General features: G+C 49.0%; 2 protein-coding genes across 3 annotated transcripts; one reads left to right on the top strand and one right to left on the bottom strand.

Moving 5' to 3' along the window:
- The first annotated feature begins 51,389 nt into the window (after positions 1-51,389).
- On the top strand, positions 51,390-119,273 carry ZCCHC24 (zinc finger CCHC-type containing 24). 2 transcript variants are annotated; one of them, XM_008515734.2, is made up of 4 exons: positions 51,390-51,837; positions 63,728-63,928; positions 107,209-107,373; positions 115,118-119,273. In XM_008515734.2, the coding sequence occupies exons 1-4, from the start codon at positions 51,592-51,594 to the stop codon at positions 115,229-115,231; spliced, it is 726 nt and encodes a 241-aa protein (XP_008513956.1). In that variant the 5' UTR covers positions 51,390-51,591; the 3' UTR covers positions 115,232-119,273. The 2 variants fall into 2 exon arrangements, with proteins under 2 accessions (XP_008513956.1, XP_070469564.1); XM_070613463.1 differs by lacking the exon at positions 115,118-119,273 and adding an exon at positions 109,565-109,753.
- A 15,276-nt stretch (positions 119,274-134,549) lies between these two features.
- Positions 134,550-141,579, bottom strand: PPIF (peptidylprolyl isomerase F). The gene is made up of 6 exons (XM_008515735.2): positions 141,229-141,579; positions 139,976-140,006; positions 139,359-139,447; positions 137,462-137,558; positions 136,894-136,969; positions 134,550-135,558 (listed from the first exon to the last, which is right to left on the bottom strand). Exons 1-6 carry the CDS (start codon positions 141,421-141,423, stop codon positions 135,423-135,425), a joined length of 624 nt encoding a protein of 207 aa, XP_008513957.2. The 5' UTR covers positions 141,424-141,579; the 3' UTR covers positions 134,550-135,422.
- Between the last annotated feature and the right edge of the window lie 683 nt (positions 141,580-142,262).

Raw genomic sequence — 142,262 nt, 5'->3', positions numbered from 1 at the left:
AAGAAGAGTTTCAAGAGATGCCCTTGGGAATCCTGACATGATTCCCCTTCCCTTTTCCCCTTGTTTGTGAAGCTGAAGGTTGGGCTCTGGCTTCCTAAGTACCTTTTCACCTCCAATCTCTGCTCATGGGGAGGAACAGAAGCATTGGAAAGACTTCTTGAAGAAAAGAATGAAACAAACACCTGTGTAGTCTCCACCAACTTTAAGAAATAGAACCATGTTGTTACCTTTGAAGTATTCTATTATGTATCATTTATTTACACATTCTACTGTGGACAGACATTTGCATTGTTTCCCACTGTTTCGAGTTTTTTACTGCGTTGGACATCCATGCAGATATGTTTCTTTTAAGTATATACCCAGGGGGTGGAATTGTTGGGTTGTAGACCCTATGCATTTTCAACTTTATAGGTGATTACAATTTATTATCCCAAGAAGTTGTACCAATTTAAGCTCACATCAGAAGTGTGTGTGTGTGAGTTTCTGTGACTCCTAATTCACTGCAAACACTTGTCATATTTTTTGAAGTTTTGCTGATTTGGTGGGAATGAAATTGGTTTCCATTTACTTTTCTCTAATTAATAATGAGCATGTTTTCATATGTTTGTTCATATTTTGAGTTCCTTCTGTGAAATACTTGTTTATTTCTTTTGTCTGTTTTTCTATTGTTTTGTCTTTTTTCTTATTAATATTTAAGAGTTTTAAAATATATTCTAGGTACAACTCTTTTATCATTTCTGTATATTGTAAAATTTTGATCACATTCTTTAGCTTGCCTTTCCACCATCTTATAAGTGTGGTTTGAAGAACAGAAGTTATTAATTATAATGTAGTTGTGGTAGACAGAATTCTAAGATGATCCCGTGACCCTCCTCATGGTATAATGTCCCCCCCACACACACACAGACCCTGGAGTGTAGACAAAACTTGCGACTATGACAGGTATCATTCGTGATCATGTTATGGTATATGGCAAAAGGAATTTTGCAGACATAACTAGGATTACTAATCAGTTGAGTATGAGTTAATCAAGAGGGAGATTATCCAGATAGGCCTGACCAAGTCACATGATCCCTTCAAACCTGGGTCTAGAGATGAAAGACAGGAAAAGTCAGAGAGATCCAAGGCATGAGAAAGATTTGACATGCCACTGCTGGCTTTGAAGATGCAGGGGGCTCTGTGGCAAGGCAGTTTGTCTCTAGGAACTGAGGACAGATCCTGACTGACAGCCAACAATGACCTGGGACCTCAGTCTTACAATCTAAAGGAGGTAAATCTGCTACAACTCCATGAGGTTGGAAGAGGACCAACGCTCCAGATGAAACCACAGCCAGGCCAACACCTCGATACCATCTTATGCCTGTTAAAATGGCTATGATCACTAAGACTAAAAATGACAGATGTTGAAGAGGGTGTGGAGAAAAGGGAACCCTCATACACTGCCAGTGGGAATGCAAACTGATGCAGTCACAGTGGAAAACAGTGCGGAGGTTCCTCAAAAAACTAAAAATAGAACTACCATACGACCCAGCTATCTCAGTACTGAGTATCCACCCAAACAACTTGAAATCAACAATCCAAAGTAACATATGTACCCCTGTGTTCATTGCAGCACTATTCACGATAGCCAAGATGTGGAAACAATCCAAGTGCCCATCGATCAATGATTGGATAAAGAAGATGTGGTGTGTATATTTATATATATACACACACAATAGAATACTACCCTGCCAGAAAAAAGACAAAATCATCCCATTTGCAACAACCTGGATGGATCTGCAGGGAATTATGCTAAGTGAAATAAGCCAGATTGAGAAAGACAAACATCAGATGATTTCACTCATATGTGGAATACAAACAAACACATAGATAAAGAAAACAGTTCAGTGGTTACCAGGGAAAGGGGGTGGGGGTGGGCACAGGGGCTGAAGGGGAGCACTTATGTGGTGTCAGACAAGAAATAACGTACAAGTGAAATTTCACAATGATGTAAACTATTATGAACTCAAATTTTAAAAAAAGTACTGACCTCTCCATCACTGGAAGTACACATGCAGAAATTGGCTGGTCATTTGTCAGGAAGTCTGCACACAAGTTTCCTGCTTGAAGTGGGATGTTGACAGGTGACTGAGGTCTCTAAACTATTTTTTCTCAATTATTATATTGAGGTCATAATAGTTTATAACATTGTCTAATTTCAGGCGTACATTATTATTTGTCAGTTTCTGTACATACTGCATCAAGCTCACCACCAATAGTCTAATTTTTATCCGTCACCATATATATGTGCCACTTTACCTCTTATGCCCACACCCCCAACCCCCTTCCTCTCTGGTAACCACTAATCTGTTCTCTTTATCCATGTGTTTGTCTTCCACATGTGAAGTCATGCGGTGTTTGTCTTTCTCTGTCTGGCTTATTTCGCTTAACATAATACCTTCAAGGTCCATCAATGTGATTGTGAATGGGATGATTTTGTCTTTTTTATGGCTGAGTAGTATTCCATTGTATATATATACCACATCTTTATCCATTCATCAATTGATGGACACTTGGGTTGCTTCCATGTCTTGGCTATTGTGAATAATGCTGCAATGAACATAGGGGTGCATAAGTCTCTTTGAATTGTTGATTTCAAGTTCTTTGGGTAAATACCAGGAGTGGGATAGCTGGGTCATATAGTATTTCTATTTTTAATTTTTTGAAAAATCTCCATACTGTTTTCCATAGAGGTGCACCAGTTTGCATTCCCACCAGCAGTATATGAGTGTTCCATTTTCTCCACATCCTCTCCAACATTTGCTATTTTTTGTCTTGGTAATTATAGCCATTCTAACAGGTGTAAGGTGATATCTCGTAGTTTTGATTTGCCTTTCCCTGGTGATTAGTGATGTTGAACATCTTTTCATGTGTTTATTGTCCATCTGTATATCTTCTTTGGAAATATGTCTGTTCATATCCTCTGCCCATTTTTTGATCGGGTTTTTTGTTGTTGAGTTGTACGAGTTCTTTATATAGTTTGGAAATTAACCCTTTGTCAGATATATGATTTGCAAATATTTTCTCACCTGTTGGTGGCTTGCTTTTCGTTTTGTTCATGGTTTCTTTTGCCTTGCAGAAGCTCTTTAGTCTGATGTAGTCCCATTCATTTATTTTTTCTGTTGTTTCCCTTGCCTGAGTAGACATGGCATTCAAAAAGATGCTGCTAAGACTAACGTCAAAGAATGTAAAGCCTGTATTTCCTTCCAGGAGTTTTATGGTTTCAGGTGTTACCTTCAAGTCTTTAATAATCCACTTTGAATTAACTTTTGTGTATGGTGTAAGATAATGGTCTACTTTCATTCTTTTGCATGCGGCTGTCCAGTTTTCCCAGCACCATTTATTAAGGAGACTTTCCTTTCTATGTTGTATGTTCTTAGCTCTTTGTCAAAGGTTAGCTGTCTGTATATTTATGGCTTTATTTCTGGGCTTTCAGTTCTGTTCCACTGATCTGTGTGTCTGGTTTTGTACCAGTATCATGCTGTTTTGATTACTATAGCTTTGTAGTATATTTCCAAGTGAGGGATTGTGATGCCTCCAGCTTTGTTCTTTTTTCTCAGGATTGCTTTCGCTATTCAAGGTCATTTCTTGTTCCATATAAAGTTTGGGATTCTTTGTTCTATTTCCATAAAGAATGTCATTGGGATTCTGATGGGGATTACATTGAATCTGTAGATTGCTTTAGGTAATATGGATATTTTAACTATGTTTATTCTTCCAGTCCATGTGCATGAAATATCTTTCTATTTCTTTATGTCCTCTGCGATTTCTTTCAATAATGTCTTATAGTTTTCACTGTATAGGTCTTTCACCTCCTTGGTTAAATTTTTTCCTAGATATTTTATTCTTTTTGTTGTGATTGTAAATGGGATTGTATTGTTGAGTTCTCTTTCTGCTAGTTCATTATTAGTGTGTAGAAATGCAACTGATTTCTGTAAGTTGATTTTGTATGCTGCAACTTTGCTGTAGTTGTTGATTATTTCTAATAGTTTTCTGGTGGATTCTTTAGGGCTTTCTGTATATAGGATCATGTCGTCCATAAACAGTGAGAGTTTCACTTTTTCATTTCCAATTTGGATACCTTTTATTTCTTTTTCTTGCCTAATTGCTCTGACCAAAACCCCCAGTACTATGTTGAATAAGAGTGGTGAGAGTGGGCACCTTTGTCTTGTTCCTGTTCTCAGAGGACTTTCAGTTTTTCACCGTTGAGTATGATGTTGGACTGTGGCTTTGTCATATATGGTCTTTATTATGTTGAGGTACTTTTCTTCTATACCCATTTTCCTGAGAGTTTTTATCATAAATGGATGTTGGATCTTGTCAAATGCTTTCTCTGAAAGATTGAGATGATCATGTGATTTTTATTCCTCATTTTGTTAATGTAGTGTATCACATTGATTGGTTTGTGGATGTTGAACCATCTCTGTGTCCCTGGTGTAAATCCCACTTGATCATAGTGAGTGATCCTTTTAATGTATTGCTGTATTCAGTTTACCAATGTTTTGATGAGGATTTTTGCATCTATGTTCATCAGTGATGTTGGCCTGTAATTTTCCTTCTTTGTGTTGTCCTTGCCTGGTTTTGGTATCAGGGTGATGGTGGCCTCTTAGAATGATTTAGGAAGTATGCCATCTTCTTCAATTTTTTGGAATAGTTTGAGAAGGATAGATATTAAATTTTCCTTGAATGTTTATTAGAATTCTCCAGAGAAGCTATCTGGTCCTGGACTTTCGTATTTTGGGCGATTTTTGATTTCTATTTCAATTTCTTTACTTGTGATTGGTTTATTTATATTCTCTTTTTCTTCTTGATTCAGTTTGGGGAGGTTGTATGAGTCTAAGAATTTATCCATTTCTCCTAGGTTGTGCAATTTGTTAGCATATAGTTTTTTGTAGTATTCTCTTGTAATCCTTTGTATTTCTGTGGCATCTGTTGTAATTTCTTCTCTTTCATTTGTAATTTTATTTATTGAGCCTTTCCTCTTTTTTTCTTAGTGAGTCTAGCTAAGGGTTTGTCAATTTCATTTATCTTCTCGAAGAACTAGCTCTTAGTTTCATTGATCCTTTTTACTGTTTTTTTCTTTTTTGAGTCTCTATTTCATTACTTCTTCTCTGATTTTTATTTCCCTCCTGCTGACTTTGGGCTTTATTGGGTCTTCTTTTTCTAGTTCTGTTAGGGGTAGTTTAAGATTACGTATTTGAGATTTTATTTTTTTGCTGAGGTGGGCCTTTATTGCTGTGAATTTCCCTATTAGAATTGTTTTTGCTGTGCCCCATAAAAGTTGGTATGATGTATTTTCATTTTCATTTGTCTCCAGGTATTTATTGACTTCTCCTGTGATTTTTTTCATTGATCCAACAGTTGTTAACTAGTATGTTATTTAGTCTCTACATATTTGTCAATTTACCAGCTTTTTTCTTGTGATTGATTTCTAGTTTCATAGCATTATGGTTGGAGAAGGTACTTGATATGATTTCAATCTTCTTAAATTTATTGAGTCTTGCCTTGTTTCCCAGCATATGGTCTATCTTTGAGAATGTTCCATGTGCACTTGAGGAGAAATTGTATTCTGCTGTTTGGGGATGGGATTTTCTATATATATCTATTAAGTCCATCTGGTCTAGTGTTTTGTTTAATTCCAGGATTTCCTTGTTGACTTTCTGTCTGGATGATCTATCCATTGTTGTAAGTGGGATGTTGAGGTCTCCTACTCTTATTGTGTTGCTGTTAATTGCTCCCTTTAGGTCTGTTAATCGTTGTTTTATATATACTTTGGTGCTTCTGTGTTAAATGCATGCAGTGTTATGTCCTATTGGTGGAATGTTCCCTTTATCATTATATAGTGCCCCTCTGTCTCTCACTACCTTTTTTATCTTGAAGTCTGCTTTGTCTGATGTAATTATGTCACCACCTGCTTTCTTTTGTTTACCATTTGTTTAGGCTATCATCTTCTATCCCTTCACTCTGAACTTGTGTGTGTCTTTACAGCTGAGATGTGTTTCTTGGAGGCAGCATATTGTTGGGTCTTGTTTTTTAATCCTTCTGGCTGCTCTGTGTCTTTTGATTGGAGAATTCAATCCATTTACATTTAGAGTGATTGTTTATGTGTGAGGGCTTAATAATGTCATTTTATCTCTTGCTTTCTGGTTGTTCTATACTTCCCTTGTTTCTCTTCCCTTGTATTTCTGACTGCCATTTCAGTTTGATGGTTTTATCAGTTTTCTCTTTATTTATGATTTGTGTCTCTGCTCTGACTTTTTGTTTAGTGGTTACCATGAATTTTCTATAAAAGATCTCATAGATGAGATAGTCCATTTTCTGATAGCCTCTTATCTCCATTAGCCTAAGTAGGTTCTGTCCCTTTCCTCCTCCCCATCTAAGTTATTGTTTTCCCAAATTATTCTGTTATGTTATGAGTTTGTGATTAAAATGAAGTGTCTATAGTTATTTTTGATGCTTTCCTTCCCTTTATCTTTTATGTTATAATTAAGTGTTTGCTAACCTATTCTGATAGAGAACTGCAACTTTCTGATTTTGTCTGTCTATGTATCTCCTTGCTCAAGACTTTGTAAACCTTTGCCTTTTTGTTTCAGGTATGAGGGAATCCTGGATGATTTCTTATAAGGGAGGTTAGTGCAATGAACTCCCTCAGCTTTTGTCTATCTGGGAAAGTTTTTATTTCTCCATCATATCTGAAGGTTAGTTTTGCTCAATAGAGTATAGTTGGGTGGAAGGTTTTGTCTTTCAGTATTTTTGATATATCATTCCAATCTCTCCTAGACTGCAAGGTTTCTGCTGAGAAATCCACTGAAAGCCCGATGGGGGTTCCTTTGTAGATTATTCTCTTCTGCCTTGCTGCCCTTAATATTTTTTCTTTGTCATTGACTTTTGCCAGTTTTACTATTCTATGCCTTGGAGAAGGTCTTTTTGCATTGATGTAATTAAGAGTTCTATTGGCTTCATATACTTGTAAGTCTGGTTCCTTCCACAGGTTTGGGAAATTCTCAGCTATTGTTTCTTTGAACAACTCTCTGCTCCTTTCTCCCTCTCTTCTCCCTCTGCAATACCTATAATCCTTATGTTGCATTTCCTAATTGAATAGGGTATTTCTCAAAGAGTTTCTCCATTTTTTTTAGGTCATAGTTCTCTCTCTTCCTCCACCTGAAGCGTTTCTGTATTTCTGCCATCTAAATTACTAATTCTCTCCTCCATAATGTCAGCTCTTTTTTATGGTTTCTAGATTTTTTTTTTTTAAATCTCATTCATTCTGTTCTTCATCTCCAGAATTTCTGTTTGGTTTTTGTTTTTAGAGTTTCAATCTTTTTTGTGAAGAATTCCTTCTGCTCATTAATTTTATTCCTGAGTTCATTGAACTGTCTTCCTGAGTTTTCTTGTAACTCGTTAAGCTTCTTTGTGACAACTATTTTGAATTCTCTGTCATTTAGATTGTACATTTCTGTGAGTTCAGGATTGGTTTCTGGAGGCTTGTCATTTCCCCTCTATTCTGGAGTGTTAATGTAAACTTCACAGTGTTTGATGAAGTGATCCTTTGCCAGCACATAGTGGTAGTATCAGGTTGCAGATTCCACCTGCCACCACTAGGGGCAGCAGTGGGGCAGGAGCTGTGTGTTCCAAACCCACCGCATCTGCTGGAAGTTGTGCTCATCTGCACTCTCCCGCTGGCTGCAACTGTTTGGCAGATCACACATGCACATGCAGGCACTCTGGTCTGGATCTGCTGCTTTGGCCAGGGACCAGCCAAGCTGGTGCATTAGGCAGCAGGAGGAAAGGCACTTTGTTTCACTCTCAGGGGCCTGCTCTGTGTTCACAGGCAGTTCACCTGGCCTGCTGCGCTTGGTGGGGATGCCCATGCAGTGGTTGAGCTGTGCCACTTGATGTGTAGCATTCCCACAGGCCAGGTTGTAACTCCAAAAAAGAAAGCATTTGTGTACAGGCCTGCCTGTTCCCCCACCTCCTCTTACAGTCATGCACTGGAGGCTGCATGAGAACCCACAACCTAGATCATTGCCACTGGGGAGGTGGAGAGGATCTGCTCATCTGCTTCCAATGCTTCCTGGGGATCCAGTACCCCCACATTCAAATGTATGGCTGCATGGATCTCTCAGACATCCTATTGTGCTTTGTATGGAAGCCTCTGTTAGTTAATGAATGTCCATTTGGTTGTGACTTAGTGGGAAGAGACTAAGGGAACAGCTCCCTCCACCGTGATGCTGATGTCACTCTCTGTAAGCTTTTGATTGAGTCTGAGAAAGCCAGGCTCATCCCCTTGGGCCCTTCATTCTCAGCTAATTCATTCAGGCACTGAGATAGTAATTTTTCATTTAATGGAAGGTGTTAAACTCCACCTACATACTTAGACCACAGCTTGGGTGGCACATGGCACATCTGTAAAGAAATCTAAGAGAAGGCAGAATCTGCAAGGAGAAGGAGGGAGAGGGTTGATGATCGAGAGCTCAGACTCCAAGAGTCAAGAATATTCCATCTGGGCCAGATATTTATACATCCTTTTCCATTGAAGGCTGTATCCATTAGAGTCTCTATAAGAAACAAAATCACCTTCCATGGCTCCCATAAAAACATTGTAATAAAGAGACTACTGACAGAGGCATGGGCAGGTTAAGGGAACAGACAGGGAATGGAGAAGCTCCCAGAGACTAGCAACAGTGGGAAGCCTTTACCAACCCCAAGCTGAAGGGATTAGGAGAGGAAATTGTGTTCTGGACCCTTTGAGAGCTGGAGCCATGGAGGAGGGGTCTGCTGAGGTAACTGTGTTCTTGGAGGTCACACCTGCAGACAGAGACATACTGGTGAAGAGAGTGGGGAACAGGGTAGAAATACCCCAGTGCTCTCTCCTCCAGCCCTTCAAAATCCCACTGTACCTCCCACTGGTTATCCCAACTGGAAGCCAAAGGCAAAGGAGCCAGGAGAACTCAGTCTGCAGTAGTGAGACTCCACGAGTGCAGAGCAGAGAGACAGGTGAAGGAAGAAGTGGGGGAAGGGGTGACAACAGAGAATGAACAGTATAAGGGCTCCTTTCCTTGCCGTTTTCCACAGAGACTGCAGGCTACCCCACAATAATCTGCTGCCTAGAATGCAGACACATCAGTGGGCCATTTTGGGCCATGAAGCTGAGGCTAGAACCCCAACAGGGCAGGGAAACTACAGTAAGCCTGATCCCCAAAGCCACAGGGCTGCTGCCCCAGCCCAAGACAGCTACCATTAGGATTATTACATGAGAGACCCAAAGTAGCGGTGTCTTAGGGCTGCCAACCTGGCCCCACCCAAACTATTACAGCCCTCTGTGGATTTTGAGAAAGGCCACATCCCCATCTTAAAGGAAGCTTTAAGAGCTTACTGCATGTTTTTACAGTGGTCCACAGTGGTCTAGTCCCCTTCCTGTCTAGGACTCTCAGCCTTGTGATTGCTCAAAACAGCTATAATCTTGCTCAGAGAAGCTCTCTTCCAGGACAGGAGTCCTTCCAGTGCTCCTTGCAAGCTACTAGTGTCAGCCCTGAGCAGGCCCAGCAGGCTGGGGCAGGAGGATGCTACAGCTCTCTTTCTCTCCTCCCTGGCTGTGCTCTCTGTCCTGCTCTGGTATTCTCCTCACCATGGCTACCACTTCTCTGCCTTGGACAGCCCATGGGAGGGCAGTTGCTGGTAAGAATCACTTCCTCCTGGGTCCTGAGGTGAGAAGAGATGGCTCACCATACAGCACCATCTCACTTCCTGTGTGGCTACATTAAGCTTCCCTCTGAAAGCTTATGAGCAGTGGTCCCTGCTCACACCCCATGGAGTGTTGGATACCCTGGACATGATGGGAAGTGGGGGAGGGGAGATGAGGGAGGAGCATGAGGTATATACAATTTGTATGAATTACTGATAATCCTATTTTGTATTGGTATTTCTTCAGGTTACAAAGAAATTTCACGTAGAGTTTCACTCCATCTGAGAAGTTGGGAAGAAGCAGTTTTCATTCCCATCTTGCAGATGAAGAAACTGAGTTTTAGGGGGATAAAGTAACTTACCCAGTGACATGTAACTGGTAGCCAATCAGGCTAAGAATAGGACCCAGTTTCTAATATTTATGCCAGAGAGTCTTCCCCTTGTCCCAGAGAGCTCCACGTGATTACAGAAAAACTCCCCTTCCTTAGTGAGTATTTTATGAAGTGAAACTTAAAAAATTTTGCCCTTCTCCTTCCTCCCTGTCCTGGAACAGAGATAAAGCAGTTGTCAGGTGGATACTTCGTAGGCATACAGTCAGGAAGTCAGAAGCCACCCAACTTTATAAGTGACAGAGACAGTATCAGAGAGCTTATCTAGCTGTTTCTGGGCTGTGCTTTATAACAAAGTGTGGAGGTGTGTATAGCATGTGTGTTGTGTAAGTGGTGGTGGGTGGATATATGATGTGTGTCTGTGATGTACAGTATGTGTGTCTGTGTGGAGTAGTGTGTGTGTTGGTTGTGTTCACTTGAGGGCATGGGGGATAGGTGTGTAATGTGCATGACATATGATTGTGTGTGTGTGAGGGGTCTGTGTGGTATAGTATGTGTGTGTATATGTGGTGGGTGTCTAGGTGTTTTGTGTACACTGTGTAATGATTCCTATGTGTGAGTATATGTGGTGGGTCTTTCTGAGTCTGGTGATGTCCTGGGTGTGGATGTGTGTGTGCTGGGTATATTTTTGTGTGTGTGGCTGGACATGTGAGTCTGTGTGGTATAGTGTGCATGCATGTATAGTGAGAATGTATGAATGTGTGTATGTGGGGAGGGCAGGTCTGGAACTGAGGGAGCAGAGGGAGGAGACCCATATCTCCAGCACCACGTGTGTCGTGGCTCATGGCACCTCAGGCACTGGCCCCGGTGTCACTGCCTACCTAGATAAGCATGCTCGGTGGAGGCCTGTTTCAATATGTCAACTGGGGCTCCTTTTGTTGTAAACAAGGCCCAAATGCTTGACGGAGACCTGGATTTCACACCAGCCCAATCCCCAGCTTCAGATCCCCTCTGGGCTGTGCCAGCTGCCCAGAGCGCCAGTGGGAACTCCACCCACAGAAGAGCCTCCTCCAGCCCAGGACGGGGAGAAGCCACCCCTAGCCTGACCCTGAATAGCCATGTCAGCAACTCTCTGTCCTCCCCAGCCCTGAAAAAAGTCAAAACTAGTGCCTGATGCCAGGATTCTAAAAACTTAAATCCTTTGGTGGGGAGGTCTGGTGGCTTCCTCAGCTGTCGTCCTCTCAGGGAGGCCTGCGGGACCTCCCTCTGTCACACTGCAATGCCACCGTCAGCCCTCCACCCCACCAGACTCCTGCCTGCTCAAGGGGGTCCCTTTTCTCTCTCTTTTTTTAAATGGCACTTATCACCTTCTAACATTCTGTATAATTTACTTAATTTGTTTACTCCTTGTCTCCCTCACTAGAACATATGCTTCACGAGGCAGGGGTCTGTGTTCTGTTTCTCTAGGTGCCTGGAGGAGTGAGTGCATGACATTTAGAAGGTGCTCAAAAATAAGCATGGAAGGAAGAGAGGGAAGGAGAGATGGACTTAACCCCGACTTGCTACCTGGGCTTAGGCCTATGGGAAGGGGTATAGGAGAGTGTTCCCTCCCCACTGCTGTCCTCCCGTTTACTACCTGGGGACAGCCAGAGGCCAAAGGCCAGAGGGCAGCCTCTGAGCTGCAGATGGGAGGCCTGTCAACTTTCCAGCCACCTGGCCTGATGGGAAGGCACAGCTGGTGGGGGGAAGGGCGGTGCGAGCAGACTGGAAGAATGTGTTCAGTTTCTGGGGACAGAACTACTGGCTGGGGATGGACTTAATTTAGCTCCAGTCTGGTGAGGTAGACAGATTAATACAGATCAGTGCAGTTCTTTCCCTGGGGCTGGGGGCTGTGGCTGGGAGGCAGGGTTTGGTTCATGTGTGTTACTGGCCACGGGGGCCTGAGGCCAGGCCGGTAGGGGAGAGAGGTAAACATGCCCTTGGGACAATCGTTCCTCCAGGAGGACAGGACATCTGGACTTCACCTGCCTGGACCACAACAAGCCAAAAGAGTCAGTGAGCTCATCTTCCCTCAGCTAGGGCTCGACAACCTGCATGCCCCTTTCGCAGGTATGATCTCATTTGGGCCCCACAACCACCTGCCAGGGAACTAAAGTTTCCGTTTTACAGGTGGGAAGAGGGAGGCTGAGGGCTGGGGAAAAGTTTGGCAGGGGCAGTGGGGGCGGCTGGAACCCACAGCTCCAGATCCAGCCCCTGCTCTTCCATCTCCTACCCATGTGATGAAAGGAGATGGGCACAGCTGTCTGCTTCCCTGGCTGTGGAATGGGCCCACCAGAGAGGCAGGATGGCCCCTCCAAGCCTGCACCCAGGCCCCGTGCTGATATCAGGAAGGCAGAGCACACCCAGGCTGGGAATCAGAATATCCGGGATTGATCCCTGGATCAGCTACAGATTGGGCAAGCTGCCACTGCTCCCTGGAACTCTGTCTGCACCGGGACAACCATGCCCTGTCCAGGTAATGGTGCTCAGGTCAGGTCAGTGAGACTCGGGCATATCTAGGCTTTGTACACATGGACTCCTGTCACTGGCCAGGAGCTTCCAGAAGCTTCTAAGGGAGCTCCTTCTCATCCTTTCTCTTTCCTCCCACCTTCCCTTTCTCCTCCCATCCTCTTATCCCTCAGCTCTGGGCCGTGGGATCTGAATAAAGGCCAAAGCAACTCAGACCTGCTTTTCAGGCCCCCCTGCTCAGCAGCTGCTTCAAAAAGCCACCGTGGCTCCCATAGCAGCTGCCTGGGCAAGCAGGTGCCTCATGTGCTCCTTCACACTCACATAGTCCCGATGAGAACACTGACACTTTATGGGGGGACTCTGTTGGGAGCTCAGCTCATCCCAAGGTTTAAGTGAAAATGGCAAGAACTCAGGCTTTCAATAACTTTCACTTCAAAATGGGGCCAATGGTGGAAACAACCCAAGTGTCCAACAATGGACGAATGGATAAATAAGATGTGGTATATCCTTCCAATAAAATGTTATTCAGCCATAAAAAAGAGTGGAATACTGTTTCATGCTACAACATGGATGAACCTTGAAAACATTACGCTGTGAAAGAAGCCAGTAGCAAAAAGTCACATCTGTGAATCCATGTATTTGAAATATCCATAATAGGTAAATGCAGGAGACAGAAAACAGATTTAATGATGGCCAGGGGCTTGGGAGGGGGGAGAAGGGGGAGTGACGGCTTAGTGAGTATAAAGTCCCTTTTTGGGGCGATGAAAATGTTTTGGAACTAGATAAAGGTGGTGATTGCACAACATTGTAAATGTACTAAATTGTAACTCTAAGATAGTTAATTTTATGTTACGTGAATTTTACTTCAATTAGAAAAACATGGGGCTAATGCACTAGTCCCATGGTGCCTGTGTCTCCCCTCCCTGTCCAGCCTCTGCTGCCTCCAGACCCCACGACTGGGCCCACCAACACCCCTTCTCTGCTATCATCAGAGCTTCAACCCTTCTTAAATTCCAGGCCAGCCCTTACTGCCAGCAGAGGATTCTTAAACCACCTCATGCTGAGCTCCCTAGGGCTCCACTAAGCTTAATGCAGCAGTCCCCATTTAGGTAGCACCTACTATATACCAGCCCTTGCCGAGCATTCACAACACCCCTGCGAGGTGGGAACTTCCCCCTCATTTGACAGATGAGATGTGAGGTGCCCAGTGCTGATACATTGCAGCTCTTCTGTGAGTAGCTAGACCTCAGCCCAGTCCCCTTGCACTGCCATATGAGGCCTGCCACTCTCCCCAAAACCACCCCAGATACACCAGTACAAGCTTCCCCTCTGTCCCACTCCTTCAGGCCTGTTTCCAGCTTACTGCTATGCACAAGGCCATGTGGGCACAGAGGCCTCTTAACTGCAGCCTGCAGACCGTACCCTTCGATTTTTAGCCTGGGCAGTGGCTAGAGAACATCCCAACCTTTGGGCAAGACCTGGTCCTCCTGGAATACTAGCCTAGCAGGGCTTGACTCTTCCTTCTAAGATATGATCCCCAGGGCTTTAGAGATGACCAGGTGCACCCAGTTTCACCAAGAAGATCCCGTTGGATATGATTAACTTCGATACAATAAGACTATAGAGAAAGATCCGCCATTCCTTTGCTGAGTCCCTTTGCACTGTCATCTCATTTCATAGCTTCACAAAGTTGCCAGAAGTGGTGTAATGACTTAATAGGCAGCCTCGACAACTAGAATTGCCAGGTTCAGTCCCAGTTCCACCATTTACATGCTCTGTGACCTTAGACAAGTTACCTAACCTCTCTGAACCTCAAGTTCCTCATCTGAGAGACAACTGCTCTCATTTCACAGGCTTCTTGTGATGACTTGGTTTTCAGCCTGTTTCATGAGAAGGACTCAGAACAAGGTTGCTTCTCAAATTGCTGTTATTATTGCAGTCCCATTTCACAAATCTCAAAGCTAGGGCTCAGAGAGCTGAAGTGACTATCCAAGGTCATCCAGCTGGTGCTAAGGGGCAATTGGGCCCACGACTCTTTCAAGCCCAAACATGGACTTTTGAAGCAGAGGAAAGGGAAGGGGGCAGACCTCCGGGGGATAGGGACACCTAGTTGGTTTTGGAGGAGACCTGAGGAGGAGACCTGGTTTTGGTGGGGACCTGAGCCTGAGGCTCAGCAGAAGGGCAGGCGTGGGTAGGACAATGCCAGAACAGGGGGGTTTCAAAACAGGGGGACAGAGGGAGAACTGAGGTGTCAGGAAGGGGATGAGCCAAGGAAAGTCTGCACAGGCCCCACAAGCAACAAAGGTGTTCTTCTCGCCTAGAAAACAAGACATGACACTGTCCCTGGAAGCAGATCTAGTAGCCAGCTCTGAACCAAAAGCAGCCACCCAGGATGGACAGAGGCTTCAAGGGGCCCTAAGCAAGATATAGCTGGTATTGGAGTCAATGTTGCCCCCTGGGCCAGATTCCTGAGCCTTCTGCCCAGATAGAGTCCCCAGGGGTCTCTAGCATCTCCTCAGGATCCCTTGTCCAACAGCCTCATCTGACAGATCAGGAAACTGGGGCCCAGAGGGGATATAAGTGACTTGCCCAGGATCCCATTGCAGAGCTGTGTTGGGACCCAGATCTCATTCCCTGTCCAACACTCCTTCATTGCACCATACTGAAAACCTAGATGGGAGGGACAACAGGGAGCTCCTGGGACCTCGTAGTGTGAGACTGAGGTCCCGTAAGCCCTCAGGTCCCCAGTCTCTACCCCCGGACTTTCCCCTGGTCCTGTAATCCCACCATTAGAGGCAAGTTTCCTGGGGGACTGGCCCAGTGGTGCGTGGTTAAGTGCACACGTTCCATTTCGGCGGCAGGGTGTTTGCCAGTTCGGATCCCAGGTGCGGACATGGCACCACTTGGCAAGCCATGCTGTGGCAGGCGTCCCACATAGAAAGTAGAGGAAGATGGGCACGGATGTTAGCTCAGGGCCAGTCTTCCTCAGCAAAAAGAGGAGGATAGGCAGCAGATGTTAGCTCAGGGCTAATCTTCCTCAAAAAAATTAAAAAAATAAAAAATAATAAATAAATAGAGACAAGTTCCCTGGGAGTAAGGGACAACTGTCCATGTTCGGAGTTTGTAATCATAGGAAGAGACTGCGTAGAGTCAACATTACCCTTGAAAACATCTCAGGAGACACCTGGTGGACCCCTCCATGCAGTCCCTCAACACACCCACGAGGGCAGGTTCCCTCCCACTTTGGCTCAGATCCCTGTTTCTTCAGTGGACGCCGGAAGAAGTAGCCGGCTTGTGTTTCAAGGTTCTGTTTGTCAGGAATCACTCCCAGCATGAAGAGGAAGATGTACCGTGCCAGAGATTGAGGAACCGGCCGAGGGCAACAGACTCAGCCCTCCCGTCACGCTTCAGACCCAGCACGTGGGTACAGTGGGGTCCGCTGCACTGGCGCAATTGTCCTCTCCTTCTCAGTCTCACTCTCGGCCAAATGTGTTCAGCTGAAATGGCACGTATCCACAACTCCCGTGGTGCTCGGGATCCAGGTGGGGGTAAATCGCACAGTTGCCCTGCATGCTCCTGGGCAGGTAACTGGTCTGGTCTTTACCAGACCATGGGGGTGGGTGGAGAAAGCCTGGGCTCAAAAGTCATCAGAACATCAGAAGGTTCAAGTCCTGGCTTAACGGTTTCATATTTCTTTGGACAAGTTAAGTTTCTTGCTCTCTCTGGTTCTCCATTTCTCTATTTGTCAAAGAGAAAAAGCAAGATAGTTAAGGATAAAATGAAACAAGCTTTTCATGTAACAAGCATTCAGGAATGGTAGTGAGGACATACACACACATGTGTGCGCGCGCACACACACACACACCCCTCTGCTGGGGGGGGGGGGGTGTTGATGGGGACACAGGAAAGGAGAACAGGGGTCCAGCGCCCTGGGAGGTGGTTAGAAGGCATTTAGGGACCTGGGGGGAGGAGGAAGCTGGGAGGGCTTTTAGGTGGGGGTGCCACTGAACTAAGAGGCCCCCCCAAAGTCTGGTCGTGCACTGCTACACTGGGTAGAAGGTGTCTTGGGAAGCCCAGCCAGCCCGAGAGCAAAAGAGTGGACAAAAGTCAAACATCAAAGCTGGGCCCAAGGCTTTCGGCCAAATGAAGAACAGCAGGAAATATGTCTCCAAGTTGAAAAGGTGAAGAAACCCCATGTGTCTGAGCTCCCTGAGGCTTCAGAGACCTGGACTGAGAGCCTGGAGCCTTCTGGATTCTGTCCAGACCCCTGACTAGCCCTACTCGACTGTCTACTTGACTCCTGTCAGGGGAAGAGAGGAGAGAAAATGGAGGCAAGGAAGGGGAAGCTGCGCAGCTGTTCCTGAGCCAGCCGAGGGCCTCGGAAATTCGAGCCGAGCAGCAGACTGCCGGCAGGCAGGAGAGGGCGTTTTGGAAGCCTACTTCTGAGGCTTTGATCCAGCCTCACCAGCAGCCTTGGGATTAGCTCAGCAGCCTTCTCTGAGCTCTGAACATCTGCAGCCTGGAGTCCACTTCCCTCTCTCCCAGCCCTGTGGGGCAGCCCTCTGTGATGGTGGAAGGGGGAGCAGACAGCTGCAACCTGGAAGTGGGGGTAGAAGGGGCACCTGGCTGGCCTCAGACATGGGGATTAGGACACAGCAATGGTACAGGAGCTGCCTGGGGCCTCATTCCAGAAATGCCTTCTCCTTCCCCCATTTTGTGAGCCTGAAGGAGATAGGGGTGAGGAGGAAAGGAAGGGAAATAACGTCTGTAAAGGCCCAGTAGATACCAGGGAGGTGCTGGGCACTTTGCCTAATACCTATAACTAGCTCAAGGTTGGTCTTATTATTTCCATCCTTCATTTGAGAAAACAGGCTCAGAGAGGTTAAGTAACCTGCCCACAGTGACCCACTAAGTTAGTAGTAGACCCAAGATAAGAAACCCCAGGTCAATCTAATTCTAAATCCCCATCTCTCTCTTTATCCAGGGCCCAAAGTGTTAGGACCAGACAGGTCAGGATGGAACCCAAGGGTGGGGCTAGCCTTGTTTGCCTGCGCAAGGCTTACTGCAATCATTGCCTGCATCACTGAGGAGGAGGGAAGAGGCAACAGGCTTTGCCAATTGCTCCTGGATCATCATGTCCAGGTCTCATGCCACACTGTGTCCAGAAGAAAAGATCAGGTGAGAAGTCAGCAAACCGGGTAATAAGAGGCTCAGCTGAAAAGACTGGGGATATCTAGTTTAGAGAAGACTTAGAGGAGGCTGGGTTGTCACTTGCCCTAAGCAGACTCGCTTGCTCCGTGGGACCGATTCAGCCAGGATAAGACTAGGTTTAGCTAGAATAATGACCACCCCCCAAATCTCAGTGGCCTACACAACCAAGGCTTGTTTCTTGGTCACATCCCATGTGCAGCACAGGTCAGGAAGGAGCTATGCTTGTTCTAGTCACTCAGAGAGCCAAGCCAAGTGGGTTTCCTCCAGACATGAGCCCCCCAACCACTACAGCATAGGAAAGAGGTGAACTGCACACAGGCTTTTAATTAATTTTATTTCTTTAATATCAATTATATTTCTTCTTTTTACTTTAAGATTTCTTTTTCCTTCTTCTCCCCAAAGCCCCTGGTACATAGTTGTATATTCTAGTTATGAGTGCCTCTGGTTGTGCTATGTGGGACGCCACCTCAATGTGGCCTGATGAGCGGTGCTAAGTCCGTGCCCAGGATCCGAACCAGTGAAACCCTGGGCTGCCGAAGCAGAGCGAGCAAACTTAACCACCTGGCTACGGGGCTGGCCCCCGCACAGGCTTTTAAATCTTCACATTTCATTGTCTGAAGGAAGTCCCATGGAAACACCTAACTTCAGGGGGCCAAGAAGTACAATCCCACTCAGTGCCCAGGAGCAGATGGAAGTGTTTGACAGGCAGCACTCATGACTATCTCAGGGCCCAAGTGGGTAGCTGGGCGATGGGTGAATGTGTTTAGAAGTCGACTTTAAGTCCATTTAAGCATGACTTTCCTATGGAAATAGTGAGAATCTGCCATAGAGGAGTACAAGCCAGGCTGGATGCGTACAGTGCAGGAAGGTGGTAGAAGAGACTCCTTCATCACCAGGATGATGGGAGATGGCCTGTGTGGCAGCAAAGGGCAGTGGCTGTTAAGAGCAAGGGCTCTGGAGCCAGAGGTGTCTGTGTTTAAATCCTATTCTCTCTTATTTAGCTGTGTCACTTTGTGCAGATTACCAAACATCTCTGGGATCCGGTCTCCCTCTATGTTTATGGCAGATTGTTGTGAGCATTAGAGATAATCAATGTAAAGCGTACAGCACACCGTGCTGGCCCACAGGAAGCTCTAATCAAGTCAATTTCTCTTGTTCTCATTCCTACCCAAGATCCAGCGACCTGCCCTTCCTGGAATCCTTGGCGGCATCCCTTCCTGGGCCTTTCACATCCCTAAGACATTAGTCAGTGGCCAGGTCAGATTTGGGAGAGTTCTTTGCACTGGCCAGGCAGACTGGTCTCCAACCACTGTGGCCTGGTCTGTGGAGGTAGAGCGCTTTCTGGGACTATCTCTAACCCACCCTCTACTTCCCAATATATTTCCCCCGCCTCCTGCCTCCAAGCCTGAGTGGAAAGCAGTTGCTTTCTTCAGCTCATCCCCAAATCTTCCCTGATGTCCATTGACATAATTACTGACTCTATGAGTCTTCCTTTTCTACAATGTCCTATAAATGGAGTCATATAGGATATGGCCTTTCTGTTGCCTCTTGACTGATCTACTTTATCAAGGTTGGGCTGTTTTAGATGGGAGATTCCTCTACCTCCTCTCTCCCTTTCTCCTGACCCAGCTATAGCATCCGCATTTGTTCCTGGGTTTCTATCTTTGTAACTCTAATTAATAAAGTAGACTTTCAGCTGTTGACAGTATCCCAAAGGTTCCTCACTTTCTCAGACAAAGCTATCAGTGTTCCCATAAGCTCTAAAATGACTGTTAGAGACATCGGCAGGATGTGTGGCAAAGTGAGGGGGTGTGTTTCAGAAGCAGTGCTGCAGGAGCATAGAGAGGAGGAGGAAGTTAACAGAGGCTTTCTGGAAGAGGCACGGTTTGAAATGAGCCTTGTCCACTTACTTCTCCTGGGGCTGCTACCCGTCCACCCATGCTTTGGGTCTGTAAGCCCTGACCTGCAGTACCTGACTTCACACACCAGGGGGAGGATGACTGGCTTTGTGGGCCCATCTCTGCTCAGACAGAAGGCAGCGGCTCAGCTTTCCCCATCCCGTTCCTTTGAGCAGGTGGAGGAGGAGCTGACGCTAGATTCTCAGCTCTCAGCTCTCTGCCCCAACAGAGGCTGGAATCCATGAATACTGTCTAAACTGTAGTGTCCAGGCCTTCTGTTCATTGGTACTGCCTCATCTGCACTCCAGGTTCTCAAAGTGAATCCGCTTGTTAGAAGAGTAGATTCCTGGGCCCTGCTCCAGACCTCTTGTCAGGAGATGGGGCCCAGGAATCCGCATGTTTGATACTCAGCCCACATTCCTCTCATATGCAGGAAAGACTGAGAAGCTCAGGTTCAAGTCTTTCCATGATCTTAGCCTGAAAACCTCTTTATCCTTTTCTCTCCTATCTTCCACAGCAGTTCCCAGGTAAAGGGTCCATAATTTGGGGAAATATGGCATATTTGATTCATAGAGATTAGCATTTCACATGCAGTTAATGCATGTTAAAAGCCCTGTAGTAAAGAAGCCATAAAAAGGTATGACTTTGTTAAACATAACATTCCCCAAATTATTTTACAGGGAACTCCCTTTTGCCATGTTTAGCACCTACTTACGCCACAGGTGGCACACCTTGAGAATGGTCTCCCTGACTACTGTCAGGCCTGACTGGACTGTTTTCTCCACTGTCCCTGCAAACATTATGCACTTGGCCACTTCTATACCATGTCCTAAATCTCATCTAGACACACAGGCCTAAACTAACCCCTTCTCCTCTAGGAAGGCTTCCCAGATCTCTGTAGCCCACCCCGCCTGGGACTTCTCGGGGCTCCAACCTCAAATAACTCTCCTTTGTATCTCATTTTTTGTCGCTTACTGGATGCTCAGCTCTAACCATCTTAGTAACACGAAACCTCTTCCCTCCCTTCATTCTTGAGGAGAAGTACAGACACAGGCCCTCCTGGACAACATCTCCAAGAGAAGAAAAGACAACAAGACTCATTCCAGCACCCCACAAACCAACCCATTCCATAGCCCAAGCCCCAGCAGGCTGGCCTTGGTCCCTTCCCGGCTCTCCATCTAACAATCAACTCTGCCTAATGCAGGCTGCTAGCTCACTGGTCATTGCCCTGGGCTGGTCTCCAGAGCAACGAAGGTAACTGCATGTGCTCACAGAGGACCAAAAGTCACTGCAGCTAAAGTCCGTGCTTCAGCCATTTAGCCCAGTGGTTCTCAGGCTGTTGGATTTCAAAGGCCTGTAAGCAAACTCAACCCTGCTCCTCAACTTGGAGGGCCAAATAAAGTTCCCAACTTTTTATTTTGCCAAGAAGCCTATTAAAATATTATCTGATCTGCACAGTTTTTCCAAAATCTAGTTCCTGGAGCCTTTGAATAGGAACCTCTCATCATTTTATGAAATAATTTTAACACAGATTTTAATATCAATATTTTAATTTTAATACTAAAGGAAGAGGAACAGACTGTCAGATAAGGAAAAGTCTCCAACATTAATAACTTTAACTTTCTGAGACGTTCACTATATTGTCAATTTTTCTATTTTACATAAGCAAGTGAAAAATTGACCACAAGCCATCTTGTGTCCTTGGGCCAGGGTTTGCAGCACAAGGCGATGTGAGCAACTGGTTCAAGCACAGCTTCACCCCAGGGGCTGTGGTATGAGAGCAATACTAAGGCAGTGCAGGAGTGGGCTTTTAGGACATATTTCATGTAATATCAAGGCTTGCCATTTAAAATGAAAGGGAGATATTATTGTCATTGTTTTCTATATTTTGTCCTCATGCTATTCCAAGGATTGAGAGCTTAACAAAATTTAAGAAAATAATACTATTTACACACGTAGTATCTCCTGTGAGGCTTGAGACAGGCCTAGAGTCTGTGGGCAGTTTTAGGCCCCCTGCCCTTTTGGCAAAATGGTCAGAATGGTGAAGAACAGGAACCTGCAAGGTGGAAGGAACAAAGGGAGGATTTGGAAGTGCAGTCTACAGAAGATAAACCCCAAGAAGGTCATGATGTGACCATCCTATGTCTGAAGGACTGGCCCAGGAAGCAGCAAGCTGCCTGACAGTCTAAGACCCTAAAGAGAAGGGGTAGGCCCAAGGGTGAGAAATTAATGAAAGGTAAATTAAGCTTAATAGAGGAAATAAGTTCTAGGATCAGAGATGCCTAAATATGGAAAATGAGATTCTCATTACTGGACACAGAGGTTGGACAGTCATTAGTCTGGGAAGTGATGGAGAGGATTACTGCATTTAAATAAAAATAATAAAATTAAAAAGAAATCATGAAAATAATAATTTTATGTTTGTAGTACCTAACATTTTTAACAAGGTGTTTTGACACAGTTGAGTTTTTAAACAGTCTTGAGAGGTAGATAAAAATTATTCTGACTTCAGGTTCAAGACGGCAGATTGAGGGGACACAGCAGTGAACACAACAGATAAAAATGCCTGCCCTTGTAGATCTTACAATTTAGAAATTCCATAGATTTTATATTATCCTTGAGACACTGGAAGAACTTAGGGATAAGGCAAAATAAGACAATGCAAGGAAAAAAGAAAGGCAATTATAAACTCCAAGAAAAAAAAAGGCAAGAAAAACAATAAAGACAATATAATTATAGCACGCTTTACATAGTAAACAATATTTGTGCCGTCGTAAGAATATAAACACTGTTTTTGATTTTTAGAAACAACTTGCAGACAAAGCATAGAAACTTAGTGATGATGAAAGACAGAATATCAGTGTTAACAATCTTGACAATATCAAAACAAATGTATAGTCAATGGAATACTTGAGTTAGAGGAGGAGGGCAATGAAATAAAAGGTGGAGGAGTTAGCCTAATTCTCAGAGTTGTTGAGGTACTGAATAGAGTTGACAGAACAAGGAATAGAAGTATACGTACATTGTTTCAATGTTCAAATGTACCCAGTAGAAGACATAGATAGATAGATAGATAGATAGACAGATAAAACAGAGAGGAAGAGACAAAGGAGGGAGTTTATGTGAACTAAATTCTCGTATTTTATACCTTGGAGTCAACAGATTACCTACGGACTGTAAATCAAGAAATGGATGTATAGGCATAGTATTTAGAGTTCAGAGGCTAAACATCTAAATAAACAAAAATATAAATGGTTAAAAGAGGTTACCTTGGGGAACTGAGTCAGGGATAGGGAGAGTTGGACCCAGAAACTTGTTTTTCATCACACATGTATGTAACATTTCTTGGTTTTTAAAAAATACAATGTAATATATTATTTTCGTGGGTTTTTTAAATTAAAATCTTTCTCCATTAAATAGATGAAGAAACTGAGGCCCAGAGATGTGAAGTGACTTTCCTTAGGTCACAATGGCAGGAAGAGGAAGGACTAGGAATGAATGCCATATCTCATGACACCAGCTCCTCTGAGTTACATGGGGCTCCTCCAAATAACCTTGAGAGTTCCTTCTCATGCTGTTTCTATACTCACTGTTCCTTCAAGCTGCTATGCCTTTTTACTTGCTCTTTTCTCTGCCTGTGATGTCCCGCCCAACTTCTTTCCCTGGCATGTGCCTGTTCATCTTTTACGACCCAGCCCTATGTCAATTCCTCCATAACTGTGACTCTCTCTTTTGTCCGCCTCCCATACTCTGCCCCCATGTCTGTTGTTTATTTATGATCCCACTGGATCACAAATATTTGGCGATCCACGTCTGTCCATCTTACAGTCTCATTTGCTAGCCTCAAGGCAGAGGTTTATGGCTGATTCAACATTGTACCCAAGCTCTCGCACCAATGCCTGCCACTGGGCATTCAAAAGTGTTTAGGGAATTTGTGAATGGGTGGGGCGCAAGTGTCTCTGACTCTAAGATTCTGGGCTGGTGGCCCAAGGCCCCAAACCCTGGCCACAAGCCTGACAGCTGTGGAGGAAGCTGCTCCATCAGGTCAAACTCATCCCTAAATGACTCCCCAACCCCCTTGCCTTCATATTCTGTCATCCTCTTGTTTTCCTGTTCTCCTCTCGCATCCCAAGACTTATCTGCAAATCTCAGCACTTCCAAGAGGCATTCTTTAAAAGCCAGTGGAGCCTTCCATCTGGATAGAATTAAGTCACTGACAGAGTTATGTCCCCGAGTCAGCAGGGGCTGGAGGAAGGCTTTGGGGAAAGGATCAGACCTTTCCTCTGTAGAGGAACTAACTCAAAAGAAAAATAACGTGCTGGTGAGAGCTGCCCAAGGCGGTGGGAACAGGGAGATGGATGGATTGAGCAGCTCTCACTAGACATATATCCACAGGCAGGCTTTCAGAGGCTTCAGGCCTCTGTTTTCTCACCTGGATGATAGGAGGGGTGATGCATGCTTCGTGGTGGGGGGGATTAAACAAGACAAAGCGTGAGGAGGTGTTCAAAGCAGTCCTGGCTCAGAGTGGGTGCTCAGTCTACATGTGAACCCTCCTTCCTCTCTACTTCTTTTTTCCTTTTGCTCAATTTTTGTTTTTATTTTTATCACAGTTATCCACAGACATAGTTAAAGAGGCAAACTGTTCGTTTGTTACAACAAAAACTAGTTTCCCATCCTGTCCTCACTATTTTTCCCCAGACGCAGCCACATTCAACTCTTTTTAACAATTATTTTGATATTTACTTCCATATTTCAAAATAACTTGCTCATAATGATACTTTTTGAGCTCGCCTTTTGAAGGACATCTTGGTTGCTTCAAGTTTTGGCAATTATATGAATAAAGTTGCTGTAAACATTCATGTGCAGGTTTTTGTGCAGCCATGTTTTCAACTCATTTGGGTGAATATCAAGGAGCATGATTGTATGGTAAGCCTGTGTTTAGCTTTATAAGAAACTTCCAGACTATCTTCCCAAGTGGCTGTACCATTTTGCATTCCTACAGCCGTGAATGAGAGTCCTGTTGCTCCGCATCCTCACCAGTATTTGGTGTTGTCACTGTTTTGGATTTTAGCCATCTAATGGGTATGTACTGGTATCTCATTATTTTCATTTATAATTCCTAACACTGTATGATGTTGAGAATCTTTTCATATGTTTATTTGCCATCTGTATATCTTCTTTGAGGAAGTATCTGTTCAGATCTTTTTCCTATTTTTTAATTGGGTTGTTTGTTTTCTTGTTCAGTTTTAAGAGTTCTTTGTATATTTTAGATACAAGACTTTATCAGATGTGTGTTTTGCAAATATTTTCTCTCAGTCTTTGGCATGTCTTTTCATTTTCTTAATGTACTAGACTTTTATCCTTATTATATGTTTAATTTCTAAGAGCTCATTTCCATTCTCTGGATGTTCTTTCTTATAGTTCCTTCTTTTTGTTTCATGTATGCAATAATTCTTCTCCCAAAAATTATTCATGATAATTTTTCCTGATGTTTTCTTCTCCCTGCACAGCCTCTGTTTCTTCCAAGTTGCTTTTTTTTCTTAGTAGAAGTTTTCCTCAAACAACTCTTGGCTGTCTTCTTGTGTGAGAAAGACACCAAAATCTGACTGGATGCTGTGTTGGATGTTGTGAGGGCGGGTGCTGGATCTTGGTGACTTCTCTCTTAGGTAATCAGGCCCAGCATTTTGTTAGGGAGCCTGCCTACATGGTCCTTGCCTGGACCTTATAAGCCTGGCTGCTAGTAGATTGAGATTGGAGGGGGTGAAAAAGACTGGAGTTTTCAACATCTAGTAAGTAAACTTCCATTTAATCTCTCTTTTTTTTTTTTTAAGGAAGACTAGCCCTGAGCTAACTACTGCCAATCCTCCTCTTTTTGCTGAGGAAGACTGGCCCTGAGCTAACATCCATGCCCATCTTCCTCTACTTTATATGTGGGACGCCTACCACAGCATGGCTTTTCCAAGCAGTGCCATGACCACACCCAGGATCCAAACCAGTGAACCCTGGGCCGCCGGGAAGCGGAACGTGTGAACTTAACCACTACACCACTGGGCCGGCCCCTAATCCCTCTTTTTAATAGTCCACACTCATCTGGGCCTGCTCGCTCCTTGTCTGGACATCCTTATTTTATTCTCTCCAGATAATGAATCTTCAAGCTTCTGCTGAGATAGAGAACAGACAGTCCCTTACCAGTGTAGTGACAGAGGAAATGGATCTGGGGGTTAAACTTCTTCTTAGCGTTTTTTTGGCATAATATATTGAGTTCATTCCAAAGGGAAAATTTCATTTTCCCCTTGTGTTTTAATATGCTACAAGAGTAACGTCTAACATCTTTTTGTGTCATTTGTGGACTTAAATTTTGAAATCAGAAGTGGTGATACTACATGTATATGTATTTACATTTAATAATCTCTTTTAATTAGACTGGGATCAGATGATCTTTAGAGAAAACCCACAGAGGTATAATGCCATTCTCATCACATTATATCAAGAGTACATAATATTAACATGGCTTATTACTGATGATAACTTTGATCACCTGGCTGTGGTACTGTTTGTCAGGTTTCTCCATTGTAAAGCAAGTCTTTCCACCCCCAGACCTCCCATACTGTAATCTCTGGAAGGAAGTCACCATGTGCAACCCATATTTAAGGACTGGGGAGTTATGTTCCACCTCCTTGAAGGCAGAGTATCTACATAAATTGTTTGGAATTCTGTATAGGAGATTTGACTATTCTCTTCTGTTCAATCATTTATAGAATCATTATTTATATCAGTAGCAACTCATGGATGCTTATTTTGCACTTTGAGTTACAATCCAATACTACTTTGTTTAGTTGGTCAAATTGTTCCAACTTTGGCTATTAGGAGCTCCTTCAATTGACTCCTGTGTCCTTTGACATGCCCTCATCATTGTGTGTGTGTGTGCGTGTGTGTGTGTGTACTGCCTTACTTTCTGGCTGTATGAGATGCTCCAGACTCATTTGTATATTTCCTGCTCCAGTGCTAGAATCAGCCCTTTCTCCAAGGAGCCCTGGTTCCTTTTATTGAGGAGTGTATTACAAACCAAGATCTGAGTACTAGGTGTGCTCATTGATACTGGGATTGATTCTAGGCTTACTCAGCTGATAGAGCAAAAAATATGTGTGTATACTAAGCCGTGTATGTACACATATCTATAAATATTTCTATATGTAAGCATCTATATGATATCCATATTAAGCGAAATATGAATTCATACTGTTACTTCCCACTCTAATCCATTAACGAATGAATCATTCTAGCCTCTTCTCCTAATTTGTAACCTCCCACTCCAACAGTGAGAATCCATTTACGTAACTGTTCAAATCCACTATCCATGTATAACAGTATCGGAATTGTTAACCTGTACTCCCATGGAAAGGAATTGGAGTACAACTATAGCACAGTGGTTATGTACGCTTTCTTTTAGTTTAGTCTTATTTAATTTCCAAAGTTACTTAGATGAACACCATTTCCCCTCATTCCCTTCAATCAGGTTCCTTCATATATTTGCAATTACAGTTAGGCCTTTTTGTCACATTCTGCATTCTATCCCGGGATCCAGTGACTTCCTAAATGACTTTAAAAAATTTTTTGCACATGTTAAGTTTCATTCTTTATGCTATAAAGTTCAGTGGTTTTTGACAAATGCACTGTTACATACAAAATAGTTTCACAACCCAAAAAAATCCCCCAGACTTTACCTATTTGCCCTCTTCCACTCCCTGGCAATCACTGATCTTTTTACGTTCTCCATAGTTTTGCCTTCTCCAGAATGTCATATATTTGGAATCATACTGTATGTAGCCTTTCCAAACTGGCTTCTTTCACTTAGCAATATGCATTTAAGATTCATTCATGTCTTTTCACAGCTTCATAGCTCATTTCTTTTTAATCATTGAGTAATATTCAATTGTACAGACATACAATTTTGTTTGTTTATCCGTTCACTTATTGAAGGACATCTTGGTTGTGTCCAGTTGGGGAAATTATGAAAAAAGCTGCTATAAACATTTGCACACAGGTTTTCTTTATGTGGGCATAAGTTTTCAAATCAGTTGAGAAATTAAACAGAATTTTGACCAATCATTCTCCATTTTGGCTCCCCCTTCACAATCACTTCCAGAGGAAAGGAGTGTTGCCTGTTCCTGAGCCTTTGGGGGTCCTCCAATGTCGACTGACTTGCTTCATGGCTCTCTGCCTTCACATTTGTGACTCAGCTGTCTCTGGTCTGCTCAGTCACACTCTTCCATTACCTTTCCAGCCTGGAAAATCATGTCGCATAATTCCTTCTCCTAGGCCCATTATTTTTGTGGATTTATACATTTTCTTGACCATTTATTGCCCTTTTAGGGGAATGGAGTAAAAACTAGTGTCCATTTTCAACCCACCAACTTCAACCAGAAGCATCACCCTTTCCTTCCTCAGAGGCTGAGATTTGGTCACCTGGAGATGGACTGGGGAGAGTCAGCATTTGTAAAGTCATGGCTGCTGTGACTCCAGTCATGTGAGAAGACCCTCTGTTCCAAATCTCTCTCCCAGTGCCTGTCCCAGGCAGGGCCTCAGTCCCAATCCTTTATGGTCTCTTTCTTAGGGCTTTAAAGGCCCAAACCTATTGAGAAACAAGGGTCATTGGCTCAACATTCTGAGCTGGAGGCCTCAGAGCAAGGTCATGTCTGGATATGGCTCAGCCTGGGGAAATGACAGACATGGTAAGCAGGGGGAAGGGGCAAAGACAGTAAGAATCCCATGAATAAACTTGACACTAAACATTTTCTAGTCTCCATTTGGCACATCCACCCTCATCTCCCTCACAGTGTCTTGCAGCAAATCTTCTTGGCCATCGATTTGCCATTGAGTGGAATCACCTCCCTCTGACCACCTCTAATATCTTTTACCCTTATCTCCTCACTACCCAGACTGCCTTGTCCCTGGGTGATTCCATCCATTCACTGCCCTCACTTGCAGCTGTAGCCTAAGCACTCCCTAGTTATAGCTCCAGCCACAGTCTCCTTCCTGAACTCTAGCTGAGTAGAGATGCTTTGCCCTCAATGTACCACAGATGTCATAACCATGAGTACTCTGTGCCATGCCTCCCCTCTTCAGATCAGAGCCCATCATCTAGTTTGTTCTTTTTAAGGATTAGTCCAAGTTTCTGGTTCACTTATACATCTTCTTCTTGCTTTTAGGAACTGTTATGTATTTATTTGGTAGCTTTTAAGTATCTTTGTTATAATTGTTTTAGGTCTTTGGGTGGGGGGCAAGACAGCTGTGTGACTTGAAACTTGGAAGAACATGTCTCTCTTTTCCAGCAGTTCATTTTGGAATGGCCTCATGGTATTCCTTCAACCCCTAAACCATCTTACGATGAGTGGAAGTCTGCCTTTTTTGGAGAAGGATGTTTCCCAGCCTCTTACGAAAACGCAGTTTAGGGTCTCACAACCACTCAGAAGTTTTTCTCAGAGTTTATTTTAACCTTCATTCTTTCTCCTATGTCATTGGAGCTGACCCCTCAGTGAGGTTAAGAGCAGCTTCCCAACTTTCTGGTTTCCCCTTTGAAAAATACACTAGAGGTTTTGTTCCCATGGGAAGGATGGGATGAAAATCTGGTTCCTAGGATGACTCCATGGCTATATAACCAATTACCAGGGGTTTATATAATGTTCTCACTGTCCCTAGGCCTGTGTCGGTGAACCTTCACTGCTTACAGGATAGAGCCCACATGCCTCATCCTGTAAGTAAAGCCACTCGGCATCTGCAGCATTACCTTATCTTGGGGCTATAAAGAGTCGGTAGGGCACAGAGGTGAGGAGTGTGGGCTCTGCAGCCAGACCACCTGGCTTCTAAGCTAACTCTGCCACATACCTGCCATGAGACTTTGGGCAAGACTTTAACCTCTCTGTGCCTCAGTTTCCTCCTCTGTAAACGGGTAAGTGATGGTAATGATACTCAGTGTCTCATAGAGTTTTTATGACCATTAAATGAATTAGTAAGTGAAAAGGGCTCAGAACAGTGTCTGGTGCTCAGAAAGTGCTCTGTAGGTTAGCTACTTCATTACCTCCCCACAGCCCAAGATAGACCCTCCTCTTCAGTCAGACTGGACCGCCCTGTTACCCCTCCAAGTCTCAACTTTTATTCTCCAGGGTCTTCAAAGGCACAGATTAAATCCTCTTCCTTCTTCTATTATCAATGACAACAACCATTTATGGAACATTTGCTACATGCTAGCTACTTCTCAAATTTTTTTTTTAGTAAAAAACTCAACAATAACCCTGAATGGCTGGTAACATCACTCCTATTTTATAGATAAGGAAATGAAGACTTGGAAAAGAAAAGTAAGTGGCTCAAGCCAGTTAATTGCTAAGTGGCAGAGCTGAGAGTTTAACTCCATCCATCTGACTCTGCCTTCCATGCAGCCTGCCTCTCCCTGTCCTGGTATCAAATATTTACTGTCAGCCACCCAGCCTGCAAGTTCAGGTTTGGGGTTCTCCATGTAGTAAATTATATCACTCACAATGCTTTTGGTTGCAAGTAACAGAGAACCCAACTCAAGCTGGCTTAAACCAGAAACGGAATTTGTTGTTCACAAAAGTGACATGTCTAGAGGAAAGGCAGACTTCAAGCAAGGGCAGATCCAACAGCTCATCGATGTCTGCGAGGACCCACTTTTCGTTGTTCTCCTGCCTGCCTTCTTCCACAGTCCTGGTCTCATCCTAACACTGGCTCCCACATGGTCTCAGGATACCTGTCAGCAGTAATCCAGGTGCCTCAGGTGAGATTCCCCCCAGATCCTGAGTCAGGAGTGTGAGAATAAGTCATTATTTGGTAATTGATCCCAAGAAACACGAGTAGGAGAATGGGAAACTGAGATAGAGAAAGGAAACAGCCCATAAAGGGTTATCTAGAAAATTACCTTTGGAAAACTAGAGTGCAATCCCATTGAGGAATTCTGGAACACAGTGTAGAAGCACACCTCAGAGTTTTATCCCACCGAGCAGCCCTGGTACTTCCAGCCTGCCCCAGGAGCAGGCAAAGTGGTCTCTGGCAACAGGGAGAGCCTCAGGACAAAAAGATTAAAAGAGCAAGAGCTGGCAATGGGAAATGGGACAGGGGATATGGGCAAGGGTACCAAGTGCACTTGTTACACCAGGTGTGTGCTTCCTCAGTCATGCCCCCTGGGGTAGGGAGCAATCCCTACCCCATAGCCGCCACACAATAGTCCTGGGCTGCACTCTGATTTGTCCTGCTGAGGTCCCATGCCCACACCTGAACTAAAACATGTGTCCAGGCGAACACTCTGCCCTGATTGCCTAAGTCTTCAGTTACCGCCCACCCAGTAACCCATCACTGCGGCAAGAGAGGGTATCATGCTGATGGGCTGAGGCACACTGGGCCTCCTCCCAGTGTTGGGGTGAGGCCAGGCCCAGCAGAACTGTATGGCAGCTGTTCCAGAATGCTCAGAGGGTGGGAATGATGCTCAGAAGCAAATGGCAATGTTCATCACATAAGTATTCCCTAGAACAAGAAGAAAGGAATGGAAATAAAGCCTGGAAGAGGAGGAATACAGACACCTGGAAGCTCAGGGCCTGGAGAAGACTTTAAAGTTCACATAGCCTAATCCATCAGTGCTGCTGCCATCCCCTCCTCATCTGTCCCCCAAGCTGACATTCAATCTCAGTTCCTACATTTCCAACAATAGGGAGCCCATTAACTCACAGAGTAGCCCACCTTTGTTCTAGAGACATCTCTAACCACTAGAAACCTCTCAGCATATTGGGTTGGAATCCTCCTTTCTATGTCTTCTCTGGGTTTTCCAGGACACATCTGCTTCATCTGCCTTAAATCTGAGTCCTACAGAGATGTCTAAATAGATTGCATTTCCCCCAAGACTTCTGTGGAAGAAACTGACCCCTCCCAGGCCTGTCCCCTCAGAGATGATGGCCACAGTAGGGCCACAACATCTGGAGTGAGGGACCAGGGGAGGCCTCTTGGAGCTGGTGGAGCATCAGATGAGTTTCTTCCCTGGAAGCATCGGCCAGCCTCCAGGTCAGCCACAGTTTACTGCTCAGAAACAAATGGCTTCAGTCACAGGGAGGAGCCCCAGTTCCCTAATGGGTGTGTTAATTTGGAGGATGTGACCTCTAGACATATAAAAACTCGGCCTATCTCCCACCCCAGCAGCCCCCACAGGAGCTCTGAAGTGCCTGGTGATGGCCACGTGCCCTGTGGCTGTAGTTTCTGACGTCTAGGCTGCTCCCGTATGGCCACACACATACAAGCCCGACACTCACCCCTAGCCCTGACCCCGCTCCCACCCTCAAGCTCAGAGGTCTGCAAAGGGAGAGGCAGTACACGACAATGGAAGGAGTCTGAGCTAGAGTCACAAGTCTTCCTGTGAATCCTGCTCCCCTGGGATGAGTGACTTTGCCTCTCAGAACTTCAGTTTCTTTATCTGAAAAACAGGGAAAGGAACTCATTTGCACAGGCACTCTGGGAATGTGAAAGAATCGAGCATATGCTAGGTTCTTAACGAACGTGGGTATCATGGTGCTTTATTGGTGAAGGCTTCTTTTGATGCTCCCCTGATTATCAGAATCTGTTGAGACAATTCCTAACTCCTTGTTCTAGTAACCCTGCAACTTCAAAGGCACCAAATGGTAATTCTTCTCTCATAGAAACACTCCTGAACTCCCGCTTTCCTCCAAGATGCCCTCACATATTGATCAGATAGGCTAGTGGTCCTATCCTCTCCCCAACCTCCAACTTTTATAGACCCTCTAGAAGGCATCTCTACTTCTGTCTTCCCTCCCTCTTCTTGGGAACCATCCCTACCCCATTCACATGTCTATAGAAGGAGCACCTTGCTGGATTCTTACCCATCCCTGGGTCTCCATTGACCTCATGACCTTCCTCATGGTCTAAGCTGGAAGAAACAGAGTTCTTTTCTGGGATCTGCAGGTTGGAAGTGGAAGAATTCTTCCTTCTCCAAGGTGTATAGATTTGGAGCTGCTAGCAGCCATGAGGAAAATGCCAGTTTGCAGTGAAGGAACAAAGCTGACACAGAGAGACTCAGAACAAAAGACACAGCATATTTGAGTCCCTGGGTCAGGGGTTCTTCTGTCTGGAGCAAACTATCCTTAGGATACAAGAGGAATAGCCCATTTTTCCTAGTCTCTTCTGAGGTCCAGCTGAGTGGACTGTGGTTGAAACATTTGACCCAGGTAGAATCAATCCAGGAGCCAGACAGGTCCAATCAGATTGTGTCTTCTAGAACTGGAGCACAGAGTTTCAGGGTCAGATATTAGCCAGTGCTGAGTTCTTGAGGTACATAGATGGAGCCTTCAGGGGCAGTCATGAGGATTCTTACATACATAAGTAGAGACCAAGAGCTGCCCCCATAGCCTGAGGAGCTGGGAGCAGAGACAGGAGGGAGCCTAGGAGAGGAGCTGCCTTGGTTCCTGGGAGCTTTCCCCTTTCTGTTTTCACTCCTGGCGAGTCCTGCTCTGCCTGTCCTCAGGCACCATGAGCTATTCCTGCATCTATCTGGTGAATCTTCCCTTTGGCTCAAGCTACCGGTGAGATGACTCTTGTTCTATGCCTCGGGCTGTCCTGTTCCTTTAACACAGCCCAAGATGGAGGCAACAGAGTCTGTGTTCACTCACAGGGGGTGCTGGAGAACGGGTTCCTACATGACCTGAAAGTTTATACTCAGATTCTTTTTTTAATTGAGATATAACTCACATACATATATTCATCCTTTTAAAGTATACAATTTAGTGTTTTAGTGTATTCACAGGGTTGTGCAACCATCACCACTAATTCCAGAACATTTTCATCACCACAAAAAGAAACCCCATACCCATTAGCAATGGGTCCCCATTCTTACCCCTGCTCCCTCCAGCCTATGGCAACCCCTAAACTGCTCTCTCTGTCCACAGATTGGCCTGTCCTGGACATTTCAGTTAAATGGAATCAGACAAAATGAGAGCTGTTGCGTACGGCTTTTTTCATTTAGCAGGATATTTTCAAGGTTTCTGTTGTAGCATGTATCATTGTTTCATTCTTTTTTATGGCTAAATAATAGTCACATTTTCTCTTTCCATTCATCAATTGATGGACATTTGGGCTGTTTCCACTCTCTGGCTGTTGTGAATAGTGCTGCTATGAATATTTATGTACAAGTATTTGTTTGAATTCCTGTTTTCAATTATTTATGGTCTATACCCAGGAGTGGAAGTGCTGGGTCATATGGTACCTCTACGTGTAACTCTTTGAGGAACCATCAAACTGTTTGCTATGGTAGCTGCACCATTTTACATTTCCACTAGCAATGTTTGAAGGTTCCAGTTTCTCCACATCCTCACCAACACCTGTTATTTTCTTGTTATTTACTTGTTGTAGCCATCGTAGCAGGCGTGAAGTGGCATCTCGTTGTGGTTTTGATTTGCATTTTCCTGATGACTAATAATGCTGAGCATCTTCTCACATGCTTATTGGCCATTTGTGTATCTTCTTTGGAGAAGTATCTATTCAGATTCTTTGTCCATTTTTAAATACGAGTTATTTGTCTTTTCATTAATAAATTGTAGTTGCTCCTTACATATTCTGAATACAAATTCTTAATCAGATACAAGATTTGCAAATGTTTTCTCCCATTCTGTGGGTTGCTCTTTTACTTTTTGTTTGAGGAAGATTAGCCCTGAGCTAACATCTGTGCCCATCTTCCTCTATTTTATATGTGGGATGCCTACCACGGAATGGCTTGATAAGCCGTGCGTACATCCCTGACCAGGATCCGAACCAGCAAACCCCGGGCTGCCTGAAGAGGAGAGCATGAACTTAAACGCTAAGCCACCAGGCCAGCCCCTATCCCTTTCACTTTCTTGAGAGTGCCCTTTAAAGCACAAAACTTTTTAATTTTGATGAAGTCCAATTTACTTATTTTTTTTCTTTTGTGGCTTGTGCTTTTAGTATCTAAGATGTACTTAGAGTGTTTTACCTTAAGTTCAGATTCTTTCCGTCTATGGAGTTCTGAATTCTGCCTGAAGTTTACAAATGTCTTTTCTGTTACTCACATCTTGAATAAGTCTATCTGTTTCAGATTACAGATTCCAAGAGGGCAGTGACCAACTTTGAAAAACCAATCCACATTGTGCAACTATTAAAGGCTTAATGATGATAGGGAGAATGACCCAGGGGTCAGTAAGTCCTCCTCAGAGTATAACCTCATATTGCAGACTAAATCCATTTCCCCTTCAGAGGTTCTGAGGAGGGATCTGATGCGGAGGCCCCAGAGAAACAGGAGACCCTGAGACACAATGGAGGGGGTCAGGAGTGGCTGACCTGCTTGGAGCATACCCACCAGTAGCAAGGATTTCCACTGTCTGGCTTTCCACCAAGCCACGGGCAGCTGTTTGTGCTGGGCCGATGGTGGGGGTAGGGAGTTGGCACCACATCTCCCACTCCAAGAGAGAAAACTGTGCTGCTGGGCAAGATCAAGCCACTAGCACTGACAGCTCTGGCTAAGGGCAGTAACAAAGGCAGATGCAGGGAGCTGAGGAGGGTGGCTGCTTAGCTGCTGACCTCCAGAGACATTCTGCAGCCTGCAGCTCTCTTTGGTCAGCCTACTTGGAGCTGACCTCTGTGGGACGCTTGTCTCTGGGGATCTTCCTAGCCCATGCCAGGGGAAGTCAGACCTGAACCAGGCACATCTTCTGCCAGTGGACAGAGACCACCAAACTGACCAGCCTCAGATTCCAGGCAGAACTCAGTAGCACATTCTGTCTAAACAGGCATCACTTAGAGAGCTCCTACTATGTGCCTATGCCAGGCTCCACAGGCTCTTCTGTGCTGAACCTCAGCACTGGGCCTGGTACACTGTGGGTGTTTGGGTCGAGAGTCCAATCTTCCTGCTAAACTCAGAGGCCTTGGAAAAAGCTTAGATTTTGGGGTCAGAACAGTTTGTATGTTGGATTACCACTTAATCCAAGTGTGATTTGGGGTAAATCACTTAACACCTCCGAATGTCTCTCCCACATCTGGGAAAATGATGCTACCAATGTCACAGGGTTGCTGTGAGAACAAATGAGGTGAGGTATATAAGTGTCTAGTGTCTGATAGAATGGGCTTGATAAATGGAAGATATTGTAATCATTTACTGCAGAGCCAGCATTCGGTCCTGCTTTTGCTTTAATCTCTTCTTCAATCTCAGCCCAGATGAGTTGGCATCTCAGCCCAGCTTTCTTTCCCGAAGGTTTGACTATCCAATCTGGCCCAGGCTAACCACCTGGAGCCTCAAGCACCCCAAACTCAGCCTGCCCAAGCTGAGCGCCTCATCTGCCCCTGAAAACTTGCCTCTCTTTCCATGTGTGCAGTCTCAATAAGGCCTGACCATCCATCCAGTGACCCAGGCCAAAAAGCTGAGTGGCATCCTAGAATTGGCTCTTCCAATTCCCCATACTCATTCAGTCACCAAACCCTCTTTGAGATCCCCTGATTGCCTCCTTCCCTCTCTATCCCACAGCCCATGTGCAGTGCGGGGCCCCATCAGAGTTTTCTGGGACCCTATGACATCACAATCCATCTCCCGTGTCTTCTTAGTTTCTCTCATAACAACTCCAGCAGGCTCTTGCCTCCCTCCCTTCCCCCAGACTGCTTTCATCAAGATCTCCAGGGCCCTCCATGATGCTAAATTCAATTCCTAGTCCCCATCGGCCCTCTGCCCACCAGCTGCGTTTGACACAATGGGCCTCTCTCTGTCCTGAGACACCTTCTTCACTTAGTCTCCAGGACACTTCCTTTGCCGGATTCCTCTCCTGATTCTCAGGCTGTTCTTCTCAGTCTCTTTTGCTGGCTCACCTTCACCTCTCTAATGTCTAAATGGTGGTGTTCCCTAGAGTTCATTTCTTAACTCCTATTTTCTACCTATACTTACTCCACGGCGTTCTCATCCTGTCCCGTGGATTTAAATACCATCTACATGTTGATGATTCCTGGCTCTAGTCCAGACCTCTCTCTTTAGTTTGTATATCTAAATGCCTACTTGATATCCCCATTGGAATGTCTAACAGACATCTCAGCTGAACCATGTCCAAAACTGAGCTTCTAATCTTTCCTGCAAACCTGCTTTCCTACAGTCCATCTTCCCCATCTCAGTTAATGGCAACTCTATTTTTGCAGTTGTTTAGGTAAAAAAAAAAACTTGGTGTTATCTCTCACACTCCACAAGGAATGTGTCAGGAAGCCCCATCAGCTCTACTTTCAGGAGGTCTCCAGAATCCAACCACTTCTCACCAAGCTGTTCCCCGTCACTACCACCTCTTGCCTGGATTACCACAGTGACGTGTAACCAGTGTCCATGCTTCATGCCCTCATTTGCTTCTAGTGTAAGTTGGATTATGTCACTCTGCTCAGAACCCGCCTCCATCTCACACCCTATAAAAGCCACAATCCTTACAGTGAAGCATAAGGCTCTGCATGGGGCCCTGTTTCCTCTCTAAACCTTATCTTGTTCTATCTCCCTCCTGCTCTCCTGGGTCCTGCTCTACGTTCCTCGAACATGCCCAGCCTAGTATCACCTCAAAGCCTTTGAACTTCTTGTTTCCTCTCCCTAGAATGCTCTTCCTCCTGACATCCCCAAGGCTTGATTTGCTCATTTCATTTAGGTCCTCACTGCTCGGAGAGGTCTACCTTGACTCCTCCATCTAAAACATCAACTACTGACTTTTCTTTTTTGTTTTTTTTGAGGAAGATTAGCCCTGAGCTAACATCTGCTGCCAATCCTCCTCTTTTTGCTGAGGAAGACTTGTCCTGAGCTAACATCTGTGCCCATCTTCCTCTACTTTCTGTGTGGGACGCCTGCAACAGCATGGCTTGCCGAGAAGTCTGTAGGTCCGCACCTGGAATCCTAACTGGCGAACCCCAGGCCGCCAAAGCAGAACATGCGATCTTAACCACTGTGCCACGGGGCTGGCCCCAACTCCTCACTTTTCTTATCCTCTGATCCTGCTTTATTTTCTTTTCCTTAGCACTAATCACTAACATGTTATTTATTTTATTTATTTACATGTTGTAACAGCTAAAATTTTATGCGTTAGTTTGACTAGGTGCCCAGATACTTGGTTAAACATTCTGGGTGTGTCTATGAGAGTATTTCTGGATGAGATTAACATTTGAATCAGCAGGCTGAGTAAAGCAGATTGCCCTCACCAATGTGGATGGGCCTCATCCAATCCATAGAGGCCTGAATAGAATTAAAGGCCGAGTAAGAAAGAGTTCACTGTGACATTGACCTTCTCCTGCCTTCGGACTTGGACTGGGACCGGAACGTATACCACAGGCTCTCCTGGTTATCAGGCCTTTAGATTTGGACTGGAATTAGACCGTCTGCTCTCCTGGATCTTCAGCCTGCCAACCGCAGATCTTGGGACTTCTTAGTCTCCATAACCATGTGAGTCAATTCCTTATAATAAACCTCTCTCTCTCTCCTATTGGTTCTGTTTCTCTGGAGAACTAGGACTAATACACTTGTCTATTGTCTAAATCCCTCCTCCATTAAAATGTAAGCTTGCTGAGAGCAAAGATTTTTGTATGTTTTGCTGATTGTTTTATCTCCCGCATAAAGCAGGTACTTAGTACATTTTTGGTAAATGAACAGCACCCCTCTGGTCTCCTGCTTGCTAGACCCGCCCATCCAGTCTATGTTCCACCCTGTAGCCAAGGCATGCTGTCAGAAGCAAATATTTGATCATGGCATTTCCTCACCCAAGATTTAGTGGCCTCAGACTGTGCGATTGTGTGAGGTTCTGTAGCATCCCTTGACAGCCCAGGCCAGTCCAGAGAAGGCTGACAATGGATGAATCTACACTGGAAATTTCTTGAACAAGTGAGATGCCACGCCAATGAGACTAGTGGAATGCTGATTAGACTGATTGACAAGATGTCCCAAGACATGTATGGTAGATGGGGAAAGGAACAAAAATGGGAATAAGAGAAGCTGGGTGATGGAGTTGACAGGAGAGGAGTTATGGTCAAAGAGAGACGTTTGTATTTTCAGTGTCAGAGGTGGGTGGTTCTGAGTGACATGGCCCAGAATCTGGCCAGGGCAAGTGTGAGGACTGGAGTGCAATGGAAGTGATGGTCCTTGGGCAGGATGGTGATGGGTCATCATGTAATTTATCGTCTACTTTTGAAAGTGAAAAGAGTCATTATTATAGGAATAACAGGCATGAGCCTGGACTGTCCTGAGCAAACCGAGACATATGGTCATCTTAATGCTTAGCCACTCAGACCTATGGCAGGCCTTAAGATGGAGGAAAAGACAGTGCCCTGGTGTGAAGTCATTAGGGTTGACAGGGCATGCAGGTAGTTGGGAACAGAGTGGGGGAAGGTGGCACGGCCAATGCCAAGAGGTTCACCGAGCAGGAGCTCTGTAAGAGGGAGCGGAGCCTAGACGGGAAGTGTTGCTGCTGAGGGTGGAGGACACAGGCCCCACCTCCAGACCTGGTGGGGGTTGTTAAGGTGGACAATAAGATTTGCTTAACCTCATATGTGAGTCACACTTTTTTGGATTTTGCCATCATTTTTTTTTTCAGCCTCACAACTTCATTAAAAGTTATCCATTGTGCTTCCTGTTTTCAGAAAATGAAACCAAGGCAGAGTGTGATTTAGGTGATTGACTCAAGGCAAATTGAGGAAACTCCTGAAGTAGGGTTGCCAGATAAGATACAGGATGCCCAGTTAAATTTGAATTTCAGATAAACAATGAATAGTTTTTTGGTATGAGTATGTCCCAAATATTGCATGGGCCATATTTATACTAAAAAACCAATATTCATTGTTTATCTGAAATTCAAATTTATCTGGACATTCTTTGTTTGTTTGTTTGTTTGTTCTTGCTAAATTTGGCAAGTCAGCAGGAAGGGGAGTAGGCCAGAGTGGCTGTATGAACCAGAGAGCCTCATTAGTGGCCCAGAAGGCTGGGAGGGCAGGCTCAGGACTGAGCATGGCTAGGAGAAGAATGTCAGCTGGAGGAGGGGGGCCAGCAAGGGGAAAGGACTCAAAACAGGCAAAGTCAGCCTGTGGACAGAGGGCCAATGGGGTAAGTAGGAATGGCTTTCTGCTCGTGACTATGCACACTCGCTAGATCAGATAATGCCTCAGAGCCCACAAAGAGTGCTCACATTGTTATTTCAATTGGATCCTCTCAGCCCTGGGAAGTAGGCACAGCACAGATCCCTACGCCTAAAGAGCTGTTGTGGAAGCTGAGGTTCAGGGAGATTTTGTTGAGGTTCTCGAGTCAGGATCCACAAAGGAAGGGCAGCAGCTCATAAAGGATGGGTGAGGGAGCCGTGGCAAACCCTAAAACCCACACAGCAGGCCCTGGAGAACGTGGTGCCTTCCTCCCAGTAAGGGGGCAGGTGGGTACATGGGGAGGGGAATCAGCCTGAGAGGGCCATCACTGGCGAGGGAGGGAGAGACAGAGAGAAGAAAAATGACCAAAGTTCAGGATCCACTAGTAAACCATTGGCCTTTGCCAGAACACAGAAGCTGTGGACTGTTGTTATAAAATAATAAAATGGAATAAAATACAGCAAAAATAAAATAGAATAAAGCAAAAAAATAAATAAATAAGAAAACTAAAAGGAATAATGGTGCCAAACCATCTGGTAGAGGTTCAGGAGAGCCGAAACTCCTGCAGAGTCGGGGCCTCAAGTCGGGGCCTTTGGCTGCAGACTGGGAGCCCCAGGGGCAGCAGGAGATAGTGGCGTCAGGCAGCCAGGGCTGCACTCCTCACTCTGCTCACTCTCTCAGTGACCTAATGGCATCTCTTATCTCTTTGGGCCTCACTGTCCTCTGCCATAAAACTTGGGGGTGAGCCAGCTAGCAGTTTACAGCAGAGGGGCTCAAGGAGACCATCAAGCTGGTTTCCAATTGTAAGGAGACATCGAATGCTGCTCCCAGGTGCTGGGGTCAGTGCATTTGTTCACCAATATGAATTGGTGACCTACTGTGGGCCAGGCAGCTTGCCATGTGCTAGGCAAGGTCCCTGTCTCCGTGGGGCTTATCTCCTGGTGTGTGTGGGTAGAGTGGAGGGAGACAGACAATAAATAAGTAAACAAATAAATGAGCAAGGAGGCAATATTTGAGTGGAAGCCTAAATGATCTGTGCAGCCAGGCAAGTATTTGGAGCTGAGTGATCCAGGTATAGGAGATGGCTAGAGCATGATCCTCCAGGGAAAACAAGCTGAGGATGTTAGAAGAACAAAAACACCAGTGACTGGAAAGAGAGTGGTGAAGTGAGAAGGAGAGGCAGATTCTGCAGGGCCTGTGGACAGGGTAAGGGCTCCGCTTTTTTGAGTGTGGTGGAAGCTATTGGATTTTGAGCAGCAGTGTAATAGCATCTGATAGATGTTTTAAAACAGCGGCTTAAGAGATCCATGTTGAGGCCATTGTGCTAAGTGAAACAAACTAGGCTCTGAAGGATAGATACTACATGATACCACTTATACAGTCATGCGCTGCATGATGACGATTTCATCAACAACAGACAGCGTATATGACAGTGGGCCCATAAGATTGATACCTTGTAGCTTAGCTTTGTAGAACGCTATACCATCTAGTTTTGTGTACACTAGGTTTGTCTAAGTTCACTCTATGACGTTCACACAACAAAATTACCTAACTATGCACTTCTCTGAACACATCCCCTTCATTAAGCAACACATGACTGTGTGAGAAACCTAACGTAAACTCATGGAAGTGGAGAGTGGAATGATGGTTGCCAGGGGCTGGGAGGAGGGGGAAATGGGGAGGTATTAGTTAAAGGGTACAAATTTTCAGGTATACAACATGACCGAGTCTTAGAGATCTACTGTACAGCATAGTGCCTATAGTTATCAGTATTACATACTTAAAAATTTGCTAAGAGAGTAGATCTCCTGTTCAGTATTCTTATCACAAAAAAGAAAAAGAAATACATGTTGTATCATGATCAGTTACACCAAGTGCATATTTTTAATAAATGAAACAAAAGTATCACAAAACAGCTATTTTGTTCAATGTATTCCAATAGTCTCAATTCTTCTATTTCATTAAAATAAAACTCAGATCACGACCCATTAAATTGATTTCACAACCCACTAATTGGTTGTAACCTATAGGTTGTACTGCTTTTAGAATATTACTCTAGCTGTTGAGTGGGAACCATGGTGTCGGGGGAGTGGAGGGAGGCAAGCAGCAGGAAGACCTTGAGGAGGGAGTTGCACAAATCCAGGCACAAGAGGATAGAGGACTGGACCGGGATGTTGGCAGTGAGGATAGAGGCAGGTGGGCAGACACAGGATATATTTTAGAAACAGCATGGACAGGACTTATTAATGAACTAGACATAAAGGGAGAGAGAGGGAGGAATGAGTAATGACTTAGTTTAGGGCTTGGATACCTGGGGAACAGCAGTGTTGATTACTGACCTGGGTTACCCTGAGGAAGGAACAGATTTGCTGGTAAACAAGAGTTCTGTTTGGACCATGTCAATTTCAGTGCAATTTCACTCCCCTTAATTGTTCCTCATCTAGGTTTATAGTCAGCTCCAGAGAAAGTACACAACAGGCAGAAAACAACCCTACAGTGAAATGTTAAGGCAAAACAAAAAGTTTAGTTAATATCCACTCAGGGCTTACTCTGTGCTAGGCAGTGTGAAGAGCATCACACATATTCATTTAATTACAGGATAATGCTATGAAATAGATGCTATTATTAGCTTCATTTTACAGAAAATGCACAGAGAGGTTATTTTCCTTGTCCTTAGTCACATAGCAAATACCTGCTGGAGTTGAGGTTTAAGCCAGGTCAGCCTGATTGCAAAATATAGCTCTGTCAGGGAAAGAGGTACTCAATCTTTCCAAGTAGGATGAATCTTGACTTGGAAAGGTGTCCACATTATATTGCAGAGTTGAAAAACTGAAGCAGCATTCAGATCATAAACAGTACATGCAGTTCTTGATCTGCTTTTATGATAAAACTTATGTGTATATATACATAGATAAAAGGCTAGAATGGTGTCTGTCACAAAGTTAACACTGGTTATCACTGGCTGGTGAGATTACACAAGGTTTAAACTTTTGACAATCATGATATACAGCCCCTGTAAAAGAATTTCTCTTAAAAATAGGAAAAAAAATTGAGACAGTGTGCTGTGCATCTAGAGCATATGTGATACAGACACATGGGACAAGGGAAGTGTGTTGTGGTGGAGGCCTCAGAAGACCTGGACTCTCATCTCAGTACTACCTGTGGCTTACTGTGTGGGCTTGGACAAAGTTCAAGCCCTCTCTGGACCACAGGGTCCTCAGAGGGGGATCTTAGGGAAAATCCCTAGGAACAGTGGTGTACTGATGTTTAACAACCTGCTCTCTAAAAAAAAAATCTTTGATTTGTAGCATTCACTGATTTACATGGTATAGACGCCCTCCACAGTTTCACGTTTGTACGTATTGACAAACGCAGATGAGGAAGAGATGCACAGGAGGACGCCATTACACAGCATTTCTACCATGAGAACATAATACGTAAATCACCTTAAGAGCACAGATAATAGCAAAATGTAATCAAATAATCAGGACATGATGAGTTTTGAGTATTTATTACCTTTTATTTTAATATAATTTATTTAATTGCAATCTTATCTAATTTAATTTTTAATAAAGACTGTGTTTAACAACTGGTTTACAAAATTCCTGAAAATTTAGCAATTGGCTCTAATGAGGTGGTATCATCTGGTTCCAGCACATCATGGCCTAGGAGGCTTTTGGGCTCTTATAGGCTGAAGTCCTAGGTTAGAAGGAGCTATGAGCCTGCTGAGGCCACTGAGGGGGCAACTGAGCCCACTCCCTGCTCCTCGGCCCCACAAGGCATCTCGGCCTGAATCACAGTCTCTGGAAGGAGAGGAAGGAGCGCAGGAGAGAAGAACTCCAATGAAGAAGGCAAGTAGCAGGAAGGGCTGGTGGCATCAATGTTATTGTGCAAGCTGTTTTTTGTTGTCTTATCAATGGCAGAGACCAGGGAAAACAATAACCCTGGACTTAATATCATTTTATGAGCCAACAGGAAAACCCCTAACCATGGGTCTGTGATGAGTTGGCCACTCTGGGTGGGCCTAGAATTCTTTCCTAGCCCTGAGCTCTCCTTTTCTGCCTGCTTCTGCTTTCCGTATTAAAGCATGTTGATTACACAGCACTGAGTCTCTGCTTCTCCTCTGAAATGGCCTCACCTGCTGGGTCCTGGAGCCTTTGGAGGGAGTCGCTGCCTGTCCCTCACTGTGAAGACCATGGCAGAAGTAAAACCAGCCCTTCCTGCTCCTTGGCTTCATGTGTCCTGCATGGACACCATCCGCTCTCCACGTCATCTCCGTTTGGGGAGCTGTGTAGGCACTGAGAATATCACCTCCTCTCAGCAGGTTTGGAAACTGAGGTCCAGGAAGGTTAGGGAGCCTGCCATAGCATCAAGAGAAGTAACTGCACACACATTTGGCAAAATAAAAAGTCTGAAATCAAGTGTTGTGGAGGGCGTGAACTCATAGGACCTGTTATGCTGGAAAACTTTTAGAAGTATCCTGTAAAGGTGAACACTTACTTATCCTACAATGGAGAAAATGCATATACATTACTCAAGAGATACTCTTGAAAATGTATGTCTAGCTGCACTGTTGCCAGAACCATCAACAGGAGAGTTGTTGAATAAACTGTGCTATAGTCACACAATGGACTAGAATACAGCAATCTAAATGATGAATTATAGTGGCATACCTCAGTATGATTAAGATGTAGCAGTACTATATTAAGTGAAATAAGCAAGTCACAAAGATTTCAAACAACATGATACTCTTAATAGAGTTAAACAACAAATCAAAGATATATACTTTTAGAATACATATATGTGAGATGAAACTATATAAATAGGAAAGCAAGGGAATGATTCCAGATGGTGATCATCTCAGGTTAAGGGGAGGCCAGGGGATTGGTGAGGGGTATACCTCATAGGTAGATATAAGTTATTGTTAAGGTCTGAGTTTTTATGTTGGCTAGTTTGTTCACAGGGACTTAATATATTAATAAATAAACAATTAAATAAAAAATAATATGATGAAGTGAGGATTCTGTGTACCTGGGCTGAGGGGGAGGGAGAAGGTTGGCATTGGAAATCAGAAGACTTAGCTGATGCCACCAATTAGTTTTCAGGAGGACAACTCAAAATCACAGAGCCAGAAGTCATGTGATTTTCCTCTTCTGGGCATCAGTTTTCATATCAGTAAGATGAGGTTTTTCGACCAGATCATCTTTGGGCTCCTCTATTAGCTGAGATAGAGTAGGCCCTGCTGCTGTAACAAATAAGCCCCCAGTCTCAGGGGATGAACACCAGAAGGTTGTTCTGGCTCCCCCTGCAGTCCGGGAGGCCCTCCTCGGCACCTCTCCTGCAGCGCTGATTTAGGGATCTGGCCTCTTCTGTCTTGGTGTCGTTTACTTCCCACTGTCAGTATGGGAGAGAGAAATGTGCAGAACCCTCACCTACTCTTGCTGCTTCCCTGGAGGCTCACTGCTTCTACTCACCTTCCTGTGGTCGAGAATGAGGCCCATAACCCTGATCCAACTGCAAGGGAGACTGGAAAATGGAGAGAGGACATGGATGCTCAGTGAACAGTGACTTTCCCTGCCAGAGCCCCCTGCATTTCTGCAATCCTCTGAGTCTTTGAGTTGTTCCAGACCAGATTTGACAGTCTCCTGTCTCTGAGTCTACAAACCACAAAGCCTTTCTGAGTTTATTCGTTCATTCCTTAAGTAAACAGAGAGCCTGCTCTGATCAAGCAGTGGGTCGGGCAAAGGTGCTCATAGTCTAGTGGTGGGGCTGGGTGGGAAGTGGGTGAGAAGGGAGGGCTGACTGATTTATGTATATCATAATACCATGTGAACACTCCACAGTCAAGAATAAAAGAGATGGGGGCCGGCCTGGAGGCTCAGCAGTTAAGTTCCACATTCCGCTTCTCGGCGGCCTGGGGTTCACCAGTTCGGATCCTAGTGTGGACATGGCACCACTTGGCAAAAAGCCATGCTGTGGTAGGCGTCCCACATATAAAGTAGAGGAAGATGGGCATGGATGTTAGCTCAGGGCCAGTCTTCCTCAGCAAAAAGAGGAGGATTGGCAGTAGTTAGCCAGGGCTAATCTTCCTCGAAAAAAAAAAAAAGAATAAAAGAGAAAATATCTAATGGTTGTGTGTGAGGGCAGGGGAGGGGGAGTGATTAGAAAAAACTGCTTTGAGAAAGTTATTTTTTCCACTATGTCTTGAAAGGTGAGAGGAGACTGCCAGGAAGACTGAAAGAGGAGGTTCTTCCCGACGGGGGAACAGCATGTGAAAAGGCATGGAAGCAAGGAAGGCCCTGGATGAGTGGGGAAAGGCCAGCTGTTTCATTTTGTTGGAAGGTAGGGTACACATATGGTGTGTAGGGTTGGAGGATAGGTTGTACCTGCAATTAGGGTAGAAAGGTGGTCAGCAGTCAGAGGTCAAAAGGGCCTTGGATGTCATGCCCAGGTGTTTGGACTTTATCCAGTGTGCAGCCATGGAAAGATTCCAAGTAAGCAAGGAAGGCCAAGGGGTGACTGGAGGGGCAGTTTCAGCCCCTCCCAAGGTCTCCATTAGCCAGCCTCCCTTCCATTCCTTGATGTGGACAAGACTTGCCAATACAGTGTAGAGAGCTCCGCACACTCAGCTTTAGGGTGAGTGTCTTAATCCTCATCTTCCAAATAGATGCCTCACAAGCCTAAATACCACTGATCCCGAACCACTCCCCCTTGTCCCCCACAAGAGGACATGCTCACATTTTGATTGCTAGTCCTGAGCAACCAGGCACCTGCCTTCTAGCCCTGAAGGAAAGCCTGGGGTCTCTCCACAGGTTAAGGTTTGCTAAGAGGCTATTGATAAAATGTATATGGCTTATTTTTCTTTTTTTTTAAGAAAAGTGGATATGAAATTGGAAGGAGTGGAGGGAAGTCCTTGCTGCTGATAGCTGCTGTGTGAGGAAGGGCTCATCTCTGTCCCACCACTTTCCTGAGGGCGGTTCCTCAGGGAGCAGGGGGCCTGCTAGGCCTGCTCCTGTGACTTCTAAGAATCAGAGGTGCAGGGGCTTCTGCCAGCTTGTCCCCAGCCATGCACAAAGGGCTGGGCCGAGAATCCTAGGCTTCTGACATCAAGGCTTGCACCCGACAGTGTCCAGCCTTGAAAACAAGCAAGCACTCCGTAAGGGCCTTCCAGAGGCCAGTGCTTTCCTGCATCCTGGGATTCAACAACAGTGGAAAGAGTCTACACATGAGGAAACTCTCCAGCAGGGCATACTCAACTTGCCAATGTCACACAGCTAGGACAGTCTCCAAAGGTCCAGGCACTTTCCACAACTCAGAACCTGCATGGAGTGGCTGGCTGAGTTTAAGTTTCACGGATCTCTACACCTTTTGTGGTTCTCTTATGGTCAAGAGTCTGCGAGTGAGCCTGGAGTGGTCAGGCTGCCCCTATGGTTTTACCATCAGAGCACTCACAAAGACATCTGGGGTTAGTGGGTGCTGAAATCTAGCTAATTCACCAAGTCATATGCCCTGGCAAAAGGGGGCTGCATCCATGGGAAGAGGGGGCACTTGTGTGTGCGTGTGTATACAAAGGAGGCTTCTACACAAGATTTGAGCCCACTAGGATGGAGGGTAGCCGTCTTTCTAATTCTGTACAAAGTCACCATAGAGGTCAGAGAGTGCCCTTGGAGGGTGGATATAAGTCTAGGATGACAAATAGTTTTCATCCTCTGGGTCAACTCTACCCTTAGTGGCGACTCAGAATGCTGTGTTGAGGAGGACTCTGAAGTCACATTTGGGAAGGAATTCTGCACTCAGTGATTTCTGTCCCAGGTTGGGGATGGGGCAGTGGTGTATGCAGGAGAGTATCTGCCTTTAGCTATCACTGCTGTAAGCTGACACCTTCTGTGTCAACACACAGCCCTAAGGAACCCAATGCCCTGCCCTGGCCCAGAGGGGAGGCAAACCTCAGCCTTCCCAGGGTGTACTTTGCTGTTTATTCCTGAGGCATGGAGTGGGGGTGAGTTTAAGAGGGTTGGAGATTCCTTTGCATTTTAAATCACCACAAGATGCTTTTTAGTGAAATAAGCAGCATCAATCTGCCCAAGATTGTGAAGCTCCTTCTTCTTCCTCTGCTCATCTCTGCCTGTCTTTCAAGCCCAAATTCCCCCCATGAAGACCCCTGCTTGCTCTTTTTTCCAAAGTTTCTCCTGCTTCTCTGAGCTCAAAGCTCTTGGTTTGAAACCACCAAACACCTATCAGACCTGACACCTGGGCAGCTTCAGGGACAGACCCTCTGTACATGCACCCTCCTCCTCCAAATGCCCACTCTAGCTAAATTCAATATTACTCTTATTGCAGTTATTAATACCCCGCTTCCCTCTTGCATGATGGCTTATTCACAGCTAGCAAAGCACCCTCCTGTCACGTCCTCATTTGACCCAGTCTGTCATTAATTGAGAAAAATGAGGTTTACAGAGAAGGCAATGACTTGCCCAAGGCTACTCAGCCAGGTTTCTTTTCTCCAAATCCTGTCTTCTCTCCATTGTCCCATTTTGGAGACCACGAGGTAGACTGAGTCACCAGAAAGGAAAAGAGGCAGGGACCCAAGCCTCCTCTGGAGATTCCCTCCTTCCTGTGGTTCTGAAGACAGTGGATGGGGCCAGAGCTGCCACATCAGGATACTGCCAGATCAGGACCAAAAAAGGGAGAGCTAGGATGTGGAATGGATTAGGAGCAGGCAGCTTAGCCATCAGGCTTCCTGGGTGACCCTGGGCAAGTCCCTTTCCTTCTCTAGGCCATGGTGCCTCCTCCTCTGTAAAGCGAAGGCTTGGGCTGGGACTTCTGACATTTTGAATGCAAGGCTTCTTAATGTGTACATGATGAAGAGTAGGGAAGCACAGAGTTTGGGCCTCGCCCAGTCTTCTGAGGCTGGTACGCAGGCCTCCGATACCTATCTGGTCACCCTCACCAATCAGCCCCAATCCCACAGGAGGTGCTGTCTCAGGGAATCCTGACGGGCTGATCTCAGGTCAATCAGCTGCTTTCCAGGCAAACTGCCAGTCAGTTGCTCAAATTTACTGATTACCTACTGGGTACAGAGCTCACATGTTAAGCAGGTGTGCTGTGGGCAAGGGGAGGGAGAAAAGTACAAAACCAAAGAAACCATTCAGACTTCAAAGGGGAGCATAATCTGGCCATCCCTCCATCCAACTATCGAACTAGCAAACATTTTTGAATCAACTACTATCTCTGCATCAGGCCCTGTGGAGGAACTATGGGGAGGGGATGGGGGTGGGATGAAAGGGGCTGAGGGCATCAGTGTGATCACCAGTATGACAAACACCTTCACAGCACCACATCACTCTGAAGGGCAGGGAACCCTAGACCAGGTGTCTCTCTAATTAGGTGTCAGATTCCCATAGTCTCAGGCTGCACATGACAGAAGGGTTTTGTGTGGCTAGCACTTTAGTTCTCCCCAGGCCCCATCACTATCTATCTGTTGCCTTATACCTAGTGATTGCCTGCTGACCCCTACAGCAATTTGAATTTGCAACCTATATTAGGGAAAAATGCCAGCATCAGAACATAACAGGGCTACCCCTACCCAGAAGATGAGTAGGGGCAGATACAGAGAGCTCTGGGCTGGAGCTGGGTGCCTCAGAGTCTCCTCTGGACTCCCCAACTGCCTGCTTGTGCAATTGGAAGATGTCTCCTCTCTGAACAGCAATTTTCTCTAAAAAATCTAGGGAAAGTCTAGATTAGTGGTTCCAAAGCCTATTTCCCCTCCCCCTACCTTGGAATCTCAAAGATGGTGGTAGAGTTCCAGAGATGACCCCAAATATTCTCAAGGGTAAAACAGTTATCATATTTATTTCCAACAAAGGTGTACCTTCTCTTTAAACAACTAAGTCTAACAGTCCTTACACATTTAAAGGGTACTGTATAGACATGTCTCCAAAGAATAAAAATATTAAGATGTGATTGGTATATGTGCTATTATTTGTATTAATAATCACGAATTGCTTGATAAACAAAATCTTTGAAAACATGATCAAATAATTTGAGACAGAAAAAAATCCAAGGGGTTCTTAGTTTGTGACATGATGGGAAAAGGCAGTACTTGGTCATCACTGAAATCCTTTCATTAAAGTCCATAGATATGCCTCCTGCAGGTAGTAGGAGAAATACTCGTGGAGCAGGGTGGCTGGAGAGCTGACCTTCATGGAATAGCTTCTGATTACCAAGTTCAAACTGGTAAGCTCACAAACATCCTAGAGGTAGGACCGTGACGGTCCCAATTTTACAGAAGAGAAAATAAGCTCCCTCTCACAGGTTAGGTGCTACTCCCAGGTCACTCAGCTGGAAGGTGGCCCAGCTGGCACTTGAACCCAGGGTGGAATGGCTTCAGAGCCAGGTTTGAGGTGGGAGAGGTGATGCAGGTCCCCTCCAGGCGCCTTGAGCAGGCACCCCATGACTACCCCAGACTGAGGGTGAAGGCCCTGGAGCTTCGGGGGTGTGTCTGGTAGAAGCGGGGGCGGGGGCTCCAGCTCCTCCAGGCACACTTGGACCAGGTGGGTCGTCCTGGGGGGCGGGGCGGTGACAGTCGTCTTTCCGAGCTCCTCCGGACACATCTGGGTTCCTGGCGACCCACAGAGGCACCGGGGTGCGCTGGGGCTGGGAGTCCGGGCGGAGGAAAGGGGCGAGAAGCGAGGCGGGCCCAGGGCAGAAATTGGAGAAGCGAGGTGGGGGAGGAGGGAAGGCGAGGGAAGGCGAAGGAAGGAGGCGGGGAGTCCTTCCTGGGGCAGGAACCCGGGCCCCCCTTGGCGGAGCCGGCCAGCAAGCGATTCTGCAGATGGAAGGAATTAAGTGGGAGGGGGAGGGTCCTACCGTGATAGTGAGAAGAGGGAGGGAGAAGTGTGTGTGTGGGTGTCTGTGTGTCTGGCTCTGGGAAGGGAGGGGGAGAGACAGAGAGACACATCAGACTAGACGAAAAGAGAAAAGAGAGAGTCAGAGACAGACTGATCCCCAGGGAAAGTCGACGAGACGGACATAGAGGGGGGACACAGGAGATATTCGTTTAAGAGAGAGGGGAGACTATGAGAAAGGAAGGAAAATAGGAAAGGAAGAAAGGAGAAAAATGAAATAACTGGAGACGATTTCGGAAGCACGAGAGACAGAAGACAGCCGAGAGCCGAGCGAGACCAGACTGATTTGGTGGGGCCTGTGCCGAGCTCCAGCCGGCTGCGGGAGCTGGGCTTGGCGGGCGGGGGCCTGGGTGGGGCTTGGGAGGGCCCGCCCACGGGCGGGCCAGCGCCGAACTGCACCTGTAGGCGAGCCCCGTTTCCCCGCTTACCCCGCCCCCGCCACTCCATATTCATAGAGACGGCCAATGGAGGGCGAGGACGGTGCCAGAGGGGGCGGGGCCTCGCCACCCCTGGAGCGGCCGCCGAAGGGGTCAGCTCTGAGGCAGATAGCGGATCCCGGGGCGGGGCGGGGCGGGGCTGCGCGGAGGGGGCGGGCCCAAAAGTTTCCTGCCCAACTTTCGCTGCCTCCTTCCTCCGCCCGCGCGCGTTGCGGCGGCAGTCGCGGGGAGGCGGTGGCGGTGGCGGTGGCGGTGGCGGTGGCGGTGGCGGAGGCTGAGGGCAGTCTGCAGAGCGCAGGGCGCGGGGCGATCGCGTCGGGGCTTGGGCGGCGGGCAGTGGGCTCAGGCTCCCCGGTGCCCGCCCCTCCGCCTGGGGTGGGGGGCCGCGAGCGGGCGGCCGGGGAGGGGCCGGCACCGCCTCCGCAAAATGAGCCTGCTGTCGGCCATCGACACGAGCGCTGCCTCGGTGTACCAGCCGGCCCAGTTACTCAACTGGGTCTACCTGTCGCTGCAGGACACGCACCAGGCGAGCGCATTCGATGCCTTCCGGCCCGAGCCGCCCGCCGGCGCCGCGCCCCCAGAGCTGGCCTTCGGCAAGGGCCGCCCGGAACAGCTGGGCTCGCCCCTGCACTCCAGCTATCTCAACAGCTTCTTCCAGCTGCAACGCGGAGAGGTGGGTGCCCCCGCGCGCTCCCGCCCTATGTCGACCGCGCCGGGCCTTTTCTGTCGGCCCCGCTCTTCTGGCCTGGCCCGGCCCGTCTCTGTATTGCCCGGCCCTGCTTGGCTTGGCTTCGCTCAGCTCTGCCAAACTCGCTACCCGAAGTCCCTGGGCCACCGGGAGTGTGTTACCTCCTGGCTGAGCCCGGCTTGGAGCAGCTCAGGCGCAGGCGGGGCCCTCTCGCCCCCTTTTCCAGCCTGGTTGCCCTGCTCCAAGGGGACTGGGTGGGCCCCGGCTGGGCTAGGGGCTGCGGATTCTCTCCAGACGGCAGAGGCGCGGCCAGGGCGGGGAGCCCCTTCCAAGTGTCCTTTCCACGCCCAGCCCCATCCCCCTCTTGGCCACCGCTGGCTGGGAACTAGAGTGCGGATTCTGCTGTGAGCTCCTCTGGAGGGGCCTAAAATCTTTCCTCGTCGGAATTCAGTGGTTCCTAATCCGAAGGGCACCCTGGGGAGCAGTGACTCGCCTAGAGGGCTTTTCCTGCTGTTCTCACCCAGGGACCCCCAGATACATCCTCCAGCTGCTTGCTCTCCTCAGCCACATAGGAAGTGGTTTTGGAGGGCTTGACCCCACAGACTGCGCTGTCCCCCGCCCTCCCAGCCTGGAAGGAAATGAAAGGGAAATCCTCTTGAGCTTGGGAGGGGGCCTAGATAGGGGGAGAGGTTCCAGCTGCCCAGTGCCTTCTCCAGAAACCTGGGCGGGCTGCGTTGTGAAGTCTGCCTGTTGGGTGGATTCTGTTACAGAGTCGAAGGGGCAGTGCATCTTTCCCAGCTAGATAAATACACAGATTGCCAGGACCTCCCAGCCCCTTTTGAAGGGTCTCCAGAGCCTTCCTGGATACCACTTCTCTCTCCCCTCAGCTGGACTCCTCCTCCTCCACTCCCACTTAGTCCTGTCTCATTGGGGAATTTCAGACACCCTTCTGTGGCCTTCTCTCACTCCCCTGCTGGCAGCGCTCTCTGCAAAAGTACAGAGGGAAGGGATGGGGGAGAGGACATGCGTGAGAGTCACTTTCCTTCTAGACCTGGGCAGACCAATAAGTTTTAGGAGAGTGAGAGTCCTGAATGGTTTGAGGGAGAAGGTCTGTGTATGCTCCAGTGTGCTGGGGATGAGAGGCAGAGATAGAGGGTCACCCTTTCTGGCCCACTAATGTGTTCGCCTCTTCCATTAGCGGCCAGAAGAGACATGGACATGTAAAACACTGGCCTAAGGCCTAGAGGTGGGCCAACACCAGGCGAGCTGAGAAGGGCTGGTTGACCTGTGTTGGGCTGGCTGGATATAGTTGAAGGAGATGAGTCTGGAGAGGCACCTTTTGGTGCCAGGCAAAAACATTTGTATGCCGAAGCTCTTTGTAAACTGTAAAGCACTCTCTCTGCATGAGGAATTGTTCTTGGCTGGGAGTCTTTGTTTCTTGTAAGAGAGTTTGCTCCTTCAGGGAACTGGCTTCAGTGACCAGTGACTTTGGAGGACAGTTTGTGGGATGTTTCTTTAGTATCTGGGTCTTTTCGGTTGTTTGTTCTCTTACCAAATATTTGTTGAGCTCCATGTGGGCCCCTGGGGATTCAGTTACAGGCTAATTGGGGCCGGCCCCAGATTAGAAGACAGAGAAGACGATACAGTATGAATGGTGGGTGATGTCATGGGGGTCTTGTGGGAGCCCTAAGGGAGGAAGGTGACCATGACCCACAAGTCAAGTGTGGGGGGATGTCGCTAATCAGCCTCTACTAGCCTTCCTCTGTTGCCACCTGAGGTGGCCTTGTTCCCTGAAATGTGGGTCTCTGCTGAGAGGGCCTGGGATTTTTTGGCCATCAAGAGTCCCCTGTGGGAGTTGGATGTTTTGTCTCCTCTTGGAAATTTCTGGCATCCAGTCTCCCAGCTGGGTCTCAGTGAGACCTGCCTCCTGTCATTTCACTGCTGCTTATCTGCTTACCTCAGTTTCCCCATGAAGAGGCACATTCCTTTGCTGAGGCCAGTGTAGAAGGAGTTGGTAAAGGTTTTCTAGAGCAATGGTGGAAAAAGCCTTTCATGACCTGATTTTGGGGGAACACCCTGTTTCTGTCTGGGCCTCAGTTTACCCATCTGTTAAACGTAGTCTCTGCTATCCCCCAGGGTGTTGTGTATGGGATTTGAGAGCTGTACAAACAAGAGAGGGTGTGCCTTGAGGCTAGGTTGAAGGAGGTAGGAGGGGCTTCACCTATGCTCACAGGCCAGTGGCTTCCTTGGATGGGCTGGAGGGCTGTGCCTGTTGACTTCTGAAAGGCTCTCTTGGCTTCAGGATCACTCACTCTCCCTTCCCACCGACTTTGCCTCCTAAACCCTCTTGGAGCCCCAGTTGTGCTCCTGGGGACGGGCCTTTCCTGCATCCAGGACTTAGCTGGTGATCTAATATGGCTCCAAAATAGCAACTGGTTGAGAAGGCAAGAAAAAATACCCCCCACCTGAACACCACCAAGGAGTGGTTGGAGAAGAAACAAGTCTGTATGGGCTGGAGGGGACTCTATGAAGGGACCTAGGGGCCCAGGAGATTCGCCATTCTGTGCAAGGCCTGGCAGGCCCAGTGGCACTGCCTGTGGATGTGACTTGCATGCTGACCACTGACCACCGCCTGTCTGTGCCAGTCCCTGTGCCAAGAGCCCACCCCCTCCTGCACCACCCCCAGGCTGTACCCACCACAATAGCGAAACACTGTGAATGCAGCTGGGATTTGGGTGGGGGCGGGGGGCAGGATGAGGACATGGGGGCACAGAAGCCCATTGTGCCCCTGGAACCTCAGCTCTGGAAGCTGAAGATAAGCCAAGGGTTCTGAGTGGAACAGTGGCCCTGAGAGCAGAGACAGAGATGGCAGAGTTTGTGTGCAGGTTGCAGGAGGAAGCACCAGGAGGTGACCTGGATGCTCGTCAGGGCTCCTCAGTCTGTGGTAAGGAGGCCAGGCCAAAGCAGCCTCAGGCACTTTGTGCAGTTTTTTAGAAGGCCTCTGTGTCCAGAGACGACTCTCTGAATCCCTGTTTCAACCCCTGGTCTGTGGCAACGATATATGTCTTTGGAGAGAGAATCCTCAGGCTCTTGGCTAAGCCCCTCCTCTCTCTCCAGGTACCAGGGAAGGTTCTAGAGGGAGTGGGGGTTGGGCAGCATGTGGGTCTTCTCTGCCAAGTTTTGTTTAGAATTTAAATTCACAGCAGAGTGGGGGCTGTAGAACTCCCCCTCCAGAAAAATAGAGTTACCACCTTCTGGAGTGTTATCTTTTGGGCCCCTCACTGGGATGCCCAGAGCCCCTCCTGGGTAGTCCCTGTACCCCCTCAGGGGGAGATGTGGCTGTCCTGCTCCAGGTCAGATGCTTAGGGCAGCCATTTTCTTTCCCTCTTCCACCAGGGACAGATGTGGCATGAAGATTTGGCCCTACAGTCAAGTGATGCTTTGTGGGGGTTGGGGAGGAGGCTTTGGGGTCAAACACATTTGGAACGCGTAGTATACTGCCCTTCCCTCGGAGATGCACAATGCCCACTAGCACAGTAAAGGCTCTGAGAAGTCCTTCAGTACAAAACCTGTTAACCTTTCTTCAGCCCAACATTTTCCATACCTATTTGAGCAGAGTACAGTCTTGGTACAGAACATCTGCCAGTGTTCTTCTAAATGTCCCCAGGCCTAGGGAATGCTCTGTTAGGGCACACCTCTCCTTGTTGTTGGATAGTTACAACCCTGAGGAGGCTCGTCCTGGAGCTGTTAACCCAGGTGCCCTCCCAGGTCCTAGTACCATCTTCTGCAGCACTGAAGACCCCTCCTCTTTGCCACTCTGGTCTGCCTATTGGAGATTTATGAACAGCAGCAAAGGTATCCCAAGGCTTAACAGATGGGGCTTCAGTCCTTAGCACAGACAGAGCACTTGATGGTAGGGTCCTGCTTTAAAGGTCCCCAGGTCTGGACAGTCTTTTGCAGGTTTTGATGTGCCCACCACAGGTGTCGAGGAGCCAAGCAGCTGCCCAGCTAGTGCAGATGTGTAGAACAAAGCCACATCTCTGTTCATGAGGATGGAAGTTTGTCTCACTGGGGCTGAGAGTAGGCTTCAGGAGCTGAAGTTTGTTCCCAGCAGCCTTTGTGGTCTGTGTGGGGTGGTGGGGCCAGCTCCAGGTCCTAGTAGGAATGGCCATTCCAGCCTAGCCAGGAGCTTGGGAGCATGCCCAGCTCCCTTAGCCACCCCTGGAAAGCTGAGCTCTGACTCGGGCAAGGACGACTGTCGTTCAAGGGCCTGTTGGCTGAGGTGGCCTGACCTTCCCTCCGTCAAACTAAGTTAACTGGGCAGGCCTGAGCTCATAGAGGAGGCCACACCTCATGGACCTTGTGAGTCAGGTGGGAGGGAGGAGAGCAGGCAGCATTAGTAATTAATAATTAGCAGAGGCAGAGAGCCTGGTGCTGTCAGCACCAAGGGGAGGGCCCTGCAGAGAAGATGGCCCTTGAGTAGCAGTCCCTTCTCTGGGGTGGTGCTATATTCTTGGCGTCTCTTTCTTCATAGCTCCCATTTTACAGAAGAGAAAACAGAGGCCTGACAAGTCACCCAGCATGTCAGTAGCAGAGCTAGATCTAGAACTCTCTGTAGTCCAAGCACAATTGTCTGTGGCTCGTCCTGCTGGTCTCCAGGTTGGCTGTCACCTGGATCATTCTCTGGGCCCCACTGCAGGGCAGCAGTAACCAGGGGCACTCTGTCAAGCCTCAATGCCTCTGATGTTTTATGTCTGATCCCAAACCTTTTGAGGAGAGGTAGGTGTTGGTTTCCTCCTATACCCCTGCTCCAGCTGCTTCCCAGAAATGCAGCGCAGGGTTCCGTGGGTTCTGAGTCCACGGGTGGCCTGGCTTGGGAGATACAAAGGAGATGGACACTGAGCACTTCTGAATACTTTTGTCTCATATAGCCTGTGTACACCATCCCCATTGTCCACATGGGGGAAACTAAGGCTCTTCAAGAGAAGGATGAAACAGTTAGGGAATCAGTGGCAGAGCCAGGGCTCCAGCCAAGGTCTCAGGATATTTGATCTCTCCTGTGTGTGTGTTTATTCTGTCTTCCTCTGGCTGTACTGATCTTCTTGAGGTTTCTGAAAACACCAAGCAGTCCCACTCCTTGAAGCTTTTGCACTCGCTATTGCTTCTACCTAAAATGCTGTTCCCTCCCCTTGTACAGCTGACGGATCCCAACTTCTTTGTGACGAAAGTGGATGCCCCGCCTCTGAGAGGCTTTACCTGGCTGCTGTGGGGGGCACACCTCCCTCCAGCTTCCATGTGCCTCCAGCTTCTGTACATGACAGATGAGTTGTACACGCTTCTGGTAAACCATGTCTCACCAATGGTCTTGCTGTGAAGAATGCACTGTAACTGTCTGTCTCGATAGTGTTGTTATCAGCACTCTGGGATTAGGAATCCTGTCTTTCCACTTTGCAGTCCTAGCATCCGATGCTTAGTCACTACCTGGGACATACTGGGTGCTCAGTTAAAATTTACTGGGTAGCCGGGTGGATGGATGACTTGAATTGAGCCCTGTCCTCCTCTCTTCCTTCCCCAAACTTGTGACTGTGTGAATGCTCTCTTTAGTTTCTTAGCCTCTTGTTTTATCTCACAGAAGGGATGTTTATGGATTGTTTGATTAATTGCAAAGAGGTGACTTGGGAGATAGTGAAACCTTGTCCCTAGAGGTGTCCCAGCAGAAGCTTAGGTGTGCTAATGGTTCTTTACCTTCTTTGGTTATGGATCTCTTTGAGAACTGAAGACATCCAGAATTCCTGTTCTCAGTGCAGTGCACAGAACACAGTGTACATGCACACACAGACACATGTTTGCACATGATTTCAAGGGGATCATGGCACCCTCATGTGGACAGCAGATCCCGAATCAAGGCCCCCCTCCTATAGAAGCTGCAAGCCTCAGTGGTACCCCAGACTGGCTAGATATTAGAGTCCCTTCTAGTCCTCAGATTCTGATTTCATGATTTCTGCTTTCATTCAACAAATACGTTCTAGAAGCAGCCTGGTCCCCAGTGCTTATGTTGTAGCTGGGTAGAGGGCAATGGCTGTGAAACACGAACACCCAGCAGGTGAGTGGTGAGCTAGGCGAGAGCAGGAGGAACTGAGTGGGGAGGGGGAGTCTTCTCTGCTGTATCCTGCTGCCACTGTGCTCCTCCATCCCCTGCTACGTTCCCCGTTTCTCTCTCCCGACTCCCCTACCAAAAAGACCATGGATGACTTATTTAAATTGGAATCTTTCCTTGAGCACTGGCTGTGTACAGGGAATTGTGTTTTGCATGTGCTAGGTGGATGGGCCTCCAGGAGGCAATGGTGCCCTTGGGGGTCCTGGGTGAAGGTGCCAGCCCTGCCACCTTCCTGACCTACAGGTCAGCTTTGGACCTTGGAAATAGGAGTAGAGCCAGGCTCTGACCGCGGCTGGGGAAACGCTCAGTCCAAGTGTAGCTTCACTTTCCCTTTGGCCAACTCTTTGCCTTGACAACTGGTTGTCTCCTCTCTCCCTGATCCCAGCCCACATCTGCCTCTGCTTGTATGCATAGGGTGTGTGCGTGTTTGACTCCAGGAGCTGGAGCCCCAGATGGATCCTAGGGGTAGAAGAAGTGTAGATCCTCTGGAGAAGGGGTTGAGTCATTTGTGAGATGAATGGTTTCTTGTCCCAAAGAGAGGCTTGTGGGGGTGTATGTGTGTGCATGTGTGTGTGCACGCATGTCTGTGTGTGTGTGTCAGGGGAGGTATAGGGGTGGCTGTTTGGGATAAGAAAGCAGTTGTTCAGCTGATGAAAGAACCCCCACAGAGTTGGGGACTAGGATCAGAGAGTTCCTCCTCCAGGTCCCTCTCAGGCCTAGGGGAGCAGGACTCAGCGTTTGCTCCACCCAGGCCTCCTTGGTTGCTGCCCTTCTCATTGCCTCATCCATTGCCATGTCCTTCCCTGCAGGTGCTGCTCCCATGTCTGCCTGCTGTCCCTGCCTCTCTCCTCTACACCAGTCTCTTCTCCTTCTAGGCTGCCCTTGGAATCTTCTGCCCACTGCCCTAACTCCTGCCTGCCCCCCTCCCGCTGTGCCCTCTCACAGTCCTGTAGGGGATGAGGCGGAGCACTGCTTGGCAGGTTGAGTCAGCCCTGGAAATCTCTGCCTCCGTACCCCAAATCCCTCAGCAGAACCACCAACCCCCAGGTCCAGATCCCTCATGCAGCCCAGAGAAGCTCGTGCCTCATCTTGCCGGGGCCAAGGGGCTTGGCAATATTATGTCACAGGGCCTCTGAGCCAAGGAGAGTGGTCCACATCTGGCGTTTTCCTCTGGCTCCCCTTCCTGTAGAGGAAGCCAAGCCTTGGAAGCCGTGTGGGGGCTGAAATATAACAGACCAGCAGATCTGGATGTCTGTCTCCTCTTAGCCACCCGCTGGCTGTGTTACCTTGGGCAAGTTACTCAGCCTCTCTGAGCTTCAGTTTCAGTTCTATAAAATAGGGCTAATAAAGCCCATCCAAATTGTGTTCTCGCCAGGTATAAGAGAACTAAGAAAGGGGAAGGATCCAGGCAAGTATATGACACAAGTGGGATCAGAATATATGTGAATGTCTTCTCGTCTAACTTTCCCCAGTAGCCAAGTCAGAATTTTGGAGAAGTCCCAGCAATGGGCATGAGTCTGACACTCTGTCCCCCAGGTGTGGTGTAAGGATCCGCACTTCCTGCTGGCTGCTGGGGTCACTGGCCCAGGACAGAAGGAGAGGTGGTCTCTTTCCCCAGGCTGGTGATGTGGGCCTAGGTGCCCAGAGGCTTCCACCCACCGCACTAGTGGGGCTGCCCCAACCAGTGCCCAGAGCAGCTTACTCTGGAGTGAGCGTCCCCTCCAACTTAGGAACTCAGAGACCCCAGCCTAAATCCTTCAAGGTGTTAGGGCATCCGCTACCTGATCTGTCAAGTGGGGCTCCCGGGCCCTTCCCTGCCTGTGATTGCCTGCCCCCGGGACAGTCAGGGGCATAAGAAGCAGCAGAAACAGTCTGGGCTCTGGGGTGATGGAGGGCTGCAGAATCTTTGCCTGTGGGGATGTCCAGCCTTATGGAGAGGTGAGGCAGCCTGTGCAAAGAAATTAGAGAGAGACTTCAGAGCTCCTTCAGGCAAGGGCAGGGGAGTCACGGGGTGGTCCCCACCCCAGCCTGCATCTCTGAGGGACAGCACTATGGCCAGGGGGTGCAGGATCTCCCATGATGCCAGCGGGGCCTCAAGAACACCTGCATCTGTGCTTTTCGCACTCTCCCTTCGAGCCCAAGGCCCGAGTAAGAGGAAGGGGTAGGTTCAAGGCCACCCCACCAGATTTAGAACCAGACCGGGAGCCAGGTCCTGGAGGAGGTTTCTGGACACAGAGGTCACCCGGGGGTGGACAGCAAGTGCAGAACCGGAGGAGAAAAGCAGTTCTTCCACGGGACGCTGAGAGGAGCAGCTTGGCTGTTGCAGAGTTAGGGGCTGACACATAAAGGGAAGCTTGCACTCGGCCTTGCCCTCCAGCTCCAGATGGCAGGGCACTTGGGACTGATGGTGCCATGTTGCTTAGTGCCCTGTGTGTGCCAGGCACTGGGGTGTCTTTCAGTACCTGGGTGTCTGGACCTTAAGAAAGTAGGACTGCAGGGATCATCAAGTCTGCCCCCTCCTTCCCTGTGCCATTTTATGTTTTACACATGGGAAACCCGAGAGGCCAGGCCCCAGCTCTGCAGCCGGAGGGGAAGGAGCTCTGTGTGTCCTGGTCTCTGTTCTGTCCAGTCCCCACCGGCTGTGGAAACAGCCGAGAGGCTGACTCGCCTTTCACCTCCATGGCTCCAGCTCCTCAGAGCTTCAGAGAGGAAACAGCTTGCTTCCCCACCCACCCTTTCACCAGCCGGCAAGCAGGACTCCTGGCTGTTAGGCCTGGCTGTGTGCCCTGGTCTATGCCCCTGGGCCTCTCTGGGCCTCAGTTTCTCCATCTGTAATATGACAATGAGGATGACTCAATTGACCACTCTCCTTTCAGCTCTAAGGTGCTGTCATCTTGAATTGGGGCTGGAACCATGAGGGACAGGCCACAGTCCACTGGAGGTGGGAGTGGCGGTGAGGAGGGGAGCTCTGGGCTCACTTCTCTGACCAGGAGCTGCCTGTGCAACAGGGGCAAAGCTGTGACCCTTGTGAGGCAGTGGGGAGGGGTGGCGAGCTGCCAGGGATAGGGCAGCCTGCTCCGAGGCCTCTGGCTGCTCAGGGATACCCACAGACCCACCCGTGGGCAGGGGAGCGTGGCCACAACATGGGGGAGAGGTTGTAATTAGCGCACTTGCTGGCACCCACCAGACTTCCCCTTCCTCTTGATGATTTGCTGCCAAAACAGTCCTGATTCCTGTGGACTTGCTTCAATCTTATCCAGAAAAGAAAAGAAAGAAAAGGGAAAAAAATAAGAGGGTTGTTATTTGTGAAATTGCATTTCCCAGCCATGAGAGTGAGTCATGCCACTTGGAGCTTCAAGTTTCTTGTTTGGATGAACTTTTCTCTGGGAAGCTGAGGCGATGCTGCCCTCCCTCAGGCCAGCTGGGTGGGAAGAGGCCTAGAGTCAAGCTAGGGAGAGACCTTGATGCTTGGAAAGTCCAAGTGCTCCCAAGGCCAGGTACGGCTAGGCTGATTGTACCTGAACTCCCTGGGGGAGCTCTAAAAATATGCAGATCCAGGCTAGGGGTAGGGAAGAATGGGGAGTTAGTGTTTAATGGGGACAGAGTTTCAGTTTGGAACGATGAAAAAGTTCTGGAGGTGGATGGTGGTGACAGTTGCACAACAATGTGAATGTTTTTAATGCCTCTGAACTGTACGCTTAAAAATCGTTAAAATGGTAGGTTTTATGTATATTTTACCACAATAAAAACTGCAGATTCTGGGCCCTCAGTCATAGGGGGCTGCTTTGGTAGGTCTGAGGTGGGGCCCAGAAAACTGTATTGGTTAAAAGTTTCCCACGTCATTCAATACAAGTTTGGACGTACTCATCTAATCTGTGAAATGAGGACAACAACTCATAGGGTTGTGGTGAGCATCAGCTCTGTTAGTGTGTGTAAAGTTCTCAGGGCCTGGGATGTAGTAAGTGCTCGGTGTACATTACTATTATCATCTAATCCCATTTCCATTGGAACTCTGCACACTCCTTAAGGCTGTCCAGTATTAGCTCACACCCCTCCAGGCATGGGGACCCTCTGCCTCTCAGGATGGACCACTCCATCTTGGGCCCCCTGAGAGCTGGAGTCACCCTCAGACTGAATGCAGGTTTGTGTGGTGTCTTTCACTGGTCCTGGCTTTCATGGTAGCACTGGCAGTGGTAGAGCAGAGCTGGTCATTAGGAGCCTTCGAGTTCCGTGCCCAGTCCCTGTAGGCAAACTATGTGTTGAGCCTGGGCTGCCCTGGATATTGGTGTCTGTGTCTTTCCTTCAGATCCCAGGCTCTAGTCCAAACCTACACAAGAAGGAAGAGAGGCCCAGAGAGAGAAAGGGCTGGCCCAGGATCATGTAGCAGGGTGTCCAGGAAGCCAAGAAGAGTAGTGGCACCTAGATGGTGAGGGCTGTGTCCTCTAGGAGGGGATGCCAGACCCCCAGAAATGGAATGATTAGGGAGGCTGAGGTATACATGTGTGCGAGGTGGGATTTGTCCTGGTTGGGGGGACGGGCTGCCTGATTCCCTGGGGCCAGCTCTTAGCTGACTTCCCCCTTCTCACACTGAGGGCCATTGAAAGGACTGTCCCTGCCCTGGACCCCTGTCTGCCCCATCTTTGTAAGGGAGCCAAGGCAACTTCCTCTCAGGAGCTCTGCTTCTCCATCAGCCTGGGGACTCCCAAGAACAAGGCCATGTCTCTCCATTAGATCCAAGGCTCCCCAAGGTCCATAGTTCACTCCTGGAGTCCTTGAGCACCTGAGCTGGGGCCAGGGGATGTCCAAGCACCATGCCCAAGTTTGTCATTGGCCCTCCTGGGGAAGCTGCCTCTTTCTAGCCTTGGCCTTGCCCCAGGAAAGGGGGCCCATGGCTGTTCCCTGCCAGCCTCACAGCAGGCCCCACCTTCACTAAATTCCAGTGTGCCTGGCTGCCTGGAGCCCGTGACTCCTATAAATAGAGGCTGTATACACCAGGAGGGGGCCTGGGCTGCATCTGCTTTGAAGCCAGGCAAGACATCTGGTTCCTGTCAACTGGAGGTGGGAGAGGTGAGAGGGGTGGGCCACTTCCTCCCTGGTTCCCCTAGAGCTGGCCTAGGCTGGGCTGAGGGCTCCCCGGACACAGGCCTCATGCTGCAGGAGAACAGGCAAAGCACTGAACTTCAGTCTTTTCATCTGTACAGTGGAGACAGTGCTACAAGCTGGTGTCCCTCTTCTTTACAAAATGGGGAAATTGAGTTTAGCTCAGAGACAAGCGACGTGCCTTAAGTCACTCCACCACTATGTGCCAGAGCTCCAAATCTAACAGGTTCTTTCTGCTCTACCTTCTTGTCTCCTGGCACTGTGTAAAGAATTAATGAGTGGTTCCTAAGTGCCAGGCAGGAGATAAAGTGCTTTATACTTGTGGCTTTATGTTAGCCTTGTAGAAACCTAAGAGGTAGTTATCATTATTCCCGTTTTCCAGACAGAGCCAGTGAGGCCCAGAGTGGTTAACTGGCTTGCCCATGGACACACGACTAGATTTAGAATTTAAACGTAGCTCTAGGAGTTCAGAGCCCATGGGCACCTGAAGGGTCAGTTGGGATTCACATGCATGTATATGTGTGTGTTTGTACGGGCCTGTGGAAATTCCCCCAGGGCTGAGGATACAAGTGTGCATGCCCAGGCCTTCCAGAGTGCTTACCACCTTTGTCCCCACAGGCGCTGAGCAGCAGCATATACAAGAGTGCATCACCCTATGGCTCCCTCAACAACATTGCTGATGGCCTCAGCTCCCTCACTGAGCACTTCTCAGACCTGACCCTCACCTCGGAGACCCGCAAACCCAGCAAGCGGCCCCCGCCCAACTACCTGTGCCACCTGTGCTTCAACAAAGGACACTACATCAAGGACTGCCCCCAGGTAAGGTAGCTCCACCCAGGCAGGGTTCATGGCCCCCTACTGACCTGTGGACTGGCTGCTATGGGTAGGGTAGGTGGAGCACCCCCGCAGGGCCCCTTCTGTGAGCAAGTGGCCCTGTGGCCCTCTGGTCTCCACCTTTTTGTCCTCTCTGGTATTTCTGAGGCAAGGCTGGCTGGCATGGATGGGCCAGAGGCCCAGCTTGGGCCTGTACTGGCTAGTCAGCAATCTGGGTGGGGTACCCCCAAACTAGGTTGTGGTCTTTTGAGTCTTCACCAGTCTTCTTGCCAGGGTGGGTCCTGTTATAGTGGGGCAGGTGGGGGCCAGCAGCCTCCTCACAGCTCTCCTGAGACCCCATTGCCTCACACTCACAGAGAAGGAATGCAGGCTCTGGGCCAGGAATCCAGATGTGTGCCCCTCCCTCAGACCCCGTCTCTGCCTCCTCTGCAGCAGCGATTCCTCCTCAGCCTGCTGCCTGTGAGGGGGGAGGGGGCCATGCCCTGACTTTGTGGTCCCAGCTCAGGTCTGGGTGAAGGCCTCAAGCATTGAGGGGCTGGGCACCTCTCCTTTTGGTGGGAAGGGGACCAGGAGATGGAAGGTATTGGGTGCAGCCCCCGTCTCTCACGCAGTGCTTCTCCATGACATGGCGGGGTCCCTGAGGCAAATCCCACTCATGATGACCCCTGGCTCTCTGACAGACAAGGCTTTGGAATCCTGAGGAGAGAGGTTAACGGTTGTTTTAAATATGGTATAAGGTTATCAGTGATTTTGTTTTCCTATTATTTTTTTCCTACTTTCCAATGTTTTTGTAATGTGATACTACTTTTATTTTATATGTGTAATAGAAACGGAATCCTGGAAACTCAGAAAATCCAAGTGGTGTTACCCTCCAGATCTTGGAAGCCTAGGGTGTGGTTGGGTGGGGCTGGGTCCCTCCAGGACCTGCGGGAGCCTGAGATGTGCTTGTCACTCACTGCTATTCTCAGAAATGGCCATGCCATGCTTTAGGTCCTTGTTACTTAAAGTACAGCCAGGCACAGTCGCCTGTGTCACCTGGGAGTTTGTTAGAAATGCAGAGTCTCAGGCCCACCCAGAAGAGTGTTTGAGTAAGACCCCCAGTGATTCGTGTACACCAGAGATCTCGGCCTCCCCCAACTCCTGGACAAGAGAGGCCTGCCCTGGACCTTGTATAATAGTAGGAGCTGACCCATTGGTGGCTGTCCTCTAGATCCATACCCCAGTGAGCCCTGCCCACCCCTCAATACATGCAGTAAGCAAGGGGCTCTTGGCATGAGGATATCTCAGCAGAGGGTGAGACCTCTACCCACCAGGGGTTCTCTGGATAGGACGAGAGGCAGACAGGCAGCTAAGGATCTGGTTGGTCCTCAAGGATGTGCCCATGGCCTACCCAGTTGGCAACCCCCTGTGCCGTCCCAGCTGAGCCCCCAGGGTAGGGGCTGTCAACTCTCAGTCATTCACAACACCACCTCAAACACTTTTCCCTGCATCATCTCCTACCTCCAACCTGTGAGGTGGGCAGTGCAGGACTTAGCCTCATTTGAGAAGGTGACAGGCACTGTGCTAAGGAATCTCCAAGCATTATTTCATTCAGTGCTCACAACTACTCCATGTGTTAAGTGCTGTTATTAGCCTCATGTTATGTGATGCATTGAGAGAGTCAAGAACTTGCACAGGACCATCTAGCTGGTTGGTGGAGGAGCTGGGATTTTAACCCTGGCGAGCAGGTGACGTTCAGACACCAACATGGGCTCTTGGGGCTTGCGCTGGACTGGCAGCCTGGGAAATCTTCCAGGAGATGGAGGGCTTGAGTGGGGCTGGCAGGTTGATGGGAGAAGCGTGGCAGTGTCTCCCACAGTGTGACCAGGTATTATCCGAAGGCCACAGATGGTGAGCCAGAGGTGAAGGCAGGCGAAGGTGTGTATGTGTGTGAGTGTGTGTGCACTCACTGCCCTTTCTCCAGACAGGGCCGGAGCTCCTAAGTGTGGGAGCAGAGTCCCTGACCTCAGCACCTCCCGCTTTCCAGCCCAGAGCTAACCCTGGTTCTTCCTCTATGTGGTTTACACAGCATGCTTGCTTCTCTTATGCAGGGCTCTTTACCCTATGGCAGAAGTCGGATCTATAGCCCCATTTTACAGTTGAAGAAACAGAGTCTTGGAGAGGTGAACAGCTGAGGAGAGGACAGAAAGTGTGTGAGAACCTTGGTCTTGGGACCTCAAGAGCTCTTTGCCTCCTTGAGCGTCCAGACCATTCCAAGCTGAGACTGCCATGGCCTGTGGGGCCCAGTTTCTCCCTTGAGTTGGTAGAGGCCCTCTTCCAGCCCCATCTCAAACCTGATTCTATCCAGGACTCCTGCAGGTCCAAGGATCTCTCTCCACCCTGGAGAGCAGAGGCTGGAAATGTCATTTTCATCATCTGTAAAAGGAGGCTGATGAGAGTGCTAACACAGAGGATTGTTGTAATAAAGGTATGCTTGGGAAGTGCTTAGCACAGTGCCCAGCACACAGTAAGCACTCAGGAAACATTGTAGCATTATTTTTTTCTCCCTTGGGTCGCAATGTTGAGTGCCTCCACCTGGCAAGGTCCTAGATATTTTGGTGGCTGGAATTTAATTAGATACTCCCCACTCCTCATCTGACCACAAGCTCTAGGCACAGGTGCTGGGCCAGATTCATCTCTCTACCCCTCGCTGTCTGATCCTCATGCCAGTGCAAGATAGCACACAGCGAGTGCTCAGTACAAGTCTTCCAGAGTGAAGGAACAGGTGGACAAGGCTTTTGTGAACATAGAAACCTTGATTTCAAATGAAATATTAGATAAGAGTTCAGCATATATAATGTGAAAAAGTGGCATGCTTGTTTTGGTAACAGCTTTAATGAGATATAATTCACATGCCATATAATTTACCCATTTAAAGTGTACAAGTCAATGATTTGTGGTATGTTCACAGAGCTGTGCAACCATCACCACGATCTGTTATAGAACATTTTCATCACCTCAAAAATAAACCTCATACTCTGTAGCTATCCCGCCTTGATCCCCTATTCCCGAACAACAGCTAATCTGCTTTTTGTCTCTGTAGATTTACCTATTTGGGCATTTCATATAAGGTGCGGTCTTCTGTCACTGTATTCATTCACTTAGCATGCTGTTATCAAGGTTCATCCATGTAGTAGTGTTTATCACTTGCATGGTGTGGGAAGTGTTCCATCCTGTTCTATTTTCTGGAAGAGTTTGTGAAGAATTAATATTAATTCTTCTTTAAATGTTTGGTAGAATTCACCCATGAAGCCATCTGAGCTTGGGCTTTCTCTTGTGGGAAGGTTTTTTGGTTTTTTTGTTTTTGTTTTTTTGGTGAGGAAGATTGTCTCTGAGCTGACACCTGTTCCAGTCATCCTCTATTTTGTATGTGGGATGCCACCACAGCATGGCTGATGAGTGGTGTAGGTCCGTGCCTGTGATCTGAACCCATGAACTGGGGCCACCAAAGCGGAGCGTGTGAACTTAACCACTGCACCACTGGGCCAGCCCCAGGATAGATTTTTTTTAATACTAATTCAATCTTTTTACTTTTTATAGGTCTATTTAAAATTTCTGTTTCTCCTTGAGTCAGTTTCTGTACTTTGTGCCTTTCTAGTAATTTGTCCATTTCATCTAAGTTATCTAATTTAGAGGCATATGACTCATAATATTCTCATAACTGTTTTTATTTCTGTAATGTTGGTAATAAAGTCCCCCTCTTTCATTTCTGATTCTTGAAATTTGAGTCTTCTCTCTTTTTTTGTGGTCACTCTAACTGAAGTTTTGTCATTTTTGTTGAACTTTTCAAAGAACCAACTTGTGGTTTAGTTAATTTCCTCTATTGTTTTTCTATTCTCTAGTTCATTACTTTTCACTCTAATCTTTTTTTAAATTGCAGTAAAATGATTATAACATAAAATTTATCATCTTGACCTTTTTTTTTTTTGTGAGGAAGATTTTTGCTGACCTACCATATGTGCCAGTCTGCCTCTATTTTATGTGGTATGCTGCCACAGCATGGCTTGATGAGTGGTGCTAGGTCCGAACTTGCCAATCCTGGGCCACCAAAGCAGAGCACACGAACCTAACCATTAAGCCACTGGGCCAGCTCCCGCCCCAATCTTGACCATTTTTAAGTGTACAGTTCAGTGGCATTAAGTCCATTCACATTCTTATGCAACTGTTACCACCATCCATCCACAGAACTCTTTCTATCTTGCAAAACTGAAAGTCTGTACCTCTTTCCTTCCCTCCCTTCAGCCCCTGGTAACCACCATTCTCTTTCTGTCTGTATGAATTTCACTACTCCATGTACATCATCTAAGTGGAATCCTATAGTATTTGTTCTTTTGCAACTGGCTTATTCACTTACCATATGGCCTCAAGGTTCATTCATGTTGTAGCATTGTCAAAATTTCCTTGCTTTTTTAAGGCTGAGTAATGTTCCTATGTGTTTTGTGTGTGTGTGTGTGTGTACCACATTTTGTTTATCCATTTAGCTATCAATGGACAGCTGGATTGCTTCCACCTTTTGGTTATTGTGAATAATGCTGCTATGAATATGAGTGTACAGATATCTCTTTTGAGTTCTTGCTTTCAATTCTTCACTCTAATCTTTATTATTTTCTTCCTTCAGCTCACTTTAGGTTTAGTTTACTCTTCTTTTTCTAGTTCCTTGAGGTGGAAGTTTAGGTTACTGATTTTACATCTTTCTTCCTTTTTTGAGGGTTGGGGGGGAAGACTAGCCCTGACCTAACATCTGCCAATCCTCCTCTTTTTGCTGAGGAAGACTGGCCCTGAGCTAACATCCGTGCCCATCTTCCTCTATTTTATATGTGGGACGCCTATCACAGCATGGCTTGACAAGTGGTGCCGTGTCTGCACCCGGGATTTGAACCGGTGAACCCTGGGCTACCAAAGTGAAATGTGCACACTTAACTGTTGCACCACCGGGCCAGCCCTTTCTTCCTTTTTTAATGGAGATCTTTACAGCTATAAATTTCCCTCTGAGCTACCTCCCATAAGTTTTGGTATGTTGTGTTTTTGGTATTTTCTGATTCTCTTGTGATTTCTTCTTAGACCCACTAGTTATTTAGAAGTGTGTAATATCCACGCTTGTGAATTTCCCAATTATCCTTTTTTTAATGATTTCTAGCTTTATTCCATTGTGGTCAGAGAACATACTTGTATTATTTCAGTGCTTCTAAATTTGTTGTGGTTTGTTTCATAGCCTAGCATTTGAGCTATCCTGGCGAATGTTCCATATGCACTTGAGAAGAATGTGCTCTGCTCTTGTTGGGGGCAGTGTGCTACAGACGTCTGTCAGGTCTAGTTGCTTTAGAGTATTGTTTATGTCTTCTGTCTCCTTGTTGATGTTATGCCGGGTATTGTGTCCATTGTTGTAAGCAGGATATTGAAATTTCCAACTATTGTTGCTGAATTTTCTATTTGTTTCTTCAATTCTGTCAGTTTTTGCTGCGTGTGTTTCGATGCTCTGTTATTAGTATATCTCTGTTTATAACTGTTGTATCTTCCTGATGGATTGATCCTTTTATCATTATGAAATGTCCCTCTTTATCTCGAGTAACATTTTTTTTGTTTTAAAGTCGATTTTGTCTTTCTTCTGGTTGCTATTTACGTGATAGATCTTTTTCCATCCTTTTAATTTCAATCTGTGTATATCTTTGAATCTAGAGCGTGTATCCTGTAGACAGCATATAGTTGGATGTTGGTTTATGTTTTGTCTAATCTGACAATCCTTACCTTTTTGGTTAATCTTTTCACATTATTGATAATGCTATTATTAATGCTGTTTTGCTATATGCTGTTAGTGATATAGTTAATTTATGTCTGCCGTTTTACTTTTTGTTTTCTAAATCACTAATGTCTTTTTTGTTCCCCCATTCCTCCTTTACTGCTCTTTATTTTGCATTAAGTAATAATTTTCTAATGTAACCTTTTAATTTATTTCATGATCTTTTCACTATTTTTTCTTAGCTGTTTCCTTAGTGGTTGCTCTAGGGTGTATTGTATTACATCTCATCAGAATCTGATTCAGGTTTATACTGACTTAATTCCAATGAGATAAAGAAATGTTAGTCCTGTATAGCTCTAGTCTCCTTTCCCTGTGCCATTATTGTTATACATGTTATGTTTATATGTGTTACAATTCAACAGTACTTGTTATATTATTACTTTATATAATTTTATGTGTTTTAGAGAAGCTGAAAGAAGAAAGAAGAATAACTATATATATATATATCCATAGTTTTGTCATATTAGCGTTCTTATTTTCCGTCTCTAGTTCTCTTCATTTGCTCCAGTGGATTCAAGTTACCACCTGGAGTCATTTCCTAGGTGACACCTCACTGTAGTTTTGATTTACATTTCCCTAATGGTTAGTGATGAACATCTTTTCATGTGCCCATTGGCCATAGTTATATCTTCTTTGGAAAAATGTCTGTTCATATCCTCTGCCCATTTTTTGACTGGGTTGTTTGGTTTTTTGTTGTTGAGTTGTATGAGTTCTTTATATATTTTGGAGATTAACCCCGTCAGATAGATGATTTGCAAATATTTTCTCCCAGTTCGTAGGTTGTCTTTTCATTTTGTTCCTGGTTCCTTTGCCTTATGGAGACTCTTTAGTCTGATGAACTCCCATTTGTTTATTTTTCTTTTGTTTCCCTTGCCTGAGTAGACATGGCATTCGAAAAGATGCTGCTAAGACTGATGTCAAAGAATGTACTGCCTATATTTTCTTCTAGGAGTTTTATGGTTTCAGGTCTTACCTTAAAGTCTGTAATCCACTTTGAGTTAATTTTTGTGTATGGTGTAAGATAATGGTATATTTTCATTCTTTTGCATGTGGCTGTCCAGTTTTCCCAGCACCATTTATTAAGGAGACTTTCCTTTCTGTGTTGTATGTTCTTAGCTCCTTTGTTGAAGGTTAGCTGTTTGTATATTTGTGGTTTTATTTCTGAGCTTTCAATTTTATTCCATTGATCTGTGTGTCTGTTTCTGTACCAGTACCATGCTTTTTTGATTACTATAGCTTTGTAGTATGTTTTGAAGTCAGGGATTGTCATGCCTCCAGCTTTGTTTTTTCTCAGGATTGCTTTCGCTATTCAGGGTCTTTTGTTGTTCCACATAAATTTGAGGATTCTTTGTTCTATTTCCGTGAAGAATGTCATTGGGATTCTGATGGCGATTTCATGAATCTGTAGGTTGCTTTAGGTAGTATGGACATTTTAACTATTTTTATTCTTCCAATCCATCTGCATGTAATACCTTTCCATTTCTTTATGTCATCTGCAGTTTCTTTCAATAATGTCTTACAGTTTTCATTGTATAGGTCCTTCACCTCCTTGGTTAAATTTATTCCCAGATATTTTATTCATTTTGTTGTGATTGTAATTGGGATTCTATTCTTGACTTCTCTTACTGCTAGTTTGTTATTAGTGTATAGAAATGCAACTGATTTCTGTAAGTTGATTTTGTATGCTGCAACTTTGCTTTAGTTGTTGATTATTTCTAATAGTTTTCTGGTGGATTCTTTAGGGTTTTCTATATATAGGATCATGACGTCTACAAACAGCAAGTTTCATTTCTTCCTTTCCAATTTGGATACCTTTTATTTCTGTTTCTTGCCTAACTGCTCTGGCCAAAACCTCCAGTAGTATATTGAATATGAGTGGTGAGAGTTGGCACCTTGTCTTGTTCCTGTTCTCAGAGGGATGGCTTTCAATTTTTCACCATTGAGTATGATGTTGGCTGTGGGTTTGTCATATATGGCCTTTATTATGTTGAGGTACTTTCCTTTTATACCCATTATCCTGAGAGTTTTTATTATAAATGGATGTTGAATCTTGTCAGATGCTTCCTCTGCATGTATTGAGATGACCATGTGATTTTTATTCCTCATGTTGTTAATATGGTGAATCACATTGATTGGTTTGTGGAAGCTGAACCATCTCTGCATCCCAGGTGTAAATCCCACTTGATCATGGTGCATGATTCTTTTAATGTATTGCTGTATTCAGTTTGCCAATATTTTGCTGAGGATTTTTGCGTCAATGTTCATCAGCAATATTGGCCTGTAAGTTTCTTTGTGTTGTCTTTGTCTGGCTATGGGATCAGAGTTGTGGTGACCTCATAGAATGAGTTAGGAAGCATTCTGTCTTCAATTTTTTGGAATAATTTGAGAAGGATAAGTATTAAATATTTTTGAATGCTTGGTAAAATTCTCCAGAGAAGCCATCTTGTCCTGGACTTTTATTTTTTGGGAGGTTTTTGATTACCTTTTCAAACTCTTTACTTGTGATTGTTCTATTCAGATTCTCTGTTTCTTCTTGATTAACTTTTGGGACGTTGTATGAGTTTTTGAATTTATCCATTTCTTCTAAGTTGTTCAATTTGTTGGCATATAGTTTTTGTAGTATTCTCTTATAACCCTTTGTATTTCTGTGGTATCCATTGTAATTTCTCCTCTGTCATTTCTAATTGTATTTATTTGAGTCTTGTCTCTTTTCTTCTTAGTGACTTGGCTAAGGGTTTGTCGATTTGGTTTATCTTCTTAAAGAAGCAGCTCTTCATTTCGTTGATCCTTTCTACTGTTTTTTTGGTCTCTATCTCATTTATTTCTGCTCTCATTTTTATTATTTCCCTCCTTCTGCTAACTTTGGGCTTTGTTTGCTCTTCTTTTTCGAGTTCTGTTTGGTGTAGTTTAAAATTGCTCATTTGAGGGGCTGGCCCCGTGGCTGAGTGGTTAAGTTCGCGCGCTCCGCTTTGGCAGCCCAGGGTTTCGCTGGTTTGGATCCTGGGCGCGGACATGGCACCACTCATGAGGCCACGTTGAGGTGGCATCCCACATGCCACAGCTAGAAGGACCCACAACTAAAATATACAACTATGTACTGGGGGGATTTGGGGAGAAAAGGTTGGGACAAAAAAAGAAGAAGATTGGCAACAGTTGTTAGCTCAGGTGCCAATCTTTAAAAAAAAAATTGCTTATTTGAGATTCTTCTTGTTTGTTTAAGTGGTCCTTTATTGCTATGAATTTTCCTCTAGGACCGCTTTTGCTGCATCCTATAAGAATTGGTATGATGTGTTTTCATTTTCATTTGACTCCAGATATTTTTTAATTGCCCCTTTGATTTCTTCATTGATCCACTTGTTGTTCAGGAACATGTTGGTTAGTCTCCATATATTTGTAACTTTCCCAGCTTTTTTCTTGTAGTTGATTTCTAGTTTCATAGCATTATGGTCAGAAAAGATAGTAGATATGATTTAAATCTTCTTAAATTTATTGAGGCATGCCTTGTTTCCCAACATATGGTCTATGGTTGAGAATGTTCCATGCGCACTTGAGAAGAATGTGTATTCTGCTGTTTTCAGATGCAGTGTTCTATATATATCTATTAAGTCCATCTGGTCTAGTTTTTCATTCAATTCTACGATTTCCTTGTTGACATTCTATCTGGATGATCTATCCATTGATGTAAGTGGGGTGTTGAGGTCCCCTACTATTATTGTGTTGCTGTTAATTGCTCCTTTTAGGTGTGTTAATAATGGCTTTGTGTACTTTGGTGTTCCTGTGTTAGGTGCATATATATTCATAAATGTTATATCCTGTTGCTGAAATGCCCCTTTTATCATTATATACTGCCCCTCTTTGTCTCTTCTTGCCTTTTTATCTTGATGTCTGCTTTGTCTGATACAAGTATGGCAAAACCTGCTTTCTTTTGTTTGCCATTAGCTTGGAGTATAGTCTTGCATCCCTTCACTCTGATCCTATGTTTGTCTTAGAGCTGAGATGTGTTTCCTGGAGGCAGCATATTGTTGGGTCTTGTTTTTTAATCCATCCAGCCACTCTGTGTCTTTTGATTGGAGAATTCAATCCATTTACATTTAGAGTGATTATTGATAATGAGGGCTTAATACTGCCATTTTATCTTTTGTTTTCTGGTTGTTCTATATTTCCCTTGTTTCCTGTGCCATGTATTTCTGGCTGCCTTTTCAGTTGGGTGATTTTCTATGATGGTTTTCTCAGTTTACTCTTTATTTATCATTTGTGTCTCTGCTCTGACTTTTTGTTTAGTGGTTACCATGATGTTTGGATAAAAGATCTCATAGATGAGATAGACCGTTTTCTGATAATATGTCATCTCCTTAGCCTAAGCACTTTCCGTCCCTTTCCTCTTCCCCTTCTAAGTTATGGTTGTCACAACTTATTCCATTTTGTGTTGTGAGTTTGTGATTAAATTGAAGTGCTTATAGTTTTTTTTTTTATAGATTTTTATTTTTTCCTTTTTCTCCCCAAAGCCCCCGGTACATAGTTGTATATTCTTCGTTGTGGGTCCTTCTAGTTGTGGCATGTGGGACGCCGCCTCAGCGTGGCTTGACGAGCAGTGCCATGTCCGCGCCCAGGACTCGAACCAACGAAACACTGGGCCGCCTGCAGCAGAGCGCGTGAACTTAACCACTCGGCCACGGGGCCAGCCCCAGTATAGTTATTTTTAATGCTTTCCTTCTCTTTACCTTTAATGTAATAATTGTTTGCTAACTGTTCTGATAGAGTGCTGCAGTTTTCTGATTTTGTCAGTCTCTTTCCTTGCTCAAGGTTTTGTAAACCTTTTCTTTTTCATTTCAGGTATGAGGCCTTCTTGATCATTTCTTGTGTGTGGGAGGGGGTCTTGTGGCTATGAACTCCCTCAGCTCTTGTTTATCTGGGAAAGTTTTTATTTCCCCATTGTATATGGAGGATGGTTTTGTAGATAGAGTATTCTTGGCTGAAAGTTTTTGTCTTGCAGTATTTTGTTTTCTTTTTGTGTGTGTATGAGGAAGATTGGCCCTGAGCTAACATCTGTTCCTGTCGTCTTCTATTTTGTATGTGGGACACTGCCACAACATGGCTTGATGAGGGGTGCTATGTCCTTACCCAGGAACTGATCCTGTGAACCCTTGGCCACCAAAGTGGAGCACATGAACTTAACCACTGTGCCACTGGGCCAGCCCCTGTCTTTCAGTACTTTGAATATATCATTACACTCTCTCCTATCCTCTAAGGTTTCTGCTGAGAAATCCGCTCAAAGCTCGTTAGGCGTTCCTTTGTAGGTCATTTTGTTCTGCCTTGCTGCCCTTAATAATTTTTCTTTGTCGTTTACTTTTGCCAGTTCTACTATTATATGCCTTTGAGAAGGTCTTTTTGCATTGATGTAATTAGGAATTCTCTTGTCCTTATTTACTTGTAATTCCAGCTCCATCCCCAAGTTTGGGACATTCTCAACTATTACTTCTTTGAACAAGCTCTCTGCTCCTTCCTCTCCCTGGAATACCTATTATCCTTATGTTGCATTTCCTCATTGAGTTGGATATTTCTTGGAGAATTTCCTCATTTCTTTTTAGTCTTAGTTCTCTCTCTTCCTCCACCTGAAGCGTTTCTATATGTCTGTCCTATAAATTACTAATTCTGTCCTCCATAAGGTCAGCTCTGTTTTTTAAGGATTCTGTGTTTTTTTTAATCTCATTCATTGTGTTCTTTATCTCCAGCATTCCTGTTTGGTTATTTTTTTAGAGTTTCAGTCTCTTTTATGAATAATTTCTCTGCTTGTTATTTTATTCCTGAGTTCATTGAATTGTCTTTCTGAATTTTTGTGTAACTCATTGAGTTTATGACAACTATTTTTAATTCTCTGTGATTTAGATTGTAAATTTCTGTGACCTCTGGATTGGTTTCTGTAGACTTATCATTTTCCTTCTGCTCTGGAGCATTAATATATTTCTTCATGTTGTTTGATGGAGTAGACATTTGCTGGTGCATATTGGTTGTATTTGGTCACAGATTCCACCTGCCACCACTGGGGGTGGGGGCAGGAGCTGTATTTTCTGAAACCACTGCATCTGATGGAATTTGTGCCCATCCCTTGTAAGCTGTGTCTGAGAGGGCCCATCTGCACTTGCCCACTGGCCACTGCTGCTTCACACACATGCGTAACTGCTTTGGCACAGATGTGCTGCCCTGGCTATTCCACCAACCCGGTGTGCCAGGCGGTGGTGGGGAGAGGCACTTTCCTTCATGCTCGTGGTCCCTTGTGATCCTGCTCTGCACTCACTGGTGGCCTGCCTGGGTTGCTCAGCTTGGTGGGAGTGCCCTCATGGTGTCTGAGCCACCTCAGTGTGGAGTGTTCTCATAGGCTGGGAAGCAACTCCGAGAGCAAAAGTGTTCCTGTAGAGGCATACCTTTTCCCCCATCTCCTCCTACTGGCTGCTGCATTAGGTCCCATGCCCTAGATTGCTGTCACTGAGGAGAAGAAGATCTGCTTACATCCTTCTGTTGCTTCAAAGATCCAGACCTCCCACCTTTAGACATTTGGCTGCATGCATCTCTCAGACATCCTCTTGTGCTGTGTGGATCTCCTCTGCAGGTTAATGAATGTCCTTTTTGTTGTATCTTAGTGGGGAGAGACTTAGAGAACAGCCCAGTCTGCCTTCTACAGTTACTTTTCAAATCAGCTAAGAGAAGAAAGGAAAATAAGTATGCATTTATACTGTCTTTCACAATTATGTAGTTACCTAACTAGTGCTCCTTTTTTGTGTATTTGCATTACTGTCTGGGGGTCACTTGCCTTCAGCCTGAAGAACTTCTGTTAATATTTCTTCAAAGGTTAGTGTGCTAGCATTGAATTCTCTGTTTTTGTTTATTTGGGGATGTCTTTACCTCACTTTCATTTTTTTCAAGATAGCTTTGCTGGGTATAGAATTCTTGGCCGACAGTTGTTTTGTCCTTTGAGCACATTGAATATGTTATCCCACTCCCGTCTGGTCTCCATCATTTCTGATGAGAAGTCAGTTATTAACGTTATTGGAATTTCTGTGTAAATGATGTGTCATTTTTCTCTTCCTGCTTTCAAGATTTTTTCCTTGTTTTGGCTTTCAGCAGTTTTAGTATGATGTGTCCATTTCTAGATCTCTTCCTGTTTGTCCTACTTGGAGTCATTTGTGCTGCTTGTATGTGTTAATTAAAGTTTTTCATTAGATTTGGGAAGTTTTCAGCCATTATTTCTTCAAATAATTTTTTTGCTCCCTTTCTCTCCTCTCCTTCTGTGGAATGATTTTTAAATAGTCTAAATGCTTCTAAAATCTTAACTGGTCTACCAGGGGGTGGAATGTGTAGAACCCAATGTCAGCCCTGCCTAGGTCCTGAAGCTGCCCCTGGAGCCCCAGGGCTCCGAGGAAGGTAGAGTACAGGTCAAGCCTCCCTGTCAGTGGCCTGGGTAGGGAGACACGGGAGCCAGGGGATGGGAATCTGTGAATTGATTCTTTTCCAACCTAAGGGTAGGATGGAGGTGTCCAGAACTTAGCTCACAATTGGATGGGTCTACTCACAGGTCTCAGGGCAGTGTGAAGGGATTTGAGGACTACAGGAAGACTGGGAGCTCCTGAAGCAGAGGCGGGAGGTGCTAGAGACCAAAGCCCAATGTTACCAAAGGGTAGCCCCTCTGTGGGGTGAGGCTGGGCCTGGGCCAGGGTCCATCTCCAGCCAATGTCAGCCCTGGCCCAAGAAGGCTTAGGAGCCAAGAATGTCTACCATTCATTTCTTGAAAAACCTGCCTCTGCTGCCGTCCCCACTCAGTGTGTCAGGCCTCCAGTTCAAGGGTAATAATATTAATAATAATAATAATAGTCTCTAAGCATTGAGTTCACCCTTGAGCTTAGTGTAGGATATACATTAACTCATTTATTTTTCTCAAAAACTCTATCAAGTCAATTGCCAGATGATAAAACTGAGACCCACAGAAGTTAAGTGACTTACCTAGCATCACAAAGCCAGTGAACAGCAAAGCTGGAATTGGAACTCAGGCCTTCCTGATCCCAGAACCCATGCTTTTTAAATTAGGTTCTATCTGCCTTAGTGTCCAGACTTGGATCTCCACTATCATTCTCAGAAAGTCAGCTTTGTTTAAAAAGATGGGTTGCTGGACATGAAAAGGAACAAGGACAATGTGGGCAGAGGCCATACCAGGCCTGGTCTGGCTATGTCGATGTGTCTGGTAGATCCCACAACTCATCCAGCCCAAGGGTGTCTGCTGCCCCAGTGTGATCAAAGAGGCCGGGGTGGGTTGGGGCTGCCAGCTCTGGTGGCTGCAGAAGTCCCATCTGGCTGTAGGGGAGGCATGGTTGCTACCTGCTGGGCCTGCCTGCGGGTCCCCTGGGCTTCTCGTGTTGGCTTCTACACACCGATGTGTCAGGACTGTGAAGACCTGAGTGGCAGCAGCTTGCTCTGAGTCAGCTGCACTTTTGCCTGCACAGGTGTGTGCCTTTGTGGTGGAGGCTTGCCTTGGTGCCACATCTGTGCCCCAGGGCACAGTCTGTCCAGGACAGAGTCTGGCCCAGACATGCTACAATCACCCAACCCGTCCTGAGCTTCTACTGTGTGCCAGGCCTATGCTAGATAAGACCCTCCCCTTGTCCTCAGTGGGACAGACCAAAACACTGTTGGCTATTTAGTGTGACTAGGACTGCGGTTGAGGTTTGCAGTAAGGAACTGGCTCTCCCTGGGGTTCATGGGAGGCCTCAGGAAGGAGGAGTCTAGATCTGGGGTGGGGAAGGCTTCCAAGCAAGTGTGTAAATAATGGAGTATGCTTTCTGGGGACTGCGAGCCCTTGGAGACAGCTGGCACTCTGGGTGCCTCAGGGGAGGAGCAGAAGGGGTGGCAGCAGCAGGTGGCGAAGGGCCTGTTTGCCAGGCTGCACAAACTCAGACTTCTCTGGGAGCAGGGAGAAGCCATCCAAGGGTTTTAGGTGACATTCTCAGATTGGCATTCTGAAAGATCACATTGGTGGCAGGTTAGAGGCTGAGCTGGAGGAAGCAAGACTGCAGACAAAACCAGTCCGGGAATGTGGGCAAGGGCGAGTAAAGGTTCGAGATGAGGGGACAAATTCCGGACACTGAGAAAGTATCTATGGAGCATGGTGACCAGACAGGTGAGGGACAGAGGGACAAGGTGTCAAGGAGTGTTACTAGATTTCTGAGGTGGCTACCTGGGCAAATGGGGCGCCACTACCTAGGATACAGATACACTTGCCTGAAAAGATAGGCTCTCCTTCATTTATTCATTCAGCAAATACTTATTGAATACCTACTGTGTGCCGAGCACGTAGTACGCATTTGAAGAGGCCACAGTGAACAAACCAGGAAATGTTCCCGCTCTCTTGGAGCTTATGTTCTAGTTGGTGAAGTCAGACAATAAGCACAAATCAAAAAGAAAATAAGGAGATATCGGATAGCAAGAAGTGTTCTGCAGAATATGAGAGCTTTGATAGAGGATGCCAGGCTGACTTCTCTGGGAGAAACAGCAGGCATGTTGCCTAGGGCCCAGGATTCTTTTAGGGGCTCAGAAAAATGTTTTAATTTTTAGTTATTTTTAAACCAGAAGGAAAAAACGAACGTAATAATAATGAATCCAGCCTGGATAGTACTTGTCTTTATGACAATGCAGTCATAAAATATTTTTAATAACTTTTTATGGAGGAAGAACCCACAAGAGTTAGAACGTAGCTTGGAAGAGTGTCTGGGGGCTGCTTTAGATTGAGTGGCCACCATGGGCCTCTCCGATGATAGGACATGAAAACTCCAGACATCACCTTTCCTCTGAAGCTCAGACAGTGTTGAGAGTCCAAATAGCAACAGTAAGGATCCTGATGTTAGTGAAAGTACATCTTGTTGACGTCAGAGGCAACAGCTACAAATTTATAACCCAAAGACCAGAGTTCAAGTTCCAGCTCTGCTGTTTACTAGCTATGCAACCTTGGACAAATCACTTAACTTCTCTGGGCCACCTGTCCTCATCTCCAATATGTATCTGTGATTTGGGGTCAGTGCAGGTCTCTGCCTTGATGGCCCACTCAGCACCTCTGTAGGAGTGGAGGCTGGGGTGTGGATGGGGGCAGTATATCCAGGACCCAGTATCCTTTCCCTAAGCCCTCTGTCCACGCTTCATGGCGGTCAGGCCCAGCTACACCCAGCCTGGCACCCACCCATCAGGCGCCGAGCTGGGAGCAAAAATTCTCTAATTTCTCAGCCTCCATCACTCCTTGGATGTTCTTGGGGGCTGGTTACTCCTTTGAGGGAAGTCTGAGGGGTGTTGTCACCTGTGCCTCCCAATTCCAGCTAAAGACCAGGCACCGTGAGGGGACTGGGGAGGCCTGAACCCAGGGGAGCTGCCATTCCTGAGTCAGCATGCCGAGGGCTGCTAATGAAATCCAGATGTCAGACAGAAAACAATCATCGCCCCCACCCATCTGGCAGCTTGGGTTTCTTGGAGATTGCAAAAGAAGAAGAAAAATAGAGCAGGGAGAGAATCCTAGAACAGCTAAAACTTTAGAGGTGGGGTGTAAATAGGTTCAGGGGCTCGTCTGGGGGTGGGGCAGAAGGCTAGGGGAAAGCAGAGGCTGGCCCAGGCCCCCTTCTCCCTCCCCGAGGTCTCTGCGGCACTGGACTCTGTCCTTGCATCTCTCCCCAGGCCAGAGTCAGCTGGTCCCTGTGGGTGTCTGAAGGAGGCAGGGAGGGCCTAGCCATCGGCCATGTCTGACCAAGGCCTCGGGTTTCCAACCTCCTCTTCCGACCCTGACCTCACTGCAGGCCTGGGTTTCCTCTGGGGCCAGAGTGTCTAGAGCCTAGGGAGGGGACAGACAGAGAGGGACTGAGGGTATGCAGGATTTCTCCAGCAGAACCTTGAGCCCATGACCAAGGATTAGTTCAGAGCCGTTGACGTGCTGGTGGGGAAACTGGGGTTTTCTCAGACTACGTGTTATGAAAAATCAATAGAGGGAAGAATGAAAGCAGGGAGGGAGGGAACAAGGAAGGGAGGGAGGACACACAGTGTCATTATATGATTCTGTTGAGGAAGGACTGGGCCTAGGGTGGGTGGCCTGCATGTGGACATAGCAGTATCATTGCAGGGGCTTCCTCCAGAACCTGGGGCCCGCTGACTGACCTAGGGGCCTGGGCTGTGATGTTCCATTGTTTAGCCCAGAACCTGGAATGTGGTGAGTGCTCAGAGGTTAGCTGGGTGGGTGTTGGTGGGGATGGTGTAGTGCCTGCTGTTTGGCGTTGGTGCTGATGTTGGGGTATTCTCTCAATCCCAGTGTTGTGGCCTCAGGGCTTTCCTCCCTCCTCTTCCAAGGCCCTCTCCTTGCGGCACCGGTGGTTCTGAGCATAGCTTCTGAAGCCAGACTACCTGCATTTAACCCCCAGCACTGCCTCATACTAGCTGTGTGCCTTTGGGAAAATTCATTAAATGTCTCTAGGCCTCAGTTTCCTCCTCTGTAAGATGAAGATAATAAAAACCTACACCATAGGATGTTGCAAAGATAAGTGAGTTGTTTTATCTGACGTGCTTAACAGAGAGCCTAGCGCCTCTCTGCACTCCAAGTGTTAGCTATTGTGTTTGAGTTAATGACTTTCATTATTATCATGCCTCAGCTCACCTGTTTCAAACCAGTTTGAGCAGTTCCGGAGGTCTAAGGAAGTGCTTCAGGACTGTGGGGTTCTTCAGAGGGGGCTCTGCTCCTCTCCTCCCACCCTCATCCCACAGAGCGGGGCTGCCTCTGGGATGGGCTGCAGGGGTGCCATATGACCAGGCTGTGCTTCCTCAAGAGCCTTGGGAGGCGGGCAGGGGCAGGCTCTGATGACTTTGGGTTGTGCAGGTTGGCTTGAAGGGGGATAAGGCAGGGCCCTGGAGGCTCCACTCTGCCCAGGGTGGGTGCTCTGGGAGAAGGGGCGATAGGACATGGCTGGAAGGTGCCCAACACCACCTGTGGGCTGTCAGCTCCCCTCTGGCCCAGGCAGAAGGGTGGACCTGCCAAGTGCTCCCCCAGGCAGACGAGTGGAAGCAGCTGCAGGGGGGATGGAGGGGCGGCGCGCAGGGCATGGGGGCTTACTGGGCAGCGACTTGTACATCCTTCCTGCTGCCCCGAGCCTGGCAGGAAAAAAGTCCGAGAGGGCCAGTTTCACATCCTCAGCTGCCAGTTCTGCTTTTAAATGGACCACAGATAGTCAGAGCCCCCAGGAATTTCAGCATGTTTGTTGGCCTCACCTTCTCAATCCTCTGCACCTGGGCTCTGAGGGATGGGGATGTTGGCAGAGCCTGGGAGCCAGGACTTGTTTTTGGTCCTTTAACCACCTGCAAGGCCTAGTGGATGGAGGGCTGGAGTGGAGCAATTGCATCTTTGGGCTGAATAACTTCCCAGTGTTGCTTCCTCCAGGCAGCCTTCTCTGATTTCCCCTGTCCTCCAAGCTCAAAGGGACTGCTCTCCTCTGAATGCTGTAAGGACTCCATTCACTCATTCACTCATTAATTCCTCACCTGCCTAGGGCCTCCTGTGTGCAGGGTTCTTGTCCTTTGCCTCTCATATGGCTTGTTGTCCACTTGGAGTAGCTCAGGATGGTTCTCCAGGCCCTGTGGCAGCTTTTGGCTTGGGTCATCCCTTGGCCTTTGCAACCTCGGGGAGGATGGGAGAGCACAAGGCAGCTGAGTCTGACTGGTCTGTGCTCAGACCTCACTTCTGCTCTTTCCCAGCTGTGTCCTTGTGCACATGGCACAACTTTACCCAGGTGTCTGTAAAATGGGCTTGCCCATCTCACAGGGTGTTTGTGGGAAATGTGTGGGCAAAGCAGCTGATACAGTGCTTGGCATTCCACAGGTGTTCAGTAAACGGCAGCTCTCTTGTTAGTATTACTTGTCAGGTCGCTCGGCCTCCCTGAGCCTTGTCTGCCCTCATTCGTAAAGGGAGGCTCATGTGCTTGACTTTGCAGCATTGGTGTGAGATAGATGAGAAGCAGCCTGGGACACCACATGCCCTGAATCCTTCTTTTTCCTTTTCCCTGTCTCACCCCATCTAGGCCACTTAACCTCCCACATGGGCACACACACACCTGCCTGCACATATGCACACCTGGGGCCCTCTATCCTCTGTGCCTTTGCTCATGCCATTCCATCAGCCTGCAGTGTCTTTCCCTAATCTCTTCCCTCCAACCCCCTTCCAGAGCCCAGCTTGACCCCTTCCCTCAGGGCACCTTCCCCAGCCATCCCAGGCCCACAGGCTCTCCTCTCTGAACCCTGATTTTCATTACCAGCATCCCCACCCAGGACCTGGTTCTAAGGCCTGCAATGGCTTTGCACATGTCCTACCTCCCCATCTAGTGCCTGGAGGACAAGGGATGCCCCCTCGTTGTGTGAGCTCCGTTCTGCCCTGTTCCAGTTCTGGAGTGTAGCCCCAGCCTGGGCCCCAGGAGGTGGTCCCCAGCGGTTTGCCATTTGAATTCTGCCGAGTTTTCTCACACCCCGGGACTTTGCCCATGCTGCACTCTCAGCCAGTAATTCACTCTCACTTTCTCCATCTTCTCCTCCAAGCCCAGCCCAAATGTGCCCTCTCCTGTGGAGCCTCCCCCTGTGCCCCTCAGTGCCTCCTGGCCTTGCTCCCACCCTGTCTTGCTGAGCCCTGCCTAGCATGGGGCTGACCCTGGCACAGCCCTCTTCCTCCTTCCTGGGAGCTCGTTCCAGACAGGGTCTGTGTCTACTTGGCTGGCAAGAGGGCACAGGCTGTGGGGTCAGAAGACCTTAGCTCCTGTCCCAGGCCTGCTGCTCGGTTGCTGTTCAACTTTGGCCAGGTCGCCCCTGCCCTTGAGTCTCCACACCCCTTGAGTGCGTGAAGTGGGGTCAGCCATGAACCCCATCTGTCAGGGCTTCTGTGAGATTCGGAGGTGATCAGGTAGGCAAACACGCTTTGTAAACTATAAAGTTGTAGCATTTGCCCCACCGCCCAGTCAGCAGCCAGGCTCAGGCCCTACATGCAGCAGGCACTCACACAATGTTTACTGAAATGATTGAGGGGAGCAAGTGAGAACGTATAGGCTTCTAGGGTGCATGTGAGCCTGGGGGCTGCCGTGGCTTTTGTCCTCGTCTGCCAGGGGGTCTGGGAGGCACGTTTTGATGGCAGTGGTTTTGAGTCTACTGTGTCAGAATGAAGCCTGCATTGGGTCCCTCCTGCACCCTATGGCTTTCTCTGGGGTGGGAGGTGGCCCAGCCTCCAGGATTTAGCACCACCCATCAGGCCTGCCTTTAAGACCTGGACTCCCTTCCCCTCAGGGTCCCCCATTCTAAAGCTAGGGCTGCAGAGAAATCAGGCAGCAGCTGCAGGGAAGGAAGACCCATGGAGTGGGCTGGGGTTCCGGGAGAAACGAGATTTCCCTCATCTCTGGCCTGCGAAGCACCTCCATCTCATTATCTCATTGGATTCTTACTCTAGCCTGGGCAGAGTCTGCAGTCCATCTGCCTACCTTCTCTCTCTTGATTTCTCCCTCCCTCCCTTCCTTCCTTCTGTTTTGTAACAATGTAGCACAGAGAGGTTAAGCAGCTTGCCCATGGTCCCACAGCTGATTAGGACCAGGCCAAGTCTTTCTGACCCCAGAACCCAGCCTTTCCCACCACCCCTCTGTCTGACCACAAAAATGGACCTGTCCACTAGGACATGCTGTACACCCATTGTGGCTGGCCCAGGCAGAAATCAGACTGCGGGAGAGAGTGTGCTCCCAGCTTTCCTCCCTGCCTGCATCCTCGTGCTTCCCTGGCTTTGGCTAGTGAGGGAGGTTTTATGCAGGAGCTGAGTGTCTCTATTCCATGGGTTGAGGTGATGGTGAGGAGGAGGGGACCCTAAGGTGGGGAGCATGATGACCAGGGGTAAAGGCCAACAGAAGCCTGCGTTCCTCCGCTCCTTGCTGGGGAGTGTGAAGCTCCTGCAGGGCCGTGCATCCCCTCCTCCCACAGGCCTTCTGAGCTTCCCCATCCATCAGTTACTCCCTCCTCTGTGTTCCCAAAGGCTGCTCACACAACCACCGTAGTACTTTTGTGTTCTCTCTAGGCTTTGATCTAGGGCAGGGGTGTAGGGTGGGACCAGGAAGTCCATGAAATCACTAGCAGGATGCCTGGCACATAGCAAGTGCTCAGCAAATGTGAGCTCTTACTTTCGCTTCAGCACTGTACCCCAGTGTCTGCCACAATACCTGCCGCAGAGTTGGGCTGTCATGTGGAGATGGTGTGAGCAGCACAGTAGTGACATGTGCAGGGAGCATCTGCTCTGTCCCAGATGCTGCTCTGAGCATTTTACATGTATTGACTCATCTAATCCTCACAACTGCCCTCTGTTTTCTCTTATTATCCCCACTACACAGAGGAGGAAACTGAGGCACAGACAGGGTAAGTGACTTGCCAGGGTCACGCACATGCAATTCCAGGCAGTCTTGCTTCAGAGGCTGTGCTATCATAAGTATGTGAGGGAGGAAGGAAGAAAGGAACAAAACTCAATTGGGATGTGGAGAAGGAAAGGAAGGCAGGGAGCTGTGCTGGATCCTTGCACATAGTCCATGTTCTCAGAGACATCAAGGAATTCCCCCAGGGTCACACAGGAGCCAAAGGCACAGCTGGGATTTGAGCCCGCCGAGCCTTGCTCCATAGCCTGGCTGATTCCTAACCCTCCAACTCAGGCCGCTGGGATCCAGATCAGTAGCCAGCACAGTTCAGCGAGGGCTCCCAGGAGAGCTCTGGGAGGCCTCAGGGCAGAGGAATTGGCCCCCACTCCAGGCCTACACAGTTGAGCGGGAGGCAGGACGGGAGTCGCTGGGTGAGGCTCTTCATTGCCCAGGTGTGTGGTTCTAGCCAGCCATGGAAGAGGAGCTTGGAGAAGGGACTGTAGTCAGCTGGGGGCCCTTCACCAAGTCCCCTGCCCTTGCTACTCCTCAGTTTCCCCTTCTGTGCAGTGGACCCAGTGATATGATTCCGTCTGTCCCTTGGGGCTGCTGTGTGGGTCTCATGAGCTAACAGAGCTGGAAATGAATTGCAAGCTAAGCTGAACAAAAGTAATGGGTTTTTAGGAATAAAAAGATTTTTATTTATGAACATCTAAAGACTGGCTTCTCAAATTTTGGTCCCTGGAACAGGAGCTTATCAGAAATGCAGACAGAACCTTGGGCCCCACCCCAGACCTGTTGAATCAGAATCAGCATTTTTACAAGCTCCCAGGTGACTTGTGGTCATGTTAAAATTTGGGAAACACTGGTCTAAGGTATGTCTGGGCTCTCACTTCCCCATTCCTGGAGATTGCCTCTTAGGCCTCATTTCCGTAGCCTGATAGGGGTTCTTGGCTGGAAATTCCCATCTCATTGGAGGAAACGCTCTGGTCCAGCAGGACTCCTGCCCTGCTAGGCTGCTCAGGAGCTGGGATCAGCCCTCGTTTGTTTGGGAATGTGGCACCCACCTGTGTTGACAAGGCCAACCTGCAGCAGCTGGCATACAGGAGGGCTGGCCATCTCTGAGCAAGGAGTGGGCATTTGTGTCCGGAGAGTCTCCATCTTCATGCAGAAGGGCAAAGGGCTGGAGTGTTTTAGGTTAGACTTAAGAAGTGACTTCTTCATTGACCAAGAACAAGCCAGCAAAGGACACTGAGGGCTCCCATAGCCTTAAATGCGTGGCCATGTTGCATGAGGTCAAGAAGCAGAGCTGAGAGGGATTCCCAGAGGTTCTCTGCCCATCCTCTGCCCTGAGACCATTTTGACCTAGAGAGGCCGAGTGACTTGTCTAAGGCCACACTTCAAGCTAGAGACAGTGAGGACTCCTGGCTTCTGACTCCCCATGCCTGGGGTCTTTCTTCATTACAGGCTTCCCTAGAGCCTGGGGATTGACCTTGATGACCTTCTCAGTGCCCTTCCAGCCCCTCTTTGAAACAACCTCGAGGGCTTTGAGCATGTGGGTCCGGGGAAGGGAGGAGCTGGCTTTGTGAGCCTAGCAGCTTCCAGGTGTCTTACTCTGTCCTGGCCCACTTGGTCCCCAAGACCACTGGGAACACCCTTGGAGTAGGGGGACTCTGAGCCGGATGCAGTGAGTTGGGGACAGGTTCCCTGGAGTCAAAGGGGTCCAGATGGAGGAAACAAGTTGAGAGAGACCTGAGGGGCCTGACCTTGGTATAGAGGCTAGGGACCACCACTGTGTGTCTTTGGGTTAGTTACTTGCGTTCTCTGTTTACCTGTCTCTAGTATGGAAGAGACGTTTACCAGATCAATGATTCTCAACTGAGACTGCACATTAGAATCACCTGGGGAATTTTTTTTTCTTTTAGTTTGGTGCTGAAAATTCTGATTCAATAGATCCAGGGTGGGCCTGGCTGTGGGTGCTGTGTCAGCTCTCCAGGTGATTCCAATATACCTTTGCCGTTGTCTGAAGCGGTGTGGTGCCCAGGCAGGTGTAGGGGAGGCCCTTTGCAGGTGAGCAAAACTATCATTGTCCTCGGAGTCCTGGGAATGCAAGACAACAAGCTTCCATGAGACTCGAAAATGAACGTTCCAGACGTTCCCACTTCTCACCCTGTATCATGTCCAGTCCCAGATTTCGCAGATCATGTGATTACAAAGTTTTATTATTCTGGGAAACTTGGCTTCACACACTAGATAATTCTGACACTTGGTGGTTCTGAATTTTTTGAGTCTGAGGTTCCATCATCATTCCATATCTAAATTGTGTGATTCTTAACTCTTCCACATTTTTCTGTGTCTCAACGTGCTGTTATTACTGTTCTTTGAAATGATTCTTCACGGCTGTGATTCTAACACATTCTCATTCTGAATTTTAGAGATTTTAAGAATCTAAGCTATTATGGTGCAAACATTTTTTAAAATTCTAAATTCAGCAACTCTGTGCTCTGTCACTACATCTGGGCAGTTGGCCGCCGAGGCCCAGAGCCCAGCCTTTGTCTCCCGAGACAAGGTGGTGATTGTGTAAGCTTGGCCATGCGCCCCCTCCCTGCTCAGCCTGGACAGCCTCTCTTGGGGGAAAGAGCAAGGGTGGGGCGAGCAGAGACCCCACAGAGCTCTCTCTGCTCCATCACTTGTCGATAGAGGAGTGGAAGGCGGAGCGAGTAGGAGGGACCTGCTTGCCAAGCAGCAGGAAGGGCATCAGGTTAGACGTGGAGCAGCGTCTCATGTTCGCTCAGTATATGGGCCTGTGTCACAGTAGAGCCGTCGGTTTCCAGAATTTGAGACATTGGAGTCTATCATATCCAAAGCACCTCTCCTAAATACCACCCCCCCCCCCCGCCCCGATTCCAGGTGGGAAAATTGAGGCCCAGAAGGTGGAGGTGACTTGCATGATAGAGCTGGTGCCTGAACCCAGGACTCCTAAGTGACCAGCTACCGCATGTAATCTTCCAGCCAGTCCTTCTCAGGCCTTGCCTTTTGCACAGAACTGTCAACCTTCTAGGGGACCCAGTTGACTTTTGGGTCCCCCTGAGGTGACGGGAACCAGCCCTGCCAACTGAGGATTATACATTTACAACCTGTAGCCTGGCCGATTTCACCAGGCCCAGGGGCAGCTCTTCCTGCCCCAGATGACCTCCCCTGGCCATTTCCTGCCTGCCAGACCACACAATCTTCCATTTCACTCCCCTAGGACTGGTGCCCACATGCGCCAGCGCATGCCAGGCTCGGAGACCAGGAGGCAGAGGGTGGACAGGGCACAGTCCAGCATGGGGTGGGGCCCCAGCACTCACTCACCGTATGACTTGAGAAAATCCCTTCTCCTCGGTGGGCCTTCCCATGCTGGGGGCCGGTGGACCATAACTTACAGTCATCGTGAGGATTAATGTGGACCCTGTGTGTGGAAACCTGACTTGCTGGGAGTGGGCGGAGGCCAGCCTCCTCTCCTGCACGCCCCTCACGCTCATACACAGCCCAGCTCTGGCCAGCACCTTGTGTTTGTTGAAGGAAACTGAGTGGGCTTACCTATATTCTCTCAGAGGGTGAAATTTTGGATTTCAGACACTTTCCTCAGTTTTCAGAAAATTGGCAAGATAGGGGAGAAAAGAAATAAAGGCCTTGGACATCTGAGATTTTAGGCGTGTGCCCATAGGATGGTGAGGGTGGTGAGGTCTGCTCTTTACTGAGCTCCAGCTTTCTGCCAAGCACTTTGCCTTCATGAGCTCATTAAATCTTCCCAACTCCTCAGTCTGTAGAAATCATTATTCCTACTTGAGCAATGGGAAACTGAGGCTCAGGGAGGTTCAGAAACTTCCCCAAGTGCTTGCTGCCAGTAATGGCAGAGTCAGGATTAGAACCCAGGTTTCTGAGCCCCCCCTCCCCCCAGCCAGAGCTCTTTCACTTTGTACTCGGCTGGCTGAGAGGATGCAGGGTCATGAGATAGACGGCGGCCCTCTTCTCTTGCAGCCAGGGAATAGAAAGACATTTGTCAGAAGAGACAAGAGTGGGTGCCTTTTTTCTTCCTTCAGCATGATTCTCCCAATTTTCCACGCAATTATTTTAATGTTTTTAGGAATCCAGCGCTGCCTGTGGCTGACCAGCCCAGGGCCTACCCCTAACCCACTGAAGCGTGTAGAGGTGGGTGTAGAGCAGGGCTCTGCGCAGCCGTGTGCACGGTGCACACACACGGAACTTTGAGTGCACTCGCCGGCATGTACACCCCTCACCAGTATGCTGGTGCACATGCTGACGTAGAGGCTCATGCTGCTGCCAAGCCCCAGGGAGCCATGAGGGTAACGGGAAGCTGGTGAACCTGCCTCCCTTGGGTCTCAGAGCAGGTTTAGGGCGTCTGTGGGAAATACCCGTGTGTGTTGTTTCTTGTGGGCATTGTTTGCACGTCTGTGTGTGTGTGTGTGTGTGTGTGTGTGTGTGTGTCTGCAGACATGTGACCGCCCAGGGCCCAGTTCTGCCCTTTGAGGGCAGAGCCAGGAAGCTGTGCTCCAGGGCTTCCACACACCACGATCGCACAGGTATGTCCTTCCACTCCTGCAATTCTGGCCTTCTGGGCTGCTGGGAGTGGGGCGAGGATAGGAGAGACAGTCTCAGACCCGTAAGGAGCACGTGTGGCGGGGGGCTCCAGGGACTGGGGATAGTGGGCCTCTGGGGGGATTTGCCTGGGGTCCCTGTACCACGTACTGCCCTGGCCTCACCCCTGGAGTGTAAGACATGTCCTCCTGGTGATGTGGCCAGTGTCAAGATGCCTCTCCTGAGGCGTGGCGGGCCTCAGGTGCTGAGAAGGCTGCTCCTTCTTCCCTCTTCCTAGCACTGGACTTGGATCTTGGAGGTCTGAGCTCCGTCCTGCCCCTCCCACGCTGTGTGGTGCTGGAGGTCACTTCGCCTCTCCAGGAGTCCCTGGTAATCACTGCTGCATGCACTACGCAGGCTGAATGACAGGAGGGCCTGGCCACCATTCCCTCGGGACCCATTTCTTCCTCATCCTCCTGGGTTGTCCCCCTCTTTAGACTCAACACTTCCTCCATCAATTCCTCCTTCTTGGCTCTGAAGAATCATTCTGGGACCCAGCAGACAACTTGGAACAGTGGGAAAGCCTGCCTCAGGGGCCTGAGGTCATGTGGTCTGGCCCTTTCTAGCTTGGCCCTTCCTCCACTGAGCTGATTTGCTCCCCTGCAGAGGAGTCTGTGTGTGTGTGTGGGTGTGGGTGTATATGTGTGTGTAACTATAGCGCAACACCAGGGTAGATGTCCCATCTCCACACCAGCTCTCGGGTGGACCCTGCCCCCAGGGGTACCTTACACAGGCTCAGATGACAGGTTTATAGGTGACTCCCAAGGGCAGGCCTCTAGGAAGGAGCCAGGGCAGATAGTTATCATAAGGCTGTCCCATCTCTCACTCTCGCCTGCTGTCCAGTGACGGCGGTCCTCCTCCTATCCATCACTGCCAGCTGCAGGGCATTGCCATCACCCTCCCCTTGCTCCACCCTCACCCTCCCCCAATCAGAGCCAGGTTGTCACCAGCCAAGAGGAGGCCCCTGGCCTGACCCCCACAGCCATAGAGGATGGTTGAGGCCAGACACCTTGGAGTTGTTCTTGACCCCTGGCCTTCTCTCCCCCAGGGCTAACCCAAGTCCTGTGGACTATACCTCCTGTCTGTCCCTGGAGTCCCTCCACCTTTCTCCTCTCTGCCACTCCTCCCCAGACCACGCCACCATCACCTCTCACTAGGTATGTGACAGCAGCCAGGTAACTGGTGTCCTCATGTCCAGTCCCTCCCCCCCATTCAATCCATTCTCCACGTGCAGCCCAAGACCTTCTTGAAATACCAGGCTAACCTTGCCACCCTCGATTTTAAACCGTTCCCTGGCTCCCCATGACTCCTGGACTAAAATCCAACTCTGCAGTGTGGTCCCAGGGCCCAGCGTGGTCTGGCCTCTAAAGAAGCCCTCCATGCTTCCTGCCCTCTCAGCCCTCCGAGCAAGCTATGCCATCTGCACAGATCCCTCCCCACTTTCTCTTCACCTGGCTCTTCCTGCACTGCCTGTGGCCGCGACCCCAGCCACCCTGGTCTTATGCTCCCAAAACACAGGGCTCTGCTCTTCCCAAACACGTCTCAGTGTTTTGTCAGTGTTCAAGTGTGTCACTTTTGTTAATTCGGCGTGGATTTACTGAGCACCCGCCACATCCTAGGCGCTGTTCCAGGTGCTGAGACATACTGTAATGAACAAAAAGACAAAGGAAGAGTGCAGCTTACCTTCTGTGGGATGACAGGTGTTAAAGAAATAGGTACAAAAGGATATGCTGTGGTGTTAGGTCATGTTCAGATAGGGCTGTTGGGGGCAGCCTCTCTGAGGAAGTGACAACTGGAATAGAGACGAGTGAAGCAGGGAACATATGATGGAAGGGCACTCCTGCCAAGGCAACAATAAGAGCAAAGGTCCTGAGGTGTGGCAAGGATGTGGTTGGCCTGTTCAAGGACGAGCAGGAGGGCCAGAATGGCAGCTCCTGCTCAGAGAGAGGACTGGTTGGGAGGAGAGGTGCTGAGGCCTAGGTGTGAGCACGTCCCCAGTGCTGTTCTCCCGTCTCTTGCCTTCTCCCCCAGCTGGGCAGCCCTCCTTTGGGGGACATAGATGGGCGCTTGTCTTGAGACTCCCCCTCACCTCCCCCTGGCCCTCTAAACGCTTACAGCAGGGACAGGAAGTATTGGCCCTCGCCTCCCAGCTGCCTGGTGGGGAGGACACCACCCAGCCGGGCCGGCCTGCCCAGGGAAGGACAGAGGCCCTATTGAGCCTGCTGTCTGGACCAGCAGGGACAATAGCCACAATGAGGACCAAGAGCAGCGGCCAGCATGCTTGTCCAGGAAGTCACCAGGCTGCTGCCCACCTCCCTCCACATGCCTCCCCAACCCCTCCGGACTTTCTCCTCCAGCTACTAATTTCAAGCTGCTGGTAATGTCCAACATGGTCACTTTGTCCTTCCCCTCCTCCCCAGAGGCTCCCTACTTTGTGCCAGACCCATGCTGGGCCTGGGAATCAGGGAGGAATCCACATGGTCTCTGTCCATGGGGAGGGAGCTGGGGAGGAGGCGACAGACACACGCACTGAGTGGGGCACCCTGAGTGCTTCCTACAGAGGTGTACAAAGTGCAGGGGGCCTCAGGGGGTGGGGCGATGTCTAACAGGAGGGCTGGTGGGGAAGGCTCCCTGGAGGAAGAGTCATGTTTCTAAAGTGCTTCTGCATCCAGGGTCATGTTTTCAAGGCCCAGTGGCCATGTGGCACAGGCAGGGAAAGAGGAGCATGTGTTATAGGCCCAGAGGTGGAAGGAAGCCATGGCCCCTGCCTCACAGCAAGCCCGGGCCCCTGCAGGACTGGACTTTATGTCTGCTTGTCCAGCCTGTGTGCTTTCTACTTCTGGAATATTTGACAGGATCAAATCAAAGAAGGATCTTTGGGGATCCTTCTTTGGCCCAAAATGCCAACACAAATCATGTGTGCTTGTTACCCCCATTCCATGGCCACAGTGAGGCAGACATCACCAGAATCACACCATTCTTGCCTGTCAAGCTCGGATGCTACTGCAGAATCCTTCTTAACACAATGCTCTGGTAGCAAGTAATTGGAATGGACACATAAGGTGAAGTATTTGCCTTTCCTGCTTCTATTCTATTCCCTCATTGACACATGGGGAAAAACTGAGACCCAGGCAGGGAAGGCTTGTCCCAGGTCACAGAGCATGTTGGTGGCAGCATGTTGGGGTTGGGCTGAGGGTGGGTAAGCAGTTGAAGTGGTGACACTTCAGAGGCTGGGACAGACCCTGCAGTGTGGCTTCGCTGTCTGAAGAAGGGCTCTCCGTTAGTCTCTGCTAGCACCCATTCCTTCATAGCGCTTGTCACAGCTTGGAGTATTTGAATGAGATACTTATTTGTTTTCTTTCCCCCTGACGGTAAGTTCATGGGGTCCAGGGTTACATCTGTCTTGTTGGACCCCTTTCTCCAAGGGACACTGAATATGTGAGTGCTGAGGGCGTGAGTGGAGGACCTGGTGGCAGGAGAGGGAAATGCGCACAGTGACTGTTCCTCAGTCCCTTCCCTGCTCCCTGGTTGGTTGTTTGGCCTCCACTAGCCTGCAGAGGACAAGTGGGATCCCTGGGGCCAATGTGGGCCCAGGCCCCAAGCTGGTCAGATACATGCCGGCATATGGTGAGCAGCCAGCCTAGTCGGGGTGGTGCCTCAGCTTCCTGTGGGGAAACTGAGGCCCAGGGAGACACAGTAATGAGCCAGGAGTCTTGCAGGCTTAGCAGGAGCTGAGTTGGGGTCTCCTGACTTCTGGTCCCCCCAACCTCGCCACCAGCCCCCATATCTGTAGCTGACTTTTCCTGACAGTTGAGTGCCTTGGGAGCTGTGTGTGCCGGTGCCAAGGCAAACAGTGGTGGTGGAAATGAGGGTGGGAGATGCCTGCAGGCCCCAAGTTCCTCTACTCTCCTGAACACATGGGCCCTGAAGCAGCCATGCCCCCTGCTCCCTCCATTGTTACCCATAATGGTTTCCAGATGCCCGGGAAGTCACAGGTTTGGGGCTGGGCCAGGCCAACCCTCGCCCAGCACCCCACCACCATCAGTACCACTGCCAGTCCTGCTTTTAAAGAGATGGCCCTTCCTCCCACTGCAGGCTGTTGTCTCACTTGAGCCCAGCAGCCTCACTGTCTTGCATCTAGTCCAGCTCCTGGAGTGAGGAGCCCTAGGCTCCATTCCCAGCTCTAACCCTAACTTCCTGTGTGACTTGGGCTCGTCACTTGCCTTCTCTGTTTCTCTGTATCCTGGGCTATAGGATGGGCGTGTGGAGAGGGGCAATGTGAAGAAGGCAATATCTGATTGACACTCCTACTTTAATAGACTATTGTTGGTAGCGTCTGGAGCAGTGATTCCCAAAGTGGGTCACCAGACCGGTAACATCAGCTTTGGCAGGAAACTTGTTAGAGATGCAGATTCTCAGGCCCACCCCAGACCTGCTGATTCAGAAACTCTGGGGATGAGACTGGCAGTCTGTGTTATAATGAGCCCCCCACATGGTTCTGATGCACAGTCACTTGTGAGAAACAACCTGTGCTCTAGAATTAAGAGCTTGGGCATCTGGACTCAGAAAGATGGAATGCTGACTTGTAGCTGTTTGACTTTGGAAATGAGCCTCAGTTTCCTGGTACGGAGAATGGTTCAATATTCCTCCCACTGTGTGTGGTAGGGTTACTGTGCTAATCACTGAGGCAGTTAACACACAGCCCGGTCAGTCAGCCAGTCCCACACCAGCTCCTCTGGGACAGATGCTCCGTGAGGGCAGGTTCTGTGTCTGTCTGGCTCATGCCACTGCATGAGCTCTTTGAAGGAGCTGGCTGAGAACCCCGGCCAAGGGGCCATGTGCACGGGTTGCAGGGTGCATGTGCACTGCTTTCCCTCAGCAGGTCTGTAGTGGGTCTGATGCTGTCTGAGGGAGACCTGTGGCACAGAGAGAGACAAGATGAGCCCCATGGGGCACAGAGACCAGAGTGGTCCCTGCAGGTAGGAGCAGTCAAGGAAAGCTTCCGGGGGGAAGTGCTGCATCTGCTGGATTTGCTTGGGACACGAGGTATGCCAGATAGTGGGCCTGTGTGTGCAGGGGTGGGTGTGAGAACGAGTACCACCAACTAGCTCCTCTCTCCTGTAATGGGTACATACTCCGTCTTCTCCGTTCTGAGGACGCCAGGAGGGTTGCTGTCATGTGGGGCTGCCCATAGACAAGGGTAAAGACTCCCCAGAAGGTCAGAGCTAGAGACCACATGGAAAGCATTTGGTGCTGTGTGAGTCAGCCAGTCCTGGATTTAGATCCCAGCTCTGCTACTTCCTGGCTGTGTGACCTCAGGGAAATCTCCCAACCCCTCTGTGCCTTGGATCCCTCACCGGTAGGAGTTATAATGAGCATGGAACGGCTGGTGGAGGTAATGCTGCATATAGCAGGAGCTGTGAGGGTTTTACTGCTGGGGACCCTAGGCCCAAGGAGGGAATTGGAGCATCTGGGGGCACACAGCATGGCCCCGTCCTCCTGCTTGCTACAGAGCAACACTGTGCTGAGTGCCCGTGCCCTTGGGGACAGTTTTGCAGACTTCTGCAGTCCCTGGGCAAAGAAGCAAGGTCAGCTGCAGCCTGGGCTGTGGGGGTGTGAAAGGCCAGGCTTGCTTCCTCCCATGACCCCCTGGAAAAGTCACAGAGAGCAGCTCTTCCTCTGCCAGGCCCCCAGCCTGAAGGGGAAGAACCCAGGTAGGTTTGTGCCACAGTCTGACACCCCACGGTGACCATGAGAGGCACACGTACACACACACGCACACAAACACAGGTATCCACATGCATGTACACCCTCCTCCTCAGAGCCCATTCTCTGATTGTTCCAACTCCAGCCGACACTGTGGAACCACAGCAAAAGCTGGCAGATGCCTAGCCTGGCCCCCGGGAGCCTCTTCATCCCTGCTCTGCCTGAGTGCAGTTGCCAGAGGTGACCTCAAAACTAGTCCCTGGCCTTTTGGACCTCACTTAACAATGGGGGAATTGCACAACAGCTAGAAAGACCCAGGTTCAAGGCTTGCCATTTAACTTGCTTTGTGACTTTGGACAGCTGACTTAACCTCTCTGGGCTTCTGTTTCCTCATGGAGAAACGGGGCATATTGAAGCTACCTACAAGTCAGGTGCATGGCCAGCGCCAGCATGCAGTGGACTCTCAGCGAAGTTCAGCTGCTGTCTGCTTGTCACCGTCTCCTAAGCGCCACAAACTCCAACACTCACCTGATGAGAGTTCTCAGAGCTGGAAAGCGTCCTTCTCTTTCTACCCCTCAGTGGCCAGATGAGGAGTTCGAGGCCCAGAGAGAGGAAGGATTGACGTGAGGACAGAGCCGAGGCTGGAAGTCAGGCCAGCAGTCTCTTGGCCAGGCCGCCGTGGGAGCCCCAGCCCCCAGCTCCTGCCAGAGTGGCCCCAAACTGCTGACTTCAGCATTTCACTGGCCAGGGAAGATCAGATTTCTTTTCTGGCGCTTGGCCACCCTCCACACCCCTCCCCCATCGCTATTTTGAGCTGAGTTCCCCTGTCCTCTCCTCCCAGAGCTGTGGCCCTCACACCCAAAGCCACACTCCAGCTGAGGCCTTTCTATCTCTTAACCCACCACCTTTCTGCCCCCAGGTTTTGTGCAGAGCCTCCCTCCAGCCAGTAGGGCTGGGCTCGGCACAGCCATGTCTAGCCAAGTCACGTCTGGCCAGGCCTCACCAGGGACAGCCTCAGATGCAGAGCCAGGGACCAGCTCGCCTGTGGAAATGGCACTGCTAGCCTGAGGCAGCCCTCCAGAGTGGGCAGCACAGCCCGGGAGGGGCATGCTGGGAGTGGACAGAGCCCATGCCAGGACCAGCCCCACATTGTCACCTCCTGTGTGCGTGACCTCGTCCCACACACACTCACCCTTCATGGGCACTGCCCACGCCGGTGTCCTCTCCAGCTCCTGATGTGTTCTGAGCTGCAGCCAGGGTGCTCTGAGCGATGTGGGCAATGTGCAGGGCCCCACGTGGCTGCAGCACGCTTGCTTAGAGACCAGTGGGCAACAAGACAGCAGAAACAGCAGTTTGTGAGACTTCTTAAATTTGGGATGAAATCTCTGGTATGCTGGAGGCTGGGTTGGGGCAGGACATGACCCGCAGCTAAGCGGGTGGTGCAGACCACAAAGTCCCCTGGGAATTTGGGGAGCTGGGGCCTTTCTTGGGGGCAGGCAGTGGGAGGGTTCTCAACTTGCGCACCAGCCTGGGACTCTGGCAGTGGAGTGAGCACCCCAAGGATGGCAGTTAACCCTGTCTGAGATTGGAGAGGTCAGAAGGGTGCCCTTTGCCCTTGACCTTGAAGGATACAGGGGCATTCATCAGATAGAGAAATGTTTGGGGCCTCAGGAACAGCAAGAGTAGTGGCCTGGGGGGGCAGGAACGTGTCATTTGCAGACAACAATTTGTTGTTTGATTTTAAGTTTTGTAGGAGGGCATAGCAGCGACTAAGCTTAGGAGGTCGGCTGGGCTGGGCCAATGGGGAGGGGCCTGAAAACCTTGAGCGTTCTGCCTCAGTCCTGCAGGTGAGGGGCCCCAGCCTGGTCATTAAAGTACCAGGGTGGGCAGGGGGAGTCATGGCTGTAGTGGGAGAGGAGGCACAGTCAGAAGAAAGGGCACCCACGCAGAGATGCACAGGGGGACTGGATGCCCCCTCTGGAGGACAGGCTTCAGATTCATGTAGCGTCCAGCTACGGGCACACCGCAGGGTGGCTGCTAACCTTCCGTCCACCCCGTCCAGCGCAGGCGGGCAGTCAGTCTGCAGTCACAGGAGGGGAGGAAAACCCAGGCCTCTAGCAATCCCTAGGATTCGGATGTTTTCCACCCCTTTGTACTGGCCCCTCTTCCCCTCCCCGCCCTCAGCTCTGATCTGTGTGGTTTGCTAATGGAGGAAAGCCAGAAGCAGGAAACAGATAACTTAGGGAGTGGCTGTTCGTGTGACTAAAAAGTCTTGGCTTTCCAAAAAGTTTTGCCTGAGAACTTCAAATTGCCTGGCCTTGGAGCCGGTTGGGACTTGCAGAGAGGGGCTTCTGTTGCCTTGAGGAGGGCCAGGCTCCTCTTCAGGGGCATGTCTGCGCCTTGGGCCCTGAACACCACCTTCCCCACCACCCAGCTCCTGAAGGGGCTTCTCAGCCTCTGTTGGCCATCCCTCCTTGTTGTCACACCACTGACCTCTCCCCCTACTCCACTCTGTCTTGCTCGCTTCCTTGGCTCTCACCCACCTGGCTCCCTATCGCTTATCCCTCACATCCTCAGCCCCTCTTCCCCTGTCTCTCTGTCTCTCCCCTGTTTTCTCCTCTCTGTCTTGGCCCTTCCCCTCCTCTCCACACCCGCACTCCTCCGTCCCTCTCCTCCGGGTTTTCCTGAGACCTTTTCCTGGCACTGTGAAAGCTTCCATTGTTCCCCTGCGTGTTGACAAACCCTAGTGTTGTGGAATCAGGATGGCATTTTTGCAGTGGCTTTGGGCTGGGAGAGGCTGGGAGGGGTGAAGAGGAGGCTGAGCCTTCTGGGCCCATGCTGGGCTGTGGCAGGAACCCAGAAAAGGGGAGGGGGTCTGGGGAAGGCGGCGAGGATGCCTGTGCTCAGACAAGGGGGCCCTTGAAGCTCCAGAGGAAACTCAGGGTGGCCTCCTGCAGCCTCCTTCCTCCTCCCAGCATCCCGCAGGCTGCACAGCCCAGCCCACCTGGCCCTCTGATCGCCTGCTTCCTCTGGGCCTCTGTGGAGCCTGCAGCTGCCTGGACCAGCCTCCCCAGGCTATGTGTATGGACACTTGAGTGTGAGGGGTTCTGTGGAGGGCCCCTAAAGCAGTGTCACAGAGCACAGAGGAAGGAAGAACATGGGTCTCAGCACTGGACAGACTTAAGCTCAGTAATTTGCCCCATTGCTTACTAATTATGTGACTTCAGACAAGTCACTGTCTTCATCCAAAGCCTCAGTTTCTTCATCTGTCATTAGGATCAAGAGCGCTGATTCTGTGGGGCTGTTGCATCAATTAGAGATGATTTCATGCCTCATGCATTTGTCCCATGCCTGTCACCTATGAGGACTGGCTGAAGAGTGGCTTCTGTCTGAGGACCTGGGTCCAGGAGTGTTTCTACAGGTGGGAGTCTGACTTGGGCTTGAGCCTAGAAGTCTGTGGCCAAGGGTGTCTGTGAGTGGCATGGGCATGGTTGGTACAAGGTCCACAGGGCTGACTCATTTGGAAGGCCCCAGACTGTGAGAGCATTCCTCATCTGTCTTGTTTATTTCCATATTCCTGGAATGTTCCACAGAGCCTGGTGCAGGGTGAATACTCAATAAATGTTATTTGAATAATCGAGGGGGTGGCCAGGGGTTGGAGGTCAGAGCTGAGGTCATGTTCCTAAGGGAAGGCTTGTTCTCTAATTTTCTGACAACCATTTCATGGAAAGGCTGTAACTGAGGTGGTAAGTGCCACTTTGGAGCCGGCAGATCGGGTTCAAGTCTTGGCTCCATAGCAATGGGACCCTGCACAGGTTGCTTGGCCTGTCTGGGCCTCAGTTTGCTCTCCTGTCAAATGGAGTGGCTGTGGAGTGACAGGCTGGAAAGTGGCTGCCACGTGGTAGGTAGTCATTAAATCTCAGTGTCCCAGCTCCTCCAGAGCAGCCCCCTCACGTGGCAGATGACAAAACTGAGTCTCCAAGATGGGCATGGGAGAAGCGGGCCCAAACCTGGGCCTCTGATGGCAGCCCCTGTTCATGCCCCACTGGCCCAGGCTCCAGGCTGGAGGACAGCAGGGAGGGCAGAGAGGCACCTGTGGGCCCGAGAAAAGGGGGCTAAGAGAGGAGGCTTCTGGGACAGGGGCGCTGCCTCCCCCAGAGAGGGCCTCAGCCACCAGAAAGAGTTCCCAAAACCCTCTTGGACTGTCCAGGAAGGGCCAGCAAGTCTGCACAAAGAGTCCTCGGCCCATGGGCCGCTCACCCCCGCCCCTCAGCCTCCCTGTCTTCGTCTGTGGAAAGGGCATAGAAACTCCTGAGATCCAGGGCTCTTCCTCTCTCAATGCGAGGCCAGGACCACCTCAGTGGCCCAGCTGCAAGAGAGCACGCAGACCGGGTGGAACAGGGAGCCGGCAAGGAACCCATCTGTTCCCTATTTCCTCCCCCTGCTCCTCCTGGCTTCAGCCATTTCCTCTCAGCTGGATGCACTGTGGGGCTAGCCTAGTGCTCCATAGGGGACAGGGCAGCAGACACACACTGAGTTATGGGCCTCGGGGAGGAAAGTGACCCTGCCAAGCAGTTGGTCCCACCCTCATTCTGGAGTTGGGGAAACTGAGGCCCAAGACGGGAAGGGATGCCTCCAGGGCCATCCAGCATGCCAGGACCCTTGACCTGTAACACCGCATTCCAGTTTCTTGCCGTCTTGGCTTGGTGGGTTCCTCTTTACGTGATCCTGGCACACTACAGGGCAATTGAGAGAGTGGCTTAAGTCAGATAGCCTGGGCTCAAATCTGGACTCCATCACTTGCTGGCACTGTAGCCTTGGGCAAGTTACTTAACCTCTTCATGCCTTGGTGTTCTCATCAGAAACCTGGGACTAATCATTCTTAGCTCATAAGGCTACAAGGAGGGCCTGGCCTTGACTAGATGCCTAATGAGTGTGGCTATTACCCTACCCTAGAGTTTGGCCAGGCACAGGCTGTTCTCCTGGGCAGGCAGAGGTGGCGCAGCCAGGGCTGGGTGTGAGGCCCGCAGCTGGACCTACAACCGGAACGCGGAATCCAGAGAACAGAGGCTGTGCGTCCTGAGGCAGAACTGGCACGTGTCATGACGTGCAGGGCACAGCCACAGGCCCTCAGCACCCTCACTCCACTGCCTCCTCCCAGGCCCCGGCTCCCTGGGATGCTTGCCTCAAGCTACCGAAGGCTACAATGTCACTTCCTTACAAAAGGGACTCATAGTCTAAAATGGGCCAAGAGAAGAGAAAGCTTCATCCTAAAGCTGACTCACTCCTGGTGGGCCTTCAGGAAGCAGGGGCAGGGAAATTGATGGACCAAGTGACCAGCCAGGCTCTTGTGTCATGTGACAGGTATGTACACTTCTGACTTTCCTCAGAATCGAGGGAGCAGATGGGATTCAGGAGGTGGGAAGTCTGCACCTTGTCTGGGGGCAGGGAAACTCCATGGACAGGAGCAGAACCTGCAGCCAGAGGTTGGCTAGTGCCTGGCACCCAGGCCCCATGTCCACACCTGCAGGGGCAAAGTGGGGACAAATATGGAGAAAGCTGCCATCTCCATTGGGTTCCCACCCCTCTGGGAAAGCTCAGGGTGCTGATTCGTGGGCAGGGGGGTCCTGCAGGCCAGGGAGATGGCAAATGAATCATCATCACCTCCATCAAAATCAAATCTACTCGTTAAAGACAATTCATTAATTAGAACAGAGCATAAGAAGCAGCAATAACATCAATGGTCCTCTCTCCAAGAGGCAACCTCTGAACCCTTCTGGTTGATTTTCTGCTGGCCCTTTTCTTGCACATTTTTCCTTTTTACACTTTTACTCTGGGAGTAGTCTGTATTCGATCGCTTATGCTGCTTTATAAGCGTTTTCCCAAACCCTGCAAAAAAATCCTCATAAATATTTAATGGCTTCATTGTCATTCATGCAATGGGTGTAACATCATTTAGGGAATGAAGGCTTGGTGTTGAATGGTTAGCTTGTTCCAGTTCTTCATTGTCATAACCAATGTGACATGAGCATCCTCGAACACCCCTTTGGTCCACATCTCTGATCATTTCCTTAGGACAGTCACCCAGAAATAGATTTGCTGGGGGGAAGGAATAGACATTTTTTATTTGCAGGCTTAATGGCAAGTTCTGCTATAGGAATACAATAGAAAATAGAGCCGTTCATCCCCCGCCCCTAACAGCAGCTGAGAGTGCTCCATCTCTACACTGCCCAGTAGGCCTTCACCAGCGATGAGAGCTGGGAGGACCACAGAATTGGAAGTCCCCTCAGTGTTACCTGGTCCAACTGCCTGACCAAGGCAAAAAGTCCCCTTGGCCGTCTCCCTGATAGTTGTTTACCCAGCCTCTGCTTATATACCCCGGTGACAGGGAGCTCACTACCTACTGGCCAACCACAAGAAATCTCATGAGCTGATGGGAAGAAAACACTGAGTCATTCAGAAGAAGTGTCCAGATAGTGTCAGCATCATCTGCAGCTCTTCCCAAGCTACTAGCTTGCCTGGGTGGCTCCTCCTACCCCCACTCAGCTTTTGCCCTCCCTGTTCCCAACACAGGTCCTCCTTCCCACCCCCATGCCAGCTGCCACCTCACACTTCCCAGGCTGCCCTCCACAGCAATTCTAGCGTTCATCTGGAGATCAGAGGACCCAAGCCCTCCTCCCATCTCTGTCTTTGATTTGCTATGTGGCCTTGAGCAAGTTTCCTTGCCTTTCTGGTTCCCAGAGGTCCTTTCTGTACTACAAAGGGTGGTTTCTGAGCCCCAGTGAGCTTTGCCCAGGCTCCTGGCGGATGTGATCCCCAGAGGGGTATGTGGCAGGGGCCCGGGTCAGGAAGCCTGGTCAGGCCTGGTGTCCTTCCCAGTTGGGGCAGGTAGCTGCCCCTGCCGAACATGTGGCAGCAACTGTCTGTTTCATGCTGAGGTTTATGAGGAGAGGCCAGGCCTTTCTGAGAGGAGGCACAGGGTAAAAAGCCTTTGTTCCTCAAAAATTCCTGCTCCCTTTGGCCCTGCCTTGTCTGTAAGCATAAACAATGTTGGGACTGAGCCCTTCCAGGAAGTGGCTCACCACTGCCGAGAGCTGCCCACTGGCCTGTCTACCCCTCCATCCACTGCCTCTTCCCCGCTGCCCCACAGGCCATTTCTCCCCTCTGACCCACAGGAGGGCAGTGCTAAGGCCTGACACTGGGCTGGGCTGAGCTGGAGGCTCTGGGGGCCAGGGGATTTCTCCTGCTGACAACAGGCTGAGACCTCGTGGTGGGGCACACTTGGGAGTGACAGACAGAAAAGATGAGCCAAGTGTTACCTTGTAGACAAGCCTGCTGAACCTAGCCTCCTGCCCCTCACATGCTGGAAACTCTTTGGAAAGTCCTGCCTCTTCCCTGTGCCTCAGTTGCACTATCTGTTAAGTAGGTTGATGACATTCCCTGCCCCGCAGGGTTGTGAGAAGGGTTGAATGGGGCCTGGCAGGCTGTGGAGCCCTGAGCAAAAAGCCTAGCACGCAGGCGGTGCTTCATAAATGTCTGTTCTCTTCTCTCTTCCCTTTGTCCTCTGCCAGCATCTTCAGAGCTTCCATAACCTTCCTCTGTCTTTCTCGGCTCCTCCCTGAGAATTTCAGAAGGTAAAGATACCTTATACTGTTCGTTTTTTGCCACCTCCCCCACAACCCAGGGAGATCAAGCCCACGCTCTACCCAGGCCTCCCTCCCATCTTTGGAACTTTTCTTCTTGTAATTTACGCCCATTAGTCTCAGCCCTAGTCTCTGCATCACCCAGAACACCTCTCCTCCGTCTCTCTGTAAGTGCCTTAGGAGAGAATCATACTGAAATTGCTGTGGTTACTGAGTACTTGGAACCAGCACTTGCAGTCAAGCCACTGAGCTAAGACCTTCATGTGCATGAATGCATCACACCCTTCCAGGAGCCCAGGAAGCGGGCCCTTTATCATCATCCCCAGTTTCCAGTTGAGGAAACTGAGGCACAGAGAGATGGAGTAACTTGCTGAGAGTCCCCTAGAAAGTCACAGGTAGAGCAGAATGCAAGCACATCATCTGGTCCTGAGGTCTATGATCTGAGACACGTCCCGTGCACTGGGGTGTCAGAGCTGGGTGCTCCCAGTGTCTGGTTTGACAGTAGTGTGGGAATGGTGTGCTGAGGACTGCTGGTCCTTGGGAGGCCTGAGCCCCCAGCTGTGATGGATGGCTCCAGAACAGCTGATTTCCTGATTACATGGTGTGGTGATGCTTCCCGACTCACTCCCTCGCTCTCCTCTCTCATCTTCCTGCTTCTCCCTTTGCTGCACGCTCCATATCTTCTTTATTTGTGTGGGCTTCCTTCCTGTTCATTTCTGAAACAGAGAGCCTTTGGGAACCAAATTGTTAGTCCTGCTCCAGTCCTCACCCTTTGCTCTGCGGAGTGCCCCTGGGATGCCTTCACCCTCTGATACCTTGACCCCTGCCCCTTGTCCTAGCTGTGTGAGGCCAGGTGCCAGGTCCTGTCAGTCTTGAAACCAAGAGGCCTGCAGAACTAGACGCCAGAGTGGACCTGGCTGATGATGGCCCCCACATTTCCCCCTTTGATCAAGGAGTCTCAAATTCTACCATTGGTGAGGCACCCCGTGCCTGTCTCTTATCCTCCTTTAAAATGTATATGCCTTTAAGAACAGGGACATAGGGGAATGAGTACTTGATTTCAGGATTACTGAAGAAGGAAGCTGTAGAAGCTGGGGTTACTTAGAAGCTGTGGGTACCAGGCACCAGGTGGAAAAACGGACACCAAAAGAGGTTAGAGGGCTTGTTGCATACCCACTAACTTGACACCAACAGAGCTCACAGTGCCTTCAGAGACATAACTTGGCCCCTCTACTGCAAATTGACTGGACCCTGGGCTTTGACTCCGTGCTGAGTGCTCTCCTGGGCATAGCTAGCCTCTCTCTCAGACCTGACCAGTGCTGAGAACCAGCCTTGCCTCAGCTCAGACTGAACCTTCTCCCCAGGATATCTCAGCTGCCAGGAAGGCCAATAAGGATCCAAAAGATATTAAGCAGTGGGCCCAAGAAATCAGGGCAGTGTTTCTGTCACTTTCTAAGTTTAAATTTACACACTCAGTACGTACACACTTGAGGTTTTTTTTTAATTTACACACTTTTTAGTGCTTTCCTGAAATTCTAGTAGGCTGTTATCAAGTGGCGGTAATGGCTCCTAGGAAAAAGAGACATGATTACCTAAGGAAGAAATTATCATCTTATATCCCACTATTGTTCTACATTAGTAAATAGTAATAATAGTGAATACTGCTATTTTACTTTGATGTGCCAGGCACTATTCTAAGTGTTTTCCATGTATCATTTCATTTAATCCTCAGAACATCTTGTATGATATTTCCTGTCGTTATCCTTGTGAAGTAACTTGCCCAAGATCACAGAGCTAGGATTTGGATCCAGAGTCTGTGCTCTTAACCATGATGTACAACATCATAAATGGGCAATTACCCAGGGAAACGTTACTGTGGAAACTGATCATCTCATAGCCCAGTGCTGCTTCAACTCAATGGCATAGGAATTCCCTGGAGCTTTTGTTAAAATACAGATTCTGATTCGGTGGATCTAAAGTGGGGCCTGAGATTCTGCATTTCTAATAAGCTCCCAGGTCACACTGCTGCTGCCAGTCTAGGAACTGCACTTTGAGAAGTCACCGTGTAGAACCTGTGTTTAAGCCTGTGTCCAACTCAAAGCCTGCCAGTGCCAAGTAGGTGACATAAATGCAGGGATAGTTGACGTGGAGTATACATGTGCAGTTGCTTTGATGTGGCAGCCACTCCTCGACCTCAGCTGATAGTTGTCGGCAAGAATTCTGGACCAATGTGGTCAAACTTCTATGTGAAATCTCCCATTTTCAAATACTGGAGCAACTAATTCAAATTATAAAATGCTATGCAGCATGAATGTTCATTGCAGCATTATTCGTAATAGCCAAAAATTAGAAACAACTCAAATGTCTGTTGTCTGATGAATGAGTAAATAAAACATGGCATGACTATACAGTGGAATATTATTCAGAACAAGAAGGAATGAAGTACTGATGCCTGCCACAATGTGGATGAATCTTACAAACATTGTTCTAAATGAAAGAAGTCAGACACAAGAGGACAATTGTTGTGTGATTCCACTTACATGAAATATCTAGAATAGGGACATCGATAGAGACAGACAGTAGATTAGTGGTTGCCTAGGGCTGAGTAGGGTGAGGGAGCATAGGATAGGGAGTGACCCTTAATGGGTACAGGGATTCTTTTGGGGAGTGACAAAAATGTTCTAAAATTCGATTGTAGTGACGATTGTATAACTCTGTGAATATACTAAAAACATTGAACTGTATGCCTTCAATCAGTAAAATCTAGAGTATGTGAATTATATCTCAATAAGTCTGTTTAAAGAAAAACACCATGTAGGAGAGAGCTAGTTTCTTTAATGTATAAAGTACAGTCACAAGTCAGCACGAAAAATACCAAACCCCGGAAAAAAATCACAAAGGATATGAACTAACAGTTCACAAAGGAAACACTAATGGTTCTCAAATGCACGGGAAAATTCTCTCTCGCTCCTGTTACAAGACGTACATGTCAACGCCACTCAGATTTTCTGCCTCTGATTGGCAGTGATGGAAACCCTGCTGGTGAGGATATGGGATTTTAAGTTGGTACACCTGCATTGGCGGGGGTGGGGGGGAGTGGTAATTTGTCATTATCTTTAAAAATTAAAAGTGCGCATACCCATTGGCTCAGCAGTTTCATTTCCAGGAATTTATCTCACAAATGTACTCTCATGTGTGCAAGATGATATATATATGCAAAAGTTATTCATCGTAGCATTGTTTGTAAGAGTGGAACAGTGGAAACAACCCAGGTGTTCTATATTAGTGACTAGCAAACATGGTGGAACTTGCATGGACCCTGCAACTGTTACACAGAATACAGTACCTCTCTTTGTATGATGTGGGGAAAAGATATATTATTACATACATCTTATAATAATGATAATAATATGTCCAAGATATATTATTAAGTGGAAAAGGGAAGATGCAGAACCAAATGTATAATCTGTTTGTCTATGAGTGATGGAGAAGAAAGAATGTGGTGTACATATGTATACGTTGCCTATGTTTATAAATGCCAAGCCATCTCTGGGGTAGTCTAAAGGAATTGATTGCCTCCGGGTAGGGGAGCCGGTGGCTGGGAGCAGGGCTGAGGAGGGGCACACTGTCCCCGCAGACCAGGTTGCACAGGTTGCCTCTTCCATGCCCATTTAAACTGCACCACCCTGTGGCCTAAAGAACAACTGTGTGTAGATCCACGCGACCACCAGCTGCCTTCTTATGACGTCTCAGTTCAAGAAATGATTTCTAGCCACCATCCAGTACTTTGATCCCTTAAATCTAAAAATGATGTGCACCACCTGTTCTCTGTCCCCTGTGCAGGTCTCCCAGCCTTGGGGTTCCTGTGTGTTCTCTGGATTGGGGACAAAAGGTGCCTGTGCATGGGGATGCAGGGTTTGAAGACTGAAGAGGGAGACCGTGGGGACGCTGTGGGGGCGTCCTTTTGGCCTGGTGGATCCCAGTCCTTTGTGTTTGCTTCCTACCCTCTAGGCACGCCCCAAAGGCGAGGGTCTGACCCCTTACCAGGGCAAAAAGCGCTGCTTCGGCGAATACAAGTGTCCCAAGTGCAAGAGAAAATGGATGAGTGGGAACTCCTGGGCCAACATGGGACAGGAGTGCATCAAGTGCCACATCAACGTGTACCCACACAAGCAGGTGAGTGGGCGGGCTGGGGCAGCAGTGTGTTTGTGTAGGGGGCAGTTCTCTGAGGGACTGAGGGAGGCTGCCTTTTTCCCTTATTGCGGCACAAGGTGAGGATGAGGCCAGATCCAAGTTGGCCCTTTCTTCGGCTCATGTGAAGCGGGGGAAGGGAAGAAGGCTAAAGGAGCAGCTGTACCAAGACCCTGAGACCCCAGGTGAATTTTAAAACTAATGAACTGGGGTTGCTGTTGTGAGCCAAACAGGGGTACAAAGGCAGCAGGATGCTGTAGAAAACATGCATTTCATGCATTTATTCGTCCTATTGACTCATGAATACGGGGCAGCTACTGTGCAGGCCCTGTGCAAGGGGTTGGTGGCCAAGGCACATGTGGGCCTGCCCAGGTGCAAAGGGATTGAGGCCGCTCATCCCAGGGAGGACCTACTCACTGCAGGCTGCACAGAGGAGGCCACATTGACTCTGGGACCTGAAGGAGAGGAGGAAGCTAGACCTGTTGTAATTGAAGGGATGGCCTTCCTAAGAAGAAGGTACAGCAGGTGCAGATGCCTTGAAGCTGTAAGGATTTGGGGTGCCCAAGGCCCAAAGCTCAGTGAAGGAGCAGGAATGTGGAGGAAGAGGAATGGCATGAAAGTTAAATGGGGCACCCACCAGAGCCTTAGGGGCCACACGAGGAAACCCCTGAGCCACAGGGCTTTCAGCTTCATTTTGAGATGACTACTCTGGTTGTGTGTGGAGATTAGTTTTGGTGGGGCTGGGAGATTGAAAGTGGGGAGACCAGTGGGAAAGCCATGGCCAAAGTCCCGTGTGAACTGGAAGAGATCTGAACTAAGGAGGTGGATCTGGCCCCAGGTCCAACCCAAAGTGTCCCCAGATTGGATGTGGAAGGTGAGGGAGGGGCAGGAATCCGGGAGACAAGTCACACTTTGGGCTTGAGCCCCTGAGTGGATCGAGGTGTTTGTTCCTGAAGTGGGCAGCCTGGGCTGGGGCAGGGGGTGGTGGGACACAGGTGTCGCAGAAAAAGCAGAAGTTCTCTGATACGTGTGTTACATTGAGATGTTCGTGAAAATCCAAGTTGAGATGTCGAAAAGGCAGTTGGATTTGTTATTCTGAAGCTCAGGTGAGAAGTGAATGTGGCTCTTACATAACTGGTGTCATTGGCCTGAAGATATTTAGGGACTGGATGGGATTTCCTGCAGAATGTAGACAAAGTAGGGAAGGGGTTCCCCAGACCAGGTGTTGGGGAATCCCAGCCCTGGGTGGTCAGATGGAGGAGAAGGATCCAGTGAGGAGAAGGAGAACCCAACAGCGTGGAGCACTGTTCGAGGGGACAGGTGGTGGCTGGTGCTAAGGTGTCAGGTATACTGACCATGGAGAAGTGCCCCTGAGATTAGGAAGTAGTCCTCAAACTTTGTGGGACATCACTTTTACATGGAGAACTTGTTGAACTATGGCCAAGGTTTGAGAACCACATAGGGTGAAGTGGAGGTGACAATTCACAGTGGACCTGTCATCCAAGAGGGGGGAGGTTTGTTGGTCCAGGCTGCAGAGGGAATACCTTCATCGTCCGCTCAAGGGGATTTGATTGTGGAAAGAAGCAGAGAAATGGGACAGTAGCTGGAGTAGGGAAGGTGGCATTGAGATGGGTGTCATGGAGATGAGAGAGCCTGGAGCATATTACAGGCAAATGAGAATGATCTAGAAGAAAGCAAAAGGCTGATGATCCAGGGACAAGAGGGGGACACCTTATGGTGGGCACAGGAGGGAGAGAGGTGGGGCTAACTAGGGAGGTTGGTGGGTTTGATGGTGCAGGGAAGAGGAACTTCACTTCCAAGGCTAATTCTCAGTGAAGTGGGGCACGAGGTTTTCAGCTAAAAGTGAGGGTGAGGTGGGGTGTGGCGGGCTTGAGGAAGGACAAGCGAGGAAGTAGGCCTACCAGAGAAACCTAGCTCGGCTGCCACGCAGTATCCCAGGCCCAGGGGATGTTGAGATCATAGCTGTAACCAAAGCTGTCAGTCTAGTTCTGTCTCGCTCCAGCAGGGTTCACTGGGCAGGTGCAGGCCAGAGACAGAGGACAGGGGTACAGGGGCAGAGGTTTGCTGAAAGAGTGTTTCAGAGGAAAAGAGATCGAAGAGTTGGGCATGTTTGGAAAAGTGTGATGACAATGCATGACCCTGGGATGTCTGCTAGGTGGCTGGGAAGGGAAGCCAGAAGGGCCCTGATGGAGAGCTGGGGCCAAGACTGGGTGCACTGTGGAGCCAATGAGCTGGACAGAGAGCAGACTTCTGAAGAAGACCAAGTCCAGGGTATGGCCAGGGGGGCATTGGGAGAGAAGGTCTCTGCTGATGAGGTGATCAAGGCCCTGAGAAGCCAGGGTGGGGCAAGTCTTCCCTGTGTAGGGTGTCACCAAGAAGGATGGCAGGAGCAGGGGCAGAGAAAGGAGGAGGGAAAGGGAGGCAAGCGGGGTGGGGGAGGTGGGCTTTGGGAGCTCTTAAGGAAGGTTCCCCTGAGGCAGTGAGGTCAAGCTGAGTGGGGAGTGGCGGGTCATACTAAGGGGGCTGGGTGGGAGTGGCAGAGAGGGGAGAGTACACTTCTGGTGAGGGAATAGCAGGTGAAGTGGGTAGGACAGGACCTGGCACAGAGCATTCGAGGAGCTCAGGGGTGAAGCAGAGTGTAGAGGGAGGGCCAGCTCACAGACCACAGAATTTGGTCTCTATCCTACTAGGAGTGACTAGAGCCGTCCCAGAGGACTCTCGTGGTTGAGACATTTTGTAATTTTATGACCCTTGTGCTGGCCTCCATTCCCTTTGTTTGTAGACTCTCCTTGCTCTGCTCCCAAGGATTCCCATGGTTCCCATCACCGACACTGTCATACACAGGCAAATAGACTCGAAACTGGCTATGGCGGCCCAGTGGACGCGTATGTCTTTAGTGGAGGGTCCTGGCCCACAACCTAATGGCGCTGAGGGAGAGACTGAGGCCTAGTAGTGCCGAGACAGGCCTGATGACCTGGTGGGTGGGCACAGGGCACATGACATTCACATAGTGTTTTAGGAGCATGTCCGGAGAGTGGGGCCAGGGACGGGCAGTCTAAAAGAGACACAGCATCCTTGTTCCTGAAGTCTTCCAGGCAATTCCTGAGAAGGTCTGGGACCCCCATCCAGAAATACCTTTCGCGCTGTGTCTGACTGTTGGCACACAACCTTTGGGGTTGAACTCCGCTCTCCCAGGGGCCCTGGGGCATGGCAGGTGCCCTTCAGAGAGCTCATTCTTTCTCTTACTGGACACGCTTTGTAGAGGGCTCCTTGTGAGCCAGATCTGTGCAGGCACTGAAGAAAGACAAAGGTCAGGGGCTGCCAAGCCTTCCAGGAGCCTCTTCTCCAACTAGAGAGACAGGATTCGGTCAGACAGGGTTAGCAACTGGCATTCAGAGAACCTTGGCCCGAATCACCCTCTATGTGCTGTTTGCTGAGCCCCTGCACACTATTCATGTGTGCTCTGCCCTCAAACTGGGTGTTCTGTTTATCCCCATTTCACAAGGAGGGAAAACACAGTCCTGAGAAGCCACATGGCCTCTCCAGGGTCCCAGGTGAGAAGTGGTGCCTCAGAGTTGAACTTGCACCTGTGTGTGGAGACAGTCTATTGAACTGTTGGGAGCCGGGCTCTGAGGCCAGGCAGGCTCAGGCTCAAAGTGCTCAGCCATGCTCCCAGCGTGGGAGACCAGGTGGGGCCGTGGGTGGACCTTAGTGACCAGAGAGGGCTGAATTGGAAAAATTATAACAGCAGCTTGCAGTGACCGACACTCCTTTAAGCGCTTTATACCTGTTGTCCTCCCAGCCACCCCATGAGGTCAACTCCATTGTCTTCCATTTTACAGAGGAGGAAACTGAGGCAAGGAGTGTAAGTGACTTAACCAAGTCCAGTAGAGAAGCTGGGATTCGTGAAGAGGATCAAATTTGGGTCCGGTGGAAAATGCAGAACCTGGAGGGGGCAGATGAATGGACTAGGAGGGAGGCAAATTTGGGTCCGGTGGAAAATGCAGAACCTGGAGGGGCAGATGAATGGACTAGGAGGGAGGCAAGGAGCAGGGAGGGCAGGTCAGGGTGGCTGGCTGGAGAGGAGAAGGGCCAGTTCCTGCAGGGGTTCAGAAGTGTGGGTGCCTCGGTCTGTGCTGGGGGTCTGGGAGCCTCAGTCCTTATGACTCGCACCCCTCTGTGATCTACGCGGAGAGGCAGGGCGCAGCCCACGCACCCGAAGTTGGTGGGACCTGACTCCCAGCTGTGGCTCCAGCCTCCTCAGCCCCTGCCCCTTGCCATAGCATCCAGCAGGGCAGAGCTCCTCACTGTGCCCCTTGCACGATGCCAGGCCCATTCTCCTACCACCTAGCCCCTTAGTCTCCTCTCATGGGCTGGTATGCTTTTCTCATGTGGCTCTTCTCCCCTAGGGAGGTTGCACGCTGGGCAGGAGGGGTGAGGTGGCTGCCCCAACTCCACTTCCCAGCAGTCAGGAGACTTTGAAGAGCTAAGAGGAGGGGCATGAAGTCCCCACCCCCCAGCACCCCAGGGCGGGGAGGGGCTGCCCTTTTTCTCCTGCCCCCTGGGCTCTGACCTGTGTGGTATCCATCCCCTCTCCTCCCTCATTTGCCACATCTGTTTCCCCGACAGGCTCCAGCTGTGGCTCCCCGCTGCTGGCCCTGCCCACCATTCGAAGAAAACACTAATGGGCTTTGCCTCACTGCGGGGAGTGGGGACAGACCTGGGGTCATCAATCCCAGCTGCTGAATGTTTTCCCTCCACAGAGGGGCATCGTCTTGACAGCTTCCCCAGCTCCTCCACCCAGCGGCTGGGCAGGGCTGAGCCAGGAGCCTGGAGGGAAGGGGCACTGCTAGGGTCTCAGCCAAGGAGAGGGGATGGCGAGGATGTTGCAAGGGCGTTTCCACAGGGACTCAGCTGGTTTCCCTGCTCCCAGCCTTCTCCCAGCCCTGCATAATAATATAAGTAGTAGCATATGATATCAATACTGGTCCCTTTGCTCTTTATATGCCAGGCCCTGTTCTAATAACTTTACATATATTAACTCATTTACTCTGCACAACCACCCTATCAAGTCGTTGATTATTAGCCCCATTTTACGGTGGAGAAAATTGAGGCACAGAGAGGATAAAGTGACTTGCTAAAGGTCTCACAGCGATTGTAAGTCTCACAGAGGTCTCTATGGTTATACAGTATTTAAGACGGTCATCTCATTTGTTTCTCTCTCCATCACACATACAGCATCACACATACATCACACATACCTCCTACCCAGGTTACAGAAGGGCAAGTTGAGATTCTAGAGGAGAAAAGTCTTACCCGACAGCCCTCAGCAGACAGGTGAAGCTGCAGGCCCCTGGGCAAGACCCTTAATGTTTTGGAGCCTCAGTTTCCTCATCTGTAAGGTAGCTAGCGATGTGCCCCTCACAGAAAGTTGTGAGGTTAGGTGGTATGATTTATGTGGCAGTGCTTTGTCAAGTGTAAACCTTGGGGAGCAGGGGTGGCGTCAGGCCTGCTGACTTGGGCCTCTCTAGAGTCTCAGAAGACCGGTTCAGGGAGGAGGCCCTGGTCAGCACGAAGAGTTGGGGAGGGGAGCTGGAACCCAGGCTGGGTTTGGTCTGGGGGAGGGGAGACTTCAGAACTATCCACATCAGACAGTGCAATTGAGCAGAGTCTGTGTGGCCCCTGCATGGCTGGGATCACTAGGATGAGGGTACGTGGACCCAGATTCCAGCTCAAGATTGGGAAGCCTTTCTCACAGCACACGCAATGAGCTGAGTTAGTGAGCTCCGCGAACAGGGAGCTCTCCAGCCCTGGGCATGCGGGTGATGCCCCAGTTGCTGTAGGTGTCCATCAGGTTGTCTGGGAGAGCCCTGGATATAACCTTCGTAGGCCTTCCAGCTTGGAATCCTGGCTTCAGCTTTTAGTGATCCTTTCCCAGCTGGTGTCTCCTTCCCACGAATAATAATAGTAATAATAATAATGAACAGCATGAACAGCTTCTATATGCTATGCTGTTTCCATTCATGCTCCTCATTGAGTTGTGACAATAATCTCCTGAGAAAAAAATGTTATCAACATCCCCTTTTATAGATGGAGAGATGGAAGATTGGAGGTCATGTGGCTTGCCCAAGGTCACAGAGCTGGTGTTCAAGCCCAGGGCTGACATAAAGCCAAACTCTGTCTCTGCTCCCCTGGTCAGGAAAACAGGTCATCTGAAAGCCACTTGAGACAAGGCCAAGGTTCCTGTCCTTTTCCCAGGCCTTCCCTGTGTGGCTCTAGGCCTGGAGGTGCTTGGATGGGCTTTATGACCCTGCATCAGAACCCTGCCTACCTACAGTCCCTAAGCTCATCTCTAGAGTCCCCGACTCTTCCATTCCTCAACTGCTCTGAGTGTCACCTTGAAGCCAGGCACTGCATATGTGGGCAAAGAAGCCAGTGCTCAACTTTTGATCCATTCGTGGTTTGGCGGGGGCAGTGCTCACTCTCAGCTTCCTTCCTGGACCATTCTGGTCACGGTCACTGGCACTGAGGTTCCCGTGCCCCACAGCAGCCTGCAGTTCCTGAGCCCTCTCCTCGGCATGTGGCTCTCAGCTGGCCCTGACCAGCTTCCTTTGAGTCCCCCCCAAGTCTGTGCAGGGGACCCTTCTGTAGGCAGGTGTTCTGGGTTGGGGCTGTGATTGCCAGCCAAGAAATTGTCTGCCTTAGGAGGTGTGCATAACAGCCTCCATAAAGTTCCCAGGAGAAGTCCTTGCTGGCTTTTGAGAGCCGAGAGGGCAAGAGGGAGCTGGGAAGCTCCCTATGTGATAGCAGTATGCTTATGTGTGCCTAACACTGCGCAGTTTACAAACATCCAGACATCTGAATCCTCCCAGTGCCCTACAAATGAGGTGTGATGATGGCCCACTTTACAGATGTGGAAACTGAGCCTCTCTGAGGTCACACAGTGAGTGAGTAGCATCGTAAGTGTGGCAAGTCACCTGCTTTCTCTGGGCCTCAGTTTCCCAGTTAGGAAACAGTGAAGTTCTGCTCATCCAGCCACTCACCAAACAGGGCAAGCACTGTGCAAGGCCCTGGGAAGAGGAGTGAGTCAGAACACCAGCTACTGACCTTGTGGAGCTACGGGCTCGCTTACCCCAAGCCTGAAGGGCCGTGATTACATCCAGATTGAGCTCTCCTTGAGTCCTGAGGCCGCAGGAGCAGGCTTTGGGGTGACAAGAGGCCAGGGAAGAAGTGCTGGGTGCTGGGAATCAGGAGAGATGGGCTTGGTTCTCCATTGCTCTCTGCCTTGGTTTCCTCACTTAGATAATGTCTGTGCACCCCTGTCCTGCCTCTGTCCTTGGCTTTTGTGAGCTTCAGGTGGTGGCTGCTCAGAGAGTACAGGAGGAGGGCAAAGTGGCATCTAGACCCAGGACTCTGGGTACAGGACCCTCTCCCACAGCCCTGGCCCCAGCCTAGGGCTCAGTCTGTGCCTCTGGGACACCAACCTACAACAGGAAAGAGGCAGGAAGGGCCGTAGGCGCCTTGGGAAACAACCTTGGTGACTACAGCCCTCTCTCTGGGCCTCTCCCTGTGTATCTGTCTCGCTCCTCCTGTCTGTCTGTCTCACATTCTCTCTCTGTCTGTGCCTGTTACTGCATCTGTCTCACTCTCTCTGTTTCTGTCTTTCCCCCCACCCTGCCCGGGCCATCTTCCTCCTTGCTCTCTGCAGAGACCCCTGGAGAAGCCTGACGGCCTGGATGTATCTGACCAGAGCAAGGAGCACCCCCAGCACCTCTGCGAGAAGTGTAAGGTTCTCGGCTACTACTGCCGCCGAGTGCAATGACCTGGATCTGGCCACGCCCGAAGCCGCCCTCCTGCCAGCCAGAGAAGATGCCACCTCCCCTGTGTTTCTCCGTGTTGCTGCATGTCCCCCTGTACAGGGGGGTGTCCTTGCAGACCTACGGGTCTGGGCAGGGGGATCTTAGGTTCTTGTCTCATGTGTGTTGACAAACAGTGTTACTGATATAGCTACCCCTGCAGAGGGCAGGTCTGTGTGGAGGGGACAGGGGTGAGCAGAGGTCAGTGCACAGATCTGTCCTGTCCCCTGCAGGCTCTCTTCCCCTCTGAGACATCCTTTGGGGTGAGCAGCCTTGTATTGGCCACAAGTGCACTAAATTTACTGTGAATCCCGAAGCCTGCAAGGGACCGTCTCCCCAAGACCAGCCAGGCTGCCTTCCACCCAGAGCCTTCCAGTTTACCCTGTGTGCAGAGCCACTCTCAGAAAGCCCTATTTGTCTGTCCTAAGTCAGCAATCATGGTGAGTTGACACCTATTCTAGCAGCTGCCAGGGAGTGGGCATCTCTGTCCCTTGCCCACTTTGAGCCCCAAACTTGACCATCTCTGACATCACTGGCATTGCACATGGGTGTTGCATGCCCCCTCATCCCATAGACCCAGAGGCCAGGGACAGGGAGGCATTGAATGTTGGACAGTGCCCCAAGGTGTGACCTGGGGCACATTAGGCAATGTCTCCCCCACCCACCACCACACGTGTTCCCCACTTGCTTGGATTTTGTCAGCCCTGTTCCCTTTCCTCTCCCTCCCCTCCTCCCATGCTGGTCCACCCCCTGATTAAGGTTGTGGGGCCCAGCAGGGAAGCCACTCTGTCAGGAAGGACACAGGCCTGGCGGTCTGGAGACCTAGGTTCAGAAGCTGGCCCCGCCACTGAGATGGTATGGAGCCCTGGGAAGGACTTTCCATCTCCAGGCCTCAGTTTCCCCACTAGTTAAGTGAGAGAGTGCCACTAGGGAGCAGAGAGAGGCCTGTTCCAGTTCTGATGTGCTCGGATTCAGCCTAGCTGGGTGCCACCTCCTGGAGCAGAGAGCTTCATTTCGAGAATTTCACCAGGGCCCGTACTCCACACCGTCACCCACCAGTTGGTCACCCAAGAGTTCAAGCTGAGGAATGCCAGTCCTCCCCTGAGGCCCCCTGCAGTCCTAGCCCTGCATGTTGTCCCTCACCCCTGCAAAAATGGACAAGGATCGCCCCTTCTCACACAGGGCAACCCTGAGACAAGCTACAGAACCCCTCGTTTGTAAAACGAGAACAATGATTTCCTACCTCCTGAGGGAGCAGGGAGGTCTCTTGCATGTCGCATTGGCCAGGGAGACACTGTCCTGGCTAGCAGTAGGGATCGTGCTCCCCTCCCTCCTCTCTCCCCTTGGAGAGCCCCATTATTATCGTCTTATCATCCTTCCTCTTAGGGAGAGAGAGCTGGCTGTCAGGACTGGGTCACTTAATTTCACCTCAACATTATGCCTCTGAGGAAAAAAAAAAAAAAGACCACGAAATGGGCCTGAAATTCAGTGTTTACCGTGGCTCAAGGACACCCAACTGGTGCCCAGTCGCCTTGTATTTTCAGATGAAAATGCTGTGTACAACTGAGGAATTACAGTGAAGTGTTATAGCCAGGGGTCCAGGGAGCGAGGCAAAAAGATGGAGTGAGTGGATTTGCAGCCAGGGAGCTGCAGAGTAGATTTCAGGGGGCTATGCTCTCTGAGCACTTAAAAAAAGTGCGTTTGCTCCAGCCTGAGCCCTCTAGCTGCCTGCCTCTGCCCACAGGGGCAGAATGCTGGGCAACCAACTGAACGCCCTCACCGCCCACTGGGAACGCCACTGAGGAATCCCTCCCAGCTGCTCCCTGCTCTCTCCACAGTGTCAAGGTGAGCTGGAGTTGCCCTGGCCCAAGGCTCTCTGTCCCCGAGGAGAAGCTGTTACTGTCAGTCATCCCAGTGCACTGCTAAAGATAATGTTCGCAGTGGTGTGCAGTGCGCTTGTCTCTGCTCCAAGGATCAGGCCCCAACCCTTTCAGGGTCCTGGCCCCACAGGGAGACCCTGGCCCCAGGACGCCTGGAGCCTGCCAACTGTGCTGCAATAGTGGAGGAAGCCCATACCCTAATAAGAGCCCAGGCTCCAGCCTGCTGGAGAGAGGAGGCTTCCACAGGCCAACAGGAGATAGGATATCACCCCAAAATGACCTTTTCAGTGGGCTTGTCCAGCTGGCAGCCATTGCCCCTGCCATCTGTGCAGAGCTGGCCACCATGAGGGCTGGCCCTCCTGCAGGAGGCAGCCCCTCCGCACGCCCCACTCCTGCACTGTTCTGGCTGAATTTGGGGCCTCTCTGTGGTCAGCAGGAGCCACTGCTGCCCAGGCTGGGTACGGTGAGGATTAAGTGCTCAGAGGGCCTGGGAGCCCGGGGGACAGGAAGGCGTGTGGTTTTAGTACGTTCAAAAGGGACAATCGCTTGCAGCTAGTGGATCTAGCGATCTAGTTGGGAGATAATGGTGTTTACCCCGTATGAAGTATTCAATAGTTCTACTTGTGAATTTGTATTTATTTTGAGTTATACTTGACACAGAATTCCTTTTTTAAAAAAAGAAAAATACTGTGTGTGTATTTTGAAAAAAAGTCATAGATGTTAAAATTTCTGCCTGGTTACCAATTTTTCTCACAACACTGAATTTGTTATCTTCTCCCGAAAAATCTTCACAGTGACTTTTGTCTGTATATATTTGAAGGCCTTTTTTTAAAAAAAGAAAAAGAAAAGAAAAATATACTTGCTCAATTTTTGAGATTAAAAAACACACAGAGAGGCATTTTCTAAACGTCAGAACTTTCAGGAGGGCAATAGAATGTCAAATGAAGATTTCTGGAAGTATTTTGCAAACCTTTTGGTTGAGCTACAAGAAAATATTTATGGTGAGAATTTTTCTCTTTTTCCTGTTGTTCTTTTGTTTTTTTGGTTTGATTTTTTACTATGCTTTGGTCTGTAAAAAGTATGCAACTCAACTACATTAAGAAGGAAATATTGTCTACATAGAATATTATATGAAGTTGGTACATAATTCTGATGAGGAAAAAAAATCTTTGCAATTCTTTAAGCCATATTGTTGTTTCCTTGGATGAAAATATCAGTATTAAGTAGCCAGCATATTATTCAAGTGCTTAGACTTATGTTCCTTTCCTGTATTTATACATATGTGTATTTTGGAAAGTATTGCCTTTTTTAAGGGAAGCTATTGTTAGATTAGTGAAGAAGGGAATGGTGACCCCTTTGAGCCTCTTCAGCTGAGGATAACCAGCACAGCATTGTAATGCATTCTCTCACACCTTCTTATTATTATCTTGTTATTGTTATTAATTTTGTAAGGGGGTGGGGAGTGGGCCAGGGGAAGAAGAAGCAGATAACTAACCAGCCCCTCTATGGCCGGCCAGCTCCAAAGATGGCCTCCTTATTCTGGTGGAGGGCTCTCGATCAGCAGGGCCCAAGAAGGGAAGAGGAGGCAGGAGGCCGACTTCTCCATGCCTCTTTGGAGCTTTGCCATCTGAGCCATGCCTCTGGTCCCCATGCTCTTTGAACTTGGCTATGTCAGCCAGAGACCTTCCACCTGCCCTCTGACATCTAGTAGACTTGAATGCACTCTAAACAAATATTTACTCCAACATCACTACATTGTAGCCCAGCCCAGCTAACTCTGAAGTTGGGGAGGCGTTGGGGCCTTTAGGGAGGAGGCCGAGCCGGCCCCTGGGGCTGGTGGCAGCAGGCTCATTGTTCTCTGTTGCCAACCACACCGTTCGACCTCCTCCACTCCCGTATGGTGACCCTGTCCATGTCTGTCTCTGTTAATACGTGTGTGTCAAGCTAAAAAGACAAACAGAACCCGTGGGCCCCACTTGGAGGGTGTGTGGCGAAGGTTCCCGACCTCCCAAAAGGGCTGTCCTCGGGATGGCATTCCGTTGTGTGCCTTATTCCTGGAGAATCTGTATACGGCTTGCCTATAGAAATATAGCTTTTTATGCTGTATTAAAAGGCCTTTTAAAAGCAAGAGAGGCTCATGGGTTTCCTTGTTTACACAAGGCGTCAGTGGGGAGCCAGACGGTCTTGCAGCTGTGTGAGGCTGAGCAGGGTGGGAGGGACGTCAGGCTGCCCTTCTGCTCTCCCATGTCTGGATAATCTTGTCCTTGCCGTGCCTCCATGCCACTCATTTCCCTCCTTCCAGCCCCTCTTCCCCCAAGCGGACACTTTCTCCACGGGGAAGGCCCTCCCCAAGTTGGGCCCCAGACGGGGCAAGATTGTCAGCACATTAGGTCACACGTTAGCTCAGCAATGGGACTCCTGGGTGACCATATATAGGAGAGAATCTTCCTTAGAGACAGCAGCCCGGGGCCTCGCCGCTGCTGCTTGCACTTGGCCCTCTTGCCAAGACTGGGATTTGGGCCTCAGACGCTGGGTGTCACACAATGAGCCAAGTGAAGTGTCCAAGGCCTCCTGGGAAGTCCCCAGGAGAGGAAACAGAGGATCTTTCCTCTGAGCAAGGCCAGGACACGGCTGGGCTGTCACAAGTGAGGCTCTTGCTGAGGGCCACAGATGGGGAGCCACCGCAAAGCCAGCCTTAAGAAGCCGCCTGAAGACAGGGCCCTTCAGAAGGCCAGGATCAGTGCTCTAGTCATCCTCAATCTTGCTGCTCACCGGAATCACCTGTTGGTGGTTTAAAAACACCCAAGCCTTGATCTCACCCCAGAGACACTTAAGAAATTGGCTGGGTGTGTCCTCACCAGCTTCTTAAAGCCTCTAGACCAGGCCAGTGTGCAAGGTGAAGCGCCAGGCTTTGAAATGGTCCCTCATGGTCCTATGGGGCTGATGATGATGTTAGTGAGGCCAGTGGGCGGGGGGCTCCATCCCCACTGGAGGGCATCCCATTCTCAGCTCCAGCCAACTGCTGCTATCTAAAAATACACTGCGTGGATGGTGTGGGGTTGGGAGACAGGAAAACTAGAAATTCAGGTTGTTTTGGGGAAATTGCCAATTTTTAAATTTTGGGAACTTGTTTACTAAATGTTCAAATGGTACATAGCTCAGATCATACATCTGTGGGCTGGCCCTTGCCTCAAGAGTGTATGGAGCAAAGAAAACAAAATGAGTCCTTTGGATCAAGGACCGTGGTGGGGGTGCATGGAGGACAGGTGAGAACAGAAAACCACCCCCCCTCCTCCCCCCCCCCCCCCCGCCAACTCCAGAAGCAGGATCCTTTGTCTCATTTCGGGTACACAGTGAATCCTGGAAGCCACCAAGCCTTTTCCTGCTTAGTGGCACAAAGTGAGAACTCACATCTGGGGGCCTGCCCTCAGGGTATGTGAAATGGCAGGCAGGGCCAGAGTCAGCCTGAATGCAGGCAGGTGCCAGTCCAGCCAATATCCATGGGGAGACTGTGTGAATGAGACAGCCCAGTGAACACAAGACCCAGCACAGGGCTCGGCACCCAGGAGGGCCCAGGGGATGTGGATCCCTTGCTCCCATTGTGTGGCTCAGGGAGAAATGCCTTGCCAGAGATCACAGAAGTCGTCAAAGGGGAGCCAGGCCTCCAACCAAAGTGCCTCGAATCCATCTGCTCAGCCACAGGCACTCACTAAGTGCCCACTGTGTCCGGGGGCTGAGGCTTCAAGGTTAACGCTCGTTATCTGTCCTTGTGTGTCAATGCGCATGCCCCATGTGTCTGTTTTGTTTTGTTTTCCATGCAAAGAAAACAAACCCAAGGCAAACACAGCTTGCGTTTCGACATCTCCTGAACCGTGGAAACCAGTAATTCCCCTGGACAGGAAGGACTTCCGGTTGAACTCAGTGTCCACATCCAGAGGCAGCTGGCTGCTGAGAGCCTGGGAGAGAGCAGAGTCCACCGCAGAAAGGGGCGTTGGGGGACCCAGAGAGGACAGCCCAACTCTGGGCACACCCCTGCCTCCCTTCAAAGCTGACGCCCTCCCTGACCCCGCCTTGTTTCTGTCTGGGCCAAAGTTGAGGCCCCAGTGGGGAAGAGCTTACTTGAGGTCACCCAGTGAGCAGGTGGCAGAGCCAGGATCTGAACCACGAGTTCTCACCCCTCAGTGCAGTGTTGCAGAGACAGAGTTGAGGCTCAGCCCCAGGCAGCAAGCTGCACCCACAGTTACAAAGGTAGGGCAAGGAGTGAGGGCCCCACGGCTGAGGTGGTCTCAAGGGCAGGTAACTCCAACCCCCAAAGGCCTTCGTGTAAGGAGCCCTCTCAGTGCCTGCTGCAGACGCAGGGAAGGGAGGCCAGGCCAGTGCCCTGGGCCTGGGGGTAGAGAGGGCTCAGGTGTTCAACCAGCCCTCCCTCTCCCACCGGCACCAGAAGCACTGGGAGCCCAGAGCCCCCTCTCAGAGTGTGTGATGTGGAGCCTCTGAGTCCTTGTCTGTGAGTTGGGGGCATTCAGGACGCACTTGCAGGCTCCAGTAGACCCTGCCCAGTTCTGCATGTGGCAGATGCTCCGTGATGGCTGCTTCTCTTCCCACTGGGCCCAACTGCGATGTCACAGTTCCTCACACCAGGAGTCTGGGCCCAGGCAACCATCGGGGTTCTGCACTGGGTCCTGGCAACAGGCCCACATCTCTCCAGTCTCTCGGGCCTCATGCATCCTCCTAACAGTCAGGGCAGGAGCCAAGGCAGGGAATATGTCAATATGGCAGGTGGGGAAACTGAGGACCAGAGAAGGCCCTGATGCCCAAGACTCACAAACAGGGTCCTCCACTGCACCCTCTGACCTACGCACTCTATGCTGTTTCTGATCCTGATGAGAGGCTCTGAGTGAATTTCCACGAGACCATTCAGGCCTTCAGCAAACCATGCACATTTCCTCAGGGCTAGCTCCAGTGCTCAGAGCTGGATGAGCAGGGGAGACAGGCCCCCGCTTGCCCTCAGACATCCTGACCCCAGCTCCCTACAGACTGGGAAACCTAGGGTCACGCATCCAAATGCCACCCTGAGCTGCCCCCTGGCCTGGCTCCCCCATGGTGTTTAGGAGGGAAGAAGAGGCAGGAGGAGCTGAGACGAAGGAGGCAATGGGCTGGGGGAAGGCTCATGAGTCCGGTGTCTGGTTGTTCCCCAGAGCTCTGGCCAGAGCCAGGAACAGCCTGTCCTTGGGCACAAAGGACTCTCTAAACAACACCCACCAACATTTATCCAGAGATGTTAGAGGCCCTTTGCTTACCCCACCCCCCAACTCTCACACTCACACTCACATTCGCATACCTATTTGCGTATACTAACACGCATTCACACACACACACACACTCACAGCTGCAGTCCATTGGGAGTCCCCTGCGGATGGGGAGCACTGGGGCAGCCTGTGTCCATAAGCCTGAGCCCCCAGGCCAGCCCCCCTCCCTAACCCCTCTTAGCCCAGGGCCCCTTTCAGGGAGGAGGAAACTCTGACCCAGAAGGTAATAGAATTCATGTGAATCTATCTGCCTGTCTCTTTCCCACAGCCCATGAGTCCCTCACCAGGAGCTGGGGACCCCAGAACCCTCAGGTGGGTGAGAGAAGCCAAGCCCCAACCCTTGGCTCAACTCAGTGAGAACAATCTATCTTCGTGTCTCACACAGTTGAGAGAATTCATGTTTTGTCAGCTGTGATGATAGCATTGAGGTTGCGTCAAACTGTCCTCGTCTATCAGATGCTGGAGTCTACATGGGTGAAGTCAGATGGTCCCTGGGCTTTATTTTCAAACAATCCAGAATATAGGGTGGAGGGTTGTTGAAAGGAGACTGGTGAAATGATGACTATGGCTGAAGTGGGGAGACGGAACCCTGGGGCGTCCGTGTACTCAACTCTCCTTCTGTGTGTGTTCCACTCCTCGGCAGGAGAGGAGCTGGCAGGGGAGCCAGGCCAAAGAGGTGCACCCCAGCAAAGTTGCGGGGGTCCCCGGACACATGTTCACACACACCCAGTCCTCCAGGGGGGCTGCTTGGGCTTTATCTATGCATCTCCAGTGCCAGTGTGGCCCGGCACATGGTAGTGTTAAGTGTGGAATAAATGAGTAAACAAGATCCAGCCAGCATCCATTGAGACCTCCGGCATGCCTGCCATTGGGCTACCTGGTTTACCTGCATCATCACGTTTGATCCTTGCAATAACCCCAGGAGGCAGGTGCTAAGGTGAGTACCATTTCACAGATGGGGAAGCTGAAGTTCAGGGAAGTTGAGTGACTTGTCCAAGATCATATAGCTAGCAAGAGGAGACTGGGCACACTCCTGGAGCCACTTGCCACCCCTCACCCCCAGGGCTATGTCAGGTCCAGGGGCCTAACCCCCACCTCCTGCAGCTGTGCCACCCTCCCTGAGAGCCAGGCAGCTGGCTGGCTTCCCTCAGCCCCTTCCACTGCCCTGGGCCCCTCACACCTGCCCAGGCCCGGCCTGCCAACCTTCCCGCAGCAGCTCAGAGCTGGTAACCATCCAGTGCAGGCCCCACGGTGGTTATTGCAGGCCTATGTGGAAGCCAGAACCCAGGCCCAGTTCCCCTCCAGGGCTCCCAACCCTCCCTCCACCTCTGTCCTTGAAGTTTCCAGGAGTCCCTTTCCCAGGTTTGGGGGAGCCCTGCCCCTGCCTCCACTGCGTCCAGGGCGAGCCAGGCTAGGCACCTCTGCTGCTCTCCCTGAACACTCTCTCATCCTTCCCCTCCCTGCCCAGCCCACAGCCTCCTGGAGCCCTGTACTCAGGGAGCCCTGTACTCCCACATCCTCCTTCTTGGTCCAGGAGGTGAAGATGGCCTTTCTCCGCACTACAAGCTGGGAGCTGAGCAGCATTCTCCTCTACCACCTTCTCAAAATCCCCTGACTACCACCTCTGGTCACTCCTTGAGGTCAGGGCCAGCCCCCACAGCCCCTCCACACCCAGCTTCTGCAGCCTAGAGGGCAATTTGGGGTCCAAGTCCTGCCTTGTCTGTCCAGGATCACGGCACCTGCTGCAACCTCCATCTCTGCCTCCCCACCCTCATACTGGCAAGGACTCTGGGGTCAGATGGCCTGGACACTGAACTGCAGCTTCACTTCTTTTCAGCTCTCATCCTAAGCAAGTCACCTGCCCCCTAAGCCTCAGTTTCCTCCCTCATAAAATGGGAAGGATATTCCCTGCCTATCTTCTTGAGGGTCATCGTCACGATTAAACAAGATAAGGAGGCAACGCACTCAGTACCTGGGACATGCTCAAGAACTGTCAGCCATTGTGCTGGTCACGGAGGTGGTGACAGTCCCCTGGGCCTGTGCTGCTGCCAAAATGCCCCCCCCCCCCCCCCCCAGCCTCACGCCTTTTACCTGGAGCTGTGCCTCCTGAAACCTTCACCCTGCCAGGCAGCAGGAGAGAAGGAGCCTGTGCCTTGCGAGTGGTGGGACTGGGGTCTGTTGCTCTTTGGTCTGCAGGCCGTTCCCCTCCCCAGGAACCCACACCATTAGTTCCGTTCTGACTGCGTTTCTGCCTCAGTTTCCTTCTCGTGCTGAGGCGAGGACCTTTGCTTGCACATAACTGGCCCTCCTTTCCCTGGGAGCCTGACCCCAGCCCCAGACCACAGAGGAGACTCTGTTTCAAACAGTGTGGCCGGGCTCTCCCCCAACATCCTTGCCAGCTCAGAATGCCCCTGCAGGCCTCTTGCAGGAATTGGTTGATTCCCTGCTGTCCCCTGGTGGCTGAAGCTCAGAACTGCAACTTCCTTCTGGCCACAGGCTCCTCTGCAGGGGACAAAAGATAAATTTTTTTTCTCCCGATTACCAAGTGAGTCCTGAGCACCCAGCACAGTGCAACCTGGGCCTCATGTACCTATGCTTGAGTAAAACTGTCAAGTGGTAATATCTCGGTTTTCCCCCTTGATTATAAAAATAACTCATGCACAGTGAGAAGTGGAAACAACACAGAAAAATAATAGGAAGTAGGAGGTGAAAATTCCTGGTAGCCCAACTTCCCCCAGAGATCACCACTGTCCAGAGTTTGGCCATATCCTTCCAGTCTTTTTGCTTGCATAAATATATGTGTGTGCTATGTAAACACACACACAGGTATGTGTTAACAGGATTAGACTTGACGTGCTGTTCTGTAACCTGCTTCGTCTTCACCATCGTTTCCTGTCAGCACAGAGAGCTGTCTCGTTTTTCTAAGAGCTGATTGTATTCCTTTGTTGGGTAATGTATTTTTCAATTCTCTATTGAAGGTTTTGAAGCATTATTGTTTTACAAGTCAATCTTTTTTTCTTAATCACTTTTCTGTTTGGTACATTAGGAAGATCTAGGGACAGGAGAGCCAGGGTTTGACTTGACAGGTCTCAGGCCACTGTCTTGGATCCCATCCCTGTGCTCCTCGAGGCCTCAGTTTCCCTATCTACACCTTAGGGCCCTGGGCCCCATTCTAGAATCCCTCACTGTGACACTTCTTGTGATCTGTGATTCCATGTTGGGTTGACAGAGCCTACAGGTCACCAAACAGTTTTCGGTCAGGTGCGGGGTCCCTGGGAGCCTGAGAGTGCAAACACCTCTTTAAAGCCTGGGGCCCAGTGAGCGTTTTGACGGTTTTGGAGAGCAGCATCCTCAGAGGCTGCCTGCTCAGATCTGAGAGAACCATAATGAGCAAGGCTGACTCTCTATTGTTTGAGTTGGTTACAAGGAGACTACATTCTCTTATTACTTGGGTAATATATAATGTCAGCATGGGGCGGAGAGCACATATAGATGCCCACCTTTCCCTCCAAGAGAAGGTGCAGCCCAGGTGCCCTCAGAGAGGACCAGAAGAGGAAGGCGGGGCAGACCTCAGCTTGGCAACAGATGTTAGCTCAGGGTGAATCTTCCTCAGGAAAGAAAAAAAAAAACTTTCAAAAATGAAGGCAAAGTAAAGACTTTTCAAACATTCAAGACACAAAATAATTCATCACCAGCAGATATGTAATATAAGAAATATTGAAGGAAGTCTTTTGGTCAGAAAAAAATGATAGCAGATAGAAATCTGTGTCTACACAACAGAGTGAAGACACTGGAAAATGGTTCCAATGTGAATAGGTATAAAAGACTTTTAAAAATCATTACTTAAGTTTATTTAAAAGATAAATGACCACTTAAAGGAAAAAATAATCACAATATATTGTGAGTTTATAACATGTCGAAATAAAATATATGACAACAGTATCACAAAGGCCATGAAAGGGAGAAATGGAAGTATATTATGGTAAGGTCCTTATACTATATGTAAAGTGGTACAATGTCACTGAAGGTAGACTGTGTTAAGTTTAAGATGTATACTATAAACCTAAAGCAATACGAGAATGATTTATAGCTAATAATCCAACAGAGGAGATAAAATGGAATAATAAAAAAGGCACTCAATCCAAAAGGAGGCAGAAGAAGAGAAAGAAGGAAACAAAGAACTATGGAATGGGTAGAAAACAAATATCATGATGGCAAATACAAACAAAACCATATCACTAATCAAATTACATAGGAGTGGTCTGAACACACCAAAGACTATGAGAACAAAAAACCAAGACCCAATCTTATGCTGTCTGCAACACATCGACTTTAACTATAAAGACGCAAATAATTTAAAAGCAAAAAGTGTAGAGTTCCACTTACAGGAGGCACTGTAAAGAGCTCCGTGTACCCACTTCCCTGTGAAATAAGCAAAGTTGTTGAGAACTGTGTTTTAAAAACCCAACCATTTAAAGCCTCTGGAAATTGGCCTAAGAACGTAGAGCAAATGAAGAAACATTTATTCAGGAAAATCCACTAAAACCAGCTCAATAAGAACAGCAAGAGCCTGTGGCATTTAACACACAGCTATTCCCTTCTCCCCCATTTCCAGCTCAGGTTGGTAGAAGCTTCACTCCAGGTGGTGGCCAAGAAGATGAGACTCCCTCTCCCCCAAGTCTCAATCAAGGATTTCCATTTCTTAGTGGGAGAGGCAGGCCAATAGGATTTCTCATCCTCTCCAACTCCAAGTTGAAGAGGCTAAATTCTAGGTGAGTATGGCTGAGAGATTGGGGCTCCTTCTTATACCCAGCCATCTCCCATAGGATGGAGGCTCTACCCCATGTGCAGCAGGCCAAGAATACTGGGGCTCCAATTGCCCTTGCTCCAGCTCACTCATAGGGCCTGAGTTCCACACCATGAAAGGCAAGCCAAGAGCATCAGAGGCTACCACCTGCCCAGCTCCCAGAGTAGGAGCTCAGAGATTTTATGCAGCAAGGGAAGCAATCCATAAAATAAGAGAGCTCCAAAGAAACTGATTTTATTTTATTTTTATTTTTTGAAACAGAGTGTGGGGAAGTTCAAACCTATGGTCATCTTGAAAACAATAGATAAATTGGGCTTAATCAAAATTTTGAACTTTTATACTTCAAAGGACACCATTAAGAAAGTGAAAAGACAACTCACTCATTGGGAGAAACTATTTGCAAATCATATATCTGATAAGGGATTTGTATCCAAAATATGTAAAGAGCTCTTACAACTCAACAATAAAAAGACAAATAACCCAATTTAAAAACAGACAAAGGATCTGAATAGACATTTCATCAAAGAAGACTTGCAAATGGCCAATAAACACAGGAATAGATGCTCAACATCATTAGCCATTGGGGGTATGCAAATCAAAATGGAAATGACATACCACTTCACACCTCCTAGTGGCAAGAATCAAAAAGATAGATAATAACAAGTGTTGATTAGGCTGTGGAGAAATTGAAATACTCATACATTACTGGTAAGAATGTAAAATTTTATAGCCACTTTGGAAAACAGTTTGGCACTTCCTCAAAACGTTAAAATATAGAGCTGCCATCTGACCCTGCAGTTCTTACACTATATGTAGAGAGGTACAATACTATTTGCAGGTAATCTGTGATAAAACATATATTGTAAACTCTAGGGAAACCACTGAAAGCATAAGATGAAGAATTAATCTAATAAATCAATAGTGGAGATAAAATGGAATCATTGGGGAGAAAAAACTCAATCCAAAAGAAGGCAAGAAGGGAACAAAAAGCAGATGGAACAAAGAGAAAATAAATAGCAAGATGGTCAATTTAACTCTAACTATACTGATAATTAAGTTAAATATAAATGGTCTAAACATTTAATTGAATGGCAGAGACTGTCAGAGTGAAAAAGAAAGCAATGCTCAATGCACTATTTGTAACGCCATTGTCTCAGCTCTAAATCCTTCCTTCATTTCCCCGTTTGTAACACTGTAACAGTTCTCCTTTGCCACCTGGAATTACATTCAGTTTATCAGTAGAGGGCCTTGGAGAGACACTTTATTCCTCAGAGTTCTCTTCTCCTTAGTAGGTAAACCCATGTTATGGTTAATAATTTTTTATATTAAATTTTCCCTGTTAGAATTACTATGTTCTTTCTGTATCCTGTTTGGACTCTGGTCAATACAAAATTGACACTGGTGGCAGTCTTAGGAGATAACCCCACTGACGGAATTTAGAGATTTGTTTGGCTGTGCCCTTGGGCTTGAAGGCAGGGCTGAATTACCTGCCAATGGGAAATGGGACACTGGTAATCCATGGCATGCGATGACATCACGATTAATCATGCTATCACCTACAGTTAAGTGACAACAGAAGCATGTGCCTTGGGAGGTCAGGTGACTGCAGTGCTTGACCATTAATGGCAGTAATGATGACCATAGTGACTGTGGTATGGGATGAATTATTTTGAGAATGTTTGATTGTTTACCAAAAGTAAATGACAAGCTCATGACCTTTAATTCTCAGCTTAAGCTATGGTCTGAGAACCAGAAAGCTTCCATGACCATTCTAAAAGATTCTTTTATTTCTTGTATACATTGCACTTACATAACTTAAAATCAAAAAAAATTTTAATTGTGTAGGTTACTGAATCGCAGCATCATTTGAATTCACAGTCTCACTAAAAGTTTTTCATGTGAAAGGGCATTGATGGGAAAGAATAGGATCCTGAAGTTTGTATTGGGAGCATCTGGCTGGATCCAAATGAACCAACAACTTGAATCCTCAAGTCGCTCCATTCCTCCCTTGCCAGGGGAAGTAGCTTGCCCATCTTGCCTAATCTGAGAAGAATAGACTTTTGTACTTCAACACACTGTGAAACTTCACCTGGGACAGATGCTTTAAAAGGTGATGCCCAAGACCCACTGCAACCACTCCCATAACGAGGTCAAATTTCAGCGTTTTCCAGAGGAACAGGAGGACTCCAGAGGGAACATCTTACACACCCAAAGAATTTGGGTGAGACTTTATTAATACCAATCCTAATAGTAAGACTTTACTGATACATATTTTTAGACATTTATTGAGAAATAGTTCACGTCATGCAATTCATCCATTTAAAGTGTACAATTCAATGGTTTTTAGTATATTCACAGTTATATGCAACCATCAGAACAGTCAATTTCAGAGCATTTCATCATCCTATAAAAAAACCTTGTACACTTTACCACTCACGCATTTACACCCGGTGCCTCCCCCGCCCTCCACCTACCCCTTCAGCCCTAGGCAACCACTAATCTACTTTCTGTCTCTATAGAGTTTCCTGTTCTGGACATTTCATATGAATGGAATCATATAGTTTGTGGTCTTTTGTGATTGGATTCTTTCACTTAACATAATATTTTCAAGCTTTATCCAGGCTGTAGCATGTATCAGTACTTCATTCCTTTTTATAGCCAGATCATATTCCACTGTATGGATATACTACATTTTGTTTATCCATTTGCCCATTGACAAACATTTGGGTTGTTTCTACCTTTTGACTATTATCAATAATGCTGCTATAAACGTTTGCCTACAAGGTTTTGTGCGGATGTATGTTTTCATTTCTCTTGGGTATATACCAAAGAGTGGAACTGATGGGTCATCTGTTAACTCTATGTTTAATCATCTGTGGAACTGCCAGGGTTTGGGACAGCTGAACTGTCCTTACCTCCAGAGCCCCACAGGTGCAAATTCTTGTAGCAGCAGGCAACTGTGGCCCTGTGCTTGGAATGGATCTGAGGTGCTGAAGGGTGTTTCTCCGTGTTTTGCACTGCACTCGAAGCTTTCTGCAGCACAGAGATTGTCTCTCTCCATGCCTCTCCTTCTCCTCCAGCAGTAGATTAGGATTGGAGTGGGAACAGAAGGGTTCTCTGTTGTCCTGGTCAGGCCTCAGTCTTAAGCATGTCTTGGGTGTGTATTTGCCCCTCCCCAGTGGTGGATAATTTCTGGTTGGTATCAGTACAGGATCTTGAGCCCTTGGGTCTCGATGGTTTCTTGCTTCTCTCGAGGGTTATAAGATTTTCTTTTCTACCTTTCCCCCAGCCATAGTGAACTTTTACTTTTTCCTGGAGGTGAAGGATATATCGCCCCTCCCCCAGTAGATTAACAATTTTGCTTCGTAGGAGAGAAGACTCTGAGGAGGTGAGCAAGGCTTCATGCCTTTCTCCAGGAACTGAAGACCACCGCAGGCCTGCACCACCAAGGCGGTCTCTCTTGGGTCCTCTGCCCTGCCCCAGTCTTTCTCCTGAGCACCCAACGGAGTCCTCGGGGAGACACCTTGCAAGTCAGTGTGAACTCGCTTTGTGTGAGGGGGACCCCAGCTATTCCAGATGAACACCATTAGCCCCCTCTTTGCCTTTAACAATTCCTTAAAATGTGACCTGGTTTCATCTTACCCACTTGGTCTGGTTTGTGGCCGTCTCTTCCTGCAGTGCCTGCTGTAGGGAGATGGTTCGAGTGTCCTATCTTTCCTTGCAGGGCTTTGTCTGTCTTTGGAACTCAGGTTACCTAGTGACCTTCCTGATGAACTCAAGAAAAGTTATGATTTTATAGTTTATTCAGCTTTTTATTATCTTTGGGGTAGGAATGATGTTTTTTGCAGCTTTCTACATCCTAAGCAAATGCAGAAACCTAGACCAACTATTAATATGACAGGGTTATGGGTAATTTTAATTCTCTATATTATATATTTATGTAACATTTGCATTTTTAAAAGTGCATTTTTGTTTCATAAGTAGAAAAAAAAAAGATTCACCAGTGTTCTTCAGAGAAACAGACCAAATACAGTGTGTGTGTGTATATATGTATATATGTATAGAAAGATTTTTTTTATAAGGAATTGGCTTACACAGCTATGGGGGCTGAAAACTTCTAAGATCTGCAGCTGGCAAGCTGGAGACCTAGGAGCGCTGATGGTGTAAGTTCCAGTCCAAAAGCCAGGAGCCTTGAGACCCAAGAAGAGCTGATATTTCAATTCAAGTCTGAAGGCAGGAAACGGTCGATGTGCCAGCTCAAGTGGTCAGGCAGGAAGGGCTCCCTCTTACTCAGCCTTTTGGTTCTCTTCAGCTCTTCAGCTGATCGGACGAGGCCCACCCACTTTAGGGAGGACCATCTGCTTTACTCAGTCTACTCATTCCAGTGTTCGTTTCCTCCAGAAACACCCTCACAGTCAAACAGAGAATAATGCTTGACTAAATGTCTGGGCACCCCATGCTCCAGACAAGTTGACACATAAAATTAACCACTACAGTATGAAATAATAATAATAATGCCATCATAATTCTGGACAGCCTCTAAAGGCCGAGACTGATTAGGGGGCAGAGCAGAACCAAGATTTCTCTACCTCCCCTGTTCCAGTGGACCTTGAACACAGATCTGACTTTTGGCCCCCAGAAGCCTCTCACTGAAAAATGCTTTTCAGCATGGACCACCCAAGGCAGACCCTCCTTGTGGATGACAAAGGAAGGGCCAAGGCCACCACCATGGGAGCTCCTCCCCTTGAAGGCACCTCCATAAGCGGAGGCGGTAGGAAGCTGCCTTTGCCAGCAGAGCACAGGTGTCCAGGAGCCCCCACCAGCTTGGGCTAACGCGGCTGCCCACACCCACCACCCAGGATGATCAGTTAGACTCCTCCAGCGAGGCATCTTTTATAAGTGGAGCGTCCAGCAAAACATGTTTCCAGAAGTAAACAATGATTCTAGTGGCAAGCCATGCCCTCCCTCTGCAATCTTGCCTACTCTGGTCTGCACTCAAATTCTCAAACTTCAGTGGAATTACTATTTTAAAATTCATATTCCTACATCCTGCCCTCAGAGATTTGTATTCAGTAGGTCGTGGGTGTGGCCCAAGAATCTGCATGCTTCACCAGCACCCTGTGAAGCATTGCTTTACGCCTCCCCAGACCTGGGAAACATTCACAGACATTCCTTGCTCTAGAGCAAAATTCCATAGAATCCAGAAGGGTGTTCAATTCTCTCATTTCTCACACATGCGACACTAAAGAAGTCAGACATAAAAAGTAAATCTTGTATGATTCCATTTATACAATGTCCCAGAACAGGCAAAATTAATCTGTAGTGATAGAATTCAGCAGCTGCCTGGGAAGGGGCATGGAGGTAACTTCCTGGAGAGATGAAAATGTTCTATAACTTAATTTGGTGGTGGTTACTCCAGTGTATGAATTTCTCAAAAGTCATCAGATTGTACACTTAAAATGTGTGAATTTTATTGTATGTAAATTATACCTCAATGAAGTCATTTTGAAAAGGTATCACGTATTGTCTGAGAAAAATATTTCAGCTGTTTAAATGTGTCGTGTTTACATGGCGTCACATATGATTACATCTATAAGAGCATGTGTATGACTCACTGCTTGATTCATGTATTAGGTACCACGTGCCAGCAATAAGTCAATATCTTATTGTACATTCCTTAAGCTCCTACCTTATATAAGAAGTAAGACCAGGATCAAGCCCTTGTGCAGAATGCTGGGAAAAGAAATGCAGTGAATGGCTCCATCTTCAGGAAACTCAGTTTTTAGGAAATTCCTGCATACTGGCTCCGTCCCCATACCCCACACCAGACTGCTCTGAATGGAGGGACACACAACACACACACACTCCCTCCTCATCAAAAAGGAAATGCTCTGTGAACTAAGCACAAGCCCCATGTGCTCTGTGACCCTGAGACCCCTCAGAAATCACCATGGGGCCAGCAGGTCACACCTCAAGGGATCTCTCAAACTTGTCAAGAGCACCACTGCCTCCCTAGAGCCCCCCGAGGTTAGGAGAAAACTCCACAGGGACTGAAGTCATGGCTCCTAGCTCAGAAATTGGAAGAGCTCTGAGCATGTGTGATCCGAGGACATGGGGCCTGTGCCACCCACAAAGCCTCCAACAGAAACCCCTCTGTCTCTGCCAGTTGACTCACAGGTCACCTTGGGCAATTACGACCCCTCTTGGGGCCTCAGTTTACCCATCTGTAAAATGTTGGACTGGTTGAGCAATTACTGATTATTATTATTTGGCTCAAGATCCCATTCTTCAAATGAAATCCCTTGCAGAGACCCAGTAAGAAAACACAGAAGGTATCTGTGATTAAAAATGGGGTTCAGGGGCCCATGCCCCTTGTCTCCCCTTTGTTCTACTCTGAGGACTCCTAAGGCTCTTGAGAATTGTTTAAAAACTGCTAGGCTGGCAGAGTTCCCAATCCATGCAGCTGAACTCTGACTTCACGGAAACTCTTTGCGACTCCAGGGACTGAACCCCCATCCACAACGTCAGGGACTGCATTGACCTGCGACCTCACATACTGACTCAGGCAACTCCACACTCCAAATGACCCAACTCTGGCCACCGTGACCTCGGAATGACTACAAGGACCTGTGACAACACATCTTCTGACTCAGGGAACCCCAACGTGAAATAATTCTATTCACATTGTGAACAGAATGTGATTATTCTATCATTCAGACTGTGTCATCCCTGGCTTTTTAAAAAAGTTCTTAATCCTGCTCCACCAATCTGCCTTCCCTGTGAATTCAGAAACACCTAGAATTCCTAATTTAAATGGTACATCTAAGATAGTCAAGTTCACACCTAACTGTAGATGATCAGATTCTTCTCCTCTAAGACCCTGTCACACAGGAAATGTCATCATCCTTGTCACTCCAGAGTGCTTAAGACAGTGTGCCAGGCACCACACATCCAACCGTAACCACACTGTGAGGTGAGCATTACTGTTATCCCATTATGTGGGCTGAGGAAAACAGTCTCAGGGTCACCAAGAGGCAGAGCTAGGATCCAGGGCGGAGCCAGTACTCGTAGAGAGGTTGTAGATGCTCAGGTAGTTCGTCTGAAACTGCTTCCTCATCTAAAATAGGATAACAATAAAAATACCCTCATGAGTTGCTGGGCTGATTGAATGAGACAGTCCATGTAAGAGCCCTCAGCATAGCACCAGACACGTGGGCACTCAATAAAGGTTGGCTCCAAATACTTGTTACAGACACTGCTTCCTAAAACCACCAGATACCAGACAATCTTTTATAGAAAATAGGATTTATTTTCACATTTAAGGTGAACACAAATGTTCCAGAAGTGTATTATATACATAATTAGCAGATTTAATTTATTAAACACAGAAAAATCTAAGTTCACCAGAAAATACACATTTACTTTCTTGCAGAGCACACGGCACTTAGAAGGCATTTCCATTTTCACCCCAGGACTTCACATTGACTGGGCAAGGCTCGCTCGCAGTGGGTTTGCTCCCAGGTCCATCTGCTTCCAGGCTGCACACTCTCCTCAAGAGCAGCAGCAGCAAGCCACCTGATCCACAGCAGCTGGACAAAGGCCTCGGCCGGGACGCCCTTCACAAAAGCCCCGATTGTGGTCCAAACTCTGGGGTTCTGTGGCCTGTGCCACCAACTCAGGTCACAGCACAGAGTAGTTAGTGTCACCTTCATCTCCAGGCAATCTTGTTATATAAATTATCCCAATTAGGAAGATGACATTAAACAGACACAACAGCCCTCTTGTCGCAACCAGTTTCCCCCCTCGGTCAAGGAAGAGGCAGAAACCTGGACTCAAAGCTAACCCATCACCACCCTAATGTCCAAGGTACAGATGAACTTGGGCTGGGCCATCACAGGCAATGCCTGGTGAGGAGTGGCAACATGATGTCCATGACGAATGTCCAGAAATGGGGTCATGGGGAAGGGTGGGCATTGGGGAAACTGTCTGGCAGGTCCTGTGGAAGTCCACTATTCCTGAGAAGGCTTCCTCGAGCACACAGTGATGGCAGAGCAAGGACAGGCAACTCCATGGGGCACCTTCACTGGGAGACCAAGGTGGCCATCTGGGTGAGTTAACATACACGCAGCTGCCACTGGCCTTGCACCCTGGCCCTGGCAGGTTAGCTCAACTGGCCGCAGTCTGTGATGACAATCTTCTTGGATGTCTTCCCACTCTTGGACCCAAAAGATTCTATTTTCTTCACGACATCCATGCCCTCTTTGACGTGGCCAAACACAACATGTTTGCCATCTAACCTGTGAGGAGAGGTGAGCAAGGTAAGCAAAAATTAAGAGTAGTGCAATGTCACCCTACGTCATGGTCACTTGGTCATGACTATTTACTGAAAACAGCAATTCTGAAAGGAACTCCCACTGAAAAGCTGGACCCATCCCTCAGCGCTCCAGGATCAAGCCTTGCTGAGCTCCCCAAAATACATTGGATGACGACTCCCTTCCAGGGTATGCTCTGCCTCACATACTGTGGGACCCTGCCCAAGGCCACTTAACCTGAATCCTGGTAACCTCATTTAGGAAAAGTGAATTATTCTTCTTCTGCATCAGGAGATAATATTGAACTACTCTGAAGAAATAAGAAGTCTGTGTAAATGGAACTATCTTAACATTTATGAATTATAAGGTTCATTATGACAGCCAAGATAACAAGTGTGAAACTATGTAACTTCTGAGCAGCTCTCAAGTTGAGAGAATTCCAAGAATCCAAAATTCAGCTTAGTCCAGTGCCAGCAAGGCCAAGATGGGCTACAGCCAAGGGCAGAACTGCAGGGTCCATTAGGGGTTCAATGGAAGGAGCAAAGCGCAGGCAGAGCCAGCAACGACCTGCCCAGCCTAGACATTCATGTCCTTTCCAGCTTGGAGGCTAGAGATGGCCTGTATCCACCCACCACCTAGGTCTCCTTAACGTCCTCAGAAATGGGCTTTATTAAATCTTAGCTCCTGGCCAGCTACTGTGCCCTCAACCCCAGATGCCTCAGGCTAGGACACAAGGGACTTTGGACTGAGAAAATTATTAGGTAGTGGAAAATTTACCAGGGAGGACATCCCTAAAACCCATGGGCATGTGGGAAAGAGGGCTCTAAGGTACTAGGAGCTATCTGCAGGCCTGTGCTAATGCCTGAGGAAAAGCCTGGTATGATATGCAAATGTCTACTGCAGCGCTTTCCAAGGCACATTCCACAGTCGAGGAAAGCCAAGGAAATGACACATTAAACCAAGAAAACAGGCCTCTACAACAAGCCATCTTGAGGCCTGATATGTTCCGTAGCATTTCCCAAATGCATTTGGTAAGAGAGTCCTTCTGTGTGTGTGCGAATGCACTGAGAAAATCCCAGCTGACAGCAACACTGGGAGGGCTAATAAAGACAGGGTTGCAAGAACAACCCAAATTCTCCCTCCAACCTTCCATGAACTTTCTCCTTCTCTCCTACTGACACACAGCCCGGGTGAGGGCTACTGTCCCAGAGCAGACAGTCCAGCCTCAAACTACCTTCCCCTGCAAGCACACGAACCCTCCTCCAGCTGCAGGGCCACCCCTCATCCCAGAGGGCCTGGAGCCAGAAGCAGGGAACTCACCAGTCTGTCTTTATGGTACAAATGAAGAACTGGGAGCCGTTGGTGTTGGGGCCTGCATTGGCCATGGACAGGACACCTGCAGAAACAAGCAGGAGTGAGCCACGCTGTCCCAGAAGGCATCTACCCTGGGAAGTCATTCTAAAGAGCAGACAGCTCAAACCAAATAAGGACGTTGAGTCTGAAGATCCTGGAGTTCAGAAGGGAGAACCACAAGAAGGAAGCGCCTTGTGGAAGCTCTTAGTGTGGAGCCGGAGTGGAACCCCCAGCCCTGACCTCCAGACATTTCCACATTGCACCTCAGGTCTTAAAGGCGACACAATGTTTTGCTTGAAGGCTCTCTCCCCCAGGTTCTCAAAGCAAAGCTGGTTTTTTAAACTGAGAGCACAGAATGAAAAAACTCTAGAAAAATCCAACAAGCCAACCCAGAGTGCTGAAGGAAGGGAAGTGTACCATTGGGTACTGAGCAATCGACGATGAGACTGAAGCCTCCCAGACATCCTAGTGTGCGTGGCGGAGTCTGCGTCCAAGCTCGGGGCACTCAGACTAGGGAATGGCAGCCCCCACTCACCTGGTCCCACGTGCTTCAGTGTGAAGTTCTCATCTGGAAAGCGGCTTCCATAGATGGACTTCCCCCCTGTGCCATTGTGGTTGGTGAAGTCGCCTGCCTGCAAGCACAGAGCAGCTTCTGAGTGGTCGCCACCCTGAGGTGGCAGGGGGCGTGCTGCCTCAGCACTGCAAGGCAGCCCCCAACCCACCCAAGACCCACCTAGCTGGAAGACTCTCTGGCAAAGGGGTCAAAAAACATCCAACAGTAAAAAGACTAACAAAATAATAAGAAAAATAAACAAAAATAAAATAAAGCTTAAATATTTTCTGCCAAAATAACTATCCTGGTTTCTGAATGATTCACTTTTTGTCTCAGCAAGTTTTTAAATGATCCTCAAAGGCTCTAATGGCCATTTGGAGATGACTCTTGGGGACCTACAATTTTCTACCCACGATTCTTGGAAGGTAAACAGGGCAGTGGCCAGGGGCCCCCGTTCCAAGTCTGATCTGTGGGAAGCAGCAGCAGCCGGCACAGAACCAGCTCCCTCTGCTGAGTGCCCCCCTTGTCCCAGCATCTCCCCCTCACCAGGCCCAGTGGCTTCCCTATGGTTTGTAGACCCAGGACAGAGTCCACCCAAGAGCTGGCATCCTTCTTCATAGCTTGCCTGAGGCATCCATGGGGAGCTGTGGCCAGAAGAGCCCATGGGCTGCCAGCCCCAGCCCCAGTCCCTGGCCATGGACACGTTGCTATTTTCCTGAGATGCGATCCTCACGTCAGAGGGGTGACCTGACCAGCCCAGCTGAAACATCCACAAAGAGTGACAATTCAAGACTCTGGCTTGGGCCTCCCAGTGCCGCTACCTCATGCCTCAGAGAGCCCTCCAGCTTTGGAAGTCCCTGCCCTTGCCTGCTGTTGTTCAGAGGAAGACCCCAGCCTGGCTCAGGACACTTGCCTCAGCTCCTGCTTCATCCACAGCTTCAGGTGGAGCTGGGAGCCTCTGCAGCAGAAAGCCACAAGGCTTGGCCAGGCCTGTCCCACAGTCATAGCTTCCCTGCCCCTCCCTGCACGCGCCACATTTGACACATCAGCAGGCCAAGCCCCAACACAATGCCACTCACCACAATATGACAACAGCCACCAGGTCAGGGTGGAGGGAATAGGAGAGAGAATTCTGGGATGAAAGGACTTCAAAGAGATCATGATGTCCAAGCCCCTATCTCCAGGTCTGCTGGCCTCAGGACACTAACCCCTGACCTAGCAGGGTCTGACCCAACAGAGGACAACCCCCAACACAGCTCGGGTCCTGACCCCTGGAGAAGTTCTTGGTGTCAACACCTACCCCCAAACCTCTGACAGAGCAATGCTAACACTTCTGAAGACCAGGCAGGACGCACAATGCAAGATGTTCACTCAACCGAGAAAGATGCGCTTCTCTGGAAAGAGAAACTCCAGGTCCAGACCCGAGAGTTCTTGTCCGCGCCCTGTCACTCTTCCCCTCCTCCTCCTCCTCTTCTCCCTCCTTACCTCCCATGCCAAGAGTTCAGTGGGACACGGACTGTCTGAATGCGCTAGTCCTCCAAAGCCCTAAGCTCTGTCCCTGCTGCCCTGCGCACATCCACACCCCAATGCCAATTCTCCCTCCACAGGCTCACGTCCCAACCCAGCTGGGCAGGGCCGTCCTGCCACCTGCCCTGTTGCTCAACTTCTGGGCAGGGAAGGGCTCTGGCAGCCCAGATGAGCTCCGGCCTCTCAGGGTGTGAGGACAGCCAACACAGTACTCACAGGTGCACCCTCGTTCAACACTTCCCACACACCAAGCACATGCTCACCCATTAACTCTCATAACAACCCTACAAGGCACCGCCTGTTAGTACCCCCACTTACAGAAGAACCCGAGGCACAGAGAGGGCTGCAATACCTGGCACATGAAGGCTGGAATCACTCTGTGAAAGGTGGAGCCTTTGTAACCAAAGCCCTTCTCCCCAGTGCACAGGGCTCTGAAGTTCTCTGAGGGTGGAAGGAAGAGGCAGGTTACCAGGGCCAGGCCTCAACTCCAGGGGTCACAACTCATTCCAGCCAGCACCCCTCCAATCCCCAGGAAAGCTGGGTGTGGAAAGACCCTAGGCTGGCCCCCTGGGTCTGCTCTGGCTGTGTGACCTAGAACAAGGCATCTCCCTCGCTGTTCTCAGTGTCTGAGCACTGCGGCAAGAGTACATGCTCCTGGCTGTTCCAGCACCAGGTCAGAGCGGTAGGGAGGCCAAGGGCTATGGAGCCACCACCCTGCCTCATCGGGCACCAGGAGGAAGTTGTCCCAGGGGAAATTTATGTGTGACTTCTACTGATTCTGAGGCTACTGCAGGACAGGCAGACAGGGCCAACACTGAGCATGACGCTCAGAGAGGGACAGAAGGCTACCCCAGGGCACTGAGCAGCTGAGACTCACGTGGACCCCATCTGGTCACAGGGCTCCATGCCCTCACCTTGCCCCCCTCTCTTCCATCTAGACTAGACTCAGAAGGCCCCAGGCCGTCTTACCTGCTGTCTTTGGGACAACATCTGCGTTCAGCTGTGGGGCAGGAAGAGGGACAAGAGAAGATGGTCAGGCCAGAGGCAGGTGAAGGAAGGAACCTCCTCCCCACTCAACCCCCACAGTGGCCTGGGAGACAGAAAGCCCCGCGGCAGGCCATTCCTGTTCCTCCAAGCCCTGGGCAGGAGGCAGGGAAGCAGCTATCATTTCTGCCAGCTGCTTCCTGAACCCAAAGCTGGGAGGAGGCAGCCTCGGTTTCCCAACCTGTCGGAAGAGATGTCAGTGCCATCCTGGCCTATTTCCAGGGGCAGAACTGGCAGAGCTACTACAGCTGGGCCCAAAGTGTCAGAGACTCAGGACCTAGAAAGAGGGCCCTAAGGAGGAACTAGTCCAAGCTCCTCAACGTGCAGATGGAAACTGAGGCTGGGAGAGAGGCAGGAGGGCTGAGGGGTAAAGGGAGGTTGGAACGCCATCCAAGACAGACTCTTGCCTCCCAGCTTCAAGAGCCACCTGGCACCAAACCTTTAAAATAAGTGAGAGCAGGGAGGGTGCTCTCCTTTTTCCAGAAGAGGAAACAGGCTTAACTGAGGCCCCTTTGTTTAAAAGGGGGTCGAGCTTGCAGGCCACTCCAGACCTTCTCTTCCTGACTATTTGTTTCTTGCTTTGTTTTTAAAAAGGCCCAAAGAGTCCAGGGCAGGAGCTGAGCGTTGCCCCCGAGAGGGTGGCTGGGGTTGGCGGTGGGGTTAAGAACTCCGGGCGCACTGCCCCGACTCGCAGAAGGGCAATCCTGGGTCGCTCTGGCGGCTGGAGCCCGCGGCCGCCGGACCCACTTCGTTCGCTCGCCTGGGCCCAGCGTGCGACCCGCCGGAGGGGACGGGGTCGGCCTCCGAGTCAGGCAAGGGCCGCCGTCCAGACGCTGGGGTACCGGACCCCCACCTCGGAGCTCTGGGCCTACGCTCCGACCCGGAGGAGTCTCAGAACCCTCCCCCACCCCCGGGTCGGCTAGCGGGACGGGCCCTCACCGTCTACGACCTGACCTTGAGCTTTCTCTTCCACATGTGCCCTCCCTCCCGCCTCCACTACTCCCAAGTTCCGAGGAGAGAGCGGAAGACACCACTCTGATGTTCCTTCTTAGAGATGGGGAAACTGCGGCCCAGAGCCTGGCAGTGGGAGGCCCAAGGTCACCCAGCGAGGCAGGCACAGCGCCTGGCCGGGACCGTCCCCGACGCTCAGTGCAGTGCGGTCGGGTCCATGGTCTCACCTCCAGCACCACGCGGCCGAGCGGCTGCCCGTCGGCGCCCACATCCAGGTACACGAGCGGGTTCCGGGAGGAAGACGACGGGTTGCGGGCGCTGCCGCCGCCGCTGCAAGCGCGGGCCGCGGGGAGGCGCAGCGGCGCGGAGCGCGGGACAGGGAGCAGGCCGAGCAAGCGGGGACGGCAGCGCAGCGCCAGCATCGCGGGCGCGGGTCGGGGTGGGAGGCCGCGGCACCAGCGGAGGCGACAGCAGCGAAGGTCACGCGCGCCCAGTGGGACAAGTCAGCCGTGGCCGCGCCCCACCGCCTTTATCGGCCGGGCCGGCCTCGCGGCCCCGCCCCCGCCCCCGCCCCGCCCACTCCGGGCCTGTCCGCGGGTGACCCCTGCCAGCCGCAAAGGGCACTGCAGCCAGGCTGGAGGGCGGTGGAGCGCAAAGTCCTTTGAACACGCCCCTCCCAGGGCCGGAGACCTGAGGGACAGACACGACCTCGCAAAAGGAGGCTGCTTCCATTTTGTGAGGGTCCCAATAGATGCAAAAAAGAGTAAAAATGCTAAAACGTGGTTAACTCCAGAATATGATCATCCATATGTTTTTATTTGAATATAACAAAAGTCTACATTTGAACCGTTTGTATAGGCAGTGCCCTCCCTCACAGGCTCCGCAGACAGACAGAGAGACCAAGAAAGAAGGTGGCACTGAGAATCAGTGAAAGAAAGATGGTGATGAGAGGCTGGATTAGATGAAAGGTGGCAGGAGCAGACAGGCAGACACTTCCCATGGGGACCACAGACCTCTTTGTCCTAGCCTTGGCCTGTCTCCAGATGCTTCTAGAGACCAGACCCTCTTGCAGCAAGACTGGAAACTCAGCTTGGGACTGTCATGCTCCCACCTGGCCCCTAGTCCTCCGACAGGACTGGGTCTGACCCCCTCCCCAACCCCACAGACTGACCGCCCTGGTCCCCAGCAACCAGGGCAGCTGGCTGATGGCTCCTCTCCCACCCCTTCTCACCCAGAAACCACACCTGCAGGTAACACAGCA

This window comes from Equus przewalskii, chromosome 1, assembly GCF_037783145.1.
Source record: "Equus przewalskii isolate Varuska chromosome 1, EquPr2, whole genome shotgun sequence".
NCBI classification, from domain to species: domain Eukaryota; kingdom Metazoa; phylum Chordata; class Mammalia; order Perissodactyla; family Equidae; genus Equus; species Equus przewalskii.
This window is presented reverse-complemented; position numbering and strand designations above follow the sequence as displayed.

Coding starts and splice junctions, on each gene's coding strand:
- ZCCHC24 (XM_008515734.2), top strand. CDS start 51,592: ATGAGCCTGCTGTCGGCCATCGACACGAGCGCTGCCTCGGTGTACCAG. Junction 51,838..63,727: donor TCCAGCTGCAACGCGGAGAG/GTGGGTGCCCCC, acceptor TTGTCCCCACAG/GCGCTGAGCAGCAGCATATA. Junction 63,929..107,208: donor ACATCAAGGACTGCCCCCAG/GTAAGGTAGCTC, acceptor CCTACCCTCTAG/GCACGCCCCAAAGGCGAGGG.
- PPIF (XM_008515735.2), bottom strand. CDS start 141,423: ATGCTGGCGCTGCGCTGCCGTCCCCGCTTGCTCGGCCTGCTCCCTGTC. Junction 140,007..141,228: donor TCGGCCGCGTGGTGCTGGAG/GTGAGACCATGG, acceptor CCTGCCCCACAG/CTGAACGCAGATGTTGTCCC. Junction 135,559..136,893: donor TGTACCATAAAGACAGACTG/GTGAGTTCCCTG, acceptor CTCTCCTCACAG/GTTAGATGGCAAACATGTTG.